This window comes from Anser cygnoides, chromosome 26 (assembly GCF_040182565.1).
Source record: "Anser cygnoides isolate HZ-2024a breed goose chromosome 26, Taihu_goose_T2T_genome, whole genome shotgun sequence".
In the NCBI taxonomy this organism is placed as follows: domain Eukaryota; kingdom Metazoa; phylum Chordata; class Aves; order Anseriformes; family Anatidae; genus Anser; species Anser cygnoides.
This window is the reverse complement of record NC_089898.1, coordinates 1,721,323-1,842,197: the sequence shown is the minus strand read 5'-3', so window position 1 is coordinate 1,842,197 and position 120,875 is coordinate 1,721,323. Positions and strand designations below refer to the sequence as shown.

At 53.0% G+C, this 120,875-nt stretch overlaps 7 protein-coding genes, 1 long non-coding RNA gene and 1 other non-coding gene across 16 annotated transcripts; 4 read left to right on the top strand and 5 right to left on the bottom strand.

The window, feature by feature from the left end:
- The first annotated feature begins 5,002 nt into the window (after window positions 1–5,002).
- LZTS1 (leucine zipper tumor suppressor 1) lies at window positions 5,003–21,175 on the top strand. Its single transcript, XM_066983404.1, has 4 exons — window positions 5,003–5,154; window positions 16,136–16,626; window positions 16,840–17,661; window positions 18,695–21,175. Exons 2-4 carry the CDS (start codon window positions 16,276–16,278, stop codon window positions 19,361–19,363), a joined length of 1,842 nt encoding a protein of 613 aa, XP_066839505.1. The 5' UTR covers window positions 5,003–5,154; window positions 16,136–16,275; the 3' UTR covers window positions 19,364–21,175.
- A 5,097-nt stretch (window positions 21,176–26,272) lies between these two features.
- On the bottom strand, window positions 26,273–35,293 carry ATP6V1B2 (ATPase H+ transporting V1 subunit B2). Its single transcript, XM_048047305.2, has 14 exons — window positions 35,138–35,293; window positions 33,028–33,083; window positions 32,540–32,638; window positions 31,794–31,887; window positions 31,616–31,693; window positions 30,974–31,113; window positions 30,751–30,852; window positions 30,288–30,385; window positions 29,918–30,041; window positions 29,340–29,490; window positions 28,889–28,971; window positions 28,686–28,790; window positions 28,079–28,208; window positions 26,273–27,956 (listed from the first exon to the last, which is right to left on the bottom strand). Exons 1-14 carry the CDS (start codon window positions 35,253–35,255, stop codon window positions 27,814–27,816), a joined length of 1,521 nt encoding a protein of 506 aa, XP_047903262.1. The 5' UTR covers window positions 35,256–35,293; the 3' UTR covers window positions 26,273–27,813.
- A 2,425-nt stretch (window positions 35,294–37,718) lies between these two features.
- On the top strand, window positions 37,719–47,938 carry SLC18A1 (solute carrier family 18 member A1). 2 transcript variants are annotated; one of them, XM_066983322.1, is made up of 16 exons: window positions 37,719–39,379; window positions 40,301–40,485; window positions 40,684–41,044; window positions 41,224–41,282; window positions 41,574–41,657; window positions 41,766–41,858; window positions 42,016–42,105; window positions 43,068–43,111; window positions 43,233–43,293; window positions 43,413–43,508; window positions 45,023–45,101; window positions 45,210–45,261; window positions 45,491–45,554; window positions 45,632–45,751; window positions 45,952–46,085; window positions 46,393–47,938. In XM_066983322.1, exons 2-16 carry the CDS (start codon window positions 40,362–40,364, stop codon window positions 46,504–46,506), a joined length of 1,575 nt encoding a protein of 524 aa, XP_066839423.1. In that variant the 5' UTR covers window positions 37,719–39,379; window positions 40,301–40,361; the 3' UTR covers window positions 46,507–47,938. The 2 variants fall into 2 exon arrangements, with proteins under 2 accessions (XP_066839423.1, XP_066839422.1); XM_066983321.1 differs by lacking the exon at window positions 37,719–39,379 and adding an exon at window positions 39,413–39,957.
- A 114-nt stretch (window positions 47,939–48,052) lies between these two features.
- MAK16 (MAK16 homolog) lies at window positions 48,053–51,576 on the top strand. Of its 2 annotated transcripts, none has more exons than XM_066983323.1 (10): window positions 48,053–48,158; window positions 48,563–48,612; window positions 48,837–48,946; window positions 49,036–49,100; window positions 49,240–49,391; window positions 49,691–49,745; window positions 49,824–49,898; window positions 50,275–50,394; window positions 50,613–50,669; window positions 50,932–51,576. In XM_066983323.1, exons 1-10 carry the CDS (start codon window positions 48,144–48,146, stop codon window positions 51,115–51,117), a joined length of 885 nt encoding a protein of 294 aa, XP_066839424.1. In that variant the 5' UTR covers window positions 48,053–48,143; the 3' UTR covers window positions 51,118–51,576. The 2 variants fall into 2 exon arrangements, with proteins under 2 accessions (XP_066839424.1, XP_066839425.1); XM_066983324.1 differs by having other exon boundaries at window positions 48,054–48,158; window positions 50,275–50,388.
- On the bottom strand, window positions 51,531–55,285 carry TTI2 (TELO2 interacting protein 2). Of its 2 annotated transcripts, none has more exons than XM_013194386.3 (7): window positions 54,081–55,285; window positions 53,617–53,803; window positions 53,330–53,422; window positions 52,806–53,002; window positions 52,584–52,727; window positions 51,955–52,117; window positions 51,531–51,668 (listed from the first exon to the last, which is right to left on the bottom strand). In XM_013194386.3, the coding sequence occupies exons 1-7, from the start codon at window positions 54,701–54,703 to the stop codon at window positions 51,588–51,590; spliced, it is 1,488 nt and encodes a 495-aa protein (XP_013049840.3). In that variant the 5' UTR covers window positions 54,704–55,285; the 3' UTR covers window positions 51,531–51,587. The 2 variants fall into 2 exon arrangements, with proteins under 2 accessions (XP_013049840.3, XP_047903313.2); XM_048047356.2 differs by having other exon boundaries at window positions 53,330–53,418; window positions 53,652–53,803.
- LOC125179925 (small nucleolar RNA U13) lies at window positions 55,124–55,218 on the top strand. The gene has a single exon (XR_007158000.1). It is a non-coding gene; the product is annotated as a small nucleolar RNA U13 (small nucleolar RNA).
- A 143-nt stretch (window positions 55,286–55,428) lies between the features above and the next one.
- On the bottom strand, window positions 55,429–62,486 carry RNF122 (ring finger protein 122). Of its 2 annotated transcripts, none has more exons than XM_066983326.1 (6): window positions 62,330–62,486; window positions 57,718–57,874; window positions 56,778–56,823; window positions 56,369–56,410; window positions 55,995–56,077; window positions 55,429–55,914 (listed from the first exon to the last, which is right to left on the bottom strand). In XM_066983326.1, the coding sequence occupies exons 1-6, from the start codon at window positions 62,352–62,354 to the stop codon at window positions 55,800–55,802; spliced, it is 468 nt and encodes a 155-aa protein (XP_066839427.1). In that variant the 5' UTR covers window positions 62,355–62,486; the 3' UTR covers window positions 55,429–55,799. The 2 variants fall into 2 exon arrangements, with proteins under 2 accessions (XP_066839427.1, XP_066839428.1); XM_066983327.1 differs by having other exon boundaries at window positions 55,995–56,074.
- A 1,566-nt stretch (window positions 62,487–64,052) lies between these two features.
- DUSP26 (dual specificity phosphatase 26) lies at window positions 64,053–89,396 on the bottom strand. 4 transcript variants are annotated; one of them, XM_048047349.2, is made up of 5 exons: window positions 89,343–89,396; window positions 68,044–68,216; window positions 65,837–66,109; window positions 65,268–65,476; window positions 64,053–64,831 (listed from the first exon to the last, which is right to left on the bottom strand). In XM_048047349.2, the coding sequence occupies exons 3-5, from the start codon at window positions 66,013–66,015 to the stop codon at window positions 64,632–64,634; spliced, it is 588 nt and encodes a 195-aa protein (XP_047903306.1). In that variant the 5' UTR covers window positions 66,016–66,109; window positions 68,044–68,216; window positions 89,343–89,396; the 3' UTR covers window positions 64,053–64,631. The 4 variants fall into 4 exon arrangements, with proteins under 4 accessions (XP_047903306.1, XP_013049894.2, XP_066839426.1 ...); XM_013194440.3 differs by lacking the exon at window positions 89,343–89,396 and adding an exon at window positions 76,185–76,202; XM_066983325.1 differs by lacking the exons at window positions 68,044–68,216; window positions 89,343–89,396 and adding an exon at window positions 76,185–76,297 and having other exon boundaries at window positions 65,837–65,998.
- An 11,273-nt stretch (window positions 89,397–100,669) lies between these two features.
- LOC136786974 (uncharacterized) lies at window positions 100,670–118,640 on the bottom strand. Its single transcript, XR_010826629.1, has 4 exons — window positions 117,498–118,640; window positions 116,598–117,281; window positions 103,468–103,667; window positions 100,670–100,830 (listed from the first exon to the last, which is right to left on the bottom strand). It is a non-coding gene; the product is annotated as an uncharacterized lncRNA (long non-coding RNA).
- Window positions 118,641–120,875: the final 2,235 nt, after the last annotated feature.

The window sequence follows — 120,875 nt, the reverse complement described above, 5'->3', positions numbered from 1 at the left end:
TTCTGTTTCTGACCCCAAATAAAATACCTGGCTCCAGCGCATGCCTGCAGCCTGGGATTCCCCACCAGTGTCCCCCAGGTGCCATCAGTCAGAGCCTTCCACAAATCCTAAACATAAAATCCTGGGTACTCTGACAGATACTGTACCTGAGGGTCTGCTTGCTTTCGAGACCTTTTGTCTCGAATGCCCCAAGGAGTCACATTTTCCAGCTTTTCTCTCTGACCCTGGGGACTAGAAACTTTGTTTGCTATCGGAGCTCCTGCAGTGAAATGACGCCAGGATGATGCTTTAGGAGAATTCCTGGGTGCATGCAATGATCTGGGCTGGAAAAGCAAGCCTTTGCGGCGTGACCGGGGTGTCCAGCTGACAGACACCCAGATTAGCACCGCAGATCAATACCCAGAACCGCTCGGAATCTTATCGCTGTTTTGCAACTCTGCTGGGCAGGGAGGAAGCTGCTTTGTTTAGCTGCAAAAGCAAACTTTGCTTTGAGGCTCTGGGGACATAGTCTGGGCTTGTCTCTATTTTAGCATCGAGCAAAGGAAGAGGCTGAAGAGCTACCACGGAGCTGAGAAATGGACGTGCTCTTGTCATTAATTTTAATGGGAAAGGAGCAGATGAATCCCAGAAGTGGAAGAGGAAATTTCAGCCTGCCTTTGCTAGCTCGGGTGCGATGTGCTTTTCTCATGACCTTTTGTCTTTTATTTGCTGCTAAACTGGCTGGGATTGAAACCCTCAAGCACAATGCTGTGAGAGCAGGCTGGTGGGGTCCGAATGCCTGGCTGGGGACGGGGGGACGGGGTGCTGGCTGCTTCGTGGGGCTCCCCAAAACCGAGCGCCTGGCTTACACAGGCTCGAACTCCCCAAGTTGCTGCTAGGCTGGGAAAGCCACGCGGAGTTCTCTGTTCATTCCAGCTTTGACTGGCTGTGTTTTACCTAAAATTAGGGTAAATTGTAGGTAAAAGCAGAGCAGAGAGCACAGCAGTACTGATAAGTGTCCCGCCAGGGCCTCGTCCCTTGGGTTTGTCACTAAGCCCTGCCAGGAAGGGTATGGCCGGAGGGGTCGGCTCAGTGGGATCCCCCCTTCACCCCAACCCAGACAAGAAATGCCCACAGCACGGGCTGCAAAAGGCTTTTTTCATCTCCCCCTGCACAGCAGCCTGGCAAAGGCTGGCAGCACAGCCCCCATGACACAGAAGCAGCCACCACGAGCATCGGCCAAGATCCTCCCTGGCCGCAAACAGAAGCTCCTCTTGCTACCTTGCACCTCGCTGCCGTGGTGTTTATTTATTCACCCCGGGACGGCGAAGCAGGCTGCTCTCCTCTCCTGCATGCACATGTCCCTGCAGTTCCTCCGTAATTATGCTGAGCAGGTCCACAGGTTAATTGCCATTTGTAATCCGCCTGCCCAGCAGAACTGACCGAGCACCAAGCACTCACTCTTTGCTGCCGAGTTTCAGCTCCAAATCCCAGGCATGGCCACGCACGGAGCTCCCCTGCACGCTGCCCCGCAGGGTAGCCCTGTGCTGGCTGCAGGGCCCTATTTTCAGCTCACGTCTTGCTAAGGACTTGATTTGGGGCGGTAAATGAGGGTGGATGTTCCCAAGCGCTTGCCCATCACAAGCACATGCCCGTGAAGCCCCAAGTCCCTCATCTCCTTCCTTTTAGCAAGGCTCAGACTTCCAGCAGCCCCCCGGTGACAGTCAGGGGCAGCTTTCCAGCACCACCACCTGCAAAAACAGAGCGATTTTCTCCCCGCGGCAGCACTCCCTTGAAAGCCGAAGGGCAGCCGGCTTTACCTGCTGCCTCTTTTTCTTGCCTTGGACGGGAAACACCCGGCCATGCAGTTTGGGGAAGCAGAGCAGGGCGTGTGCGGGCAGAGCCTGCCCCAGCGCCGGGCCAGAGCCTGGTCCCCTGCCCAGCTGCCGGCACCGGGGCTGCCCCTTCCCTGCACCTCCAGCACTGCCCAGCCCGGCTTCCCGGCTGGAGCCTGCATCGCTATTTAAAATTGACAAAATTAAGGCGCTGTCTGATCAGTGAATAAAGGTATTTTCTGGGCAGCATCCTCATCCCATTCCCCTCGGTGCCATTGGAGCCCTCCAACCCTCCGGAGCATCCCGCGGCTTCGTTTCCTTTTCCCAGGCTTGCCTCACTTCCAGTGTTGCTTCCTGGGCCTGCAGGGAGAGAAGCCATTAAATACACCCACTCCTTGCTTTTAGCACTGGTCTGATTCTCCCGCAATTCCCTTAAATGGGTATGAACTTAGTTTAAGCTAGATCCAATTTCAGCGGGTTTGTAAATAATTTGTTAGCAAAAAAGGGAAAAATATCCCACTTCTGTCATTTCTGCTTATAGTTTCGCTTGAAACGTAAGGAAAATGGTACTCTCATTCAATTTATTCAATCTACTCATGCAAATCCACTTAGGGCTGTGCCAGGATGCCTACGCAGGAGGCCTTTCACCAGGGCTCAGCACCCCGCGGCCGGGCAGGGGCTGGGCGTGCACCCCGAGCTCTTCCACGAGCCGCAGCTCGGCGAGTGCCCTTTGCTGTTCTTCTCTGGGGCTACCCTGGCCTGGGAAAGCTTCCAGGTGACTGGGGAGCGAGGTAACACCACGAGTCAGACTCGTTTGAGGGGGCGAGGACACGGCAGCCGGGGCGAGTGCTGGCTTGCGCGGGATGCATGAGCCGGGGAGGACGAGTTTCAGCCGAGGAGGAGCTGCAGGGCCCGCGGGGCGGCCACGCTGGAGGGGACAGCACGGGGACACGGCGGGGCTGGGGCACTCACCGCCCCGACCCTCCCAACAGGAGGGTGGTTGAGCTCCTGAGCTGCATCCCTGCAAAATCTGCCCAAGTCGGGACAGTTCCTGAAAAGCTGCAGATACAACCGCTGGCCCATCTGGTATAAATAACTTCTTGGCTTTGCTGCCGTGTTTTGTTATGACTTACTATAGAAACACGAAGCTCCATTTGAATGAAAATGAATCATATTTTTTTTTTTATGCCTTTTCCCCTTGAGTGAAATCCTGTTAAACCATTCCTCTGCACTCACTGGAATACTTTTCTTCTTCTCTTTCTCCTTCTCCTTCTCTTTCTCCTTCTCCTTCTCTATCTCCTTCTCCTTCTCTATCTCCTTCTCCTTTTCTTTCTCTTTCTCCGTTTCTTTCTCCTCCTCCTTCTCCTTCTTCTTCTTCCTCTCCTCAATTTTTAGGTCCTAAAATAGCAAATTCCAGCTGACTGCTTTCAAGGCAACGAGGCGCCCGCAGGATTGTGGGAGCGTTGCTCAAATCAGCAGAGAAACTAACCGAGCTGCCAGGAAACAATATTAAAAAAAGACGGGGGGGTGGATCTCGTCCGCCGAGCGCCAGCCCCGTAAATCAAAGCGCTGCGGTCGGAGCAGAGCCGAAACCTCGCTTCTGCCCTGCTCCACCCCGGCGCAGCTCTTTGTGCTCGCTGTCAGACGCCCCGCTCGCGCGGCGGCGTGGGGCAGGGCACGGACCCGGCTGCTCCGGTTTGCAGCCCCGCGCGTTCACACGGCGCCACTCAGCCTCCTGCTGCCAGCTCGGCGTGTGAGCCGGGCACAGCAAGCCCTGGCGCCCGGCCTGTGCTGCTCTCCTCGAGTCGTGCCAAAGGCAGCCGTGGAGCAACGCGAGCCCACTCCCGTGGGGACCTGCGGGCAGACGGGTGCCGCGCTGCGCAAACCAGTTTGAGACCAGTTCGGCCCCCGTTCCCAAGGCTGCAGCGATGTGCCGGCTGCCGAATCCCCCGACCCCTTCCCCAGGTTGGTGCTGGGAGGTGCAGGAGTTGTTGTGGGGCTGGGGAACCCCCCCGGCTGCCCCCTCGCAGGGTGCAGGTGTGTGCCGGAGCCGGAGCAGCCTCCCCGGCCACATACCTGGCGGGGACGTGGCCGCGCGGCACCGCACGCGGGGACAAGTCCCGATGTGCTGCCAGCCACCCCGCGAATTCCTGAGCTCTGCGTCAGCTGGCGGCGGCAAACAGGCCTGCTCGGCACGGGCAGGAAACCTGCCCCCGTGTAGGAAGAGATTAACGACGGAGCGAGGAAGGAGGAGGCGAACAGATCTCCCCAGGGGCAGACGTACGGGCAGGGGAGGGATGTGGGAACGTAGCTGCGCCTCCAGCCAAGCTGGGAGCAGCGGGACATGGGAGCTCTGCATGTGGGTCCCCGCTCGGCTTCCTCCTGGGGCTGGCAGAAGCACACCCCACCGCGTCTGCCCCCTCACGCTGCAGTCCCACAGGCAGTCCGCAGCCTGCGCAGACCTCAGCCCGCTGCATTTGGGGCGTTTTTGCTACCTGGAGGTCCGGCTGTGCGCAAAGTCCTGCCGGGCCCGTGCACAGGCTGCGGAAGCTCAGCTCCCCTGCGCCCTGCGTTTATTTGCCTTTCCAGCTGATAAAACCGTGCACTTGGGGGGGGGGGGGGGGGGGGGGGGTTGTTTGCAGAGCCAAAGCCACTTCACCGAGCATCAGCCTGAGCGCGGCGAGGCTGCCCTGCTGCTGCCGGCAGCTCGGCTGGCTCCGCAGCCGGCCCAGCTCCGCAGGCACCGTGCCTCAGTTTCCCCACCTGCCCTTCGGATATCTCTGGCCACGGCCCTGCAGATCAGCTCCCCGCGGTCGGAGGCTCGGGGAACGCGGCATTATTTCCGCTGTGTGGACGAGCTGTGGCTCAGCCCAGCGGCTGCCCCAGTTCGGGGTACTGGAGGCTCCACTTCCATGGTGCCAAGCGTCCCCTCGCAGCACGCCTCGCTCTCCCTCAGCCCCATCTATGGCCAGAGCCGGACCCGGGGGCTCGCCCCCGGTGTGGAGCACAGAAAATCCCCTTCCCCAAACCGCAGCCGGTAGTGCTGGGGGGCTGCCTCCGAGACCCCCCCCCCGTCCCCGGGCCGGCACCGCGCCGCGGGGCGCTGCTTGCGGCAGCCGGGGAGGGAAGGGGGAGCTGCGGGCGGGGCTGGGGGGGGGGCACGGCCGGGACACAAAGGCCGGGGGCTGCTCCGGGGCGGGCCGATGAGCGGGGCTCCCGGCTCCAGGCTCCTCCTCTGCCGCCGCCGCCGCCGCCGCCGCGCCGGGGATGCTGCGGCCGGGAGCGCACCGGGAGCCCCGCGGAGCGCAGCGCCGCGCCCGGCACCCAGCGGGCACCCGAGGTGGGCGAACCCCGCGGCTTAGGACGGGGGAAAGGGGGGACAGGGGACGAAGGGGACAGCTCCGGGGGTGGCCTCTCGGGCTGCTCCGTGGCGGCCGGGGGCGCGGAAGGGAGCGCAGCGCCTCGCCTCGGGGGGGTACCGGGCACCGGGAGGGGGTACCCGGGGCGCAGCCGGTCCCGGGGCGCTCAGCACGGCGCTGGGCACCGCCTGGAGCCTCCGGTGGCACCGCTCTGGGCTCGGGTACCCGGTGCGGGGAGGGCTGCCCACGGCCCGGCGGGGGTGAGGACGGGAGCCCCCCCGGCCCGGAGGTGCCCCCCGGAGCATCCCAAAGCGAGCGCGGCCCCGGCTGCGCGGCCCCGTGGGGAGCGGGGCCCCCAAGGGCTCGGCTCTGCCCCCTCCGCTCCCCGCCAAGTCTGGGAAACTTCTTCTGGAGGCGGCGGGGAAATTCCGCGCCTTCAGCGCCCGGCTTGGGGCTGCTGCTGCTCGCACAGCGCCCGAAGTCCCCGGGGAGGGAAGGGAAGGGAAGGGAAGGAGCGGGTGCCTTCGGGGTGCTGCTGGCACCCAGCCGTCCCCGGGAAAGGGACTGCGTGCCCGGGTCAGGAATTATCCGCCGGTGGTGCCCGGCTGCGTGGGGCAGGACGGGCAGCGAGCGGGTGGGCGGCGTGGGTGGGAGAGTGTTGGCGAGGCTGGGGGCTGGGGGCACCTCTGGGTGCAAGCCCCGAGTGTGTCGGGGTGCTGGCGCGGCTGCGTGTGAGCGTGCAGCTGGGTACCGCTGCGCTGGCCGTGTTTCAGCCGTTCCTCGTGCGCACAGATGCGTGGCCGGGCTGGTTCTCGTGCCAGCGCCTTCCTCGGTGCGGGTGTGCAGGATGCATGCCCGGCCGTGCACCCACGGAAACACACGGGGGGAGGTCAGGGCTGCCCGCAGGACGCACGGCCCTCGGATCCTGGAAAGCCGGGGATTAACCTCAGCCTCTGAAAGCGGTGCTCCAGCGGGGCTGTGGCTGTGGCAGGATTCGGCGCCGGGCTGTCACTGCTCACCGCTCCGCACGGCTGCCGGCAGATCCGCAGAGGCCGGCAGTGGCTGTCTCCTGTCCCAGCACGGCACGGCACGGCACGGCATGGCAGGGCTCCCCTCTTCGCTCAGCTGGCTGGGGAGTTTGCACCTGGCCGTCTCCGAAGGAGCCCTGCAGGGAGCACCTCGCTTCTTGTCATGGCTCAGGAGTTTTTGGCCACGGGTGCAGCTTCCCAGCAGGGTCCAACACACGCAGCTTGGCCCAGGCTGGTGGAGGAGCCCCCGGCAGCTCCCACCCGGCCCCACCGAGCACGGCCATGCCCACACACCCCAGTCCCAGCTGCATCACTGCTACGAGCCCCTTTTCCCCTGGGTGTTTGCAGTTGATTTCCTGTCGTCCCCTTCTGCCAACACCCCCAGCGCTGGTGTCAGCCCCTTCCAGCTGTGCCGTGCCCCGGGCACCTTCTCTCCTGAGGCTGTCGGAGCACCCTGGTGCCAGGAGTTCCTCTTTGCAGTGCTCACAAGTGAGCCGAGGCCTGTGCACCCCTGGGGGTGCTCACAGCGACGGGAGCAGCACCCAGCCCAGCTCCCTGAGCAGCTCCCGCGCCTGGCCGCATTCCTCCGGAGAGCCCGGAGAGCTTGTTTTCCTCTCCGAAGGCTGCAGCGAGTGCAGCGCAAGCAGGAAAGAGAGTCCTCGCGAGTCTCCGCTATCAGCCCTCCCGATAACATCGCTCCAGACGCTGATTAACCTCCCTTTGAAATAATTGCCAGCGGAGAGCCTGCCCGGCTGCTCCCCGCCTGGACCCAGCCTCCCCCGCCGGCCCCGCAGCACCGACCTGCCCGGCTCGCACCTATCGAGGGCTGGGCTCCTCCGAGGGTCTGCGGAGCCCCCCAGTACCCATTTCGTGGTATCCCCCGTGCAATTAATCACCAGGGCCGCTAATCAGTGGGACAACGGCTTGTAAGCGCGAAATCGTCAGAGCGGGGGAAATTAATGGCAGCTGCAAAAGTGCACTCGGGAGAAAAACCGTGTCCGGGGGGGGTTGGCAGCCCCTGCCGTGCCCCCAGCTGTGCCCGTGCCCCTCCTGCTCCCCGGTGACCCCCTCCTCCTGGCACCGCGGGCTGCTAAATTGGTCCCGAGTCGTTCCTTGCCACCCACCCCTTAGTCACTCTTCCCTGGCAGGCAGCGCTGCGGAGCGGTGGGAGGCAAACGAATGCGAGACTCGGGCAGGGAAAGGAGGTTTCAAGCAAAGCCGTGCAGGTGCAGGGACTTCCAGGGCAGGCGTCCCGTGCTGAGGGTGCAGGGGACAGACCCCGGTGGGGGTCACATCGGGCGCACGAGGAAGCAAAAAGGGGGAGCCCAGCCCGTGCAGGTGCGGGGCAGAGGCAGGGATGCTGCCCCAGCCAGCCGCTGCTGCTCTCCCGTCCCGTGCCTCTCTCTGATGATATTGTTAGCCCTAAATCGTCGCTCTCCCCTCTTTGGAAGCCTTTCTTTTGCCGCGGGCAGGTACAGTCATGCTCAGCGCCCGCTCGGGTGAGGCACCCGCGGCACGCGGCGAGGTGGGCAGCTCTCAGCGCCACCGGGAGCAGAACCCAGCCGAGAGCTGGATCACGTTCCCACCTTCCTCGAGACCATTCAGAAACCCGTCCCCGCCTGCGGCAGCGGGAGCCCAGCCCCAGGCACGCTCCGCGGGACGCTCGGTCACCCCCAGACACCCCGCGGTGCGAGGAGCTGCGTGGCCAAGTGTGAAATGATAGTAGCGCTGCTCCAAGCTGCTGCTACCGCCGCTTCCCAACCTCCTGAGCACCGTGTGTGCTTCTAAATATTTTTCCTGGAGGTGGCCAAGCCTCTCCTTGCCTGATTTACCTCCCGTTGCGTGCTCATGGGGCTGCCCTGGGCGCGTGGTGGGCTGGCAGCAGCTGCAGCGGGGCGCACGGCGCGGGGCGCGGCGAGCAGCGGTGCGGCAGGAGTGGGCAGGAGCTGCGTGGATGGTTGCCATTAGGGATTAGTTAAAAATAGCCGGGAATGCACAAAGATTTGGCACGTGGGTCACCGAGGCTTTCCTGCACGGCTTGTTTGCCGGCGGTGGGTTTTTGCGCGCGCTGACGTTAAGAGAAGCCCCCCTCGGGCACGGTGCTCGGCGGGCTGGTGCTGGGGAGTGCCGGACGTGCGCACGTGTGGCCACCGCCTGGTTTTGGGGAGCAAAATCCAGGGCAGGGGGCACCCCGTGGCACTGGTAGGGCTGGGATTACACCAGAGCTGTCAGCGAGCCCCATCCCTGCTCCGCTGTGCAGCTGGGGGGGGGCCTCAGGGCAGCAGCAGCACCATGTTTCAGACCTTCCTCTTCCTCTTCCTCACACGCCGAGTTCTCCTCCTGGGCTGGACGGGGATCTCGTTCACCTCCTCAGGCCTCCGAGCAGGCCGGCTCCTTCCAGCAGAGGGTAGCAATGCGTGCAATGCGTGCGCCTGCTCCCCTCCTTGCAAAAGGGGCTCCGTAATTATTTATCCTCCTCTGCTGAACCTCTCGCCCTGGACAAGTGGAGTTCCTCTCCCCCACCGCTGTTTTCTAAGGCGTTTATCGAGTTTTTCCTACGTGCAGAAGGGATGAACGTGGCCACTGGCCATATTGCACAAGCAAAGAAAAGGATGTCAGAGGTTGGAGCTCAGAAGCTGGAAGGAGCGTTTTGGTTTCTAATCGCCTTTTAGCGAGACTCCAGGGGTAACAGCAGCAAAAGCCAGAACCGCACCGACAAACTGCCCTGAAATGCCAGCACCCATGTTTATTTTTTTAAACAGTTAAACGACATCTCCATAAGCCAGTTATGGGCGATCTCGTTTAAAGGTTAATTGAGTATTCCTTGCAACTTTGAAGCACATTTCTCCTTGGAGAGACTCGCTCCGTTTGGCAGCCAGGCATTAAAGGGGTGGTGTTCACAATGGGCCAAGGCTGAAAAAAAAAGAGGAGGAGGGAAATAGGAAGCGAGAGCTGAATTTGCCTTTTTGGTTTTTTTCCCCCTTCTGTGGCTGCTGCGCTGAAGCCTGGCTGAGCAGAGCAGGGCTGAGGACTTGTAACACTCCGGAGAGCAAGAGAAGGAGGTGAGGGAGGATGAGAAGGCAGCGGCAGCACAGCAGATGCTCTGCACGGCAGGGACCGAGCCGGGCTTTTCATCAACAGGCAGAAGTTGCCTTTTCTCAGCTCCCTCTTGGCTGAGCGTCACGCAGGGTACAAAAATACCCGGCATTCAGGCACATCACGGCACAACTGGTACCTCAAACAGGGAAGGACAGCGCCGAAATGTCACCTGGCTCCCTTCTGGAGCTCGGGCGCGGTGAAGCCAGGCACGGACCTGACCCGGAGAGGATCTCAGCTCGGTGGCAGATCTCGATCGAGGTCCTACCTCGAGGGCAGGAGCAACGAGGGCCGTGCTCCCGGCTGCTTCTCAGCCGCCTGGGAGAGGGGGGGAGGCAATAAGAGGCGAGAAGATTGCCAGCGGAGCCCCGTCTCCATGGCAGCCCGCAGCTCCACTTCTAAATTTTCCCCTGTGCACGGAGAGGATGCTTCTCCTCCGTGTGCTCCGGGGGGGCTGCGGCAGAGAGAGCCTCACTCGGGGTGTTTTCTGGCAGCCAGGGAGGGACTGGCTCGTGGAAGAAACCTGTGGCACCACCACCTTGTCATCACCTGGGGGGAACAGGCTCCCCATCCCTCGTTACTGCCCTATCCATAATCAGGGGACAGAGGAAGGGACGTGCAAAGCCCGTGGAAGCAGAAAGCTGGGAGGAGAAGTATCTAGGGCACATCTCGAGTTACGTGAAGTTCTTGCTATTTTGGGCTGGACCCTTTGCATCGACTAGACCCCGACGAAAGCGCGTGGGAGACGTGCAGGACACCGGGGGCTGCAGCCCCTCGACGAGCTCGGGCACCCCGCAGGCATTAGGGGACGGTGCCTGCAGCTCCCAGCCCCGCTCGGAGGCACCTGCACGATGCACGGAGCCGCTGAAGCCGCCTCGGGCACGCCAGCCCCTCACAACCATCCTTTTTGGCTGCCCCCCCCCCCCCCCCCCCCCCCCCCCCCCAAATCTTCACACCCTGGCAGATTGTGTTTTACAGGGTCGGAAATAGATGCGCGAGAAGGGGCCTCGCGGATCCCAAGTGAAAGCCGGGCTCAGCTGTCACCCACCCCGGCACCAGCTGCCAGCCCCAGACGGTTCCCAAAATAAGCAGCACCGTGGCGGGGAGGCGAGGCCCCCCCCCGAGGCACGGAGCGGCCGCTTCCCACCTGCCAGCCTGACGGGGACGGGCGGCGAGGGACGCGATCGCCCGCACGGTCCTCCCGGGACTGCGAGCTCCCAGGGATGCAAAAACCCTTCCCGAAAAGTTGCCCCGTTAGCAGAAGGGTGCTGCCGGGAGCCTCGGTGCGGAGCTGGTCCTGCTGCGGGCAGGGTGCTGATCCCTGGGCTGCAGGAGGTGGCCGTGCCCAGGTGTGCCCCCAGCGAGCAGCAAACCTGCGGGAGACAACCCCCCGAGCTTTTCCGAGTTTCCAATTAGCGGGGCTTTAATTGCAGTATTAGTTGCTCATTAATGGGAAAAGCCAGATGCTCTGAAGTTAAGCTGAAAAGATCTTTCTCCCCAGCCCGGGAATATTTAACCGCGTCTCGTACAAGCGTTCCCTTTGTACCGGGAGCATGACTGATCTGACTTGCGTGGGCGCCGCTGAATCACTGACGGGTGCCGAAATCTGCGCGAGGCTGCTGGCAGGAGCGGGATGGAGCCGCCAGGAGCTCCGGGTAGCTCGGGGGCCACAGGTGGTTTTCCTTCGCGTGGAGGCAGGCAAAGGCTGGGAACTGGTTCCCTGCCACAAGCTCGTGTAGAAAGGCAGCGCAGCCCTGAGCTGGAGGGCTCTGGGTTTAACCTAAAGCAGGGTGAGAAACATTCGGGCGCTGGTCTGAGCTGAGGGATGGGGACGTTGGGGCAGACCTGAGGTCACCGGCAGAAATAGGCGGCACAAGGAGCTCAGAGAAGAGCGACAGACCAGCCCCGGGTGGCAAGAGCAGGGCCAGCAGAGGATCAGGACCCTGGAACAGCATGGGGACGTCCCAATGTCCCGATACCCCGATGTCCTGCTGTCCCCGTGCCCTGATATCCCGATGTCCCCATGCCTGGTTTGTCTCACTTCTCAGTCCCTCTCGGGCTAAGGAAGCAGCGAGAATAACGCACCGCTTTTTGCAGCCCGCGTGTTTGCTTGTGCTGTTACTTTGTGCTCGGGCCAACCGTCCGGTACGCATTTGCTGCGAGGGAAGCACGAGGCTCTGCAGGAATGCTTGAAGTCGCGGGGCTTTGCTGACTCGCCCCGAATTTCTGCAGGTTGTGCAATCGTCCCCGGGCAGGGCCAGGAGCCTCCCTGCCTGGCCGGGGCTCCCGCTCAGGGAAACGCGGCGGTTTCCCCGCGCAGCGTGAAAGGAAGCTCTGCACGGCGGGCGTTGAGTCAATATCCTCTAAAGCTCGCTCTGCCAATATGATTCATTGTCGATTTGAGAAATTCCTCTTATCCTAGCACTGGCTTCCCCAAACGTAGCTTAAGCCAGGCACCTACAACCTCACAGCGCCGCTTTGCCCTGCTCACCCACGAAGGCCGCTTGTCGGCTCGCCCCAGCTCGGGACCGGGCTCTCCCTCTCCAGATGCCTTGCCCAGATGGGACACGGGTGCGTGAAGCTCCCTTGAGCTCTTCTCAAAGCAGATGAAGCGTTCAGCAATGATATTTTGCCTTTCCCAGCAAGGCTGGCAGGAGTAAGTGGTGGGGAATAAGTGACACCCGAGCCGTTCTCCTGCAGGAGCCGGGTGCGAGGAGGCAACGCTTGGTGCTGCTGCTGGGTTTCAAAACGGGTGCAGATTCCCTTTTGTTGCTTTTCTCCCCGTTGAGCAATTGAACCTTCACCTCCAGGGCCCGAGCGGGATCCCGGTAAGAGCCCAGCTGCCAGGGGACACTGGCAGGCACGGCGCAGCCTCCGACTGCCGCACTGGCACCGAGCCCACCCAAACCTCTGCCAAACCCTCTGCTGGCTCCTCTAACAAGCCCCAGCCAGGGGGTGTGAATTCTCTCAGTGTTCATTGAAATAACATTAAGTGTGATGGACTCCCGGGCTATTAGAGTGGATGTAACATGTAATTGAGGCCGGTTATTCTTCATCTGGAGTGTCCCCCTCCGCTAATGGCAAATCAGGGCAGAACACATGGCGCGCGCTTTGTGCGCCCCGATTCAATTCACCCGCTGCCTCCGATCAAAACGATCCCAATGAATGTCAGTGAGTGAGCGGGGGACAATGCCTCGGAGTGAATGAAAGCCTTGTAATGGGGCCCTGCACCGGCACCGAGCCACAATTGAGCACCGCGAGGACGGCGGCTGCCTGGGCGGCGTTCGAATTCATTCCCATTAGCGCCATTAGGGCGAAGATTACGGGGTGGGGGCAAGGTCGGTGCCGCCGATGGGGCTCTCCAAACCTCATTGCTTCCATTTCTTTGGAGACCGAACTGAGCAAGGCTGGAGGAGGGCACTGGGAGAGAGGGCTGAGCGGGAGAGCCCGAGCAGAGGAGCAGAGGCAAGGGGATGCTCGCACAGCCCGGGGCGGCCCCTCTGTCATCAGCCTGGTGTTCGCCAGCATCGAGGACGTGCGGTCCTGTTTAATCCAGCAAATCCCGGTTTTGATTCCAGATCCCAAGCCCGGCTCAGTGGGACTGCTGCTCTCCAAGTTTTGGATTAAGCCGCCTCTTCATAAAATCATTTAGTCAGATGCTCCAGGTAGCACGTGCATGGCTTTTCACCATGGAAATGCCCACATTTTTCCCCTGGGGCCACATTCTTAGCGTCTCAAAGACCCAAATCGTTGAGCAAAACAAGGGCACATCACCTGGCGGCGATCGAGGGAAAGAGGAAGGAGACGGCTCCTGGATCCAGCTCTTGGCAGCTGCTGCTGCTTCTGTGTTATCTGTGCATCTCCCAACAAACACCCAAATGTGTGGGTGCATCTGCACAGAAACGATGAATAATAATGCAAGAGGGAAAAGGAGTAGGCGAGAGGGTGCAGGGGAGAAGGAAGCTCTCCCATACCAGGGGGAGAAGAACAGGATCAGCAGGGAGGGAGTTAGGCTGCAAAGCCTGGAAAGAAACGAAGGCTCCCACTAAGGTGACCTGGCTGGGGAGAGCAGAGAGAGAGGAACTGCCTGTGAAAACTTCGCGAGGAAAAGGGAAAGGCTTCAAAGAAGCTGTGCTGCGAGGAGATAAGATTAAATTCCTGCAACAAGGGCAGCAACGGGAGAGTTGTTCTCCTGCGCATGATTGCAGGGCAGGCATGATTGGATTTGGGAAGGAATGTGGGACGCCGCTCGTTTTTTTTCTCCTCTTGCTGAAAAAGCAAGAGTGGGGCCAGCCCTGATTCCCCCTGCCCAGACAGCCTGGACCTGCTTTTGTCAGCAGCCTGTGCCCGGGGGGGCTGCGTGGTGCTGTGCTGCCTCCGGCCCCCTGCCCACAGCTGCACGCTTGCACCCAGGGGCACACAACGCGGGGCACCCACTGCTGCTGGGGCGCTTGCATCACTCCTATTTTTGTTTGTCCACCCCCATTTTACACTTTGCAGTATGCTTAACCTAGCTGAACCGTGGGGCTGCTGCCAAGCACGCACCCCCCCCTTGATGTCTCTCTCTCTATGCATATGCATACACACACATGCATATATATACATGCTTGTACGTATATAATGAGTAGTTTTCGGTCGGCTCAGCAAACCAGTCTGGCTCCCTGTAGCGTCACACGGTCACTAGATGTGACGCAGGGGAAGCCACAAGCACACAGGGAGGCTGAGCAAGGCAGGGGACAAATCCAGCCCCCTCTGGGAGCACCAGCCCGTGCCCTCTGCTCGCCCGGCGCACTGCTGTGCTCCCAGCCCCGCTGCCTCCAGCACCTTTTGCTTTCAGCTAACGCTGTACGGTTGAATGCCAACTCCTCCACGGCTTTCAAAGTGCTCGTTTTTAAATCGAAAGAGGGAAGGAGAAGAAAAAGACGTGCCCGGCCCTCCCAGGCATGCGTAGGAGGGCTGGGATTGATTGAAACGCCTCCTGCCAAGAGACTGGAAAGTCCCAGCTCTCCCTCCCCAGCGTTTCTCCCATCTTCTGCAGGCACTCAAAAAAAAAAAAAAATAATAATAATAAAAAAATCAAGGCGGCAGCAGCCCGAGGGACACCCACGAGGTGCTCCGGAGCTGCGGACCTGCGCCGTAGGGCGCCAAAGCTCCCCGACACCTCTGCCATCGGTGTGCGTGAATAGACCGCTGCCTTCCCCTCGCTGGCTCACACATGTTGAACGCTGTCTCCGAGATGCCACAGCGAGAGCTGGCAGCTTTTGTGCTGTGACACTGCCTTTTTTCTTCGGCAGGCAGATACACACAGGCGCGGTGTCGGGAACACGCCGGCGGAGCAGCCTTCTGTGCCAATTATCCTGTTCCCTGCAGCGCTTCCTCCCCCTCCGCGCGCATTATGCCTCTTACCCTGTAAAAATGAATGAATCCGAAGTCATCGATCACTTTTAACATAGCAGCAGCCAGGCAGCAGCTCAGACCCCGCTCCTTGCTTACTTCTCTTAATCTCTCGAAAATGGATTTAGGGATTAAAGCGGATATTCTGTCTTTCTGGGACTTTTGGTTGACACTTAATCAATCTGGGTCCTCAGGGCACGGAGGAAAAGAAAACAAATAAAGCTGAGGGAAGAGCACAGGTTGCGGTTGTCCTGCTCAGGGTGCAGAGGAGCCAGCACAGGATCCCGATGGAAAGTCAGGACAGGAGGAAACTGGGGGAAACGCGGGAGCAGCTCCCTAGGGCTGTCAGGATGTGGCTGCATGGGACAAGCAGGCAGCACCCAACCCATGCCATTGACCCCATCCTGTGGGTGCTGAGCACCCCGGTGCAGAGCCCAGCAGCATTGAGCAGTCTGCAGGCAGCGGGGAGGTTTCCGATTGTTCGCGCTCCCCAAGTGACTCAGCCACCAAACAATTCCCCTTTTCTCTCCCGGCTTCCTATGCAACCTGGATTTAGCTCACTTTGATTGTGCTCCAATTTCTGCCTACCAGCAGCTCATCCCCCTTCTCCCCACCTCACCCTTTAATTACCCAGCTGGAAGGTGCATCTCCATTATCTTCCTGACACGGGGAGCCGAGCACTGCACAGGCCACCAGGAGCTGGGATTTTTTTCTCTCCCCCCACTAACAAAGAGAATTAATGCAGAGCCCGGCATACCTCCGAACCGTAATCGCAGCGCTCAGCGCACACACACAACGCCTCTCGTCGTCTTAAGTGCTGCACCGGCATTAAGCGTAATTAAGCCTCACAGCATCCCTTTTCAGGCAGGTTAAGAGGAGCACTGGAAATTGGAGAGAAATCCGGGAGCCAGAGGCTGCTGCAGGAGTGGCACTGAGCGTGGCTGTCGGGAGAGCAGATCCATCCTGCAGGGCACAAGCGAGTGTTGAAATCGGGGCCTACCAGGCACCGAAGATCTCTCTAAATCCTCATTTTCAGAGCTTGCCGTGCAGCCCCATGAGGCTCCTGGTGTGCCCCTGCACCTGGCAGCCCCCTTCCAGCACCCAGGCATGGGGCAGGAGGCACCCAGCCGTGCCATGGTGGGTGCCAGCCGGCCTCGGGGAGGCAGAGAGGCTTCTGGAGCTGTCCCCGTGTGCTGGGGAAAGCCTTGCTCCTCCCTTAGCCCCACTGTGAGCATCCCTCTCCCTTTGCACACACCCAAGGCGCACGCACGCCCTTTGCACGAGCCCTTCCAGCTGCCCGTGCCAGCTTGCACCCAAACACACGTGCACTCGCGTCGGCACCGATCCAGCTCGGCCCATGGGTGCAGGATTGGCCTGGGGGTGCACAATCCCACCCGTCCTCCCCCCGCCCCAGCCTTGCTCACCCCTCTCTTTACCCCCGCAGGACCTCAGCTCCGGGGCGCAGCGAGATCTTTGCTATGATTGCAGCAGCGGCCGGCTCTGCCCGCCGCCCGGACGCCCCCCCAGCGCGCCGCCCCGCCGGGCCCCGCTCCCCCCGCCGCGTGCCCCCCGCCCGGGAGCAGCATGGGCAGCGTCAGTAGCCTCATCTCCGGCCACAGCTTCCACAGCAAGCACTGCCGAGCCTCCCAGTACAAGCTCCGCAAGTCGTCCCACCTGAAGAAGCTCAACAGGTACTCGGACGGGCTGCTCCGCTTCGGCTTCTCGCAGGACTCCAGCCACAAATCCGGCTCCAAAAGCAGCAAGAATGAGGACTTCTTTTACATCAAGGTCAGCCAGAAGGCGCACGGCTCCCACCGCCCGGACTACACCTCGCTCGCCGGCGGGGAGCTGGGCGGCCAAGCCGGCACCAGCGGCTTGGACTTCGGGACGCCCACGCCGCAGAAGCTGATGCCCTTCCCCGGTCAGCTGGACGTGGTCAGTAGGGGACAGGGTGCCCCAGATGTGTGGGTCCCTGCCCCATCGGGGCTGCAATTATGGGGTGGGGAAGTGTGTGGGGCTGGTTGCTGATGGGTTTTATCACAAGGCTGCAGCTGGGGGGGTTCTGTGCTTTGGGGGGAGGCAGAAGGGATGAGGGAAAGATGCTTACGTGGTGTGGGTTTGTGCCGACGGGCTCTGCTCTTCCCACAGGGCGCGGAGAAGCCCGCTGCGCGACCCACCGCCTTCAAGCCGGTGCTGCCCCGCTCCGGCGCCATCCTCCACTCCTCCCCGGAGAACGGGGGGCACCTTCCCCAGCAGCTGCACCCCCCGGACAAAGGCAAGGAGCAGGAGCTGAAGCCGGTGCCGTGCTCGGGGGGGCTGTCCGACTCGGGCAGGAACTCCATGTCCAGCCTCCCGACGCACAGCACCAGCAGCAGCTACCAGCTCGACCCCCTCGTCGCCCCCCTGGGGCCCATCAGCCGCTTCGGGGGCTCGGCGCACAACATCATGCAGTGCGCCGTCATCCAGGACAGCAACATGATGAGCCTCAAGGCCATGTCCTTCTCCGACGGGGGCAACAAGATCATCAACCCTGGCAAAGCCCCCCACCACCACGCCGCCGAGAAGACCACTTGCATCCGGTCGCCCATCTCCACGGACGAGTCCACCATCCAGGAGCTGGAGCAGAAGCTGCTGGAGAGGGAGGGAGAGCTGCAGGAGCTGCAGCTGAGCTTCGAGGAGAAGGAAATCAGCTCCTGCCAGGCCTACGAGGAGAAGCAGCGGCGCTGCAAGGAGGAGCTGGAGGGCCTCAAGCAGAAATGCAACAGCAAGCTCAAGCAAACCTCGCAGAAAACCCAGCGGACGCAGCAGGTCCTCCACCTCCAGGTGTTCCAGCTGCAGCAGGAGAAGAAGCAGCTCCGGGAGGAGCTGGAGAACCTGATGAAAGAGCAAAACCTGCTGGAGACCAAGCTGAGGTCCTACGAGAAGGAGAAGACCAGCTTCGCCCCGGCGCTGGAGGAGACTCAATGGGAGGTAGGTGGCACTGGGACAGGGCCGAAAGCAAAGGCTGCACGGGGGAGGAGATGGCGCCAGCACCGGCAGCAAACCAGCGGCTCTTCCCCATTTTATACCCACACCTTTAGCAGCACGGGGGGGCTGAGCAGTGCAGGGGGGGCATGCACCCAGCCCATGCACCCTCCATACCCAGGAGGTAGATGTTTAAGCCAAGGGGAGCCCCAGTCTGTCACCTGGCGGCTCTAAGCTGTGGCTCACTGACCCTTTAACCCCTCAGCACTTCACATCGTATGAGGAAAAAACTTCCACATTAAATAATAATTAAATAATATTAAAATAATATTTAAAATAATTTAAAATTTAAATTATTTAAATAATTTAAAAAATCATATTTTAAAATAATATTAAAATAATTAAATAATAAACTCAGTCATTAAAATAACCCAGTGATTCCAACCTCCAGCGCAGGGACTTCCAGGCTGCCTGCCCCAAGGGAGCAGTAAGGGGCTGCCTTCCCATGGAGTCTCGGCCTTGCTGTGGTCCTTTATTGAAAAGCAGTAAAACCTCTCACCCCACGCCGAAGCTTAATTTTCTTACTGATCGGGTGTCGCTGGGCAAAGACCGTTAAACAGCTGAAAAGTCAGATCACCCACTGAATTAAATACACCAAGCTATGCTCCCTGTGACTGCGCAGGGAGGAGCGCAGCTCGTGCCCGCTGTGCTTCCAGGAGCTTGGTGTTCTCCTTGGCTCCCTTTCAGGCAAGGGTTTACCGTACAGCTTGCAAAGACACCACAAGTTATAGGATATGATCACCATCCCCTCCCCATAAGCCCCGCCGCCGTCCCACCCGCAGGGTCCCACCAAGAGTAGCTGATGCTGATACCCAAAAGCCATCCCTGGGATCATCGGTCCCAGCCCTGATGGGGCAGAGGGGGGAGCTCAGTGGGATTTCCCTGCCCTGCTCCCATGGGTGCCCCATCCCGTGGGGTTCAGCCCCACCGTGGGTGCTCCCCGAGCACCCTAACCCGGGTGCTGCCTCCCTGCCCGCAGGTGTGCCAGAAGTCGGGGGAGATCTCCCTGCTGAAGCAGCAGCTGAAGGAGTCCCAGACCGAGCTCAACACCAAGACCTCCGAGATCCTCAGCCTGAAGGCCCAGCTGAAGGAGGTGAGGGCCAAGATGGACGGGCTGGAGATGAAGACCCAGGACCTGGAGGGCTCCCTGCGCACCAAAGCCATGGAGCTGGAGGTGTGCGAGAACGAGCTCCAGCGCAAGAAGAACGAGTCCGAGCTGCTGAGGGAGAAGGTGAACCTGCTGGAGCAGGAGATCGTGGACCTGCGGACGGAGCTGGCCGTCCTCAAGGAGCAGCTGAGCGAGGCCCGGGACGGGGCCAGGCCCTGCCAGGCCATGGCGGACGATGCGCAGGCCCTGCAGGGAGAGGTGGAGAGGCTGAGGGCCGAGCTGAAGGCCGAGCGGGACAACAACGAGCAGATGACCTCCGGCTTCCAGCACGAGCGGCAGACGTGGAAGGAGGAGAAGGAGAAGGTGATTCACTACCAGAAGCAGCTGCAGCAGAGCTACCTGCACATGTACAAGAGGAACCAGAACCTGGAGAAGATGCTCCAGCAGCTCGCCGCCGGGGAAGACGGCAAGGAGCCCATCGAGCTGGACATACCCGGCGCCGACGTCCCCTACGAGGACATCATCGCCACCGAGATCTGACCCGGGTCTGCCTTCTCCTCCTTGTACAGTTGAGATGAGCCATGTATTTATTAGCGGAGCTGGCGGCCTGGCCAGCTCCCCTCCCTCCCCGCGTCGCCCCGCGGCGTGCCCGCCGCTGCCTGTCGTGTTGCAGAGGTGAAGAAGCCACTCGTGCCAATGGTGACGTGCCAGCAGCCCCCCTCGCCTCCCCCCTGCCCCCCGGTAGGACCGAGAAGCTGGTGACGGGGGCAGGCAGGGCAGCAAACGCTCGGGTAACGGAATGATGCAAAATGCCCAGGACCTGCATGGTGGCACGGCTCTGGGGACGGGGACATCACCAGCTTCAAGAGGAAAGAGCCCCCAGCACATCGCCGCCACAGCCTGGGGAAAGCACGGAGCTGCTCTCGGGTTATTTATCTTTTATCAGCTGATGTTGGGCACACCAGGAGCCACGGAGCCAGCCCAAGTGCCCCAGCTCAGGCTGGAAGCCCTGACCGCCTCCTCCTGTCCTCCAGCTCCTGCAGTGCCTCGGGAAGGACCCTGCACACACGCACACACTGATTTGCACCCATGGACGGGAGCAACCCTCGGTGTGCCCCATGCACAGGGGGAAGCACCGGCTCCCAGAGGGACTCACGGCCGTCAGCTCACCCAAGGCACCTGCCAAGAGGTGCCCGGTCTCCAGAGGTGCCTCTCGGGAAGCAAAACGCCTTCCAGCTTCAGGGAGCAGAAGGTGGAAGTAGCCAGAAATCAGCAGGGATTTCTATTTTTAAAGAAAATCCAGAGTTAAATGCTTCCCGCCTTCTCTGTATCTTTTTAGAGTTGCAGCAACCAAAAATGCAGATTTTTTCCCCCTATTCTCCCGTCACAGCAGTCACTCCAGCACCCAGCACCAAGCCCCTTACACCCAACACCCACATCGGCATCACCTCCCACCCACGACCACCGTGCACCCGCACATCCCTTGTCCCCATATCCTCACCCGAAGCCCCCCCAGTCCCCGCTGTGGAGCGCAGGGACCCCCTGGCGTGCCCACAACACAGCTCAGAGCCCCTCGCCCTGCTCCAGCCAGCCGGCACACACAACACACAGAAACCAGTCTGTGCCTTCTGTACCACCCCAGCACCCCGGCACGTCCCTGCTGAGCCCAAGCCACGGCTTGCTGGAGAAGAGCAAACCCCAGGCTCCAAATCTGGCCCTCGAGATGCAGGGCAGGGATGGCCACCGTGTTGGGATGGATGGCCACCGCATCGGGACGGCCACCCTGTGCCCAGTTTTGGAGAGGCAAAAGAGCGGGGGACGAGGGATGGCTCCCAGTGCCTAACGCACCGGCTCCGCACCCAGCCCCTCTCCAGCTGGGATTTTCTGCATCACCCAAGCCATATCCTTGCCCCGAGCGGGTCTGTCCCCCCCGCACACCCCACATCCGAGCCAGAGCCCCTCTCCCACGAGCTTTTTCCGTGCCAAACGCGCAGGCGGGAGCGGAGAGCCCTGCCCGGCCGCCCAGCCCCGTTCCTGCCCGTCCCCGTCCCCGTCACCCCATCCCCGCGTCCTCAGCAGCCAGCGCTGTACGATGTGATCGCCCGGAGGCGTCGCCGTGCTGCCTTTGCACAACGCTGTGTGTGACCGTATGCATCGCAGATGTGTCGCTCCCCGGTGTGAGTAGCGGCTGCCCTGCCCCCACGGCCGCAGCCTGTACATATAATTATTTTTCTGCAGGTTTTTTTGTTTTTCCTTTTTTTTTTTTTTTTTTTTTGGATGTTATTTCTGGTGACTGATGTAAACTACTGGTAATTTTATGGTTTTATTTATAAATAAATTTTTTAAAACTTACCTCGTGCTCTCCGAGTGCCTGCTTCGGCGGCGGTCAGAGCGCTTCTGCCACCGGTGAGCACCCGAATTTCTCCATGCCCCTCTCCAGGGCACATCACCCCCCAATCAATGCACCATCTATCATGGCAGGCACCGCGGTCCCCTCTGGGGACATCCTTCCACCTGGCCCTGCTCCTTTCCAGCCCTGCCAGTGCTTTCCTGCATGGGCAAGCGGCGTTATCTCTGCTTTGCAGCTGGGATAACCCATGCATGGCAAAGCAGCGAGCGAGCGCGGGGGTGCTGGAAAGGAGGAGATAATCCCCCCGCGTGCCGCCGTCCTTGCAGACGGGTCGATTTTTGTCCCTCCCCAGCGATGGAGCCATAGAAAACAATTACAGAGAGATACAGGGAAAACAGCTTGGCAAAAGCCGGCACATGTTTTGACTATTTAACACTGTTTTCCCCCAAAACTGGGAGCACAAAAAAAAGGGGAGCACTCCAACTGCAGACAGCACCACTCGTCCCAACCCGCCAGGCTGCTCCCATGGGGCCCGAGCCATGCACGGGCTGCTCCGTGCCCCAAAACCTCGGTCGGTACCAGCCCCAGCCCCGCTTTCCAGGGAAACCTTGGCATCGCCGGCGCTGCCTGGGGCGCGAGGCAGGTTTATTTTTAGAGCCTTTGAAAACTGCCGAGGAGAAAGGAGATAGAAAGCCGTGCGTGCGAGCCTGCTCTTCCCTGAGCGGCACCTTCTGTTGCAAAACACCTCCGGGTGCTGCCGGCTCAGCCGGGCTTATCCCGTGTTTGGGTTTAGGGCAGCAGCAGGGAGGAGCCCCCGGGCCGGCTGCTGTCCCATCTCGTCCCAAGTTATCCCAGGGAACGTCCCCAGCCCACGGAGGACACAACAACGGGGCAGCGCAGCGGGGACTTAACGGGGCCACCTTTGTCCCGATGTAGTGCTGTGTCCCCGCTGTGGTGACAGCCCAGCAGCCAGGGCAGGGAGAGGGGAATGGGAGAGAGACGGAGGGAGCGGAGATCTCGAATGTCCAGGGCGGCCCTAAGGAAGCTGCTGGTGAGAAAAAAGCTGTGCCAACCCCGCAGGAGGGCTGGGAGCATCCCCTGCCTCAGGTGGCAGCAGGAGCAGGGCAGCAGCACCCGCCAGGACCCCGTGGGGTTGTGTCAGGGTGCTGTGGGACTGCAGGGAGAGCCAAATAGCAGAAAGAGCCGTGGCCAGGACACCGCTGTCGCTGCACGCCCAGGAGGAGTGCAGGAAGGAGCACAAAGCCCCGGTGATATGGGTAGAGCCATTTCCCAACCCTTCCTGCTGGACGTGAGTGGGGCAGCATCGGGGTGTCGAGCACCAAGCACGGGGTGCAGCTGGCTCGGGAGATGGGGGCACAGGGAGAGAAGCACCAACAGCTCCTGCATCGCCCCACGGGCGCTCGGGTTCCCTGCGCTACGTTAGCGCTGCTCCAGCTGCCCCAGCCTAACCATCAACAGAAGGAGTTTGAATTAGCTGTTGAACTAATCAGCGGATGCAAATAAGCTTGGAGACAGAGGAAAGCTGATTTGCATCTTCTCTTAACACCCCGGTGCCACTGCACCAGTTTCTGGCCATGGGGGGGGGGGGGGATGAGTCGGTCCCAAAATCTCAGCAGGGCCAGGACCAGAGCTGCCTTTGAAAGAGCAATTAAAGCGAGCCACCTTGCGCACGCAGGGCGATGGAGGGTCGGAGGCAAAGCTGCTTTTGATGTGCAAATAACCTGCAGCAGCTCTCCCCACCAGCCCCTGCCTTGCATCTGCCAGGCGGGCTGAAAACCCGAGGGCCGGGGTGGGGGAAAACGCGTCCAATGTTTGCTCTCCTCCCTTCCTGAACCAGACGACAGCTGTCGTGTGCTGCTCGAGCTGTCGCGTGCTTCTTCTCCGAGGGACCCAACTGGCTGAAATCAGGCGGCGGAGGGGGGATAAGGCCCCCAGGCAGTCCTCATTAGTCATTACTCAGAAAACAAAACAAAAAAAAAAGGGAAAACACCGTGTAAATGCACTAGGGCGGCAGCTGTGAGCTCAGCACGTCCCATTTAGCACGGTACCTGCTGTCTCCGTGCGGTGAAATATTGCTGTTTGCTCAGCACCCGGCTAAGCGCCGTGCCGGGGGATGTGGCCTCACGGCAGAGCGTCCCTCGCCCGCAGACGGCCCAAACCCGTGTTCCCTCGGTGGGGTTTCTAAAGCTCTCACCCCCCGGGGATGCGTTGATCCGAGACCATCACCTCGTGCCCGGGTCTCCTTTGCTGCCTGGCCCTTGGTGGGGCAAGCAGGAGGAGAGCTGGCAGAGAGCATCACTTTGGGGACGAGGGAAGCTCCAGGGCTGGCCACGCTGGGGGAGACACCCCCATTTCCATGCACATTCCTGTGGCCGGTGCCACCAACTGCAGCCCCTCGTCCCCATTTGTCTTGGGGTCAGGGTGCCCAGAGAGGCTTTGCCCACACTCGGACAGGAGCCCGCTGCCGGCTCGCAGGGGGACGCCCCATCCAAACGCCCTTTTGCTTTCCCTTCCCTTCAAGCTGGAGGAAGGGCCACGTTCCCAGCGCCGCGCTAAAATAGCTGAGCTGCAAGCCCCAGCCTGCTCCCGGGGCCTCTGGCTGAAGCTAGCTGAAGCTATTTTTGTCCTTCCCCTCTTGTAGGGCCCCGCGCCAGGCTCGGGCTGTTCGCTACCTGCAGGACAGGGGACCTGCCGGTGAGCACAGGTCGCAGCGATGCTGTGCCCGTGCTGGCAGCTGCATTTCCTCTAGCAGCAGGAGTCGGGAGGAAGACAGAGCCTCCTCTGCCTGGATTCGTGCCTCCAGAGCTAGCTCAGGTGTGCTTGGCCAGGAGCAGCACAACCTGGGTGCTCACCTGCACGAGTCTGGGGCAGATCAGGGCTGGACGCTGCCGCCAAACGTGCCTCCTTAAACCAGAGTTCGTAGCGGTTCGAACGGCAAACAAACCTGAATTAGCTCCCCCAGGTAGGAGCTGGAGAGCCCCGGCAGGCCGGTTTTGTGTCTGAAAGCGCAGCCCTTGACCTTACAAAACCAGAACCAGCCCTGATACACGCATGCCCTGTTCAGAAACTCTGCATTTACAGTCAGTGGCTAAGAAGCATCACCGCTTCAGTGCTGCTTCCAGCAGGTCTTGTAATTCCCAAAGCACTTCTTGCACTGCTAAATATTTAATGGAAAAAAAAAAAAGCATCATTTCCAGGTGATGCAGAACCCGAAGCAGCCCTGCCCTGGGGAGCACAGTAACGGGGCTGGTGCAGGAGCTGCGGGCAGCAGCCGGCTCCGTCCCCTCTCCACGCGCCCAGGCAGGGCGGGCAGTGCCGCTGCGTGGCTGCCGCGCTCCACCGCAGCCTCTCGCGGCGAGCAGAGTGCTCCCGCATGCTGCAGACAGCGGCTACTTCATCCCCAGCACAGAGCCTCCTTGGTATTACATCCTACCCAAACCTTCGTCTGGCCCAAAGGAGCCGTGGCCAGGGCAGGCTCGCCCACGCGGCTGAGCCCTTTGCTTCTCATTCTTTCCCCCGTGCTCCCACCGGCTGCGAGTTAGCAGGGCGCAATCGCAGGGGATATTCACATAACGGCAAAATTCCTTTCATCTCGCTCCGAATGCTTGCGAGGGCCAGGAGCCCCGTTACCGGTGCACGCATACTCGCAGGTATCTCGTGAGAGGCAGCTGCCTGCTGCGCCGCGCTTACCCACCCTCAGGAATGCCTGCGCAACCTTTGTCCCCCCCGCACACGCCACCCACCGAAGGATTTCAGGAATCCGCTGGACTTTGGAATTTCTCCTCTTCCTCCTGTTCTCAAAACCTGGGCTAAGCGCTCAGAGTGCTGCCCCCTGCTAATGAAGTTACTCACATGCCTCAACCACAGGTCTCCCTCAAGAGAGGGCTGTAAGCTGAGCTGGTGAGTGGGTAGAAAGCATCAAGGCTTTGTCCTGATTTTTTTTTTTGGAAGCCATCACATGTGTTTAGTATACTACATCCTCCTTCCTCTTCCTTCCTCCACAGCTTTAAACAAACACCATCTTTCAAGCTGCGGGACGATCACAAGGCCATTATTAATGCTGAGGACATGGGATTTGTAACTCAGCATCATTCTCGGTGAAAAACCTACTGTCAGAACCAGCTTGGACATTTAAATGAATTTTTAAAAAAAGAGGTAGTGTCTTCATCTACCCCCAAGGACTTCTTGTACTGCCACACAAGCAACAGCTTGAGCTGTAGCATAGCAGAATAGTTAATAAGAGAAGACCCAAGACAGCCTCAGGCTTTTATCAGTCAGAACAAACCCTTGTTTACAGAGCCAGTGTCAGAACAGCTCAGGAAGTCGGGGCACGATTCTTGAAAGATGAATGGCAACACCGGCAGAAAGGAAAGGCACTCCTGCCTCATTTCTTAAGCGACCAGATGCAGACCATTTTTGATGTGTGTGTGTTCAGCAAAGGAAGGGAAGCTTGGGTTAACCCCAGCTCTCTGGGTTACATCAGGAAGAATCCCAGATCTCCCCGTTTCACACTGCTCTCAACACCTCTCACCTTCGCCAGCCTCCAGCAGGGAAATACTTAGGGCAGTTAATTCACGTAAAGGGACTTGCACCAGGGATTTTTGCACCAGGGATTTACGTAGTCGTGCCCCAAGCTGTCTGTGCACAATGCCAGAACAAAACTACCCAGGCCACAGCTCCCCCTCACCCTTAAAAGTCAACACACCCCCTAAGATCACTTCCAAGAAGCCTTTTAAGGTTTCTGGTAAGGTTTCCCAGCCTCCTGCAGCACAAACTGCCAATTGAGATGCGTGTGGAAACTCTGGGATCACGTTGTGATTGCAACAGCCACCCACTCAGCCAGCACAAAGCATTCAGTCGTGAAGCCGAAGGCCAAATCCTGCTCACCAGAAGCCACCAGCTCCAGTAATAACACGGCATGCGGCTCAAGCGGCCTTCGCTGCAGACAGGATTGAAAAGTGTTGGGTTTCAGCAGATTATCTATTTTCGTTTGTGTAAACAGGAACCTCAGCGACAAAGGACATCTTAGCCACTGCAGAAAGACCCCAGGTTGTTTTTCACCACAGAACCACAAAAACTTGTGTTTTGTTCAACACCTTTCATATTTAATTTATTTAGATATTCTCTACATTAAAGTATTCTCATGCCAACACTTCCAACCTCCCATCCCTACCTCAAGAAAAATAGACTTGACACAGCTTTAGAGTGGAATGCACTGGAATAAAGTTGCTATTGCGTCCAAGTTACAGAGAACACTGAACAAATCATAGGAAGAACTGCACATAGGAAACATCAGGGAAAGCTGGAATTAGCACACTATCATTCAAGTCATGTTAGCACCTTCCCAGACAAGCACCGAAGGCATTTAGAGAGGTGCAACATGCTTTGGTTAGCTAGACCAGCGCTTAGACTACATTATGCCTGGAAAAAAGCACGAAAGCCTGCCAGCACTGGGCTCTGAGCCTCATCTGAACCGATTTAAAATAAAATAAAAATATCACACTGAACTGACTAGCCAAGCTTGCTGTGTTTGGGAATGCTGAGCTCTCCTGACTAGCCAAATCTGTGCCTGGAGTGCAAACCACAACAGTTTCAAACCCGACTCAGGACCCAGTGCCACCTAGAGCATGCTTTATAGCAGAATTCAAAATATCCATTCGTACGTTAGGTTGCTTTCTCCTGTTGCGTTGTTTAGTATGAACGTTTTAAAAGCTGACCTCCCACCAGTACAACTGTGTCAGGTGTAAGAGTTTTCACATCACACAATCCCCTTCGGTAGCAGCATGAAGCCTTGAATTACCTACAGACTTGCCCACTGGGCCACTACTGATTTCAGAATGCTTTAGCTGCTCTTACACATCTCTGGCATTTCCAGAATTCAGAAAAAAAAAAAAGTTAGGTAGGAAATTTACTCTGCAAACATCAATTTAAAACCTTTAATTCAGCAACTGAGCCTTAGCATGCTGCCTTCAGGTAGCAACCCACTGGCCTGTGACCTCTGAAAAAGACCCTTTATTAGTAGAGAAGCGCCTGGTGTGCTCACTAGTGTCCTTAGTTCATGCATACCTCTACAAATCTTACGCCACAGGTAAACAACAGTGACTTGCACTTTTCAGAGAGGTACACTGCTGCGCACCACACTTCCCACATATTACCCTGGTCTTCAGGCACAACAGCAGGGCAGCAGAGTACCATCTGCTCTACCAGCAGCAAGGCAACTGCATACGATCAGACAGAGCAGATGCTTTGGACAAAGGAAGTCGCATTTGCTCTTCCATGTTTTCTAAGCCATGTGCTCCTGGTTTGAAAGCAAAGATCTGCAGTTTCTGGTAATCCTCAAGACATTCCCTTGAAATGTCTAGAAAAGGTCCAGTTCAAAAAAAAAAATGCTTTGTGATAGCTATTGCACGTTTGTAAGAGCTGGCCTAAAGGTTTTCCTGAAGACCCAGGCTTTGGAAGAAGGGATATTTTAAAAACTGGTATCAGTGTACGTTGGAACACTGGCACAAATGTCACCTACTCTTGGTTTTAATTATAAGGGTAACAAGTAAACACCAACACATGAAAAAAGAAAACAAACAGCATTTCACAGAGCAAGGAGCTAGAGATGAAGCTGTGGCTAGTGTTTTGCAGTTGAATCTCGAGGATAGAATTCAGCCAGCGTTGTCTGAGGAATTCTCTTCAACATCTCCTTGGGGAAGATTCGCAAAAGCTGCCATCCAATGTCCAAGGTCTCGTAAACAGTGCGATTCTCGTAAGGACCTACAGAAATTAACCACAGACTGAAACATGTGGCAGGAAAGTATCTCGCTAACAGGGAGGTCTGCAAACAAGACCTTCTAGGTGTTAATGCAGACCACGATGTTCCTGAAACAGATGCTTACCCTGAGCAATGAAGTTCTTCTCAAATTTCTGCAGAAACTCCAGATAAAGAAGATCATCTGAGGTAAGAGCTTCCTCGCCAACCACAGCCTTCATAGCCTGTACATCCTTCCCAATAGCATAGCAGGCGTACTAAAAAGGGATAGAAACATTAGTGCTTTTACTTTGGTAACTAAACTACATCCTTAGTTTAAGAGCAAAAGAGGCGCTCGTTTGGAAGGATGACATTTGGGGTCCTTCAGATAGCTAAGTCTCCTGTGTCCGCCATCACAGCATTGTTATATTGCACAGCGCCCAATACACTAAGACTGAATCTACCTACGTTTAATACAGAAAAGAGCAATTTATACCACATCGAACATTCTCAGCAGTTACCGCATACCATACAGCACGCACATTTCGTGCTGCAGAGAATCTCGTGAAGGTGACTCACATGGCTCCCCAGCACCCATGCAAACATTTCTGTTCAAAACCCAAACAAGGGTCCCCCTAATCACTCAGTGCTTTAAAGCAGCCTCAGGAGTGTTCTGGGCCCCAAGTGCTTGGCTGCATAGTGAGAGAGGTGTATTTGAAATATGCCTCTGCTTCTCTGAAGGGGTTTTTACATACCAGCTGGTTGGATACATCTGCGTGATCCTTCCTCGTCATGCCCTCTCCAATAGCTGACTTCATCAGCCGAGACAAGGAGGGCAAGACATTAATAGGTGGGTAAATCTGAAGAAAGAAAAGGACATCAAAAAAAAAAGTCAACAATAATACTTCAAAAAGCACAGAAATTATCTTAAACAGGTCCCAACCACTGTGGTACACACCTGCCTGTTGTGCAGCTGCCTGTCCACGTAGATTTGTCCCTCAGTGATGTATCCAGTCAAGTCAGGGATAGGATGAGTAATATCTTCGGAAAAAAAAACGGTTTGACAGTTTTCAGACCTTTTAGATTCATTCTAGCAGTGATGTGCCAGCTTTTTCAAACACTTAAATAACTTCTAAAGTAAAATGCCATCAGTTAGTACCCCCATATATCACTAAATGCTCTTATGCAAGAGCCGCAAGTACTCCTGACAGAGCTGGAGAACAGTCCTGAAGTCTTAAATGGGCAAAGTATTTCTCCTAACCATACAGAGAAGACAGCCAACAACTGCACTACCCAAATGAAAACCTAAAGGCCACAGGACCAGTCTTGCTGTGCATCAGAAATAGGGCAGCCTGGTCTAAGGGAGCCCTTAAAGTGCTAGTTATTAAAAACATTTGAAAATAACTCACCATCATTGGGCATGGTAAGAATAGGAATCTGAGTAATGGAACCATTTCTGCCTTCCACACGCCCAGCACGCTCGTATATGGTGGCCAAGTCCGTGTACATGTAACCTGGGAAGCCACGACGGCCAGGGACTTCCTCTCTAGCCGCTGAAACCTGAGAGTCAAGAGAAGCATTTGAGGAAGCCAGATCACTCGCACACACCTGCCATCTCCCCTAATTAATCCATACTAGTCACTCAAAGGACCTATTCCCACAGGTGATACTGCAATACAGCCACATAACCACCAGTAAGAGAAATGTCACCCCGGCTGTGTATGACAAGACAAGATGCCAAGGCAAATCAGAAACTATTAAGCTGCTGAATGCCACTAGTCAAAGAAGTTTAGCTATGAAAAAAGCAATAGCTTTTTGACTGCTGAATATAATTGTAGGCAATAAATGAATAACTAAAAGCCTCACTGGCTAATTTAAGAACATTGTAAGGAATACTAATTGTAACAGCTTGCGCACAAATTTATATTCACTTTATACTATGAACCCTTTCTGCCAACACCCAGCATACGAGTTAATAAATGCATACCTCTCGCAGAGCTTCAGCATAGGAGCTCATATCTGTCAGAATGACCAGCACATGCTTCTCACACTGATATGCCAAGAACTCTGCTGTTGTTAGAGCTAGACGAGGTGTGATAATGCGTTCAATGCTGAAAGAGAACAGCACGGCCTATTTATGACAGGTACTTTAAGGCCGCAAAGTAACAGTTTGAAGTTACATACATTAAAACCCTCTGAAAAGTCTACTCCATGCACTGACTGGAGCACCAGCACCGCAAATTACGCTTCGCTGCAAAATGTCAACCTAAGTGACCCCTGGCAGGTCAACAGCGAGGCTCTGGCTTCCAGTTTATCTGTTCTTCTCAGCCTTTTCTCAGCCAACACAGGCAACTTACGTTGGATCGTTGGCCAAATTCAAGAACAGGCACACGTTGTCCATGGACCCGTTTTCCTCAAAGTCCGATTTGAAGAACCGAGCAGTTTCCATGTTCACCTGAATCATAATATTAAAGCATCAGCTCCAGACCAGATTTTAGCATCCTTCAGATCTAAACACCTTATTACTAATCCATAAGCAAAGCTCTTTATACCACGAAGACTCCCCTGCGATCCCAACTGAATGAATTATTTCTACAGAAGTCCACCCAAGGGACAAAGTTTAATATTTTATCCTGACCAGAGAATCACTCAGTTACAGTACACTACCATCTATTTCAGATTTTCAGCCATTCAGCCAATTTAGTATCGTTTAGTGACACACACAACCTACCCAGAACACTTTCAAAAAAGCAACATTCAGCTACTTGCAGCACTGTCTTATTACTTGAGCATCATTTTCCTCCAATTATATTGACTTACACCCATAGCAGCAAACACGATGGCAAAGTTTTCTTCGCTGTAGTCCATCACATCTTTGGATTTCTTCACCAAGCCAGCTTGGCGACATATCTGAGCTGCAATCTAAAGAAGAAAGCGTATTAATCCATCTGCATATTTGATGCAGAATTTAACTTGCTTGCTTTTTAACCCCAGTGAAAGGCAAACTGCTTTAGCAGTTTTAAGAACAGCACTGAATACCCACCTCATTGTGGGGCAAGCCAGCAGCTGAGAATATTGGGATTTTCTGCCCCCTGGCAATACTGTTCATACCATCTATAGCAGAAATGCCAGTCTGGATCATTTCTTCTGGGTAGATTCGACACTGGGGGTTAATTGGCTGACCTGTTATGTTTTTAGAGAACACACGTTATTCCACATACATGTGGAACCTTGATCAAACTATCACTGATTTTCAGTACTGATCTAAGGCTCATGTCAGAAGCTAGAAACCGCACCTTTAGGCCCACAAATCTTTAGATGCATCTGCTTAGATCTGAGCCTTTTGTTGATCTCAAGACTCTGGCATTCTACTTTCATGCGAATGATAAGAGTGCTTTCAAGAAAAGTCTGTCAGGTTATTACCTTTTTTACCTCTGGAGGCTATATAGTTAAGAGTCTACATATACTTCTCTGAACAGGTTTCAAGCGTCACTAAAGACAGTTACCTTCTTCTACCCTAACCACCTGCACTTATATGAATTTGATTTGAGTTTGATGCTGCACAGAAAAATAAAGATTGAACATAGGATCTAAACGTTACAAGGAGTTTAAAAACAAATCTATTGTAACATTAAGAAAACAGAAACAACAGATGCAACTCCATACCAGAAATGGATTAACATACCCATTATGTCAAGGAAATCTTCAGCCAAAACAATGGGGCCTCTGTCTATAGGTTTTCCTGATCCATTAAATACTCTGCCTGCAAGAAACAGCAATAAAATAGAAGTGTAAGTTACTGCGAAAGTAAGTTAGTGGGTAGTAAGTCTGGTCACTCTTCAAAGCAAGACACAAGTACTTACCAAGCATATCTTCAGAGACAGGGGTTCGAAGAATATCCCCAGTAAATTCACAAGATGTTTTCTTAGCATCAATACCTGAAGTTCCCTCAAATACCTGTAAAAATACCAGGAAAAAAAAAAAGAAGCACAAGAAAAAGTAGTATTGTGCTTTACAAAATAATGCACTGGAATGCTGCTTCACAGCTTGAGAGTTTGATCAGCCAGAGGGAAGAAAAGCAAGGCAAGTCCCCTGCTAGCAGAGGATTTCAGAAGCAGCTCACTAGTACAAAACATGACATAAAAACCTACTTTAAACAAAATTCATGAGGTATATCAGCAGCAACCAACAAACCCAGTGCCATTCTTTTGATCTCAAGTATTCTCCTTTGCCAACAGGGTAAAGTTTTTCAGATAAGAAGAACTGTTATTAACAAGCAACAGCTGCCTAGAAGACATACCTGCATCTACATATCAGAGGAGCTGATCCTGAACCTAACGCTGTACAAACATAGTATGATTCCCTTAATCTAGCTGCAAGGGAATCAGGGTGTTGAGGGAGTGCAAATAGAAAAAGATGTCATTCTCTGCTCTAGTCTTCAATCTTCTGAAATTATTCATACCATTTGCACTTGGAATAAGTGGATTTTTATTTTTTTACTTACAGTACAAAAAAATGCATCACAAGACATCTGACAAAGTTCAAACACACACTGATTAATAAAACATTTTTCTGTTGCATCCAGAGACAATGCAGTCCCCAGTCTTACCTGAACAACAGCTTTGGAGCCACTGACTTCCAAAACCTGTCCACTTCTTCTTGTGCCATCAGGAAGAGTCAAGTGGACAATCTCTGCATATCGAGGAAACTGAAAATGAGCAAGAAAGATCCATTAAAACTGTTTATAGTTCCCTTTTTAATGGCACTATTATAATAGCAAAAAGATCAAGAACAAAGCGATTATATATGTTTCTTCATTTAAGTTTGACAACATTTGGGGGAGTTTGGTAGAACTGGAATGTTTCCTTTCCTTCTCCTCAACAGCTTCAGCTACTCATCCCTTTCTGCTGGCACTGGGACAACTCTTTAGCTTTAATACCAATGTGCTTATTTTCTTTTATTTCAGCAGTCAAAAGCATATCTAGCATTTAAATTGCTCAGGCGACCCGCAAATTTCACAACAGTCTGCATTTAAACTCTTACAGCTTATCCTGGAAAATATCCCTCAACAACTTCATTAGGAATCTTTGTCTTTACCTTAACTTGATCCAAGATAACCAGGGGACCATTCACACCCGAAACAGTTTTATAAGCTGGAAGAAAAAGCCACAAGTCAGGTACTTCCTCAAAACATCGGAAATATCCCACATCACGTTCTCAAAGTCTCACTCTTATCACCAGCCTCGGTTTTGCAGATTATGGGCTCAGCTCTGCATTGCTTCTCTGCTTATTATGAGCTCCACGAGAAGGATTCGGTGCTGAGCTGTGTTGCCAGCATTTTGCCACTACTCACAAAGCAGTGGAGGTAACATTAAGATACACGATTTTGCCATTGTCTTGTCTGTCACAAATTCATTGATGCAAGCCTGTATCTGGGGATAACCTGAATGCCGTTGAAGTTCACCCTGCCACCAGAAACACCACTACAATGTAAAGCTGTCATTTTAAATGAAAGAGAAACATTTTTTTTTTTTAACCACAGAAGAGTCCTGCCCCATGACAATGAAATTACTCAGATGAAAGCCTGCGAGTAGCCAAGCAAGCAGGTCTTGCATCTAAGCGCTGACCAGCAGAACTTATAATAGAAGTTGCACGTTTTTTGGCACACTGAAAACATTACTGCTGTGATGAAACCTTTTCATACCTTTTCTGTCTCCCAGGAAGGGCCAATGGATTATAGCATAAAAAATTGAACTCTGCTTTAGCCAAGCTCCTCCTACTCTTGAGCTATCCTGTGTTGGCTTAAGGATTGACACCGAATACAAGGCCACAGCTCACCGGTGCACCACTAGGCTCATGCCTTAAACATCAGCAGCTCAGGTATAAGCACTACATACATCTTTCCAAGGTACCAGTGTGCTCAGAAGTTAGAATTCATTACCCCGCTATCAGCACCGCAGAAAAGCTGTGGAAACAGTGAAAAACCCTGCCCTGCTCCAAGGACACGTGAGCATCCCAGCATCACTTGATCCAGGCAGAAGTAACGCCGAGTCAGAGCTTTATCAGGGTCACAAGGGAGCAGTGACCCAGAGCGATTGTTAGTCACTTGTCCCTGGAGGGGAAAAAATGAGCAAGTGGAGCCATTTACAGCACACGGAAGACAGTGGCACCCGTCCCTGGTCATGCTGCAAGGCAGGGGAAACAGATGCCACAGAAAGGTCACAAATCCCACCAGAGGCCAAACTGCAGGGAATTACCTGCCTTAGGCACTCTGCAGCGTTGCCCAGGCTTGACACACACTCCTTGCGTTGTATTGACCGTCAACAGAGCGATGTTTACACCTAAGCAAACTGTTTGAACTGTTGCAATATAATCCCTTAACTGCAACAATCAAAGCTGCATTAGATAAGGTCTGTGGGTGATGGGGCACACAAGGAGCCTGAGGCTGGAACTCCCCCCCGTCTCAGTTTTAGCACTCGTCTGACATTGTTCAGCAGGATTTTGATATTACCAAATCGGCCTTAATCAAAAGCACAACAGGCTGCTCCTTTCACCTGGGCAAGGAGAATTACACGGGCTTCAGCCTGAGGAGAGGCCTCTGCATGGCCTGCGAGGGTTGAAAGCACAGCAAGAAGTGGGAAACAGCATCTTGAGCAACACATCTCATCCCATGACAGCCTTGTGAGCGCTTCTTCCTCATTTCCCTCTGCCTTGACCACCAGAAAACATCCCTGACACCAAAAAGCACCGAGCCCCCCGGGGGCAGGCTCGCCGCTGACTCCAAACCCCCATCCCCAGGCAGACCAACCCGCACCATGACAACCCAAAAAGAACCGAAATACCACATTTCCCACATGCAGACGACAGCAATGGCAGTTTGGGCAAACGCCAAACCTGCAGCACAAAATGCGAATTGTGCAGGAAGCCACGGCGGCTCCAGCCCGGACTAAAGCCTTCGCTCCAGGGACGAGCAGAGCAGCAGGCTTGTGGTGTGAGGACTTTTACGGATCGGTTTGGATTTTGCACCAGATGGAAGCGTTCAGGAAATAAACAGCACGGCCTAGGGAGCGCTCGCAGCGCTTCAGGGCCCGGCTCGCCCCGCACCCAGCCGCCTCCCGCAGCACCCCGCGACATTACAACGCCCCGCGGCTCCCCTCCTTCCTTCCACCCGATCCCCGGCCCCCTCTGAAAGGCCGTGCCCACTCACTGAGGCGCGGCTGGCTCACGAAGTCCCGCACCAGGACCGCCGCCTGCTCGCGGGCCCCGCCGGGCCCGGCGCCGTTGGGCAGCCCCCGGCCCGCCGCCGCCGCCCGCACCGCCGCCATCTTGTGCGCCCTGCGCCGCCCGCGCCCCGCGCGCTGCGCATGCGGCCATATAGGGGAGGGAGGGGCCGGCGGGGGGAGGGAGCTGGCCAGGGTGCTGCGGGGGGGGGGGGGGGGGGGGGGGGGGGGGGGGAAGGAAAAGGGAAAAAAAGGAAAAGGAAATAAGGGGGGGGAAAGTAAATAAAAAAAGAGGAAAAGGAATAAAGGAAAAATAAAAGGAAATAAAGGAAAAAAATAAAAGGAAATAAAAAAGAGGAAAAGGAAAAAGGGAAAAAAGGAAAAATAAAAGGAAAAGGAAATAAAGGAAAAAAATAAAAAGAAATAAAAAAGAGGAAAAGGAAATAAAGGAAAAAATAAAAGGAAATAAAAAAGAGGAAAAGGAAAAAAGGAAGGAAAAGGAAAAGGAAATAAAGGAAAAAAATAAAAGGAAATAAAAAAGAGGAAAAGGAAAAAAGGAAAAAAGGAAAAATAAAAGGAAAAGGAAATAAAGGGAAAAAAAAAGAAATAAAAAAGAGGAAAAGGAAATAAAGAAAAAAAGGAAATAAAAAAGAGGAAAAGGAAAAGGGAAGGAAAAGGAAAAGGAAAAGGAAAAGGAAAAGGAAAAGGAAAAGGAAAAGGAAAAAAAGGAAAAGGAAAAGGAAAAGGAAAAGGAAAAGGAAAAGGAAAAGGAAAAGGAAAAGGAAAAGGAAAAGGAAAAGGGGAAAGGGGAAAGGGGAAAGGGGAAAGGAAAAGGAAAAGGAAAAAAGGAAGAGAAAAAGGAAAAAGGGAGAGGAAGAGGAAAAGGAAAAGGGAAAGGGAAAAAAGAAAAAGGGAAAGGGAAAAAGGAAGAGAAAAGGGAAAAAGGGAGAGGAAGAGGAAGAAGAAAAGGGAAAGGAAAAAAGGAAAAGGGAAAGGCAAAGGAAAAAAGGATGAGAAAAAGGAAAAATGGAAGAGGAAAAGGAAAAAAAAGGAAAAAGGGAAGAGGAAAAGGAAATAAAGGGAAAAAAAAGAAAAGGAAAAGGAGAATTAGGGAAAGAATAAAGAAAAATTAAAAAAAGGAAAGTCTTGCTCCTAGACTTTTGCTTTAATAAAAAAGATAGTGGGTTATTTGCAAGCTTTTTTTTTTTCCCCCAGGAAACCATTAGTCTGTCAACCTTCTATTTCCTTATGGATTATTTGTCTCTCCATACGTGTTAAATGTTAATTGTTGGTGTTTGTTCTCCTCCCCATGACAGAACTATGTGATGTTACAAAATAACATTCCATCTCTTTCTGTGCTAACACTAGGAATATTTGGGGGAAATATTCAAAGAGACATTGGCAATTCTGTTCTGGTCTGGAAGAGAAACAAAGTACCAGGGACTGGCGAGGCTGACGGAAAAAACTAAACAATGGCACAAGAAATTCTTTAGCTAAGGGGGGAGAGAACACGATAAATAACCCCCAGACAAAGGGACAACGCAGTGGGGTGGATTGAGGGTAAAACTGGGAGGTTTTGGCCAGGTTTCAGCTCTCCTAATGCACATTACCTCGTGCTCCTGCTCGTTAATGGCCAACAGGGCCTAACGAAGCCCGGGCCTGACGGGCGCTGCAAGCCACAGCTGCTTCTGCCTGCTCGCAAGGCCCCTGGGATCCCAGAGCTCAAACTCCAATTGCTCAAAACCGATCATTTTGTATTCTAAATGCTTTTATTCCCTTCCGACTGGTCCCACAGGCTGAGGAAATTTCACCTTGTAAAATGCTGCCTGGTGCTGAGCAGAGTAGGGCCTGCAGTGGCCTGTAATGTTCACGGGGAATGAATTTGGCCCGTGGAGCCGGCAGGAGGCCTGTGGCCACCCACTACTCTCAGGTCCACATCCTCTGGGGGCTAGAGGCAGCCCATCAGTCCTCGTGTCCCGCTCCCTGCATCAGAAACGTTCGCTCTGCTGCCCTGCCTTGGGCCGGCCCTGACTACCTCAGGCCACGCTCATTTTGTTTCCATACAGGTTTTGAAAGGAAAAAAAAAAATCATGGAAGACATTTATCATGGTTAAAAAAAATAAATACTCAAAGAGAACTGCCTGGAAAAAGCTCATGGGCACGTGGAAATGCTTCCAAAGCACGTCTGAGCAAGGTTTCCCATCAGCTCTGCAGAGCAAGCGACATGACACTGCGGTCTCCTTCGGCCAAACGAGATGGTGTCTGACCTTGGGGCCCACAAGAGAATGAGATAAAAACAATAATGTCTCCACAAGCCCCTCTTCACCTGAAGTATTTTCTGCACAAAGCCCACGTACTGCTGAGCAATTCTGAGCTCCCTCAGTAGATGGTAGTGGTGCACTGCTCATCCGCTGTCTACTCTGCAGATACTTAGAAAGTAATTTCCAGGCCTAGACGTTCAATTCTCAGCTCACAAAATGTATTTAAAGGCTTCAGCTTCTGCTGTAATGCACAAGCAGGGAATTCCTTGGTGGGATGCGCTATTCTCACGTTATTGGCAATAGTTTTGGGCCATGCAGAAGCCAGACAAATAGCTTCAGTGGCAGATTTACATGTCAACAGAGAAAAGGTGAATATGTTTGGGATTTATTTTCTTTTACTGCAGTAAATCTCTGTATCCTGAATGAATGATGGTATCAGTTTGGGTTTAAAAAAGAAATGAAGGAGCTTTATGTCAAAGGTTTAAGAAGATAGAAATGATGGAAGAAAAGAGATCACATTTTAAATAATATTTGCAGTACCTCAATCATGCACGGATATAATTTTCCATCCGGCTTTGCTTACGGGAAACCAGCCTTGTTAGTCTGAGAAATAGCTGGCTCCTGTCCCTGGAGATGAAGCAGGCAGGGTAAAAGTGCAGGGGAAGGCTGTGCTCGAAGCTCGACGCTGCCAGCGTCCTTCTGGATACAGGCAACGGCAGAACATCAGACGCAGAGGGACCCCAACTGCTTGGACCACAGCTGCTCAGGGATCGCGGCCTGGATCAGTGGATTTTGGCCTTAAAAATACTTCTGCCCACTATGAACACTTATCCTCACACTTTTAGTTCTGGAAATCCTGTGATGATTTGCATTGTGGACTGGGTAAAGGCAGCTTGGCAGTGCCTTGTGGACCAGCCACAGCCCGAGGGCCAGGGAACCAGATATTTCTATATTCCTTCTGAGAAAGAGCTTTCACTCAGTTTATTCTCCTTCTGATGTTAAAAACATTCAGCACAAAAAAGGGAAAAACAAGCTGAGAAGCGATTCCTTGGCGGGAGCTGCTTGTACCACCTCCCACGGGAGAAGCTCTTGTACAAGCAGCTGTGGGGATTGTTCGACACACGGCTCTTTTCCCTCCCTTTGTAGGTTGTAAAGCAAAGCAGAGCTCACTGCAAAGCCTCCACAAAACCCACAGCTGCTGCCTTTCCAGCTGGGTATCCTGCAGAAGCATCTCCCACCCGCACAGGGAGTCCCTCCCCACCCCACTGCTGGTGTGGCTCCTTCACCACATGCCTGCTGGGGGAGAGGGGATACAACCCCCGTCTTTCTTCACGTCGGGCTCCCCGAGTGACTGATGACAGTTAACCCAACATCCCTGGGGTGCATCAGGTCTTGCTGCTGACACCTGCCTGCATTTATTCCAGGATGTACAACACAGAGCCAAAGCTGGGGAGAGGAGAGATGCACCAGGGCCAAGCAGCTTTGGGCAGCGAGAAAATGGCCAGCAGCCACTGGAGGGTAGTCCAAGACCTAGATTATGACCTGTTTTAAAAATGTATTTCCTGTGGCCATTTAACAACATTACCCTTTCCTCCCAGCCGTGAATCCACACGCTGTTATTCCACAGGGGCAGAGCAGGCTTGCCTCAAAGAACAGAGGGTCCCCAGGCAGCGGGCTCGGTGTGCTCAGACCCAGGCTGGCAGGGAGATGAGCATCACCGAGAGCCTGGCTACATGCTTCTGAGATAAGCGCTCCCGCCTCTCTCCCTGTCCCTCCGGTCCTGCTCTGACGCAGGGGGAGCTGCAGGGCTGAAGGAAACTTGTTTGAGGTCCTAATTACATCTCCATGGAAGAGGGACACTCATATCCTCTTCTGATAAAAGGCAGCGATAAATCCTCCGGGAGCAGCGGCTCCAGAGCACACCGCTGCCCGCCGCCGCCAGCTCCTCGCTCCGGGATGCGCCCAGGGGTAAGGGGTTGTTTCGCCCTGCTCCGTGCAACAGGATTGCACTGAGAGGGGCCAGGGCTTGTGCCTTGCGGTCTGGGGGCTTCTTTACTCTGCTCGTCTTTATTTTCCGTACTTTCTTACTCCTCCTCCCTCCCTGTTACTTTATACATGTATATATCTATTCTCTTACATTCATTTTATTATTTTGTCTTTGCTCTTACCAGCTTAGTGACTCGTGTGGCACTCAGATCCGATGATAGAGGGTCTGGAGGTTTTGCTCTGTTTTTTTATTGAAAATTGATAAATAACATTGCCTGGGATTTCAGGAAACCACAGGAGTATCAGAAAGAATGATAGTTCAGGCTCAGCTCTGTTCATTTTGCTGCTCAGTCGCTCAAGTTGCTACCAGCTATAAAAACAAAAAGGGCTAATTGGTTGGTTGGTTTAGCACAAATTTCTGTCTGATGTTTTCAGTGTGACCGAGCGAGTGATCTTCTCTCAGCCCCTCTGAAGCCCTGATCTTAATCACATATGTTAGGCTTTCAAGTCCTGTATCTTGCCGTGACATTTCAATTAGGTCAAATGAAAAGACACACAAGGTAAATGAATTTTCTTTGAGACCTAATTTAATCTCCAAAGAACAAACAGGGAAGAAAAGATGTAGAGATTACCACAGATAAGCTACTGGCCTGATTTGTGCTTTGAGTCTTTGAAAGACGACTTAAGTGATGCCTTGAAGCAGAGACGAGATGTCCCGGGAGAGTGGAAAGGGACTGTAGAGCGCTGCGTCTCTTGGCCTCGACTTTAAATGTGAGATTGATGAAAATATGGTTTTTGATAGCAAAACCGGCGCTCACAGGGCACAGACGCTGAGCTATCTTAGGCAGGAGGGAGAAGCCTTGAACTCTCAGGAGGTGCTAACCCGCTGCGTCTCCTGCAAAGGTGGCGGGACACCCCCAGCCCTGAGCACCGGGAGGGAGCCAGAGGACCGAGACCCCCGGCCATGCCCCCGGATGCCGTCCCCGCGCCCCGGCGCTGGCTGGCGGAGGGCAGGGCGTCGCGGAGGCTGGCGCTGGCCGTGGTGTTCGTGGCGCTGCTGCTGGACAACATGCTGCTGACGGTCGTGGGTAGGGCTCCGTGCCACCTCGGGGGGGGTCCTGCGTGCGGGACGGCTGCGGTTGGCCTCCAGCCCGTGCTGGAAGGGGACAGCCACGGGGAGGGATGGATGAGGGGGCTGCCAGGGCACCGGCGTCGAGCCAGCATCCAGTTCAGCTGCCACAAAAACAACTAAAATCACTAAAACCCTCCTTTTTTTTTTTTTTTAGTACCGATCATCCCCACCTTCCTTTACACAACAGAGTACAAAGGTGCTAACAGCTCTGCTGCCCCTCGCCAGCCCGAGTCGGCTCCTTCAGCCGAGGAGGCTTCTCCTTTCTCCTCCGTGTTCTCCTATTTTGACAACAGCACCGTGACCGTCTCGGGCTCCACCAGCACCACAGAGCCGCTGAATGGGACCATGAGTGGGCACACGCTGCAGCCCCCCACAAGCCCCCCACCACCACCGAGCGGCTGCCTGGAGGGCGAGGAGTTCCTCGCCAACGAAAACGTCCGCGTGGGGCTGCTCTTTGCCTCCAAGGCTCTCGTCCAGCTCATGGTCAACCCCTTTGTGGGTCTCCTGACCAACAGGTACGTCTGAGACCTGCTCAGCACAGCCCTTTGGGGATGGCATATTTCCCCATTCACACGTTCAGGAGCTATTTACAGACCCTCAGAGATGTGCGTGGCAAGGCTGGGCAGCAAGGCCAGGTCTCCACCAGGAGAAGAGCAATCCTCGGTGAGATCCTGCCTCTTTTCTCCCGTTCCAGGATAGGATACCACATCCCCATGTTCATCGGCTTCATCATCATGTTCCTCTCCACAGTCAGTGAGTATTGCCCTCCGCTCTGCCCTTCACATGCAGCAGGATGCTGGGCCCTTGCCCCAGCCACTGATCTGAAATAAAAGCAGCACGGGAGAAAACGCACCGGCTGTGTGCCCACGCATGAGAAATGAGAGAGAGCAGAGCAGCTGCCTCAGAAACTGGAGACAGGAACGGACGAGCAGCACCCTGCACCCAGCAGCACCCAAGCTGGGCTCAAGCAGAGGCTGCTCTGACCCTTGGCAGGGTTTTAGATCTGCAGCTCTGCCTGACGCTCTGTTTCTCCTTCCTCCACAGTGTTTGCCTTCTCCGGCACCTACACCTTGCTGTTCATTGCCCGAGCTCTCCAAGGCGTCGGTTCCTCGTTCTCATCGGTCGCAGGTGAATGTTTTAGCTCACTGCATGCTGCTACACCCGGCCTTGGCTCCTGCCCTACACCGCAGTGTCTGCGTTAGGTCAGTGATCAACTTGGGTTCCCTCTGCCCCCAGGCTTGGGCATGCTGGCCAGCATCTACACGGACGACTTTGAGAGGGGCAACGCCATGGGCATCGCTCTCGGAGGCTTGGCCTTGGGTGTGCTGAGTAAGGACACTTTGTCGGGCTTTTCACCAACAGCAGCTCCATCACACGCTGCTTTTGTTGGGCTGAGCATCCCCAGCTCGGCCCCAAAGGCGTCCCCGGCCCCTGCACTTCAGGGGCCGGATGCCTGCTGCTGCGTGACGCAGCCTTTCCCTTGCAGTCGGGGCCCCCTTCGGAAGCGTGATGTACGAATTCATGGGGAAAGCCTCTCCCTTCCTGGTCCTGGCATTCTTAGCCCTGCTGGATGGAGGTGAGGAGCCAAGTGGTTTAATCCAACCGAAAACCCAAAGCCTGTGGCAGACACAAACGCTCCCATCTCGGGAAGGATCTCACGGGGCTCATGTGAAGGCAGAGGCAGATTAACGCAGCATGGGTGCTATCATCAGCACCGGTTATTCTGTTATTGCTAAATCATATGTTTTCTACCGCCAGATGCATGACACAGCAATACAGTAAGAATTAGTCCCTCATTACTTAATAAACCCTTTGATTGCTTTAATGGCTTGAATAGCACACTCAGTAAAGCTCTCCGAACAGTGTTCTCTGTAGAAGGCACACGTGGTGCTGTCTGCAGCCTCTTCACCGTACCACAAAGGGATTGGACTTTGCCGGTGTGAATGGGGATCCGTGTTCTTTCTCAGAGGTACTACAAATCCAGGCCGTGACAGCATTCAGAGAGCAACAGCAAAGTTAGAGATAGCAGAAACGTGCATTTTTAGTGGAGAGCATTAAGCTAATTAAATTACAGTCACAGTTACCATCTTTGCCTAGATGTAATGTAAGACATGTTTAATGAAGCGTGTAAGAGCCTTTGGAAAATGAAATATAGGTTCCCCACACTTTAAACTTTTTTTTTTTTTTTCATCCTATTCTTTTCCACATCTAATTTCTGCCATGCTCCATTTGTGGCTCGATGGTGGGCAGCTCAGAGCCCGACAGCGAGCATTTCCAGATCTGTTTCGTGCACGGATAAACCACTTGTAGCACGCTCGCTGGCTCCTGCTCCCACTTCAGCCGATGGGAGCTTTGCTGTGCTCCCGCAGGGGCAGAGCTGGCACCCAGCTCCCCCCACGGTGTCCCACGGGCACAGCTCCCGCTTCCCCGGGGGGCTCTGCCGACGGTCAGCACCCCACTGAAGGAAAAGCCAGAGGGAGCCACGGCCTGAAATGCTGCCACCCCAGAATTAGGCTAACAGCAGCGTTTCCTTCCCAGCTTTGCAGCTTTGCATTCTGCAGCCCTCCAAGATCTCCCCCGAGGTGAGTACAGACGTGTGTGCGTGTGCCTGATCCCACGGCAGGCACTGTGAGCAACGCGGGTGGGAGGGCAGCTCGTGCACCCCCCCTGCCCACGGCACCTGTGACCCCCCCATCTCCACAGAGCACCCAGGGCACGCCGGTGTTCACCCTGCTGCGGGACCCCTACATCCTGGTGGCTGCGGGTAAGGGCGATGGCACCGCGCGCCTCTCCGCGCCCGCTTCTGCCGATCCGCTCCTGCCTGCTCCGAACGGCAGCAGGAGCAGCCCAAAGCAGAGCGTTTCTCCCTTTTCTCCCCACCAGGAGCCCTCTGCTTCTCCAACATGGGGGTGGCCATGCTCGAACCCACCTTGCCCATCTGGATGATGCAAACCATGTGCTCCCCGAAATGGCAGCTCGGTAGGCGCCTCGCTTTGCAGTCCTCGCTCCTCAACTGGTGCTTGGTAGAGTTCAGCTAGAGCAGGTCTGGCTTTGGCACTGCGAGATGGCTTGAATAATCTCGTGTATCATTTTGCACTGCGAGATGGCTTGAATAATCTCTTATATCATTTTAAAAAGAAGAAAACATATACCCTCAGCTGCACAGAGTGAGCGATCCCAGGCTGTGCGCTGCTCCAATTTCAGCTGGAAATGTCCTTAGTGGTGGCTATACAATGTGCTTTTTCCCTATTATTGAAAAAATTGTATAGAATCAGGCTCCCCACAAGAGCAATAACGGCGGAAGGAAGGCAGTTTTGTGCACATGAAGCCTGTCGAATCCTCTGTTCTGCAGGGCAGATAATCGCGTCGTGCTGGGCTGGAATCATGGCAGCCAGATGGGTTTTGCAGAGGCAGCTCTGAGTAAAACAAGGCCATTTTGAGAGTCCCACAGAGGGCAGGGTGGTACATGCTAATTACCAGCTGCCTCGAAAATGTGATATGGAGATAGCGTTGTCTGTCTTTCCTACAAAAATAAAAACTAATCGTTATAAAACCCGATTGGCTGGGGAATGACCTGGGGGATGCCCCAGGCTACACTTAGATCCCAAATTGAATTGCAGCCTGGGAGCAGCAGGGCCGAGAAAGCCCCTAATCGAGTTATTCTCCGCTCAGGCAGGAGCATCCATCCCTATAAGAGCTCGTGATGCTTCGCCTGAGCAAGTGAGGGGGCAAAGGTGGGCGAGGGTAAAGCAGCGTCCCAGGGCTGCCGGCTGCAGCCTCGCTGCTGCTAACTGCACGAGGCATCGGCTGAGAGCCGCACTCAGAGCTGCTCCCGTCACCGCTGAGCTCAAGGGGAATCTTTGGGGTGACAGGTTTAACTGTGTTCCGCAGCTGTAAAAGGGGGGAAAGAAAATTAACCGTGTCTGTGTGTTTCAATAAGGAAGTTGTCTTAGTGAAGGTGGTTGGTTTTATTTCTAGTCAGCAGGAGAGTATATTAAAAATAAACAACTGGCAAATCAGCACGCAGGTCAAATATTTACTCTTGACTACATAATGATCACTGAGCTTTACACTTAAAGCAGTTCCTTTATTCCTGTGTATTTGGTGAGCCAAAAGCAGAAGCAAGGGGAGAGAGGTGGAAGAGGAAGAAGATCTGACAGGAGAGGAGGCCGAAAGCAGTGGGGCCGAGCAGTTCTGATTTTCCTGCTGGTTGTCTCAGGTCTCCTGGGTGACTTACGGCACCCTGGGGTGCAGCCGTGCCTCCCTCTGGCTTCACAGGGGCACCAGAGAGGCTGGGACAAAGGGTGATGGCAATGGAGGATGAGGAGAGCACCACAGCACGCGTGCCGGGCGCTATTTTGCCGTGCCTGGCTCCCATCATATTCCACAAATGAGAGAGGCAGTCAGTGAAGGGAACACTTTTGCAAATTCTTGCCGATTCCCTGCATTTCCTGGAGGATTACACACATTTCTTTATTCTTTCTATCTCCTAGGGATGGCGTTCCTTCCTGCCAGCATATCCTACCTCATCGGCACCAACCTCTTTGGGGTCCTGGCTAACAAAATGGGCCGGTAAGTGGAAGGTGGAGATTTCGGCCCGGCCCTGCTTTGGCACGGACTCTGTTCGTGGTGCTGCGACACCGAGAGCGTCGCCCTGTGCTAACTGCGGCCTCGTTGCAGGTGGCTGTGCTCCCTGATCGGCATGGCCGTGGTGGGAATCAGTCTCCTTTGCGTGAGTAGCACAAGACAATTCTGAGAGCGTTCTGTAGAAGAATCAGCAGGGGTGCAGGGGTGAGAGTATGGACGATCCCCTCCGCAGGGGGGGGGACAGCAAAGCCCCAGAATCTGCAACCAGACATTCAGAGCGTGCATGCGTGGGTCTGTTTCACAAGTCCAGGTTATGCCCCCTCCCCTCAGAGCCCTTCTGGCCCCATTCACACGTTCTCTCTTTCTTCTCAAAGGTGCCTCTGGCCAAAAGCATTTATGGGCTGATCGGCCCAAACGGCGGGCTGGGCTTCGCCATAGGTAAGCTGCCAGCGTTCGGTCTGCAAAGGCAGCTCGGAGAAGGCAATGACTGACGAGGCTGTCCTTGCTTTGGGCAGGAATGGTGGACTCCTCCATGATGCCTATCATGGGCTACCTCGTGGACCTTCGCCACACCTCCATCTACAGCAATGTCTACGCCATAGCCGATGTCGCCTTCTGCATGGGCTTTGCGATTGGTACGGCCCAACTCTGACCCACGCGGCGACGCACTCGGAGTGCATCTTCGCCCCGTTTATCACCCCCTCTCCGCCCCCTGTTCACTGGCAGCAACTGAGTCTGCAGCCCAGCTGCCACAGTCACAGATCCCCTCCAAACCGGAAAGGCAAACTTTGTTCTTTTTCTGTCATCTGACCTTTTTTACTTTTTAAACACGCAGGTCCATCCACAGGCGGTGCGATTGTGCGAGCTATCGGGTTTCCCTGGCTGATGGTCATCATCGGAGTTATCAACATTGCCTACGCCCCTCTCTGTTGGTACTTGCGCAGCCCTCCCGCTAGGGAGGAAAAGATCGTGAGTTTAAGTTTATTTTATTCCCTTAAAGTATAGGGGCTTGATAATCCAGAGGCTTGTGGCAGATCAGAATGAATTTGTCAGGGACTGTGTCCTCCCGTTTGGGTTCTACTGCACCCTCAAAAAAGGGACAGAACACTCAGACAACAAAACCAGAAAAGTTTGGAGCTACGGTCCTTCTCCTAACTCACAGCTTGTGTTCTCTGGGCAAAAGTTGTTGGCTGCTTTGGCTTTCTCTGAAAGTGGTAATGATCCTATTCATTATTAATCACCATTTTTACTGAAGTTTGACTTCTTTCTCATCCAGGCCATCTTAAGCCAGGAATGCCCCATGCAAACCAAAAGCTATACCACTCAGAAGCCCCTGCGAGACTTCCCTCTCACAGATGACAGTGACGTGGAGGCAGAAAATGAGGAATAGGAAGTGCAAGGATGTGTGTCCTGTTTGAAGCTTAAGTTTACAGCCATGGATGTGATAGCACCCAAGAATAACTCCGACTCCCCAAGACCCGTGACACAGGATGAACGTGGGCTGTGGTGTTCTCCTGTTCTCCAGGCCATGCAACCCACATCAGGGACCAGGGACCCAGGATTTGGAGGCTCTGTCTGTTTAGCTGTGCTGCTCCTTTGCTATGTGACTTCCAGGCAAGTCACCCAAAGTACATCTCATCTGTAAGGAACTTACGAAGACGGAATGAACTGTATCATCCTGTCCTGCAAAACAACGCTGTCCTGGGCACAGTCTGCCCACGTAGTGTAGGATACGATAACACCTCTCCCAGATGAGTCCAGTGGCATTTGCTAATGTCTTTAAAGTGCTTACTGCTCTTGAAAGAAAAGCACCAGAGAAAACTAAAATGAAATCAGCAGCAACATTTATTTCTCCAGAATGCCACTGTAATTCCCATCGTGAAACCTTTCTGTAACAACAGGGCCCCCTCCACCTGTGTCACTGCCAGTCTGCCAATAAAGATATCTTCGTACTGTTAATGTGCTCTGTGCTCATCTGAAGACAGCTAAAAACGTTCATTGTCGTCTCGGTATAGTTTGATGTGTTTTGCCATTTATGTGCTGTTTATGGCTTCTTGTGTGTTCCTTCTACCATTCATGAAATTTAAGATCTCTTTAAGAAATTCAGGTACAAATAAGGCTGAAAGCAGTTTTAAAATCAGACAAAGATTCAACAAAGCTACTTTGCTCACTTGTATGGGTGAGATGGGGTAACAGGCTGTTTGTGACCCAGATCCATTGCAACGAGCAGTACAGTAGGTTGAGTTAATTGCCATTTTTCAATTTCCTGGCCCTGAGTTTAGAAAGAGAACAGCTGTACTGTTAACAGTAATGAAGTATAATAATCTTTAGAAGTACGGAAGTGATGTAAAGAGAGAGAGTTAGGTAATAAAAGTCGCCAAATAATTATATAACTGTCAAAGGAATTCACATGATCTTTTTTTTTGCCAGGGAAACCACAAACTTGCACCTCCTCTGGCTCCACAGTTGGCAGTTTATGAACTCATTTCTGCATTGAACGAGCAGGTGTGTATGGAAGGTGACTCCACTTGCCAGAAAGAACAGTTAACTCTGCTCTGGAGCCCCAGCAGCACAATGCTCTTGCCAGGGGGAAACGGGATAATAACAATTAATCATCATTTGGTACCTCATGACTCATTACCAAAGGTCATAGGGCTATTGTCAGGGAACCGCACGTTCCCAGTGTGAAACCCTCGCCTTGCACGTACAGAATGGAATTGTATTTCTTAGGCTGACTGGAAATGACTAAGGCTAAGCCTGCCCTAAATAAATAATGGCTATTTTTATCTTCCACCTGCTTTCCTGCCTCGCCAAGAATATAAGGAAAGCGCTCGCCGCCAGCAGCGGCGGCAGCCATTTTGTGCCACCCCGGCCCCCGTCGCCACGGCAACCCGCCGCCATGACACCCCCCGCCGCCATAGCAACCCACCCCCCCCGTTGCCGTGGCAACCACCCGCCGCTCTCGCGAGACGCCGCTCGCCCCGCCCCTTCCGGTGATGGCCGCGCGGGCGCCGCCGCAGCAGCACCATGCACTCGGACGATGTGAGTCCGCCGCTTGCTTCGGTCCCGTCCGCCGCCGCCAGGCAGCCGCGCCGCAGCCAATCAGCGCCCGCCCCGCCCTTGGGTCGGCTGCGTCCGGCCGGGGCAGCGCCCCCTCCCCTCGGGGGGTTGGGGGGGGGGGGGGCAGCCACGTGGGGGCGGCTGGGGGCAGATTGGGGGGGGGGGGGGCGGGAATAACGGGAATAGGGCAGGGACTGGGGGGGGAAGGGGAATTTGGGGGCAGCCAGGGGGTGGCCCTGCGTGTCCTCTCCCTGCCCCCGTTAGGTCGGGGGGCGATCTGTTACGGCCTGGCTGGGGGAGGCGGGGGGATTGGGGTGGGTCGGTAATGGGGTCGGGGGGCGCAGGGTGCTGGGGGGGGGTCCCTGATGGGGGTTTTGTCCCCGCAGGTTGTCTGGGACATGCTGGGGAACAAGCAGTTCTGCTCCTACAAGATCAGGTGAGCGCGTGCGGGACGGGCAGCGGAGCCCAGCGCTGGCCTCGGGGGCTGATGTCTATGGGGTGGGGGGGGTGGGGGCGGAAATTTGGGTGCCCCGAGGTGCCAGTGCGCTCCCTGCGCGCTGCCTTTCCCTCATCCCTGTGCCGCCACGAGGCGTGCCGGCTGTACGTGACCCAGCGGGTGGCACAGCGCAGGGCAGCGCTTCAGGTGGCTCTGGCTTGCAGGACGAAGACGCAGAGCTTCTGCCGCAATGAGTACAACCTGACCGGGCTCTGCAACCGCTCCTCCTGCCCGCTGGCCAACAGCCAGTACGCCACCGTCAGGGAGGAGAAAGGTGAGCGCCTGGCTCTGTCCCCCCCACCGCAGCTGAGGGCTCGCTGCCTCAGCGGGGGTCACCTTCCTCCTCTCCTCTTCCCCTTCCAGGCCGCTGTTACCTCTACATGAAGACGATCGAGCGGGCGCCTTTTCCCAGCCGACTGTGGGAGCGGGTGAGTTGGGAGCAGGCTGCTGCCCGCGCGTGCTCTGAGCTCCTGCACCAAAGGACGGAGGGGATCAGACTTCTCCCGAGCACAGAAGCGTCCCCGGGGCTTTGCTGCTCTGGATTTCAACCCGTTTCCCCCCCCCCAGGTCCTGCTGAGCAAGAACTACGAGAAAGCACTGGAGGAGATAGACGAGAATCTCATCTACTGGCCCCGCTTCATCCGGCACAAATGCAAGCAGCGATTCACCAAGATAACGCAGTACCTCATCCGCATCCGCAAGCTGACGCTGAAGCGACAGTAAGCGGCGCCACGAGCGAGCGATCGCCTTGGGTTTCTGTGTGCGGAGCCCTTTCCTGGCTCTGCTGCACCTCCAGGCAGTTGGTGTTTTCCTGCAGGACGCAGGTTTTGGCAGGCTTGTAAACAAACCCCGTTAAAATTGACGTAACTGCGGCGCACCGTGCTTTTATAGGTGCACCTGAACCAACTGCAGCCCCGTTTCCAAGGCTGCGGCCACTGGTTTTTGCCCTGAGTGAGCCATTTGCTCATCCGCTGCAGAGGAGATGAAAGGCTCCCTAAGTCGTTCTTGTTCCCTGCAGGAGGAAAATCGTTCCCTTAAGCAGAAAGGTTGAAAGGCGAGAGAAAAGAAGAGAGGTAACGTGAGTGTTTCATGTGCCGTCTGTTGCTTCTGTTCTCTGAGCGCGCTGACACGAGGCCTCTTTGCTCCGGCAGGAGAAAGCCCTGGTCGCCGCTCAGCTGGACAACGCCATCGAGAAGGAATTGCTGGAGAGACTGAAGCAGGACACGGTGAGGATCGCCCCCGTCAGAGCGCAGCAGTAAAACCGCTCCCCCTGCCCTCCGTCCCGCTGCTCCGCCGGGGAAGGGGGGCGCGTGTTGGTGCGAAGGGGAGGCAGCGCCTGCGGAGGAGGGCAGGGGCTGACTGCCGAGTGGGTTTGGCGCAGGCTGGAGAAGTTGTTCCCCAAAACGCAGAGCCCCTCGATCTCCCTGAAATGCTCTTTTCTGTGAAATTCTCTTTTCTGTGAAGTGCGTGCTTTGGAATTAGGAAGGGGTGAACCTCCAGTGGAGCCTGGCTTGATGCCACCTGTGTGCAGGCCTCAGCCGAACCTTCCACCACCGGCTGTTTCCCCTCAGTACCTTACAGAACGTTATTTTCCCTTTTCAGTACGGAGACATTTACAACTTCCCCATTCACGCCTTCGACAAAGCTCTGCAGCAGCAAGATGCAGAAAGCGAGAGCGAGTCCGACGTGGAAAAGGAAGAGGAAGACAACGAGGAGGTAACGGTAACGCTCCCCCCCCGCAGCGCCACGCTTAATCCTTCCCTGCCCCGGTGCACCACCGGGCACCGCGGTGCGAATGTCACCAGGGTGAGAACAGAGCAGGAGAGGGGAATTTGGGAAACGTGTGTGTGTGTGTGCAGGTTCGAGGGCTGTCGTGGTGTGAGCTGTGATGTTATTGCGCTCAGCGCGCACGTCCTAGCTCCCGCCTTCATTTCTTACAGGAAAGAGATGAAAGGGAGTTTGTGGAAGCGGATGACAGCGACATCAGTGACTTCGAGGTAGGTGCAGCACGAGGTGCGAGCTGTCAGGCGAAGCTGTTTGGAAGTGACCCCCAGCAGCCTGGTGGCTGGATAAGAGCCGGTGAAACGGGGTTTGTGGAATGCGAGACAGAGCCAGGCTGCTCCGCTGCGCCCCGGCTGCTCTGGCCGGCCCGCTGGGACCAGGAATTAGGAAGTGGGATTGGATACACAGGGTGATTTTGCGGAAAGTGGAGGTTTAGTTAGCCTGCTTTGATACCACACACGCCTCTTCCTCTCTCAGGACATGGATAAGTTGGAGACGAGTAGCGAAGAGGAGCAGGAAGATGAGGAAGAAACAGAGAAGAAAGCGCACTCCAAATCCAAGGGAAAAACTCCCCTGAAAGGACCAACCAGAAGAAAACGTCCCTACCTTGAAATCGAGTATGAAAAAGAAACAGAGCCAGCCGCCAAGACTAAAGCCTCCTGACTCCCTCCCGGACTGGCATTTTTTACTGGCTGGCAGCACGCTGCGTCTGTCCTCTAGAGCTCCTCCAGCTTCACCACTCCGAGCGCAGCCACCAGAAGTTACTTCTCCAATATTCTAGAGTAATAATTCTCTTTTTTTTAAAGGAAATAAGGGTTCCAGATGTCAGGGTTTCTGTCCAGACCCCAGGCAGTTGCAGTAACTCCGTACAGCTCTGCACAAAGTGCAGTTTTAAGGCCGAAGCCTCCCCACAACCACGTGAGGCTCAGCTCAGGCTGCTCCAGGAAAGAACCTGGACTCAGAACACTGCTGCTGCGTTCTGAAGCTGCAGCACCCGCAGGCGGCTCGCGGAGACACAAGCGAACCTCGTTCGGGGCAGGTATGAGGCTAACGGGGCAGAGACGAGAAAGACAACCTTAAAATAAATAAAATATTTTACTGTACAAAGCCGGTGAGCAATCAGCCGTGCCTCCTCACGTGTTCTCTCGCACTTTCCTGAGGCAGTCCCGCACGCAGCTCTCCTCGCAGCTGCCGTCCACGCCCTCCAGCAGGATCTGGAACAGAAACCATCCCTTTGCAGTGCCCTGGCACACTTAACCGAGGCTTACAGCGTTATCAGCCCTGCCCAGCGGTCCGTTGGGAGGGAGCGATACAAATCCTGTCCTCTCTTGTGCGTAAAGTCACCCATCAGTTAGGTCAGATACCAGCTCTGGAGCGGGCGGGAGCTGATGCTTTGCAAATGTTGTTTTACTGAAGCGGGCTCTTGCCTGTAGCGTGCTGCTGCTTCCCTTTTAAGGGGGCAGAGAGCAGCGCTGAAGCAGTGCCGGGTCCCCAGCTCACCTTCACCCGTCCTTCAGAGCAGCGATCCAGCAGGATGAGGCACTCGGTGGCCCCCCGGAGCAGGGCAGCCCTCACCGGCTCCGGCGTTGGGCCTCGGTCAGCGTGGACATCCCACATCATCCTCAGCAGGGCCTTGAGGAGCACGGGGAGCCGGCACGGCATCCTGAAAGGGGAACGGGCACGTGCGGCTTACCGTAAATCCTTTTTGTGAGCCGGGGAAAGCGCAGCCCCGCTCGGCAGCTCCAGCCACTGTCGCGTGAAGCAGAACTGCAGCCGGGCTGGGAGGGAAACGGGGAAGGCGTGACACGAATGCCCACCAGCACAGGTGGCCCGGTTGGCAGCGCAGGGCTTATCCCACAGCTCTGCCGTGCAGAGAAGGTAGATCCAGCTTTTAGCCAGTGTTATTTTCCCCTGACTTTTTCCTTCTCTAGAAGCACGAGGGCCCAGCTTAACTTTCGGGCAAGGTTTTTCCCCCCAGGAAAGCAGCAACACTAATGATTGTTCCCTGTCAGAGAGCTCCCCCTCAAGATTTCGGGGCCTTTTCCTCAAATAACGGTAACTTTGGTTCTAGAGGAACCACATCCATTTAGCACACGCTTCCTAAAGCATTTTTCACCCCAGACCGGTACCTGGGCCAGGCGTGCTCTATGGTGCACCTCAGCGTCTCCAGGATTCCCAGCCTGGCTTCCTCCTCGGGGCCGTCGCAGACCTCCAGGTAGCCCACGATCACTCGCTCCAGCCTCTTCAGGTGCCGCGCCACCAGGACGCCAAGCCTGCCGCCACGCAGCACGCGCTGAGCAGGGGGGACAGGGATACAGCCCGTCCCTGCGGGTGGCGGGTGCTGCTCTCACCTCCGCACGAAGGCGGGCAGGGTCCCGGCGTACACGCGCCGCAGCGCCAGGCGGTGCTCAGCCTCCATGTGGGTCAGGAGCAGCTGCAGCACCTCGTCGCAGCGGGTGGGAGCTCTGGGCTGCTGCTGCTGCTGCTCCTGCCGCCGCTGCGCTCTCTCCAGGACCGGCAGCAAGTCCAGCAGGCACAGCAGCACTGCCTGGGGCGGGACAGGACACACCGGGGTGGGCGCCCAGCAGCCCCCGCACCGTGCCAGCAGCTTCCAGCCACCCCCCCAAGTTCACCTGGGGGACTGCCACTGCCTGCGTCCCCCGAGGCCGGCCCCGTTCAGCACGGCTGCTGCCTCCTTTGAGTGCTCCCTGCAATCTGCTGCGTTACTCCTGGCCACAGGCATCGGCTGTTAACAGCCTGAAGCTACACCCGCAGTGCCCGTGAGCACTCCTCCCTGCGCCTTCAGCTGCCTGTCCCTTGTGGGATTGCTACGCAATGCCGCGAGGCACCTAAGAATTAGGTTCTGCTGCCCTACCTGGATGAGGGGGGCCTCTCGTGAGTAGAGGTGGTTGTAGAGGGCGTGGTACACGACCTGAGCCCTGTTGAACTGACACAGATCAGCACCTGGCTGCCACAAGAGAGAGCAACATCATTCCTGTGCACCGCCTTCGCTGCCCACTTGCCTCCTGCTATTGAGCACGGGGCAAAATTGCGAGGTTAATATAAGAACAAGGAACAGACATTAGGAAATCCAACAGGCACCCAACCCCCCCCTTCCTTCAAACAACGCCCACAGAGGGACCTGCCTTCCCAACCCCTCACCACATTGAGAACGATGTGATGCAGGCAGCGCACACCCAGGATTTTGTTCTCCTCGCGGTAATCGTCCGAGATGAGCAGCGACGGGGGGAGGATGCTCTCCAGGTAGCGGCTGAGCCAGGGACGTGTGACGTGAGGCAGCGTCCAGGCGAAGACGTGCTTCATGGCAGGGTTACGCTTCCAAGTGTCTCTGGAAACACAAACAGAAGCTCAGTGAATGCTGGAACTGAGGAACTCATTTCCTATAACCTGTACCTCTAGGCTGACGGTAAGCTCCAATTTCCCTTCCTCCTGCCCCGTTATCGGGCTGTTCGCAAAGTTCTTGGTCCCTTGTTTATCAACTACCGCTTGTAACACGGGCGCTCACAGCTGCACCAGCACATTTCCCAAAAGCTTCCAGTATTTCCTACACGGAGACCGGCCGAACACGCCACCCTCTCCGCTGCTGCCCTCCCCTTCCTACTCACTTGGTCAACTCCTGTTTCAGCAGCCCCATCACCGCCGCGAATCTCCCCTCCTCGTCCTCCTTCTTCCCCCGCAGAAATTCCGCCACCGACCCGCAGTCCGCAGCCCGAACCAGCGACTCCAGCAGGTCCCCGGCCACCGACCGAGACCTCGCGCTCGTCCAGGGCCCGTCCACAACGTGTGTTACCGCGAAGACGTAGACAGGCGCTGCCATGCGGCGCAGGATAGGACCCACCACGGGGTCACCCAGAGTCTCCTCGGTCCTGGCAGCCTCCAGCTCGGCGAGGAGGCGCAGGAGCACGGCGCCCGCCTCCGCCGCTCGCTCAGCGACGGCCTCGTACGCGCCGTCCTTGCCGGGCAGCTCGGCAGCCTCCTGCTGCTGCTCGGGAGGCGCCGCGAAGCGGCTCAGCGAGGCCACCAGCTCGCCCAGCGCGGCGGGGCTCACGTCCCCGAAGAGCCGGCGGCCGCCCGCGGCCTCCAGGAGCGCCCCCAGCTCGCCGAGCGCCCCGGGACCCTCGGGGGTGAGCGGTCCGAGCTGGCGCTGCACCCGCTCGGCCGGCGGCGGGGCGGGGGGAGGCCGCTCCCTGGGCAGCTGCGGGGGCTGCACGAAGCCGGGGAGCTCCATGACCCCTTCCCCGGCTTCCTAAGTCCTTTGAGGGCCCCCCCAAACCCTTTAAGGGCCCCCCCGCGCCCCCCGGCAGGGAGAAGCCGCGACGCTCCTCAGCACTCCCCTCAAACACAACCTGCCGCCGTAAAGCGCGCCGCCAAGCGCGCAGCTGTCGCAAAAGCCCAACTGCCGTAAAAGCGGTTGCGAGTGGGCGTGGCGCCATGTGAATAAATTAGCATGGGTAATGAGGCAACGAGCGGCGCTGCGGCGGGGCTTTTTGGCCCCGAAACGGCTCAAAACGAGGAGCAGCGAGCGCAGAGCTGTGGTGGACACCGGTTTGCGTCCGAAGAGGGCGGAAGCGCTGGGATGGTCGCAGATCGCTGTGACCACGGGATCAGTGGCACGGCGTTGGGTTCGGGCGCGGAACACCAAAACCCGATCCTTCCGGTTCATAGCGCATGATGAATGGGAGTGGCACGCGGTTGCGTGACGTGTGCGCCCTGCGTTACGACGTTGCACAGTCCCTTCTGAGCGCCGGGGGGTCGATGGCCTCAATTATCGGACGTTCGTTTTTATGCAAAATCAGAGCTTTTTGGAGTTATCAGGGAACTTATCAATTCGTGATTCCCAGCCCCATTTCCCAGGCCAGCGCCTTGTTCCGGTGCTCCATGCCCCCAGCCCTGAGCTGCCGCAGCCACTTCTAAAACGCCCCCCGCAAACGCCACTGGATCCCCCGCACCGGCTGAGAAACCATGGGTTTAATCACTGCTTCACACAAAGCTGTGCGCTCCCTCCCAAAAACGGGGAGCCTCAGAGTCCGGAGGGGGTCAGGTACAAAAATACTCCGCGCAGCGAGAGGGGGAGCGGGGGGGGGGCGCAGCCCTGCCCGTGCCGTGGGCTCTGCCTACCGTGGGCAAGCCCAGGCGGTCCCGGTGGAGCACGTCCAGGGGTGGCATAAAAACCGACCGCCCCCCAAAACCAACGCGACGCCCCGCGAGATAAAAACCCCAGCTCCGAAATCCCGAATCCTTCGAGACGAAGCGTTCGTTTCCCCCGGGGACGCGGGGCCGGGCGATGGCGCGTGCAGGATCCGGCCGGCGGGGAGCGGGGCCGCTCACACCAGCTCGTCCAGGAGCGTGCCGATGCCGGCGCGGGGCTGTGCCGGACCCGCCATGGGCTTGTTGCACATGGGGCACACGCAGCGCACCTCCAGCCACTTCACCAGGCACCTGCAGGAGGGGGGGAAAACGTGAGGATGGAAAAACCCCGTGGGGAGGAAATCCCCGCCGCCCTCTGCCGCTGTACTCACTTTCGGTGGAAGGCGTGCTGGCACGGCAGCACCCCCAGCTCCTCCTTCACCTTGAAATCCTCCAGGCAGACGGCACAGGTCTGCTGCGGGAGACGAGATGGGGGGCGAGGGAGGGTGAGAACGCGCGGGACCCTACACAATACTCACGCACGGCCCCACTCCTGCTGGGATGCTGTGGCCAGGGAAAGCCCAGGGCGGTGGGGCCTCTTCCCAGGTATTTCTGGCAGGGAGTTTCCCTCCCGATTTCCAACCCCTGCTGCTGCTGCCAGCCACGCGGTGCTGGCAGGTCCCTGTCCCGCCTCGGGGAGCAGAGGGGACCCAAAGCACCATCCCCGTGAGCCCCAGCTCAGCCCCAGAGGTGGTTCTGCGCTCACCCCGTGCACGTTCAGCCTCCGGGCATCGCCTTTCAAAACCACCTGCGGGAGAAAAGGAGACAGATGAGGATCAGGAGCAGCCGGGACTGATCTGGGCAGTGGGTTTCACTGAGCTGGCAAAAGTTCAGGCTGGACGGGCAGCGACCGTGTGTCCAGGCTGCTCACCCACCACCCCGAGCAGGGCTCCTGGATCCCATCGGGATTTTGCCAACGGGAGCCAAAATGAGCCGGGCAAGGGCAGGTCGAGCTCAGGTGCAGCAGCAGTGTGTCCCATCACGCTGCCTTTGAACATCTCAGGTCAGCTGGGGACGAGGAGCATCAGTCCCTGCTGCTTCCCCACCTCCTGCGCCCACCTCCCGCTCGGCCCCAAATCGATGTGTGTGTGTGTAGGAAACAGCCGTGACTTTACCTCCTTGTACCCGAATCTCTCGCTCTGAGCCTGGTGCCGCAGTTTGCTAAAGAGGGAGAGAAAAAAGCACCGTGAGCTTTACAGCACCCTCCAGAGCCACCTCTGAGCAGCGCAACCCCGAAGTTTCAGGAGGCACCAGGGCAGCGCAGCCCTGCCCAGCCTGCTCAGCCCAGGGACGGGATTTGGGGATGAGCTGCGCCGGGGCAGGACCCGGTCCCGCAGCGCCTGCGGAGCCAGCAGGAATCGGCAGCAGGGAGCGATAACAGCCGGCAGCCCCGATTGTTTGCCTTAGGAAGTCGTTGGTGGCGCAGGAAGCGCTCTATTTCCAGCGCTCGCCCGCCGGCAGCTCCCAGCCCCGCCGCGACCTTGGCCGAGGCGAGGGCGCTGGGGAAAGCCGCCTCGGAGAGGAACCCGGCAAGGCACCAGGGGGGCAGGGGACCGCTCGCTTGTTGCCTTTGCTTCTCCTCCATACCAGGCACCGAGACGTCCTTCTGCAGCCCCCCCAGAAGGGCTGAGAGATGCCGGGGATGGCAGCGGAGAGCTGGGGCATCCCGCAGCGAAGGGCTTGAGGCCCACAGAAACGCCAGCTGCTGCCTCCGGGTTTAAAAATAGCCCTGCCTGAGCGGGGAGGGCAACGTGAAGACATCCTCTGCCGCTCGGCGCCGCTCCTCCCCCTGCCCGACACAATGCGTCCCTCCCGCACGGTCCCCTGGAAAACAGGAGCCCCTTCCTGCGCTTCCTGCCCTGCTCTGCCGTGGGGGCTGCGATCGCGCCTGGCCCCGCTCCGGGCTCAGATCCTCGTGGCAAGAGGCTCCGGTGGTGTGGGACACCACAATGGGGCGCGGGGAAGGGCAAGGCGGAGGCACCTACGGGGCTGGGACGGCCCTGGGGGACGCCGACCCGCCGCCACGGCCCCACGGCCGGAGGGTGCACGGCTCACCTGATGAAGTAGCAGCAGAAGATGAGGCTGAGCACAAAGACGAAGATGCCGGTGCCGAAAATGACCATGTAGATGTTGAGTGGCAGGTCCTGGAACGTGACGGGGGGCATCGTGCAGGGTTTACTGGTATAAATCAGGCCCAGACTGCAGGAGCACCCTTGGGGGAGGAAAGAGAAGTCAGCGCTTCGAATGGAAGAGGAGGAGGAGAGCCCCTGGCAGCAGCGCCAGCACTGGCTGCGGTCACCTCTGCGCCTCCACGGTCACAAACCCCTTCTCCAGCAGCACGAACGTGAGGCAGAATCCCGGTGTCTGGAAGGAAAAGAAGCCCTGGCCCCAGGCCTCCATCTCCATACAGATCCAGGGGAGCCGGGAGGGGATTCAGGGAGGGATGGAGCTTGCAAAACCAGAGCAGCCGGCGCTTGGTGGGAGCCAGGAGCAGCCCCGGGGCTGATACTGGGTGGCACGGAGACCAAATCGGGCGGGAGGGCATCACACAGGGGTGGTGGCAGCACGAGGAGAGCAGCGGGGTGCCCACCCAGCGAAGTGGGACAGGGGCACGGGGAAGCACCAAGCCCACTGCCCCTGCCGCTCCTGGCAGCTGACGCAAAGTCGGCGTCTGGCACCGAGAGCGCACTGCTGCTTGTTTCGAAATGGTGCTGACCCCACAAAAGCCGGAGCTTTGATTTCCCATCAGATCTGGCTCACGCGGGACTTCAAAGGAGAGCGGAGGCCCCGTCTGTGCTCTGCGGAGCATCTGCCCTCGATGCGCAGCGCAGGAACAGAGGGTGCCGGGCGAGCTCATCAAAAAGCTCCTACAGGAACACTTCTGGGTTTAATTACAGCCCGCTAAAATCCTCCGCCTGTTTCTCATGAGAGGATGAAAACTGCTTTCCACCAGGACAGCAGAGACAGGAAGGGAGCCCGGCACGGCGGAAGAAAGCTCTGCACGAGCGGCGGGGTCCCCGGGGAGCAGCAGGGGCCGGTGGCGCACGCCGATGCCCCCGTGCAACGTCGTGCTCCCGGCTGGGCTTCTGCCGGGTGTCCGCTTCCTCGTGCACGTTGAATTTACTCTGAATTTACACGTGGTGTGCTGGCCAAACCCTGCGTGGCTGGAGAGAGGCAGCCGGCTCTGGGATCTGCGCGTTGCTGCTGTGTAGCACCAGGCAAAGCGCCTGGGCTGTAGGAAACGGGGTTTTCCTGCAGGGAGCCGCTCGCTGGCCTCCTGTCATCGCTGGACACGCTGCATCTGCCTCCTCACCCACACAGCGGGAAAGGGAGGATTTGTTTGTCGGGTCCTGCTCTGCCAGCCTTCTGCTCTCGAGACCACCAGGTGCAGAGGAGGACAATAAGTTTTGGTTGTTTTTTTTTTTTTTTTTTTTTTTTTTCCCATTTCCCTACTGGAAATGATTGAGAAATGCCCGGAAAATAGAATTAGAGAAAAAAAAAAAAACCACCACCACAAACCACAAGTCAATGAGGTAATGCTGGTGTGCGTGGCGGGACGCCGCTCGGCAGCTGTCGATGGATGGAGGTGGCAACCCCCGAGCACCGCACCCAGACCCCGTGCCCCTCGCGTACACCCACAGCCCTGCGCCCTGCTGCGCCCCCGGTCCCCGCTCCCTGCCCAGCTGCCCAACTGCTCCGTGTTTCGTGCCCCCGTCCCCCACGGGTGGCCGTAGCTGTGCCTAAAAGGCCCTTGCACGGGCACCCGAGGGGGCAGCAAAAGCAGCAGCAGGGGGAAAAGGCGAGGTGGAAGAAGAGAAGCCACAAGTCCCGGCCCCGTACCCAAGAGGAGCTGGCCTAACACGTCCCCGCCAGCCGCGGTGCAGCTGGCAAGGCTAATTTTAGGCTCCCCAGCTCAGCAAGGCTCATTCCTGCTACGGAGGCTTTCCAGCCCTCACTGCTCCGGGCAGCACGGCCCCAGGGCAGAGCCACGGGCTGGGAGGCGAAGCTGCTGCCAGGGGAAGCCCTCGAGCGGCGGGTCCCGGCGGGGGAATGCGACCCCCTCCCCAAATCTGGCTCCTCCTGACCCTGGCCGGCCCCTTCCAGCTCCCCCCAGCAAGAGTTCAGCAGCAGGGTGGGCGCTGGCTCGGCCGTGGTTTTAATTAGCACAACCCCCTTCGCCTGACAAAGGCTTTCATATTTTTAGCTCGAGAGGAACAGAGTGAAGCTGGTTTTAATACAATGAAGGCCTGAGGGGCACCAACCCCAAACCGAAGCAACCCGCGTCACCAGCGTTAAGTCCACCCGGGACCAGTTTTACACCTGAAGCCAGGAGCCTTGAAAGCGGCGTGCTCAGACAAGTATTTAGTTGAAAAAATGAGAAGAGAGGGATCGCCGGACATCTGCAGAAGGGCTACGGACACACGCTGACTTTCTCCACCCTTCTCCCTGCGAGGAGGACGCTCAGGAAGGCGGTGCGCCCTGCCAGCAGTGTGTTTTCTCATGCCAACAGCAAAAGCTCCCCTGTGTAAGCAGGAAAGGTGCAGTCCGACCTGTCGGGGCACCGGGGTTGCGCCACCTCCTCCTCCAACCCCGGCAGATGCCGGCAGGTTTAGGCTGCCCGGTGGATTTAGGTGCTGAGCTGGCCCAAATAACAGCGCACGAAGCGCTGGGGCCAGCAGGGGGTGACCCCATCCCGCTCCCCCGGCCAGGATTAACTCCCCTGGGACACGCAGCCGGGAGCAGGGCCGCTTCTCAAGGTCCGAGCGATCCGTCTCACTGGCCTGGAGAAAAACTACAGAGGAAAACCAGGCGCCTAACTGCGTCCCTGTCCGATTACAGCCCTGATGCTGCAACACCGCCGGGAACGCGCCCGAGAGCCCCAGGGATAATTTCTGCCACCGAACAACCAAAGAACGGATGCACGGCCCGAAAAATGCCCCCCACATCCAGGTCTACGCCCTGCAAAGCGCCAGGCTGAAGTCAGGAGGCCCTGCGGCATCCGGGGTCGAACAGCACCCCTTCAACCACCGTGCCACAGCAGCGTGCAGGATTTGAAACCAGGACAGACGCAAGCTCTGCGCGGGCACGGGGTTTTTGCTGAGCAGAGCTTCTCCCTCACCCCAATTCTTGTTCAATACAACGAATGGAAAACTCAGCAGGTCATTAAATAAAACCATTCTTTCCACTCCCACACAAAAGCCGTGGGCTTTGCATCACGAAATTGAATGCAGCTTCCATGTAGTTTTTGCTGTGAGGCAGGAATGGGCTTCCTGCAAAAGTCTCCCCTGCGCCAAGCGGCTCGCGGCGGGGCATAGCCAGGTCCCCGCCACACCAAGTTACCTGCGAAGTGCCCCAAACTACGGCTGAGCAACAGGAAGAGGTGTAATGCGGAAGAGGAGCTGCAATTCCAAGCCAGCACAGCGCGTTCCTCCTGTTCAGACGTTTGGAGTATGCCTATTAATGGCGAAAATTCCATTTCTTTACTGGGTATCGGACTTACTCATGCCACCGGCCCCTGTTCTTGCACGGGTCCTCAGCAGCACGCAGCTCAGCAATTTTGCCGCACTCTGCTGATGTGAATACTTGTGGGGTCAGGGCTCGAAGCCAAGACGCCCGAGCCAGATGCCCACGGGCGGCCTCCCAAACCCACGCCTTGGCCTCCGCACAAGGGCGGGCTCTGTCCTCCGAGCCCTGGGGAGCCGGGGAGAGCTGCGGCCGCTCGGAGCCTCTCAAAGCCCCCAGCTCTTACCGGGGATGTTTCCTTTACGCTGCCGAGTTTGCATTTTCTGCTGAGGAGCATTTAGAGCACCGAAGGAACCCCCTGCCCTCCCCACGAGGCCAGGCTAACTGCTGCTCACCCCCCAAGCCGCACGAGAGCACCCGAGGCGCGCGTTGCAGGAGGGGAAGCCACCGGTTGCGCGTTTAGAGCTTCAAAGGCTGCAAACCTTTCGCAAATTAAAACAACCCGGCCTTTGTTGCTGAGGCAGGGCTTTGATGGTGGAGTTCCCAGCGCAGCCTCCCGGCTCCTTACCCAGAGAGAGACCCACTTCGTGCTCAGCCACCCCCCCCTGCCGCGGGCAAGCTCAGCGCCACGTTCCCAGGGATTTTGGGGGGCTGGCAGGAGAGCGGGGGGCCAGGGCCCTGCCTGGGGGCCCTCGGAGCCATGCCCACGCCACCGACATGGACACACGGGTGGGGGGCTTCGCTCCCACCACCACAACCAGTACGGCCGCCCCGACGCTGGGGCTCGCTGCTGGGGGGCTGGCGGCTTCCCCTGGCCCCGGGGGGGGTGACCCCAAAAAGCACAGCACCCCTTGCCTGGGGGGCAAAACTTTTTGGGGTGCTTGTTGGAGGCTGCCCGCTCCCCAGCATTGGTTCCCCTCCACCTCCCAGGAGGGGCAGCAGCCCCCGACCCCCCAACCCCCCCCTGGACCCCAAACCCCCCCGACCCCCCAAACCCCCCCGACCCCCCAAACCCCACTACCCCCTCCAAATCCCTTGTGCTCCCCCCCAACCCCTCCTGCCCCCCCCCGAGTCCCCCAGACCCCTCCTGGCCCCCCTAAACCCCTCCCGTTCCCCTCCCAGCCCCCCCAAACCTCTCCTGCCCCCCCCCAGGACACCCCCAAGCCCCTTCCCGTCCCCCCCCAGCCCCCGGCCCCGCTCTCACCGTGGCACCACTGGAACGGGGGCATCCGGGAGCCGCTCCGCGGGGCCGGGCCGGCTCCGCCGTGCGCGGCTCGGGGCCATGGCCGGGAGCGGGGCCGGGCCGGGCGCCGGGGAACGGGGCCGGGCCGCAAACCCCGCCCCGGGCCGGGCCCCCAACTCCCGGGGCCGCCCCCGAGCTGCGGGGGGGGAACCGGCGAGGGGCTCCGGGACCCCCCCCGGGCATGAGGGGGGGGGGGTGTCAGCAGCACCGGGCTGGGGCCCACACGCAGCCTGGGGACCCCTGGGGCATAGGGAGCCAGGCCCCATGGAGCCCCCCCCGGCCCCACGGAGTCCCCCCAGGCCCCACGGAGCTTCCCCCGGGGGCAGGCTGAGGGCTGGGGGTGTGCGGCCCCCAGAAGGGAAAGCTCCGGGCAGGAGGGCTCCAGGAAAGCTGGGGAGGCCCTCTGTTGGGGTGCGCAGGGATGGGGCGGGGGTGATGGCTTTATACTAAAAGAGCGGGGATTTAGGTTAGATGTAAGGAAGAAATTCTTCGCTCTGAGGGTGGCGAGGTGATGGCACAGGCTGCCTGGAGGAGCTGGGGGTGCCCCATCCCTGGCAGTGCCCAGGGCCAGGCTGGATGGGGCTGAGGGCAGAGGGTTGGACTGGGGTGATCCTTAAGGTCCCTTCCATCCCAAACCACCCTGTGATTCTGTGCAGCAGCCCTTTGGGGAGCCTTGCCGAAGGTGCTGAGCTCCCAGTGTCTCTCAGCCTGGCGCAGGAGGTTTTGGACACCATCAGCACCTCCAGGCAAGCCAAGGAGCCTGCAGGTGACCGTGAGGGCAGCAGGACCGACAGTGCCCGTGCCAGGGACAGCCGTAGGGTGGGCTCTGTGCGCCCTCCTCACCAGACACCCAGGGGATGGGATCAGGCAGCTTGGTGCCACCAGGGGCTGGGGCTGTGCTGACCCCCCAAGGTCTGGGTGCTTCCCACACCACACACCGATCTCCCAACACAGGTGCCCGGCCACTGCCAGCACGGGGGAGGGCACAGCACGCCTGTGATTTTACTCCCTGGCTCAGTTTGCTGATCCCCCAAACAAACTCTTTGCATCCAGAGCCTCCCTGATCCCAGCTTTGTCAGCCAACGGCCACGCTCCGCATTCGGGTCTGACTGGCAGCAGGCTGCACAAAGGGAGCTGCACGGCAGCAAGGAGCACAAAGCAGAGCTGCAAAAACCAGGCAGGAGGCGATCTGCAGCCCCCAGGACGCCGCACAGCCTGCAGCCCAGGAGCGGGGGCAGCACACACGCAGGATGCCACCACAGATGGTTGCCCCTTGCCGCTCTCGCTCGCCCATCCAGCCCCTCTGCAAGTGCAAAGGCACTTTTTGCAGGCCCTGGTGGCCAGCCGGCCTTTCCGCGAGCCTGGTGGCTAGCTCCGTGTCTGCCTGCCTTCGGGAGACCAATATCGCCACCTCCTGATGGATGCTGACCTGGTGACCGCCAGCCCTGCTCTGCTTCCCAGCGGGAGCCCACCCTTCCTCTTTCTGTTCCCGCAGCTGGAAAAAAGGAGTGGGGGGGCTCAGCAGGGGCACTGGCCACCGGGGGAACTGACAAGTCTTGGCCCGAGGATCTGGGAGGATTTGGGCTCATCTCGGCCCAGAACACCCAGGGCAAGGCTTTTCCACCAACTCAGATCCCAGCCTAAACAAAAAGCCTGTCCCAAAGCACACAAGGGATGGCCAAACTTCTTCCTTAGCGCTGTCTTTATTTTCACAGGTTAACACTAGGCATGGGGGACATCCAAACACTACGACAAAAGGCCTGTTTGCCAGAGCCCACACACCAGAGCTAATTCACATTGCTACGCAGACCAAAAACAAATGGGAAACAAGACGAGGAACACACACAGCTTCAGTCTCCTGGGAGGGAGGGACGGGACCGGCTTGGCAAATGCATCTGCCACGTGGGAGAGCCAACCCTTGAAGGCTTCCTGGAGCCGAATCGGGTAGGGAGTAACCTGAAACGTGGGGCTGAGTCCCTCCAGAGGCATCTCTGAGCGAGCAGGCTGGGAAGGAGGCGATACGTTAGGCCTACCTAAGTGCCGAGATTGCAGGTTGAGGGCCTAGACTTTACCACTAGGAATAGCTCGCATGTCTGGGGACCCCCTCAGCTGAGGGGGGGGCCAGGGCCGGTTGCACAGGACCCATTAGCTGCCAAGCATCTGCACTGGGAGGAAAGGCCTACCCCTACCACGCAGAGGGCACCGGGGGCAGGTGGGCGCCGCACACACGCTGCTCCCACCGCACAACCCCGCTCGTCCTCCATCACGAACTCCTCTTCAGCCTCAGGGCATTGTCCAGGGCGACCAGCTGGCGCAAGAAGCCCCGGTTGGGGATGATACCGCGGTGGTCCTTCACCGTCTTTATGGCTTCTACAAGGGGCATGTGGTGGCGGATCATGAGGTAGGCGAGGACCAAGGTGGCCGACCTGCTCACCCCGACAGCACAGTGCACAAGGATCCTTCCTGGGGGCGAAACACAGGGGCTGTGTCACAGCAGACCGAATATCCCAATTAAAAAAAAAAAAAAGAGGACCCAACCATTTGTCATGGTGCATCCTGGCACTGCAGGTGTGCAGCCTCCAGGGTTAGATGTAGGGCCCCAAGTTTAATAGGGCTGTGATGCACTGAGGTCCTCCTCTTGGCAAAGGGTGTCAATGCATTACGATCTCCCAAAACAGTCTGAATAGGAACTAGTCATACTCTGAAATCTATGGGGCCAGTGCTCTAATCTTGCCCATCTCCTCTTTGGAGCAGGCAACCTAGAGTAGAAAATACCATACCAGTCTAGAAATATCCCTGTTTTCTAGCATGCTTAGCAATAGCACATTAATCCAGCTTTCCACCCACCAAAGGGAGCTTCTCCCCTCCCCGCTTCGTCCCACCAATCTTTACCACTGACCTTCATTCAGCGCCTGGTGGATGAAGTCAGCTGCAGGGTAGAAGTAGGGGCTCATGTCAAAGGAAGGAGAGTCGTGGGCCTCGATGCCCAGGTAGCGGATGCCCGTGCCCTCGTAGTACTCAGCGCCCCCCCTCCACTTGCTGTGCGAGGCGTTGAGGATGTGGGTGATGCGCAGGTGGGCCAGCTCGCGGCGGTTGGCTGCTATATCTCTGCAGGGAGGGAGGAACAGAGCAGAGATACGCAAGTTTAGAAAAGTTCAACATTAAAGAAGATTTCCCAAGGACGGTGTAAGGGCTGTCCTGGTCAAACATTTTCATCAGAGGGAAAGGAAAGATGCCAGACTCAGACTCCAGAATTTTAAGTCAATGTCACAGACTCCTTGGGCACGCCACCTCCACCCGCCCCCCCCAGCAGCTCTCCAATCTCTCAGCACAGCTGTGCTCACATCCTTCCTCCTCCTCCGACCCATCGTGTCCTCCTCTCCCTCACGTTTCCAGCTTTCCTCTCCCAGACCTCTGCATTTCAAATACCCCTCAGCCCCACAGTTCCTGTCCCCCTCCGATACGTACTGATCGCCCAGGTAGAGGCCTGGCCAGACCTCATCGGCGTGGTTGCAGGCTGTCTTCCCCGTGTACAGCAGCCTTTCCAGCTCGAAGACGCTGAGGATGGGGTGGTTGTTGCGCTCCTCCCGCGAGCCTCGGCTCGGCGACCTGGTGCCGTTCCTGGAGAACCTGGACAGGAAAGCCATGGGAGCTGCCGAGACCCACAAGGCATACCTGTGGGTTCGTGAAGGCCGGAGGGGGGCCGGGAGGTCTCTTCTGCTGCTGCTGCCACCCACGGTCCTGTTACAGAAGCAGAGGAGGTGCCGTTAGAAGAGCCGGGGACCTCTCGCTCCAGCCCTTTTGTAGAAATGCTGGCCCGAAGCTGCCAAGCCTGACCTTCCTGGCGAGAGGGCTGTGTCGAGCCAGCTTCCCAGCGGCTCCCGCTGTGAGACACGCTCACCTGCGCTCCCTTCCAAGAAGCAATGCTGCCGGGGAGCAGCTTACGGTGCCAGGGCTGGGGAGGGAAGCTGGAGAGGCAGCCAGATTGCTGAGTCTCCACGGGCTGAGGTTTTGCTCCAGCCCCATGAGTTGGGTTGAGGCCATATTGGCAAGAGGTGCTCTGTACAGGACCACCTTCCTTCTGAGCTGGCTCGGGGGCTTTGCCTGCCAGCGGGACGATGCCAGCTCGCGAACTGACGCTGCCAACCTGTGATCAGAAGCAGTGAAAGGCGGCCAGCTCTGGGCAAGCCACCAGGATCGGGGAGGAAAAACCCCAAACAGGTGGAGGATTCCATATGGCACCACGCAGGGTCTGGCTGGGGCCCAGACTCCTGCGGACCAGGCACAAAAGCCTGCGGGGAGGGAGAGGCAGCGTTAACCCCTCCAAGCACAGCAGTCCTGCTGCTGCATTTGAACACCCAGGACAGGTTTGGGGTGGGAAAGAGTTAATTTCAGGGGATGCGAAAGCCCATTTTGCAGAGCCCATCCTCTGGGACACGGCTCTGCTCTCAGCCCTTTAGATGATGCCGATACTTGTCAGGAAACCTCCCTGGCCAGCCTCGGAGCAGTGACAGTCCCTGCGGCCAGGCGGTAGGCAGAGCCCCCTGGTTTTGCTCCCTTGCTGCCCCACTGGCTTGCAGAGCCCCCCGACACGAGGAGATCGTTTCCCTTCCTGCCCTGGAGGGGCTGGGAGGTGTCCAAAACGCATCCCACCGCAGCCACCCAGTGCTGGCACCCTTGGGCCGGCCGGGCTGGCTCAGCTCAGCCTGCCTGCTCTGACATCTCGCCCAAGGCACCGGCCAGCAGCCAACGGCGCAGAAGGAAGAAGCCTCCGGCCATTTCCTGGCAATGCACGGAGGAGGAAAACATTGCAAGGGCATGAGGCAGCTCGGGGGGAGACCAGAGACGCTGCACGTCTCCCTCTCTCCCCTGTTCTGCGGGGGGAGCAGCTCAGACCCTGCCTGGCACCCTGGGGTGCTGCCCAGGCTGCTCGCCCCCAGCACAGAGCACGGGCCACCTCCCCTGCCTGACGAATTTTGGACTCCTTCTCGCTGGGCATTCCGACTTGGCAAAGCCCACCTTGTCCAGGCGGCATTTGGCACGGCTGCGTGCCGGGCCCTTAAACCTTGGGTGACCTTGGCTGCAGCACAGCCACGCGCCACCAGCCCCGGGCAGCATTAGGGAACAAGCAGCAGAGGGGTCTGAAAAACCACCACACCCCCAGTACGAGGCTGTAAAGAGCCAGACAGACCCTCGTATTGCTACAGCTGGCTGGTAAAACAGCAGCCCGCACCGATCACGGGATGTAGCTCATGAAACCTCAGGCCCAAAGCTGGCCTCCAGCATCCCCCCCCCCCAGCACACCACCACGCCAGCCCCCCCAGGTGCTGCAGGGGAAGAGAAACTGCCCCCGTCCATGTCCTCCGAACAGACCCCCCAGCGCTCCTGGCACCCCAACCCCTCCCAAGCACCACCTGCGGCCCCCCTGCAGGTGCCAAGCCCGGGGTGGGGAGCCGGCTCCCCACTCTCCCAAGCAGGCTCCTGGCTGTCCCCGGAGCCCCTCTGGCAGCCGTGCAGTGCTCAGAGGGAGGGGAGAACCAGCCAGAGGCTGCCTGGGCGCAGAGCGAGCTCCGAAGAGGCATCGCCGAGCGAGCACAGGCTGCTCAGCCCCGCACGCTCACGGAGACAGACAGACAGACACGGGGAGGAAGGAGACGCCCCCCCCCGTACTCTACCTTTGCGAGGGCTGAGGCTTCCCTGCTCAGAGCGAGGGTGGCAGGCAGATCCAGTCGGCCATGTCTTCCTGCTGCTGCCGCCGCCGCTGTAGAAAGGCTGATGTATGAACATCTATTTTAAGCCATGACATGTCCAGAGGCAGGTTTGTTTATATCATGCTGTGCATGGATGGCTAAGGGAGGAACGAGGGAGACGGGCACAGAGTCAGAGATCGCATGCAGGCATGCACAGGCACACACGCAGATGCCCATTACTATGCAGACGAAAACAGCGGCAACAACAACACACCAAAATACCGCTGCCAGCTTTGCTTTCACTCCTCCTCCAGCAAACCAAGAGCCACAGGCATGCAGAGAAGGAGAGAAGAAAAAGCTGATAAAGTGGTGCTGATGACATGGTTACCTACAGTGTAACTCTGTCGCTGTCTCTAGAGGATGCTCTTTCATTTCTTTTTTATAATTGACCCTGTCCAAACCCCTCGCTTAGGGTCAGTTTGGCAGAGCCAGGGCTTGGTGACATTTTCTTCGTTTGCTAAGAAAATAAGCCTGGGGGTGGAGATATGTGGTATCTATTTACAAATTCATGGCAAAGTCAGGGAATACCTTTTTTTTCCCCTGGAAAAAAAATCAAAAAATGGAAGCTTTTTGTTTTGACATTTTCTAAATGACACCATTCATTTCAGAAGCGCTGCAATATTTCGCTTAAGCATTTTCCAGGCAGAATATTCTCCATCCCCTTAGAAGTGCTGGCGTTCAATTTAAAAGTTTGACTCAAATCAGAAAGTAGGAGTGTGGTGGGAAAAACAACCTGAGGAAGAGTCGAAACACGCTGTTCCAGGCCAAACAACACATCCTAAGGTTTATGGTGTTCCCTGCCTCCCTCTTATTCAATTAAACAGGAACATTTTCTGTTTTGTTTTCAGCTGAACTTGTAATCGTCTCAGGATGCAACCTCAGAAGCTTTGGGCACGAACTCAGCATCACCAGCAACCTGTCCTGTCCCGTATACTGGGTACGGACGTGGGGAGGTTTAGCTGGGCATTTCCACAGCCAGCACGGACTGCGCAGGTCCTGGGAGCGCAGCCTCAGAGGGGCTCATGACTTTGGGCACATCACAGACCCGGGCGTTTTTTCCCCATGGTGCTAAATGAAAGGACAGTGTTAGGGCAGTGCAGTGAGCTGACAGCATGGGCAGGCTTGTAAGGGCTTTGGACACACCTGGAGGACTGATCTCAGCCTTCACCATGAAGTTTTGGAATCCACAACAGCCCAGAAGCTGGAGGATGTGCTTGGGGAAGGCATTTGGGATATACCCTGCACTTTTCCCAAACATTAACTCCTGGCTGCTGTAGGAGCAGGGTACCAGACATGAGGGACTCGGTCTGTTCCAGTCCTTTTGCACCTTCTGAAATATTCACCCAGTGCTAACAAGGCCCAGGAGAGCCCCGCACACAAGGCGAACAGACCTGTGAGAGCGGCAGGTCCAGGCAGCCCCCACGCCCCTCCTGCCCACCCCACTCACCCGATCCTCAGGGAACCCAGGCTGCAGCTGCCTCCGTCCCAAACGCCCCCTACACCCAGTGGCTGTGCCGCACGAGCACCCCAGGGGGACTGGCTCCACGTCCCTTAACCACACACACCAAGGAATTGCAGTCCCAGTAGTCTGAAAAACACGCTTCTACACAGAAGTGCCTACAACCCTCATCACAAAAGGTTAAATCTGAGTAAGAAGAAAACCAACACGAAATAAAATTAGACGGATAAATGTTTTGGCAGAGAGTTGCCCGCAGGGAACTTACTGGCCATTTAAACAGAGGGTTAGTAGTTGGTATGTTTTTACTCCAATAATAATACTGGAATTGCTTTGTAAAGCAGCCAGAAGTCCCCAGCAAAGCCAGTGACTGCTTCTTAGATAATGAAATCTCAGACGCTTTGGAATGCCTGGGCAGCTGCAGCAAGGAAAAGTGTCAGCAATCTGTCTTTTCGTAAGGGAAGTTTCTCAGACACACAACTGACCTCCCTGACTCGCCTCCTCTCCTTGTTTTCCATAAACATCGGTGTTGTAGCAGAGACTGACTCGCTCCTTGCTCCCTGATAGCATTTCTCAGCTCAGTGTGTCCCTTCCGAAGCACCTGTCCTTGGAGGCAGGAGGCGACCCGAAGCACTGCAACGGGTCCGCAGGCTCGGAGGGGGGCACAAACACCGCTGGGGGGTTGAAACCTCTCTCCCACCAGCGGTGACTCTCAAAGCTGCTCCCTCAGGAAGTATCCAGCTGCAGGACCAGCCCCAAAGACGTCCTGCAACCCCGCTCTCCTCTGAGCTTTATCACCCCGTGATGCTGAGCCCCCTGACTGAGCAGGGCCATTGGTCCTGGGCAGCTAAAGCACAGCAGTGGGCACCCAGGAGAGGTAAGGGCCAGCTCTCCCCAGCCACAGGCACCACCACAGACTGCCATAGAGCTGGACAGTTTAAGGATAGCACCAGCATGGATTTCCCACATCCCCTAGCCGGCAGACTTGCTTGCTGTGGGGTGCTGCTGTTACTACAGGGGTGGGATGCTGGCACAGGCAGCCACCTCGTCCCCGTGTCTCAGCTAGCGTCAAAAACTGCTGCGTGCAGCAGGCCTGCAGCAGCGAGGACAGAGCAGCTGTTTTCAGCTCCATTAGGAGGGGAATCGGCTCCCAGCAGAACAAGCAGGGCACCCGCTGCCCCCAGCTGTCCCCTTCTCACCAAGCCGGAGCTCGGAGCAGGGAGGAATCGGGGTTGGGGTTCTGCAAAACCCGCAAGCGAGCTACAATAAAGGGCAGCTTGGAAAAGTTCACAGCTCCAACCACTGGAGGCTGCTCTGGTTATACATAAATCACCACCACACGCATTGTCAAACATGGAAAACTCAGCCCAAGGAAATAAAGGGCAGGGGTTAGAGAGTTTCAGAGCTGCTATTTCCTGGCTTTATACTCCACATGCATGCAAATTCACCACGGTCTTTGCAGCTCTATTTTAAAGATCAGAGATCAATCACTTCACGCACTAAATGCTGCGTGTCCAAAAGCCACCTGGAAGGCAGAGGAGCCAGAGTTTATTATACTCAATCATAAACAGAAAGAATATGTATTTCATCCAACGCGTGCCATTTGATAGACCCGCTGCAGAGGAGGGTGGCAGACGGAGGGAGCACAGAGGGCAGAGAGAGCTGCAGAATAACCACAGAAAATTAAGCCTCTTCACAGTAATGGTCAGGGTAGGAAGGTGGCGTTATTGAAAGGGGTCCTGCAGGATGGCAGAGCTGCATTACAGCAACATACTGAATTTGGACAAATGTGATTCACCTGGCACTGAAATGGCCCTGGAGGGACTGCGTGCTCAGCTCAGGACCAGCGACTACCAACTGCGGGAGGTCAATCCACCATGCTCTTCCCTAGCTGCATGGATGCAGCACTGCAAAGGTGGGGGCTGCTGCAGGCCGCCTCAAAAAAATCGCCGAAAATTTATCCACAAAAGGCTTCTAAGGTCACGTGGCCAGTCCATCCAAAGTAGTACCAACTCTCGATCAAAGCAATAAAGTAATAACCTTCACTCTCTTCTTGCCTGCATTTAGGGCAGGGATAAAGGTTTCTTTTGGGGCTCCAGCAGTCTGGAAGCAAATTGCGAAGCTCGAGGTTACAGCCTTCCCAGGGGCTCTCCCCAGCCTCCCCAGTCTCAGAACCTTTTGGACACCATTTGAGCACTGTAAACTCCTCTCCCAGCCCTGAAACAGACGTCTGCTTCCCTGTAAGAAACGTGATCAAAGGCAATAAACCCTTGCAACGGAGGATGTGCAGGTAACACAACTCCTCGGTGCCCATTCCGGCAGCGCCAGCGAGAACAGGAGTTAAAGCCTCGTCACTCGGCTGTATCGATTCACTGCTGGAGGGGGCCACTTGAGTTCTGGCAACACTGAGATATTTTCCATTAAAAGAAAGAAAAAGGAAGAGAAAAAAAAAAAGGAAGAGGAAATAACAGCACCAGACTCATTGTCCGACAGCTGTAAAACCTGCAGAGCCTCAATTTGCGAGGAAGCAGCGCTTGTCCAGAGGGAGAGAGACAGCTGCTGGCTTTGTTGCAAACTTGCAGTGTTTATGATTACTTAGCAGGGAGACTCTGAATTGCTCGTGGACGCATTTTGCCTGTCATCCGCTGTCTTGTTAATGTCAGAAGCAGCCTGGGATAGATTTGAGTTGCTATAGCATACAGAGGGAAAAAAATCAGTAAGAAAAAAACAGCCGAAAAGCCCAGCAAGTTGCTGGCAAAGTCTGCTGTGAAATCCTGATGCTTTCTGTCTAACTGCTCACTTCAGCTTGTCACATCTTGTTAGGAGAGCAGGCTAGGGCACAGTCCAAACCTTCTTAAAGCTGGTGGGAGGTTTGCTGTTGACCTGATCCTCGTTGTGTTTAAATGCTCGGAAGGATGTCAGATGGGAAAGAACTACCCACAGCTGAGACAGCCACGATCCCCATTAGCAAAGAGCCTGAGCTGTTCGCGCTTTCTAAAGGCTAATCTTTCAAGATGAAGGTCACATCTATCTTGCATAGCAAAGAGATCTTCAAAATAGAGCCAATCGGCACTGGAAACCTGCACCTCGAAGGCGCTGGGCTGGGAGCAGAGCACGGTGGGCTGGGACGGCCGCGCTCCGTAACCAACATCACCTCTGCACCGCGTGCCTCGAGCTGTGCGCTCCCGGAGCTGCAGACCTGACTGCGCCACCTCTGCCTCCAGGAGCTCCAATCTTGCTCTTGCAAATCCCGAAGCCTTTGGGAGATCTGCTCTGGAGAAAAAAAAGGAATTATATCTGCATCGGGGTAGAAGCTGGGGGCAGGTCCCTGGCAAATTCACGCTGACTTCAGGGAGGCCAGGACCCGTCTGTGATTATTTCCCCCCTTCGGTGTTCTTGGAGCAAGAACTAATCGCTGTGAGCACGACATGCGGCAGCGGTGCCTTTTTGAGGTCTGCAGCTACTGTTAACACAATGAGTTTCTATTCACTGTGTCTGTGGCACTAAGCACCCCAACAGCCCAGCGACGATTTCTAAAGCAGGGAGAAGAGCTTAGGAGCTCAAACAGAAAGTCAGCGAGAGTTGGGTGCCTAATTCCTTTCAATCTTCTTTTTAATTCCTAGCCTTAGGGCTTTGAGGAAGTGGCTGGTTTGATTTGATGAAGAAAAAAAGCTGTTCCATTAACAGGTCTGATGTTGGAGAGGTTTCTTTCAGCCTGTGATGAATCCCAGCACCCGTTAGCAGGCCACACTCGCTGCTAGATCATATTTTCCCTTCAGTGACATTACGTCTCAAACAGGCTTTCACTGTAATAACATTTGCAGTAATGAAATCACCCGGCTGTACGGTCTTCTTTTAACAGCACAAATATCTGAGCTGGCGACAAAGGGAGATTTAAATGTCACACAGACCGTGCTGTATGTGTCCATCAGAAGATAAGGTTTCTCTTTGTCGATGAACGGAGATGCAACGGCGGCTGCTGGGCGTTGGGAGCACAAAGGCTCACCGCAGCTCTGAATAGGGAATGAGGAGGCTCGGGGAGCGGGACGAGCTAATACAGAGAGCTTTCCAAATCCCATGCTGGCTATAGGGCTCCAGAAGATGTACCAATGACACGGCACTGAATTTGCAAATGAAAGGATTTAAAATCAGCTCCTCTCTTGCCTCCCGAGTTCGGGCTTTGCTCTAACAGTAGCTGGCGGTACAGGACTGGGAAGCGAGGGAGGGAAGAGCTCTGAGCTGGGGAAGAACAGCCCCAGCGGCGGTGTTCCACTCTGGAAAGCTTGCAGAAGCCTCACCCAAGTTACCATGCGGGATGCCGCTGTAGCCCAAGAGAGCTTCATACCCACCCAGGAACTTCAGCTCATTGTCAAATGAAAAACATCAGCTGGGGGGGGGGGTGAAAAATACGTTGGGTCAATCCAAAATGAACATTTGAAATTAACAAACTGCAAAAAAATGTTTTGTCACTTCTTAATTGTTTTCTTGGAACAAACACAGGCACAACGGGTCTCCCCAGTAAACGGAAATTCTTATTTTCATTGCATGCACTCAAGACGACTTGGGCCTGATTTGCTTCAGCTGATTAGACAACGAACTGATGTTTCAAATTAGATTATCAGAAGTAGTCTTCCTTTTGAAAACGTTGCTGCTTGATTTTGTAGTATGGAAATCCTTTCCTGCCTATCCCCAGGAAAGCTCTCGTGTGATTGATTTCCTCCAATAGAAGTGCTAAAAATTCCCAGTTCCATCAATGCCAGTTGTAAAACTCCCAACAACTAAAGACAGGATTTTACCAGCACACTTAGTTGTGCCTCAGGGTTGTTGTTTTTTTTCTTAAAAAAATGAGAAACTGCTCTGTCAATGACTTGAAGGGTTACATTAGAAACCATTACATTTTGCTGCTGGCTCTTATGGTAACATGACTTGTACCTCCAGCTCGGCTTTCCATCTGCTACCAGCAGAGACAGTAATGTTACAGTCAACACAGAAAGTACTCGTGTTTCAAGGAGAGGAGAGTAATAATGAAAGAAGAAAAACATTAGAGACGATGATTTAGCCCGAGAAAGGGCAGATCACATCAACCGATATGCCACGTAGCACGGCTATGAAAGGAATAACATTTCCTCGGCAGGAATGTTTGGTGCAGTGGGAAGAGGGACCAATTTCCCACCTCTGTCTTTAGCAGAAATGTTAATTTTAGCAAAAGAAGTAAAGGTCGTGAAGGACAAAAGATTGTGAGGCAGCAAAAAAAAACAAACCTCCTCCTCTCCCCTCCCCAAAGACGTGACAGTCTGAGCTGCTTTGCCTAGTGCAAACAGGCAGCAAAGAACATTTTAGCTTTAATAATTCTAATTATTCCACAGTATTGTGAAACAAATTAGAAATCCAAATGAAATCAGCGTCCCATGGCACTAGGAAACGTACGGTCACAGAATGCAGGTATCTAAATCTATCCTGAGTTCTGTCTTGCTTAGACAAGACAGAAAATAAAGGAAAATATGCTTAGAAACAGGAGAGAAAATTAAAGCACATATTTCTGCACACTGACTGCTGCAAAGTCATGCAGGGAGCTGAAGGAAAATCAGCCCTGAAACTGAGCCTCCTGCACACCACTCCTATGCCAGAGCTTTCCTTTTCCAGTTTTTTCTCTGATTTTTCCCTGTTTTTTTTCCCCTCTGCCTTTCTCCTGGGGGATACGCAGCTGTGATCCCTGGGCCTGGTGCTTCCACAGCTCTGGGTCCCTCAGGAGCAGGGTGCCTCGGGAGCTGGGAAGCGCCAAGGGATCAGGCACTTAACAGGCCGTGAAATCCCCGAGGATTTGATGCAGCCGGAATATGAAGCCCTGACGCTCCCCCAAGGGCATTTGCGGTGCTCCCCCGGAGTCCCTGCCCCATGGGAAGGAGCTGACTGTAGGCAGGGAAAAAACTTACTTTTATTTACAGTAAGGGAGCAGGAAACCCTCAGCTCCCATCCTAAGGCACAGCTTTAACCCTGGGCTCGGCATTCAGAGATCCGGAGGTCTTTAACAGTTGTTCATGAGGCAGGTGAGCAGGAAGACAATTTACACGGCCACATATGAGAACTAAGGACCAAAAATAGTCCTTCTCGTGCAGGCAGCTATTTATCAGCATCCTCATCCACCATGCTGAAGCATGAAAGGCCAAATAAATGACCCAGCTCCTGGCCGCCTATATTCCTGCATGCTCACAGGAAGGCAAATACCTTGAAAGAACTTGGCTGAGCCTGGGAGCAGAGGGCAGAGCCTGACCCCATAAAGTGCCGGGATGAATAGGATATGACAGCAGGTAAACAAGCGTGGCCAGGTGAAGCCGTCCTGGCGAGGGCAGTCAGCACTGCGCAGTGCCTCCTGCCTGGTTTATGCTACCCAGGGGCAGGGGGTGCAACAAAGCTCTTCCTCCACCTCCACAACGTGCTTTGCACTAACAACAGTGCTAACCTGGCCACAGCAGGCTGTTATCTCTCCACACAGACCTGGTGCTCGAGCAAAAAACACTCCCCTCCATTTTTCTCAGAGGAACAACACAGAGCAGAATTGGGGGCATCTGCTTGACCGTGGCCATGCTGCTCTGCCAAGGGGTGCTTTTACCTGCTGCCATCCAGCCCTCCCTTCGCAGCCAGTCCTGGAGCTACAACAGAAATCCCAAGAGCAGCCATTAATGCAGGACCTGCCTTTATCTTCTCCATGCACCTGGCAGGCACTGATGGAAATATCCTCACAGCTGAGGCCGGTGGTGCTGTAGCAAGGAAGGACGAGCCACCTGCAGCAGGTGTTCAAATGAATGCCCACGGGAAAGAGGGCTAACAGCAAGCGCTGCCATCCCCGTTATTAAAATACAGAGATCATGCCACTGAGCCACTACGGGAAAAATCCACAAAGATCACTTGCAGGGTCCTAAGTCTTGCCAGATGACTCACAAAGGGAAACTATCTCACTTCTGAGCCGCTGCCTAAAGGACCCCTGCTCTGCTAAATTGCCTTTCCTGCATATGCCCAAATAGCAGCCTGGAGATATGTTGATTGCACTCTGTTAGATAGTCCCCGTGTGCTTTGGGCAGCACCAGTCGAGCATTGCAAAGCCGATCTATCTTCATGTTTCTTGCTTTCAGTGATTTACGATGGCACACGGAAGCTGGAGGCAGAGCAGGAAATTAAAGCAGATTTCCCGGTGTGACCCCCGCCTTTGAATCCCTCTGCGCCTCACCAGCGGGTTTTTGCAAACTCACAGGAGCAAAGCTCCGTCTGCACGGCTCTGTGGCATGATACCGTGTGCCTGACAGGGAGACCAGCTCGGTATCAAAGGGCCTGGCTGCGTATGTATGACAAGGGGCTCCTGTGCAGTACATGTGGGCGGTGGGACACGGTGCCCGCCCCGCAGAATTTCAGCCTAAGTAGCCAGGAGAGAGCAGGAACGGAGCACTTCTGTTTGAAGGGAACTGAGGCATGAAGAGAACAAGTGATTTACACCATTCATGTACGGAATATGACAGGAATTGGGAAGAAAGGAAGCTCTCTGAAGCCAGAGCCCTCACCTACCAGGATGTCCCGGGCAGTCTCCTGGGCCCCTGGCTGCAAGCGCCCGCCCGGCAGCACCGGGGGCCTGCCAGCAGCTCCCCTGCTCTCTCGAACAGGGTTTAAGATGTACGGCTTTGCATCCCGCAGCCCCTGCCTTGGCTTTACTGCTGTCACACGCTGACAGATACTTTATGAGCCCAGGGACCCAACTCCTTCTGTTCACTTCAGAAACACTTTGCTGAGCAAACGGAGGCGAGGGGTGAGCGGAGCCGGTGCGCCTCCCAGGCAAGGCCGGGCTCTTTGGGGTTGAGTCTTTTGTTCTTTTCCCTCATTGCCTCCGCTGGCTTTGGCGATCTTTCTTCATAAGTTTCCCAAAAGTGACAAGGGCAATTTATTATGTGCGCGCAAGGCCTTGGGAATCTCCTGGAGACATATCATTCCTGCTATTATCCTCCTCACACGAGGAGCCGTTGTTCTTGTCAAGCTCGCTCGCTTCCTCCCTTGCAAAGAGAAGAAAGGATGCCGGGGATTTTTCATTAATCATTTTTACGCCCAGAGCTGCAGCTCCCGTCTGCATTCTGATCACTTCTGATCTCTGCCACCATTTTTCACGGGAGCACTTATGAGGATTGTTTTATGCTGCTGATTCGAAGTGCGTTAATGACCAACCATTCAGTGTCCAGAGCAAAGCCTTAAATTTAACGTACACTCCGGTGGGGAAAATCTATTACGGCTATACATTTTCGTTCTTGCTGCTCTTCTTCAAGGAAGGTGCCAGTTGCAAAGAGTCGGGGAGAGAGGGGGAAAGCTCACAGAAGGAGTTTGGTTTATGGCAAAAAGGAAGGAGAAGCGAGCGGAGGTTTCTGCACCTGAGCTAGGGCTTGGGACTGCCGTGGTTGAAAATTGGAAGATCTAGCCAAGGAATGGCCAAGCTGGAAGGGAGAATATTGCCAAAACAGAATTATTTCAGCTGATGGGAGCTCAGCATGCCCTAATTTCTAGTCTGTGAGGTAAAGCTGCTCCTGACAGCGTGCCAGGGTCTCCAAGCAGACGGCTTTTTTTGGGATGGCACCGAGCACCGGGTGCTCCATCTCAACCACGGCCTCTTCACACAGACCTCTCGGAGTAACAGCGAGGTTACGCACGGCTGAGGCTGAGCTCGTTTGATCCTGCCCAGGCTCTGATTTCCTCACCTCCCCGGGCATTCCCAGTTTCCAACAACCACGCTGATGAGCGCAGTAGGTGATTATTAATAATGACAAAAACGTGTAACTTCTTCTGTCACGTCAGCTCCAAGTCCTTCCAAAAGGCAGCAGGACCAAGCAGCAGTCTCCCATTTCCTCTCTAGAGAGTGGCAAAATATGCTCTATCTAAAAATAACAGTAAAACTGGACCTTGAATACGTCCCTTCCTCACGCTGTGCCTCTGGGCTCCTCCCGGTGACTGTCTCCTGTGCTAATTTTGTGCTGTCTCTCTGCAGCAGGGCAGCAGAGCCTGATCCTGGCACCTGGAATCAGTGCCCCCTCCTCGGCGTGCAAGTACCGGCACCTCCGGCCACGCAGAATTCATCTCAAATGTAATCTTGTCTTTTTACACAAGGGTCAGGAACCGGCTCCTATTCTGTGTGTGAATGAGTGAATACACAGTGCATTGTAATTCTGACCCTCTGACATCTTGTTTTAATACAAAAAGCATAAAACATAGGAGCCAGAGATTGGAAAAGACCTTCTGGACCATGAAGTTCAGCTCTCTGAGATAAGATCTCATTCATACCCTATCACGTTTTCTCTTGAAACTGTTAGGCTTCCTCTGCCACTGCCCTTAGTTCAGGATCAGCCTTTTCAACGCGGAAAAATCTCCCAAATTTTGAGCATAGGTTTACTCACAGTGAGGTTGCTCTTGTACTAACAATGTCCTTTAGCTGAAATAGTAACCCCAGTACTAACAATAATAATAGTTAATTACAAGCCCAGAGGGGCTGTTGCTGGAACCAAAAATAACCATGGTAATAGCCCAATGCATTCAAGCTGGGGGATAGCAATAAATAACCTCTCGGATCCATCAGCAGTAAAATGGCACGTCCATGTCAGAGTCCAGGAGGGAGGAGATGCTGCAACGAGTGCAAGTGGCGAGGCAGGCTCCTAGGGCGCCGCTCCGAGCGGGTGCGATCGGACAAAGAAAAATGCGAGGAGGGAAGAAAAGAAACCTTATTCCCCTGTGTGGAGCAATTTACAGACAGCTGCTCGGTCCCCTGGGACCAGGCAGAGGGGGAGAGAGAGAAAGATGTTCTTGCTGCCTTTCAGGCTAGACCTACATCAAACTCGTTAATGTCAATAGGAGGGAAATTGAACTGAGCTTTGTTGTAACCCTAATGAATCCTTTGCCAGTTACAGTAAATTTATTCTTTTGATTTCCCTTTCTCCCCCCATCTTGTTTCATGTGGGCTTTTTTTCCCCCCCTTTATTTAATGTTCCTTTTCTGGCAGCTTCTTCTTTTTATTTCTCTCCAATTTAAAACACAGTTAAAAAGCTGTGGTTGATTCCAATTAAACACCCCCTTTGGGATTACTAAAACACACACACACACACACACAAAGACCCCCTTCTTTGATTGTTTCCATGGCAACGTATTTAAATATCTCATTCACGGTGTCCAAGTGAAGAGCTGAAGGATTTGGAGAAGCTTTCTTTTTCTGCTCCCTCACCTCCCTCCTCCCCAAATTACTCATGCTATAGCGGTAATCGGTGTGATACACACGCTGCACTCGCCAGGCTTTGGCCGGAATGCAGAATGGATCTGGAACCCGTGGATATGCTCCTGGAATCCCAGAGGAGGAGGAGAACTGGGCCAATATTATGGCTGACAGCAATGCAGAGCTATTGTAATTACTCAGGAACTGGGAATGATAGGAAAGTATCGTCAGCAACCAGACGGGCCAAATTCTGCCATTCCCTACACCAGCAGACAGCACAGTAACTCTGCTGGGACGCACGGGGCTGTGCTGGCTGGGAGGGGGTTAAGAAAGAAGCGGAAAGGGGCTGGTCTTGGATGATGCAGGTACCTGAAACCACCAAAAACAGCGAGAATCTGAAGGAGACAGTTGGGCCCGCAAGCACAGGTCTGGGGGGGTAAAGGAAGTTTTCCGCTCCTCTTCAGCACAGAGGTTTTAGCACTGCATGCAGACCCTTACTGAGAACAGTAACCCAGCCTCCAAAGAGCCTCAGTCTGTGAAATCCCTGTGCTGAGCGCTCCAGCGCAGGCCCACCAGAGTCGATTCAGAAATGTCCATCAGTGCCAGAAGTTCACTTTCTCTGCCCACAAAATTCTTACAGAACGCAGAACTATAGTGGCTTTTCTGCTTGAATTTTTTCCGTGTTTTGTCATATTTCTGTAGGAAGAGCTTCAATTTTCCTTTCCTCTGTTGGCTCATCAATCTATGCTCTATGCTGCTCGCTCTGTTCTCCTGCAGGGCACACACCCCAAGGCCTACAACTCGCACACGGGGCTGAGCTGGGACCCCAGGATGTTCACTCCGTGCAGAGAGGTTTGCCTGTGAGTGGTCTGTCTACCAAGGCGTCAGAAGGCTGGGCAGACTGCAGCTGGCACGCTTTAAGCCACTGACAACTCCCAGCTTCTTCACAATGGGAAGCAAAGCATGGAGTCTTCTGTGGCTGTGAGCAGGGCCGTGTACTCCTGGGGCGACTGCAGCCACTTGTGAGTTCACGTAATGACATATTAAAGCGGGTAATAATGTGTGTCTACGTTAGGATATGTACCACTTATGTATAGCAGGCCTTGTGGACACACCTGCCCCACCTCCAGGACTGCTCGGTGAGGGGAGGGCCTAGGCCCTACCTCTCAGGAGCCCATGTGCTCCTAGCCATGACTTGTACGTGCCACGTACCATGATTTGTACGTGCCGTAGAGCCATGCACACACGTGTAGTGCTGGATGTGCAGTCTGCCCACAGACCTGGGCACAAGCAATCGATAAACCTCCCCTCAGCCGCAATCACGCGCAGGCTGGGAGGCGCCCGCAGCGCCTGCTGTGCCCTTGACATTTTCCCCCTTCCTTCCCGGCTGAGGAAGCTAACTCCAGTGCGAACGGGTTGCTTTGCAGCTGTTAAATATTAGTTCTGCTTTAACAAAGGGGGTATTTTATCATTAAGTGTTCTGTCTCCAAGGAGGGAAAAGGCCCAAAAGCAGAACTGCACAAGCCAAATCATTGTTGCGGTAATGAGAGGAGGACTCCTACAAGGCGCTCATTTCACCTGCTGTTCTTTTCCCTTTCTGCTGCTTTGTGTTCACTCCCTTCTCGACTCCAAGAAACACGGCTTCTGGCTGAGTTTTCAACACCCACACAATTGGCCAAATTTAGGGAAGGGAAATTTCTAACGCAGAGGTGCTGTTTTGTGTGTGGCCAGTACAATCCCTGCTTGCTTTTGAGCATTTCGCACAGAAGATACGGCCTCTGTCTGTCGCTTATGAACTGTTTTTCTTTTGGAAACAAATAGCAGACATAAACACATAGTTTTCTTTACAGAAGAAAATTAGCCAGCCCCTTTGGTTTGCTCGTGCTTACTGGCATTCTTTGCAGCTCCAGGCCTGTGTTGCTTAACCAGCGAGGGGTTAAAAAGCAGTGTGGGCTCTGAGGGTGCCTCCAAAGAGCAGGGAAGGGAATAACCAAGTTAACAGAGGTGTGGTCTGCTTGTTAAAAGAACTCGGTATCCAGCACGAGCTCTTTGAGTGACCCGGCCTCATATTTTGGTCCCTTAATGGGAGCAAAACAGCTCTGGAGATCTCTCCCTCCTGGGTTCCTTCCAAGTCTCGCTGAAGTCAATGCACCAGAGCCAGGACCATAACATCTTAATTTTGATTTTTCTTAAAAAGGGAGAGAGGGAATGACAAAAGCTTGAAAACGTGAAGCAAGAGCAACTAGAAAAAATCAGAAATCAGAAGATGTATTATAGCATTGCTAAACCTGTGACTTTTTTTTTTTTTTTAAAAAAAAGATTAAAATATTTCTGGGTGACGCTCATAATTTCTCAATGCTTGGTAGAGACCATAGGAACTTGCGAAATAGTTCACATTTGTAAATATTTCATTCCTATGACTAAAACTCATGTGATTTAAGTGCACATTGCTCCATGTTCTAGTACAAGGACTGAATAATAAACGGCCATGTTAGAAACTACCTGGCTAGAAAACAACAAAAAAACCTCACTGTGCATTATCTGACTATGACAAGTGAGATGCTGGTGGGAGAGAGAAGGAAGACTGGTGGCTCACTGTAGATTTACTCAGGGAACTCTGCAAAGACAGGCATTTTCTGCAACTTTCTCCTTCGCTTGTTTTATTCCATTTCTGGGCTGTCATTTCAGCAACATCTTTAACAAATGAAAACCCTCTGTGGAGTCAATAGTAATTATAGGAATTTATCACAATTGCCAATCAAGGTGTGTTGGAAAGACTCATCTTTCTATTTTAAATTAGCTTTCACAGCACACAGACCACAAGTTATCTTTAGGAAATCAATTGCAGAAAAATGACAGCTTTTGTGGTGTTATGTGACCTCACCAGCCATCACACAGCATAATTTCCCCCCTCAGGCACTTGTGTGGCCTCATACAGCTGTTTTCTAGGATAAAAGAGGACAAAAACCCTCAACACAAAGCCTGAAATACTTCTCTCTGCACCTGAAGATAGGGAGGATATTGAACAAAATGCAGGCTCAGCTTAGACATTTTTGTAAATGAATTTGAGGAGAGAAGGCCCTGGCCGTATTTACAGCTTGGTCTGGTTTGCTGCTCCAAACCACACTGGCACAAATTCTGCCTTCAGCTGTGCTGATGCAGCTCCCATTTTAAATGGAGATCAAGCAGACACACCTGAAGGCAAAATTCAACTGTGCGTGTAGCTGCAAACACTTCCTCCGAGATAATTAATGCACATTTGTCAGGAGTTCCTTCTCTGCTGATAATGCTGCCGTGAGGAAGATCCTCTGCTGATATATATCAGCCTGAGATCCGACTCGGTAGGAGAGGACAGGTTAAGTAATTCAAACCAATAAGAGGCCGATGATTTCATTCTGCTGATAAAGTCTATATTCCTGTATCAACTAGAGTTATTCTGCCACCCACATACTCCTATTTCTAGGTTTTGGCCAAGCACATGTGTCAGGGACTATACGAACCACAGACTGACACACTTGAGAAATTAAATTAGACCATAAAACTGCCCAGGGATTGCTGACTCCTTCCCTTGACCTAGCTGTGCATCTGGAAACGATTTATTACTTGAGTTTTACATCTGAACATGACCCTTTGTCTGAAGAAGAACCCTGTCCTGCATTTGCTTATGCAGACGTGCAGTGAGAGCGGGACCACCTGTAGGGTAACAGTACAAAAAACCAACAGAGCCACAGCAGACTGTTCCCTGATCCTGTCCTACGTTTCCATTCGAGACGAATTTCTGCTGCAATCCACTGACTTCACTGGCTTTCAGCAAGATCTGCTGTTTTTAAAGGAGCTCAGCTATCTGGCTGCCATCGATTCCAACAGCTGTTAGCACCTCAACAAATCTTAAAATTCTAAGCCTCGGTGATTTTTACACTGGCATAGCTTGGTAACCTCCAGTAGGGCTTTTTCTGTTCTGCATTGCCGTGGGTAAGCTAAGGAGAGTCATCACAGGTTAACTGTAGGAGCTCGGTCAGCTCTGGCATAGTTTAGCCCATGGGGTGATGCCTCCATCCCCAGCACTGCTCCTTCACCTCCTCCCGTTTCCTGCCGCCGCCCGCTCCTCTCTTGCACAACACTCATGCTTCTGTTTCTACTGACTGGCTTTTGTCTGATTCTGACACCTACCCTGGAAGGGGAGTGATTAATTAACAGGGCTCATCATTTTACAGGAGCTACATAAGCAAGTATCTTACCTTGCATCTTAAGCGCTTTCAGAGTGCTGTTCATCCTTCCAAGGCACCTAAGTGACAGCTGTTTAAAAATCATATGGATGCCTGGCAGCTCAAAGAGACCGCGCTCTGTCAGCTATTGTGTTAACAGAAGTCTGTGCACTTAACAATTTACCTTTCCCTGGCACAATACGGAGCCTGTCATTTGTGGGGGAGTAGTGGAGCTGCGAACACACTGGGTGATATGAGAAAATAACTTGGGCTCCAGCCCTGCTGACAAAACTTCCTCAAGGTTAAGAAAGACAGAAAGACGGAGAAAGAGAGAAAGAGAGAGAGAGAGAGAGAAAAAGAAATAGAGAAATAGAGAAATAGAGAAATAGAGAAAGAAAGAGAAAAAGAAAGAAAGAAAGAAAGAAAGAAAGAAAGAAAGAAAGAAAGAAAGAAAGAAAGAAAGAGAGAGAAAGAAAGAAAGAAAGACAATGAAAGCAAGCAGTTGATATATAATGGCTTAAGGATCAGGGAAAACACAGGGTGAAAAATAAAATGGAATTTGTGGAAAAAATCATTCCAATCCACACTTGTCTGTTCCAGAGGATGAGCCACATCAGCCCTCATAAACTGTCACAACTGATGGAGTGATTTAAAATTGCAGTGGAGAAGTACAAAAGGAATTTAAAGAGCTGTGAATAATTACTGTTGTGGGTGGCTGCGGGCTGTGCGAGCAGTGACTTGCAGATGAAGCAAGCTCTGCGCTGCTGCTAGCACTGTAGCTGCCAGTGAGGTTTCCTCTTCCCCCATCTGGAAGGGCAACTGCAGACAGTGACAGTCCTGGAAAAAATCTTAACAGGGACGATGTGCAGCACACAGAAATAACATTCCTTTTATTTACACCCATGCGAATGGGGATTCGCTCCAGTGAGCTTGTGCATTCGTGCTAGTAAGTAAATCTGGCATCAATTTTGCACAGATGTGATCTTATGGGTAAAACCAAGATGCTGGGGGTCTTTGGTTGCTGGCCCTACCCCAGAAACACTAAATGAGGCACTGAGAGGCACAGCCAAACTACCAGCTCGGTGGGGGACACACATCACATACTATTCAGGGGCGTAACATCGAGTACCAGCATTGCCTGCTAGGGATGATTTATGCAAGAACCGCAGCTACTTCCCTTCGCTGACTGTAGGGGCAGTCCCACTGACGATCTGTCTCAAACCTTTACATAATCCGAATGCTGTTCCTATTAAATCCCAGTATATATCGAAGCCCGGATAAAGGACTAATTTCAAGCACAGCTCCATTCACTTCTCCTGTGGCCAGGCACCAGGGTGCCCGCAGCAGGGGGTCACACACCCGCACTGCCCTCCTGGGCAGCCCCGCAGCCTGTTTGCTCCCTCCTCTTTTAAGCCCCAAAACTCGTGCCTCACAGTCGCTCACAGTGGATGGATAAGACCTAGTACTGTCGGTCTTATTCTCAGCTGGGGGCTGTAAACGCTGCCATACCATAAATACTACTACAAACCTTGATGGTTTCTTCAAAGCCACAGCAGTACAGAGCATCCAGAGGTCAGCAGCACAAAATTATGGCCTCTGCTGGGCAATTTCTTTCTTGGTTAATGAGGTATAAAGCAAACAAGTACTTTTAAAAGGGGCCTGATAGTCAAAGGAGCTTCACAGCAGCAAACATCTGGAGGAAGAACACCGACCTGCAATGTTGCCTTGAGCTCGCTTTGGTCCACAAACCAGCTCCCCAGGCCCCAGCTCCTCCCAGCGTCTGCACTCCCTGCCTGCAACCTGTGGGGTTGTAGCTCTTCCTAATTAAAGTTAGCAAAGCCACGATGTCCTTTAAGTACAAAATTTCAAGTTCAGCAGCGTGGAGGTGGGGACAGGCAGGTAATATATCTCTGGAGATGAAGAGGACTCCACGTTTCTGAGGAAGGAGGGGAGTATCCACAGGACGTGAAATTAAAAAGCCAGAACAGAAGAGGCCATCATTTAAATCCACCTGTTCCAGTTCTGCAAGGTGCTTCTTAGCTCCCGCTAAATATGCTGAGAGGGGCTGAGAGATAAATGGGGCAAGCTCAGCCTTTATCAGCACTCTTGCATCTCTAAATCTCCGCAATCCTTCCATTGCTGTAATTGTTTACTGGGTTCCCAGGCTTAGGGAGGCATTTCCCGCGTTAAAAATATGCTTTCCCTTCTTCCTCCAGACTGTCTCTTTTTTTGGTCAATACCCACTGGGGAAGAAAGTTTTCCCTGCAGACAGATTACATTTCCTCACCCTAAAATACCTACACGTGAACAGAAAGAGGGAGGGTAAGAGGAGGAGGCTGTATGGGGGCTGCTGGGCACACCGGGGTCTGATCCTCCCCGATCCCAGCCCCAGGAGAGGCGCCGCGACAGAGCTGCTCTCGTCCCAGCACCAAGGCCTGGTCCATGCTCAGCATCTGCAGAGCTGAGCAAACCAGCAGAACACAGCACGCTCCTCCTCCTAGCTACTCCTGCTATCCAAACGTGATTCCTCCATCTTCTAAGTAATGAAAAGGTCTCCAGTGCTAGAAGAGCACAAATAGAAGTTGTTCCACTCCCCCAAGCATCTGCTTCATGTGCTGGCTTTCTCGGCTCGCTTTAAATGACTATCTCCCGCACTTTGTTAATTACGTGATTACAGCATCCATTGACAATGGGAAAATTAAAACTCCATGCTGCCTTTCAGACAACACTTTATTACTCTGCAAAAGAGGCCGAATGCAATTTAGCAAAGCGCCGTGCTGAACAACCGGAATTGTTCTCTTCCACAGGCTTCCTCCTCCACTCCCACTGTTCCCCCAGGGACAGCAGTGTTTGCAGAGGCTTAATAAAGCAGGAAAGAGAGCAGGTGTGAAAGGAAACATCAATTACCATTAGCCCTGACAATGCTGGACGATCCCACCCATGGAGAAGGAGCAATGACAGTCAATTCTGTATTTCTTTCCTTCTATGCAGATAATTGAGTGCTTTGCTTTCTCGGAAGGGTGAAGCTGGTTAGGAGCCAGGGATGGAGGCGAGGAAGGGGTTACCATCGCTAATATCTGTGCTCGGGTGCGATGCTAGGCCTGGATTGAGTTCATATTCCCACACACAATGCCTCCCCGGAAGATTTTGCAACCTAAACAGACAGGAGAACCAATGGTCCTGCCCGCACAGTTCTCGTTAGCGATGAGGAATTAATGGTCACACACACAGCGGTGCAGGAGAACAGGTCTTTTACAGCACCAAAGGCTAAAACCTTCAGAGGAACCGAGCTCCTGACAGCTTCTGATGATGGCCCAGGTTCTCCCGAGTCCAGGATCCCCTACAAACCTTGGGCAGGGCAGGATGCTGGGTTCCTGGTGACCTTGGGACGTGAGGTTCTTGGGGACCTCCCCGCAGGGGTTGTTTGGCAGCCTGGCCCTGGGCAACCTCCTCAGTCTTCAGCTCCGTTTCCTGATGGTCATCGTCTTCCCCCGACTTGGCCACTTGTTTGCAGCAAATTTCACAGGTTCTTCGATAGCTAATAGGAGGTATTTATTTCCATTCCTTGGGTGCTTCAGTTTTAAGTATAGCAATAATTCAATGTATCTCATTTGGGGGGAATGAAAGATTACCCTTATTTTCAGCTCATTTTTTTGTGTTTTATTTCTCTCTCTCCCTTTTTTATTGAGCTCTGAACATTAATAATCAGCCCTCATTAACTCAGTTAATTCTTCAAATCCTCATATTCTTCATGCCCAGCACTATAAAGCCAAAGAGGAGACTAATGAAAGCTGAAGAGATGGTTAGAGTTATTAAAAATCAATTTTTTTTTTTATTTGGTAACCCTGGGGTGTTAATATTCTCATCTCACATCTTCTCAGTGTCATTCCTCCCAGAGGAACTCTGAGCTTTGTGGATTTGCAAGGCACAGGAGGGCCTCTGCCAAGTCTGCAGGAGCCCTTTGGTTTTGAGGTGTTAAGGTCCCACCTAAGTCACCTTCCAGGGCTTCTCCTGGGGGACTGCCGATGTCTCTGGAGTGCAGGAAGGGAAAAAAGGGCTTTGCAGCGCTGAAGACCGTAGCACATTGCTGTCCATCCTCCTTACAGGGCTTTTCACTGCATTTAGCACAGGGGAAGGGCAGGGAGAGGCTCCGCCGCCACGGCCAGCTCTGGCACAGGCAGAGGCAGCCAGGGCTCCTGCCTCTCATTTCAGGAGATCAGCGGTAATGGAAAATGCAGAACATTAAACACCAGAGTGATTGCACTGCGGAGGAGGACTGGCAAATAGATTTGTCCCAATGCAAGGGTGTGAAAAAGGGGTCACAAAGCTGAGTTTACTTCAGGATTTAGAAGTGAGAGAAATGTTTTTTGGGTTTTGCAACAATTCATTCCCGTCTTGTTTTCGATATGACTTCATTCCCCGAGCGTGCCTTTCCTTTTGGCAGCATCTTTAATTTATGAATGCATATGCGTGCCCTTTGGTCACCTGTCCTAATAACTTATCCTTCCCATTTCTTTTATTGGGGTGAGTCCAAGCGTCCCCCTCCAAATCCTGCTCATTAAAACACAGGGGAGGAAGACCAGCAGAGAGGCTCCCAGTTGCCTTTGTAGGGGAGGACAGCGCAGAGCTGGTTTAGGGGAGAGGGAAGAAAAAGGGGTCTGGAAAGCGGGCCACGAACAGCAGGTCTCCAGCTGGTGATCTGTATGGCATCCGCAGAGGCACGCTGCCTGCTCAAGCCCTGCTCATTATCATCGTGCCGAGCCGAGGAGCCATGGCAACCACGGCGATCTCCCTCCCTCCTCTTTCGGTGATGCTCTTTTAGTTCCTGAGCCCCTTCTCTGCCGAACGGGTGCTGATCTCGTTAGCTAAGGTGGAGAAACACCTTTTTTTCCAGCACCTTCCCCTAACATCTAGCTGGAACAGCCCTAGAAAAGCAGCCTTCTGGAGGGGGTGAGCCATCAGCTCTCCGTCCCGATTCCATGGGACAAAAGACCAAGGGTACGGGACGGCCGTGCCCGCTGAGCTCTGCTCCTGCCAGACACCCTCGATGCCTCCCATGTCAGATTTCACCGACCAGGGCGGCTCTCGAGGGGATTTCTATTGTGTATGCTGGCCAGGTTCATGCGGGATTCACTTTTAAATCTCCTTTTCAAACAGATAATTAAAACATAATGTTGTTTACATTACAGATGGAGCTGAGAGAAAAATAATAATAGTAATAATAATCGTAATAAACACTACTTTGCCACTCAGGGGAGTTTGTCAAATGGCTCTTAGAGAGGCTTGGCACACTTTAATGAGTTTAAAGAAGAGGATTTACACTGAACAAACTTACTCAATTGTTCACACGTGACCGGTGAGGTGAAGAAGCAGTCAGGAGCGTGCAACTGGAGCAGCCAGCACTGGTTCTGCAGCAGGACAAAAAGAAAAAAAAATAAAGGAAATGGTATTAAAATCCCATAATTTTTACTGCAGTGGGTATGCAGAATGGAATTGCAGCTCTGCAGAGTCCAGAAGCTATTCTAAATTAATGGCTTGGCTTTTCCAGTCCATTCAAACAAGCTCATTTCATGCAAGATAAATTACAGGACCCTGCCACCCTCACTCCCCGAAGAGAGCTTTTTATAATTCACAATGTGTGTGTAAGGGAATGGGCGGCTGGGTTTTCTGACAGATATCCTGTGGCACAATGACCTGCTCTGGAGCTGCGATATTTGATTCACCCAACGCCAGCTGGAGCAACAAGTCTCAGCAAGAGGGGGAACGGGCCACGGGAAAGCTCCCAGGACACCCAGCTCAAACAAAGCCCTAAGAAACGAGAGACGAGCTACATCAATGTCTTCCAAACGCTGGGTGGCTGCCTCAAGCCTTACGCTGCGGTGCAAAACAAGAAGCATCTTCTGGTAGCGGAGCCCAGAAGAGGAGAGGCAGCTTGAGGGCTGGTCTGATCTCAGTGCCATTCGCAAGGGAAGTAAAGACAGCCCTAACCTAACGAAGATCCAGTTGCAGGATCCCAGAGATTCCTTTTCTCCCTATTTTCTACTGGTGTTAAAATTGCTTCCATCAGCCTAAACAGCCCATTATTAGAGCTAAGAGCCTGGCTCCCCACTTTCCTTACTCCAGAAGGGCTGAGAGGCAAGAGCTAACATCCAGGGGACTTTTTCTCTAAGCACGTTCCCGTCCCCCTTCTGCCAGCATCTTCTCTGCACTCCTCTGATGTGTTTTTGTCACCCATTTGGGCCACATAATTACACTCCCTTTTCTTTTGGAAAAAGCTGACACGCAATTATTTTCATGATTAACACTCTTGTGCAGCTAATTGTAATTATACCTTATAATCACAGTTATGATCGTCAATTACTCATCTTTGCCTCATTTCAATGTTTTTTCTTTATCCGAGTTTTTGGAAGTTGTCTTGACTGGCTATAGACGCACAACAAACTAGCCCAGCTTCCTAAACTTCAGTTTTTCTCCGCGGGGATTAATTTGAGGCCATAATAAAGGGCAGATCATTGCTGGTGTAAATCAATGCAGCTTCACTTGTGTCAGCACGGCAATGGTGATTTGCAGCAGTTGAGGTGTCAGATATTTTACTAAGAAACCAGTGTCATCTAAGAAAATATATGTGCCTGAGAGTCGTTTTTTATGTAGTTTGCACATATTGAGCAATGCATATTTCTTCTTTTTATATCTCTATCCCTTTATATATTTTAGGGAACTAAGAAAAATCTAACCACCCTGTATACCTGCTCGCTTGCACATTATGCAGCATCTCGAAACACCTTGAAAATACCCAGGGGACTGATTCCCCTCTTGCTCATGCCAACTTTAATGCGGCGTAGTTGTCAATTTGAATCGGATGGCTCCTGGTTTACACCCCAGTGAGTGTAAACAGCATCAGATGAATATATCAGTTTTACAGGGAGGATAATAGGATAAATTCTAATCCAGGCCACATACAGGAAGCTTGATAGCCAAAGCCACATACTTGCAGAACATGACTTATAGAATATGATTTCCAGCTCACAGCCTGGTCAGGGTTTTGCTAGGCTTGCTCTAAAGCACTGACAGGTGAAAATAGAGCTTTAATTGCAGAGGGTGCCCAGATTCATGACTTAATGGACCTGGATGATGCCAGGTGGCATAGTACAAAACCTGATGGAAAACTGTCAGTGTGGTTTCCTTGCTCCATCCTCCTCTGCCCTCTCTGGGCTGGCTCTTCCCAGCCAGAGCGTGCCCAGCACAGGAGCTGAGCTGCTGCTTTAAAACCTATTCCCCACTCCCGAAGACTTGGATGAATGAATAAGGAGGTGAACTCCCAACCTGGAGATTACTGCTGCATTAATAAAGCAACTGTGAACGAATTGTCTCTGCTGCCTGAGCCAACCAGGATTATTAAACCAGCTCCCTGATTTAATTAGAGTGCTTAAAACTCATGCTAAAAACAAAAATGCAGCTCTCAGCTAGAACCTGAGCTTTGTGCGGGATGGGTCACTGCGAAGGTCAGCTCTTCCCACAGTTTATTCATGGTTATTGAATCAAATGCTAAGGGCGAAGCGGAGGCTGCGCAGAGCTCTTGTCCCCGCGCTGCGGCTCCGGGCGCTGCCTGAGGCCAGCAGACGCTGCAGGTTATTCCTGCCTGCCCAGCAGCTTGTGCGAAATGGCCGGGAGGAATGAAGTCCACATCGGGCTGAAAAAAAAGCCCGACGCACGTGCGCCAGAGCTGCCGGCCTTGTTACGAGGCAGACAGAGCGACGCGGGTCCGGCTGCCACCACTTGCACCTTGTCCGCGCAGCAGGAGCGGCGCGGCTGGCACTCGGTCACCGCGGGCACCTCCTCGCATCAGCAGAAGTTTGTGACACCTGAACTGGCCGTGTGGCTCCTCGGCGGTGCCAAGTCAATTAGATGCCCCTTGCCTGAGCAGCAGAAAATGGACCTGAAGTAATGCCTCGTGACCGAGTGAGCATTACACGCTGTTTAGTCTTTAACTCTGAGGCTGGGTTTGGACTGTGACCGCAGGAGAAAGGCACCGCCGCCGGGGAGCGTAGCTGTAAGGTGACGGGAAGCTTTGTTTTCCTTTTGAAGAAAAGCCATTTTCAGAAGGCTCCGTACCTCAGCTGCTTTTTCCTGGCCTCGGACTCTGCCGCATGTTTTTCCTCATCTGACAAACGAGTGGCACAGCCGGGAGCTCCGGCAGCATCTGCAGACCACCACAAACGATGCTCTGCCCCTCCTGCCCGCGACGGCTCCCCAGCTCAGCTCTGGAGCTCACCAGCTCCGAGAACACAACGCAAACTCCCTTTAACAATGGCAAGCGTTGATAAGAAGGTGCAGGCGAATTAAGCTTCACAAAAGAAAAGTTAAATGATTCTATTGTTACCCGAGTAGTTTCTAAATGAACCCATCGAAGTTTGGAAAATTGTTTTAATTGATAGCCAGATTAACAGTAAGATAAATAGAGAGATTAGAAAGCGCCCGTTGCACTCAGCTGAGGCTGTAGGAAATTGTCAGCCTCAGCTAATTGTTCCGTTTCACAGTTTTAATGAAGTGCAGCCTCCCAAACTGAACTGCTCCAGGAGCAGAGCAGAGCAGAGCACCCCGAGCCCTCCAGACCCGCTTCCACCTGCCTGGGACCAGCTCGTGGCCGTAGGGGCTGGGGCGGCGGGTAATGAGACTGGGATAGAGAGATGTGTCCTTAGCAGACAGCTGGCACCAAGGGACGGGTTTAAAGGAATGACTACAGGGTCAGCTCCAGGCCAGAGGACGTGGCGCAGCGCTGGAGCAATGCTGGGCGCAACCTCCCAGGAGAGTTCGGCGGCTGGTGCTGGCACGGCACTCCTTCCTCCCCACGGCTTCCACCTCCAGCTGGCCTGGAGCACAGGTAAAGCACTCTTAAATCTGCTGCCATCGCCCGGTGCTCTGCACCATGCAGGAGTGGGGTTTCCCATACGGGTGTAGGTCTCACCAGTCGCACGTTCCTCCGGCGCTAGCAGTGCTCTGAAGCCCAAAAATCTTGTACCAAGGAGCCAGGTACTGCCAGGCTCTCAAGGTCAGGAGTTTGACGCTACGGCACACAGAGAAGAAAAGCTCATTTAAAGCAGCCTGACCACAGAACAGCCTGGGGAGCTCATGCAACCTGAAAGACTAATCTGGGGGACACTGAGATAGAAGCTATAACTAGCGAGCTCTGGAGCAATCACAGGGGTATGGGGAAAAAAAGGTCACTTTTTTCTTTTTTAAGCACGTCATCTCCTAGCTCAATTATCTATCTATTTTTAATAAACCCAGCAGAAGCCCTTGCAAGCCACCAGGTTTAATACCACTTGGTCTTGGGAGTTAGGAGAGTTTTTCCTGGTTTGCCACTGACTTAATAAATAACATCAATCTACATAAGCATGCCTGTCCATGTGTCCCCATTTCTACCTGTATAACAAGGATAATGGCAAGTGCTCCGAGTTCTAGGCATAAAATTTACCTCCTCACCATCTTATCTTCCAGCCACTGAAGCTAAGAAAAGAAAGCACAACTCTGCGGCTCCATCAGTCCCCAGCTGCCTCCACCACTGAATGTTTTAAGGAGAAGACACAGCCCAGCGTGCAAATATGCTCCAATACAATAACTAAATCTTGTCATCTTCCTGCTCGACAGCAATGAAAAATGAAAACAAGTGGGGGTGCTTGGCTTATCACCCCTGCTCTCAGGGTTGTCTGCACTGCTCTCGTTTGCAAAGCGATGATCATTAAACAGACACGGTCAGTCCCGTGCTGCTCTGGCTCTGCAGCGCTCACAGAGGAATCATCTCGGGGCTCCGAGAGGGGTCACTGGAGTCGTGCTCAGGACCCAGACATTTTAACAGGGTGGGAGAGGGAGGTGATGGCAATGCCCCCCTCTGCAGCTGTGTTTCCTTGCATCCGTTCAGCTTCTAAGGTTGACGGTCAGGCAGAGGACATAACCGCAGCTGAGAAAGGATGAAATACAAAAATTTCACAGGAAAAGCTCAAGGGAGCAGGGGGCAGCAGGGAAGGAGAGCTGAGATGCATAGTTATAGCTGACATAATGGGGAGAGAAAAGCAACTTGGAGCTGACAGGGAGGGAACAAATAGGTAGGGCTCCCACAACAGAAGAGAATTGCAGATTTGGTTATTGCACTCGTCTTTGCCAATTTACTACCACGGAAGGTACAAACCTCTGCCTTTCACCGCAAATGAAGATGGACGCGGATGTGTGCTGGCAGGCAGGCTTGCACAGAGGACACTCCTGCACACTAATGTACTCCGAGGAACCCTGAGTTTGTGCTTAATCGGAGGAAAAATACACCAATCCACATATCCTGCTGTTGCTTCAGGTCACCCTGACAAAGCCAGCAGCTGGGGCTCCGGGACCGGGCTGCTGGTGTATTACAGCTGCCACTCTTCATTTGTTAGGACGGCAAGAGTTTTGCATTAGCACGGTAATTCACGAGGCTGTGTTCAGGAGAAGACAGAGGAGATGCAGCGCACGGTAGTAACGCATCTTTGGTATGCATTAAGGGGATTCATCTTATCATCACTGTTCAGCAAAGTTTTTAACCATACCCTTAACTTTAAATAGCAAATAAAAATAGAGCCATCAGCAGGAGTCCTTTGTGTATTTATACACACGGTCACAGATCTTTTTATGGAACATCATTTAAAGCGCTGTCATACCAATAAAATGCCTAAAAGCTACCTAGAGATGAAGCAACTCTGCATTTGCATTTCCTACCTGGCTGTGCCACTGATTCTTTGAGGCATTTTGCACAGCCTGAACATTAGGTGTGCAGGCACAGAACAGCACGGATGCGATTGTTCGCCCAGAGAACTTGAACCTTGAGAACTGGTGTTCATGTTCCTAAATTCCTCCTCCCCAGGCGCTCTCTACACCAGCGATGCTTCTTTGACCACACAGAGATCAGAAACATCTTCCAAAAATTCAGGTTGTATTAAGAGCCTTATGCTTAATCCCTCAACTTGAGTTTATTGATAAGAAAATGCCAATTAAGATCCATATTCCCATGCTGGACCTGTAGTCAGAGACTAAGGAGATTATGTGATCATCCTAATTTCCCACCCAAGAATGTTAAATAGTTATAACTTTATCTCATACAGAACAGCCATGGCCCAGGAGCTCCAGGGTCTATTTTGGCCTCTTTGCTGCCACCACTGCAGATGTCCCTCGACCTTCAGTCGGGACGACGCGGGTGGCCTCTCCGTACCTTCAAAGGGAAGATTTCTGCACGGGGAGCGGGCGACGTTCATTAGCAGTCTGACTAAACCAGAACTGAAGTGCTCCACCTGAGTCCTCAAGACAGAGCCAAGCATGGATGACAATATTAATGAACAGCTGCCAGCACCAGGAACCATGGCTCTGCTGCCTGATTGCATGAGACAAGAATATAAGCTTACGTTCGCTAAGATTGCAGGAGACAAAGGGTTTTTTTTTATACACCTGAATCCACCAGGCACACCTAAAATCAGGGAAGAGCAATAGGACATATTTGCAAGAGAGACTTCCAACCCACGTGGAGGGCTTGCAGCTGTACGATTTTATGTTTGATGCAAAATTTTATAAAGTGAGATGACAAACACAGGTCAGGGGACGTTTTATCATCTTTAGCAGCATGGGAGAATATGGATTGAACTAGGAAACCCCACAAAGCCTAATCCTTTGTTCTTACAAAACCCAGGTAAAAGCGGGAGGGATCTGGGGATTCAGAAAGACTAGCACGGAAGCTCACACGGCTGCTGATAGCGGCTGGGCAGGGGCTGAGATGAGCCTTGTGCTGTTGATTGGTTTAGTGCATCTCCATTAGGTACCTAAAAGCTAGACATGAAGGTAACCCATCCGATAACGCTATCGTGTTCCTGTTGCTCTGACATCTCCCATCCCTCTTCATTTTTTTCATGTACCCATTAGGCTCCGGTCCTGGATAAGATCTGGAGGGACAGGCTCCTTCTTCAGCTGCTGCAGAAGCCATTAAGCCCCTGCACGAGCTCCCGGAGCTCGCTCCTGGCTGGCGGCTCTGGGCTGCAGCTGCCTCCCGCTGCCCGCGCCTGCAGCACCCGGCAGAGCCGGGCTCCCGGGCTCGCTTGGCACTAATGCAATATGAAAAGCAGTCATAAAAAATAACAGCTCCGGGCTCTACAGATGTGGGAAAACCGACTCCAGCTTTGGTTATCGCAAGGCATTATTTTTACAGGAACAAAAGAGCGGGGAGCATTTTGTGAACAAGCACGACGGCGTTCCCTGGCTGCAGCAGCTTGCAGCCTGGGCAGCGTGAGCCCAGGCTTTCACTTGGCGTTAGGAGGCAATGAACTAACCTTTTCCGTTTCATTTCTGCAAACTCCAAACTAATTATCTTTTCATTCTTCTTCCATCCTTTCACTGCCAAGGGAAAGAAATCAGGACAGCACTCCTGGGCTTTCTAGATCTTGCAATATTTATCACCTGAAGCCTTGTTCCCAACAGGAACAGGCAGCACTGAATCTTTTGTGCTTAAATGAAACCAGCCAGGGAGACCGGGACAGGCACTGGGAGCATCGTTCTGCAGACAGCCCTGAAGGGAACACAGTGCTTCCATATGGGCAGAGCCGAACCACTTTCTAAATATCAGATTTTTTTGTCCCCTGAGCAGGCACCCAGAAGAGCGAGATAGCTGTAGGAAAAGATGGAAGAAACAAGAAAAATCATTAAAAAGGGGAAAGATTGAAAAAAAGCGGTATTAGGGATTAGGATTCAGGCCAGCATTGTCTGCAGCCTTCCAAACCATATGATATATCTAAGGAAGAGGCAGACAGAACATCTGAGCAAAAATTACAGGTGGCTGAATTAATTAGCTCCAAATCCCAACACCCCCAAACATCAGGCGCTGGGATTAAGGACTCAAAGCTAGTTTGCTGCCGAATCCCAAACCTCAGATATTATTTGGATTCAAATTGGAAGTGTTGCAGATGGGTTCATTTAGGGAAGGAGAGAGCTGCCTCTTCCCATCCTCCCTTTGGCTGAGGCAGAAAGGCACCTTTCTCCTCCCTTACTCATAACACAATATTAAACCAACTGCAGCCTTCCCTACAAGGTCTGTCCTTGGTTCCCATTGATCTGAACAAGCTTTCAGCTCTTCAAATACCCTGGTACTGCAAGATGGGCTGGGAGAGATTCATGCCACAGCAATGGGAAATTTGCCTCTTTCCATCCTCTGTGATTATGGGACATTATGTATAAGGAATTTACTGTCCTTAAATGATGATGAAGTCCTATTGTGTGACTAAACTATGGGACCCAATGACAAACTGCACCTGATTTTAGCCTGAAACCCTGACAGTTTGCCAGTTTCGCTTGATTTTGAGGCAAAGCCCCTAAAAGGCTACCAATAACCATGTACATACAGATTCAGAGAAGTTAATAAAAACAGTTGATAGGTATCACAAGAATTAGATTCACTTCCTGGTCCCACCACCTACTCCCCGTGTTAAGTCATTTGATCTCTGTATGATTCACATCTTCCTATAAAATGGGAACAATCCTCCGTTGGTTAGCGGCACCATAGGTGGAATAAAGCACTCACGTTGCTGAGACGTTCGGATGTTATCCTCAGCTAGGCTGGGGGAGAATCTGCGTAGGTTGAAAAGTTCATGAATCTTGCGATGAAAATAACCTGCGTCTCCTGCTAAATCAGGTGAGCAGCATTATTTGCCAGGACCATCTTGCACAGGTCTAATTATCTGCTGGCAAAAGATGTACAGAGGCATAACTGGCAGTGTGCTTGCTTCATCTGGCTGGTGCCAAACAAGCTGGTAAGTTCAGCGCAGCCTGTGTAAAGCATCCAGAAGTAGTACTCAGGGAGACAATTAGTGTTCATGTGGCTTTCATAGTGGATGCGATCAGAAGGCTGGAAGATATTTGTGTTTATTACAGCATTGGGTACTCAGTCAGGACTGAAAACAGCCATCGCCGAGACGCTCGCTTGAAAAAGGATTTGATGGACAGAGTTTGAAAAAGCTTGAACAAGAAGAGAAGAAGAGGCAGCTTTGGAACAGTGTAATCACGTCGCAATAAAACACCGAGGATGGCAATTAATTATTGACCCTGGATCCCTTTCTTTGTCTTTCCCTTGTTTCCCAGGGCTCTGCAGCTCTCCCAAACAGCATGCCAGAGTTAATCAGGTATTTGCTCCCACCTGGGGAGTCGGCTACATGTCTCTAATGGACCCGGCACAGCTTGAACGCCATAGCTTCTCATCAGGCCTGGTTTTATATATAATCAGGCACACTTTGCGATCTGCAGGTGGCTCGGCAGGTTGCAACAGATTTTTACTGCTTTTCTGTTCTGCCTTGACCACAGATCCATCCCACGGAGCAAGCTGCCAGCGGCACTGGGCAGAGCTCGCCTGGAAGAGGAGCACGGGCGACGTGCAGCCGAGCTGTGCGCACGCAGGGATGCCAGCTGCCCTCTCACCAGGCTGTTCTCTCAGATCCCTCAGCATCCATGCTGGTGACTGAGTCCTCTTGGTAAGAAGCACAGGATAAAGGCAGGGCAGTCCTGCATGCAGCTGCCAGAGCGTTTCTTCAGGCTGGGGCGAGATGCAACAAAGCCCTGGCTGAGGGTGGGGCAATGGTTTTTGATTCCAAGGAACGTCCAGGAAACTGGGATGCTCCAAAAAGCTAAGCACCTGTTCTTGTGCTTTCTACAACCGAAACAGCTTTAAAACAAACAAACAAACAAACATTCTGCCTCATTCCAAAATGCACTGAGCAAAAAGGCTTCAGAGGCTCTGCGTCCCCATCCCTTGGAAGGTGACGGATGAGCTGATAAACACGACTTATTGCCTCACCGGTGCTTACAACAGTGCGATGTTTTCTGTCAGGTTAAAACAGGGCGGAGATTCTCTCGGCTGTCAATATGCATTAGCACTGACAGGAGCTTTAGCAGGGAGCTCTCAGCGTGAGCTGACCCGAAGTAACGCCACCAGAGGAGAAACCCGGACGCGGCAGGACGGGGAGCAGCCGAATTTCCTGCTGCAACTTTCTGAATCCACCCAGACGGTTGGGAACTTCTGTTCTCGGTGCCACTGCTTGCCGGAGCCGGCATCTGGGACAAAGATTTGTGAGTGTCACCTCCCTCTCCAGCACGACAATGGATTTCCACTGTTCCTCCTAAAACCAACTGGTGCTTGCATAGCAAGTCACTTGGGTTGGACAGCTCTGCCAACACCGCTGCAGCAGGCTCCAGGTGGTGCCCTTACACTTCCTCCTACATCTTCTCTTGGCACACGAGCAAGCCTTTGGGTTATAAGAAACTCAGCAGTGGTTTCTCTGGGAGAGGTACGGCTGTCAGGAAAGCAGTGCTGTCGCAGTTTCTCTGACAACAGTCGGATCAGGGCCGAGCTTCTCCCCGTTGTCGGCAGCGCTGATCTGAGATCACAAACGAGAAGTCCCCAGAGATTTTTGATCAGCTCCGCTGCACGGCTGGCGTGCACAGGGTGACAGACCGAGGTGGCACGAGGGACAGCATACCAGAGGACCTGCTTTTGCAAACTGCTCTAAGATCTCGCTTGCCATACAAGTTCTGAGCACAATTAATGCTGCAGATGTCATCCTGTGAATACCAGCTCGATCCAAAGGCCACCGCAGCCTTGCCCAGATTTCAGTCATGGGCTCCTTGTAAATACGTTAGTGACATGGAGCTACAAGGCTCGCCGATTCGTAGCCAGCTCAATTACCCCCATGTATCCCTTATTCAAATGGTGCTGCGAGGCAGTGAAACCCAGGGGTCTATCTGTCTGTCAGTCGTTGTCCATTAGTGGGGACAGCTCTCCCATCCGTCTCTGTTCCCCTCGTTACGGGAACAGCAGGTGGCAGAGCGGATGATGGATGGGCAGAGGATGAACCAGAATAGGATCTACTCATCATCCATTCGTGCACCAGAGCATGATAGATGGTCAGGAAGAGTTTTCAATTTAACCACAGGCTGAGTCACAAAGCCAAATCATGGGTCCTGCAAGGGCCCATCTGCAGGAAAGGGGGAAACTCATCTGTGGCCACTGATGGGCACGGCACCGGGGAGGGCAGAGCTGGCTCAGGCCTGGAGATGTTGGATATACAACCAGTCTACGGGCTAGATACCCACATTTGAGCTTCTCATGGATAGCCGTGGCCTTCTGTAGGGGGAAAAATCCTCCATGGCTTTTCCTAGAAAGTCAAAGTAGATCTTGCAGAGGGGAATCCTCAGGGTAGGCTGTAAGAGCTAGAGATTTGTTAGTTACAGCTGTAGGCCGTGGACCTAACTCTTGTACTAGGCACCATGCAGGCATACGATAAAAACTAACCAGCCCTGAGGGACAGCCAGGCTAACATTGGTCTATCTGGGCAGAAAACACGGGCCAAGACGGTGGGCACACAAACTCATGCTTCAGCAGCTCATAGTCTTGCAAAATGCAGTCCAATAACTTGTCCTTGTGGCTGAAAAGGCAGCAAGGGGAACCTGGGTCTCCTGCGAAACTCTGCTGACAGCAGCAGAAGGCAAACAAGTAGTCGGAGGTGGTGATTAGAAGGGAATAAACTCCGAGCAAAGAGCATGTGCCAAAGAACTTTTATTTTTGCTAGTTATTCAAAATTTACCCCTACCTCTGCAGCTTCCTCCGTTTTTTCAGACGATCAAAAACCTCATTCCATACCAACATGCTCCTATTCTTTCCCTCCAGTATACAGAGGAGCAAATTCAATCTGTGAAGCTTTTGTCATTCTCTGACTTGCACTCTTCTCTTTGCTCAGGCTTGCAGTGTACCCACCACAATGATAAAACGCATCCTGTTTATGGGGGAAGAAAAGTCTACCTCAGCACTTTTTCCATGGGAGGAAAAGGGGAGAAAAGAAGTACATTTTAAAGCATTTTAGATTGTGACTTCTGCAAATTAGAAAAAGCACACTTCTCCCCCAGATAGAATACAGGCAATTACACTGTGAAAGCAAGTGCTATTTCTGTCCCTTTCACCTCGGAGCCTTACTAATGCTTTTAAGATGCATACAGATATATTTGTGGTAAGGAAGTTGGCCACCTTCAGCAGTTTGCATCCAGTTTATGAGATCAGAGAACGAGGAAATAGCCTTGCTTTGTATTAGTTTCCATACTAGTTAAATAAAATTCTGTGAAAACCTAGGAGGCTGAAGTTCTTTTTTTTAATCCACAAAAGCCCACAAACTTTTCACCATGATTCTCTCCAGGCCCAAAGCTACAACCGACTTCTACTCCCGGTTATTTGCAATACATGGGTGCTTGGGACACTGCAGCACCTGAAGTGGGTGCAGGGCTGCTGTCAGTGCCCACGCAGATGCTCTCGAGTGAAAAAATCACAGCAGCAGGGCACTTTGTTGCCAGCACTGAACTGCTTTCAGCCCCAAACCAGCTTCGTCAGCCAGGGTGGTGGTTGTGTGCACACCCAGGCTTTGCTTAATGACCCCAGCGTGCAGGGAAGCTGTCTCGTTAGTAATATCGCCTCTCTGAGTCCATTTGTTCCATCAGGATTGAGAGAAGACATATGTAAGATGAGCAAATAAATACAGGAATAAATGGCTGGCTAGACATATGGATACACACAGACAGATGGACAGATCGGATCTATCTGGCATCCGCCTGGCTCTGACATCTCCCTGCATCTGCACTTCATTCAAAACTGAGAACGCGCACCTGGTGGGCAGCCTGAAACCAAGCGAAGTACCTGCACCGGGACCTGGGGAGGGCAGAGCCTCAGGACGGCCTCCTGGGTGGACGACACGCTTTGGCTGTGCAAACGCGTGGCCCCTACCAAAGAGGAAAGAAATTCTCTCCCAGCTGCCTCAGAGATTTGTTGGCTTGCTCTCCCCCCACCTTAGCCCTACCTTTTGCAGGGGTCCTTCCCCTCAATGTAGGCGGTCTTCCCACTGCTACAGACTCAGCATTTTCCAGTTGCCCTTCCCTTTGCATTAGCAGAGTATTGTGCTGTATTTTGTCCTCCCTTAGCTAACCTTTTATCACTCCATATGTGACTGGAGGAGCTATCTACCAGCAGCATATGTGTTTAATCAACTTTAATATTTCCACAGACTATAAGTAAGCAAAAATGTTCTGGATAAGGAATAATTATCGTTTTAATTACATTAGAGAAGATAGTTGGAATGCCAGAGGGTAAAAAGCTCTGTGGCTTGGTATACTACGGGGCTGGGTACTGGCAGCCAGGAGGGGACCTGCCTTGGCCATGTGGCAGTAAAAAATATGGATTGGGGAGCACATCTCTGAAGAAGCCTCCACACAGCAGCACTTCTGGCATGGAAGGAGCAAAAATGGCTGAGACCGCCCTGCCGCATCCCCATCCCATCGCGGCTCAGAAGCAAACAACGAGTCCCGGAGATTCAGAACCTTACTCTCCTGGTGCAGATTTATAAACATACATAAACCATTAGGAATTAAGAATTTACATCTGAGTGACTTTTAATAACCAACAGAACTTCTCCTCTGGAGTGGTCACAGCGCTATCAAGCTAGCAATCTGCCTCGGGCACGATAAAGATAGGGAAACTGAGATCCAGAGGCAGCACACAGCTCGACTATGGCTATCATGCGCCAAAGGCATAATTCAAAATGCAGTCTGATTAAATTTATGGAATATCTTTAGACTTGGAGCTTGGATTTCTTTCTATTTGCCCCAGGGTATAAGCAAGGCATATTTTCCATTTTTTTCCCTCTAAATCTACAATGTTAGAAACATTCCTTTTCATAAAGAAACAAGCGCGTAATGCTGAGATTCACATGTAATCACATCTCCGCAACAAATGCAGCCTTAAGAACAAACAGTAAATATTTGAGAGACTTGTACTGATGGAATCACAAAAACTGGCAACATTATAAATCCCTCTGGAGACTTTGAATATCTCCTGCCTATCCTTAAAAGCTTGCAATCCAAGAAGTATTCCCTCAGTAAATTTTGCATAGCTATCTGCTGGTGGTGGTGGGAGATGGTTGCTGTAAGCCTTACAGGTCTGTTCCCTACCTAGAAGCCTAAAGTGATTTAAATAAGGGAAGAATGAAAAGCAAATAGTGTGGCTTTCCCAGAGAAGGAACTGAAAACAAAATGCTTTGATTCATTTCAGGTTTGCTTTGAGGTTGTTTGTTGTATTTAATACTTGTGTTTCATGTTAGCCCTAAATTATAAAAGAGATCGTAAAGTTTTTTGTTTGTTTTTGCTTTTTAAAATAAAGATCACTTGCAGGATTACCTCAGCCATCTCTCTCTGTCTCCCTCCTGAGATTAGTATAATCATGAAAGCAAGGAGGCTAATGAACACTGAATTATGAATTATGCTCTTGGGGCCAATTTCATTAGAGTCATCTTTTTGACACATGTACACAGCACCTTCAATTATAAGTGTGTGATTATGTTCGGGATTTAACGTGCAGCTTGAAAAATACTCACTTTGGCCCAGTGATACCAATGATATTCCACATACTGTTTCTCCGCAGGGCTGAGTAACAAATACGCATCAGATGGTTATTCAAGCAAGGAAAGTTGTTTTTCTTCCTAGCTCTTCTGCTGCACCTCAGAGTTGACCCAGGGCAGCCCCTGCACTCCAGGCTCTGCATGTCTAGATGCTGTTGTGTTTATTTTGGCAGTGTCTACAGATGAAACAAGAAGATTATGCTATGAAGACAAAGGAAAACAACAGTCCTTGCCCCCGTATGCTTATAAGATCAACCAAATCCACTTCTGTAAAGGTTATCTCAGTTCTAAGCTGCCTTCTAAGCAAGGCAAAGCATGTTTGGAACCAGCCAGTATGTAAGATTTATCAAGTTTAAACTCTCCCTAATACACTTAATTTTTAAGTTGATGGGAACCCACATTACCCAGAAGATTGTCTCAGTCACACTTATTAATTTCCTGTGGCAGGTAGGTAGCGAAGCCCTTGAGGAATTGCTTAATGAAAGCCAGTTGCAACACCAGCACTAACAGCAACGCGATATGCCTCGCGTTAGCCTGTTTCGCACACTCCCTTTGACTGGCACACGCTGTAATAACTCAGAATGAAACGACTCCTACGTATTTTTGCAAAAGAGACGAAGAATTACTCTTCTGGCTTGCAATTCCTTTTCTTCAGAAATTACCCAGTCCGTTGCACTGTGCGTCTCCGTTCTGGGCAATGCCCCTCACCAGGCCAGTCTGAGCCCTGCGGTGCCGGCTGCTGCCCGGAGCCGAAACTGCTCAGGTACCGCACCGAGGTACGAGATCCACCGCCGTCCCACCTGGGTTTAGTCAGCAAGCAGCAGCTAAACTCCTTCAGAGCCCGTTTGCCTGCCTGTCTACGAGTGCTACCAGAGCTAATTTGCTGTAACTAACGCGGCCCTGTCAGTGTGTGGAGTTCTCTGTTGAGGTAAGCCAGCCAGCAACGAGCAGGCAGTGTTCTAGCTGGGGAAGATTAGCTCCTGTTAGACAGGGGCAGCCCTGAGACTACTCCTGGATTGTCACAGCAGTGGGATCACAGCGACGCCAAAATTACCATTACTGAGGGAGCTCCACACACGTAGTGCATATGGGGCTGGCAGCATCCCAGTGCCAAACAGCTTGGGGCTGAGCAGCAGTGCTCAGCTCCGGGAAAGTCACAAGCACAGCTGTGCTCACAAAGGTGACGGCTCTGGGAAAGTCACAAGCACTGCTCTGCTCAGCGGCATGGCCAAAAGTAAGTACCAGAACCCAGGGATCGGCCACTCACCCTGGCCTACAGTAAGAACCAGTTGCTGTGTCTATGCAGGATCCAGAGCAGGCCTCAAGCCACAGCTTGCTGTGTGGAAGACCTGAAGTATTCGATGGGGTTGTTTTCTTATTTTCTTATTTTATGTTCTGTTCGTAACAGGCTCAGACAGCGAAATATTAAAATATACCATGGAAGAACATCTAGTTTCAGTGGTAGATGTTCTTGGCTAGTAAGTGAGCCGGTCAGAGTGTGCCTGCCCAGGGTTTCCTCCCGAGGAGCACAGATAATTAGGATTAACTTTCCACAGTAACTAACAATGTGAATTCAGAATGACTTAGTTAAACCCTATTTAGCCTCATGGGGCCACACACATTCATAGCTGAAGTGATTTCAATTCCACCTAGAGAGAGCAATCGAGTTCCCTTGCCTTCACTCGCTTTGCACCAGGCGGGAGCTGCTGGCGTGCTCGGAGCCCTTCCTAACGGCAGGGAAAATGTTGTCTCGGACGTGGTTCATGCTACCACGCCTCAACAACTCCTTCAGCTCTGGCTGAGGCTGTCCAAACCACAGTTTAATGCTGTATTGTTAATGCCATGTTGTTAATCTGCTTTGAAACTTGATTTGGTCAAGGTTTTTGATGTCTACTGGTACGAACTCTTAAGCTCTTTGTTGCTTCATCAGTAGCAGAAATCCCTACGAATGCATGTTGTGTATGTATTTGAGTTTCTAAATCCTGGCTATGGATTTTAAGCATGAGTATGAAAAATGCCTGGCTTTAATTTCGGTAGGCAGCTACAGGTGCTTCCTTAATACAAATAGTAATCAATAGGTGTCATGGAGAGCGGCGGTTAGAAAATCCGTGCTCTTGTTAAGCTTTCATATTAATTTTACATTCTGAAATTGATTCAGATAATCATCTGAGATTTTATGTGCTTATCATCAGAAACTTCAAGCCTCTCATACCGAGGCAGCATTGTTAAAGGTATTTAGCACGCACACAAACACAGCAGTAAAATTCATGGAAGCTTTGTACTGAAATACCAATGTATTCTGGGTGAGATTTACCTCATACTGGGAACAAATTCAAGGTCAACGTCTCACTTAGCTCCAAAGTCACGGCTCTTAAATTCTTAATGGGACTTTTCAAAATAGGACTATTTTACTTCAGGACATAGGAATGAAATAGGAAAAAAGCTTGATTTCACCTTTCTGCTCTCCAGCTTGCCATTTCCTTTGTGAAGTCAGTGGAACTATAGAGACGTCACCAGCGAGGTATCCCACTCTCAAACATCAAAAATCATTGCTTCTTGCAAGAGCAACAGATACACTGAAGTATTAATTAGTCTTTTCTGTGTTTATGATTTACTTAGCCCATCACAAACATGCTGCAGATAAATACTTAATTGCCACTACCGTAGATTTCAGAGGCCGAACCTCTTCCTCTGGTCACAGATTGAATTTATCACTGCTAATCAAAGGCACCCGAAGGATTCAGCGGAGGGCAGACATTCGTTGTTTCATTCAGATGAAACACCCTTCTCCTCTCTGGCCTTTGAGTTTGCCCCATCCTTCCTACTCTGCCCTTTGGCTACAAAACCATCACAAATACTTTTGGATCAGGCCTTCAGATTTGCTTTTGGACGCACATAAAATAATCATTCTTGAAAACAATCTCCCCGTGATTAAAGATCTGCTACAGCTAAAAATATTTAAAGCAGGAATCATCCCAAATAATAGACTTGGCAACATGCACCAGAGACGACAGAAATTGCTGGCACCGTGTAGAAAACAAACATCAAAAGACGAAATAGCATCAGACGCTGAAGCACTAGATGTTTTTTTTTTCTCCTTTTTGCTCTGTGCCATTTTGCAAGGTTGTTTGTGCATCTTTGTATAATTCCAGCTAATCGCACAAATTCCTCAATTGAAGGCATTCTTTGAAGTCTCCCTGGAATGGCACCGACACTCGTGTGCCCCCCATCCCGCTCCTGTTAGGAACCACCCTCTTGGTTCTAAATGAAAAACTCTATTCAGCGGCTGACTGTCAGGGGTGTTCCATTTTGCAGCTTTTATTCCACTTCATTTGCTTTCTTTTTCCCCGACAGAAAGCTTATGGAAGCGGCAGAATTTCCTTGCTCCTTCCTCCCTCCTTCTCTCCGAGGGAACTCTCTCAACGTGTCTGCTCCTTAGTTCATGTGGTCGCCCATCGCTGTCACCGGGCTGCCGTTCCCTGATAACTCCGCCAATAATTGGTTCTAACGTACATGACCTCAGAGTCCCACTAATGAAGGGCCTGATCTGCAGGAATTACCTGCATGCCTCCCCGAGGGCCCAGGCGCCCCGGGCAGAGGGCCGGCAGCACCCTGTGCCCAGGGACGTCCAGGCACCCTGCAGGACCCGCGTCACGGCTCAGCGCTGCTGCCAATTATTTTCCACAGGGACTCGAATTATCCTTGCAGTGCTGTAAGCCTGCTCGGAGCTTTCCACTCACGTATGGAAACGCGTGGCTTCCCCCTGCCCCTGAGAGCATGCAGCCCCAGGGGCCTTCCAAGGAGAAGGGGCATGCAGCAAGCTGCCCCGGGGTGATCCGAACGCCGCCCCGCACCTGCGGCTGGTCCCAGGGAGAGCTGCTTGTGGTTGAAAGCTCTCCGTGTGCCTCAGAAAGGCTCAGAGGGGTCTGACAACGTGTGGGTGAGACCACAGTGCAGATCAGACACGTTTCTGTGGAATCGGTGCTGTGCTCGGTCTTCCAGTGTCAGAACCCACGGGATGCGTACGGAGCAGTGGTAGCATGAGATGAAGCCGTACAAATCTGGGCTTTGTCCTTTTTACCCCGGGGAGCTGATCTCCTTTTGTGGCTGGGGAGAGGAACATCCTCACTTTGCTGCCATTGGCTCTGAGAAAGAATGAATAGGCCAAATCCCACTCCACTGACTTCATTTCACTTGCACGTAATGCAAGTGAACTCTGAAGGAAAAAAAAAAAAAGATACTTCAAATTATACTTGCCTACAGTGCTACATCTTCGGAGCCCCTTTTCAATTGAAGGGTCGTAACACGAGCCTAGCTGGAAGGCGTTAAGAGGTGCCTGACTACAGCATGTTTGGCAGGATCTGAGAAAAACCCTTTGGGGACTTGAGCAACAGCAATAAAATCAATTGCATCAAAGCAAGCATGGGAAGAGGGGATGACAGAGGACATAGGAAAGGTGAGGCAACGACCTTGCTGAGTGCTAAGCAGACTGAACGGTAACAGCTCTGCAGGGCTGCACTCCTGGGCGCACCGAGCCTCGGTGCAAAGGGATCAGTTCATGAGACCGGGTGTGAACAAGAAATGCAAGGGAGTGATTTGCAGCTTGCTCATCTGCAGACCCCATGATGCAGAGGATCAAGGTCAGGGCAATATTTACACTCACGAATACCTACAAGCAGAGGATTCTGCCAGCTTTAGAGCCTGCTGGAGTCCAGGGGAGATTTCTGGCTGGCCTTCAGCACGAGGCGAGGCGGACAGACACCTCGGGGACGGGCACAAGCACAAGTACAAGCTGCTCCCTTGGTCATAAAGATGCATCAAAGCAGAGACAACGTGTGAAAACAGCACAGCCAGGCCATCAAGCAGCGTCAGGTGCTCCTCAGCACACTCATATCTCCAATTAAGTGAGACCTTTGCAGCCAGCACCATGTCTGGTAGGGTTTTTTCCCCCAGGGTCAGAGGATAACGGCCCTGGAACCTAGAAGACCTTCCGCGCAGCAGCACAGCAGCCCTGCAAACCCGCTGTCAGTTTGAAGCTTTGTTCGCAGCACTCCTCCGGTTTACCTCCCCGTGATTAGAGAGTTCCCAGTCTCCTAGACCACATGAAAGAGCCAGAGCTAACAAGGTTTAGATTTCACCTTCCACATACGAAAGCAAGAGCATTTTTACTACACACTTGGCTGTTTGGAGCTTTTTTTGGTTTTGTTTTTCCAGGGGGAGAAGTTGCTCTGGTGAGGAATCTCACTTCCCAAATGCACTGACAGTACGTGTACCTGATTATTTCTTCACTGGTATTTGTGCAAGCACCCTCACGTACGCAATTCCAATAAATACGTTTGCACACACAAGCACCGTCTCTAGCTGCAGCAGTATAAGCACAGCCAGACGTCAGTCAGCACAGCAGTGGGAGCACAGAGGCACGTACACCGCTGGGATGAGAGCTGCACAGATGTTGCAATGGCCACTGGCCTGCACACACCCGACCGCCCACAAGGGCACGTACAGTACTTGGTGCGTGTGCTCAGCCACGCCTGTCAGCACAGCCGTCACACACGCAACGCCTGTGTATTTGCACAGCCACGTGCACGCATCTGATGCAGCCTCAGACACGCACATTCTGCAAGTAAAAGGTTCAAAACCCTCTTACCGTAGGAGAAAACCTGGCTTACGTTCATGGAGCTGATCTCTCTAATTACAATGCTTCTCCTCAAATGCATAACATTAGCATGAATTATTAGCAGATGCAAAAATAAGAATTAGAGGTGGGAAAACCCACCCTAGCCTAAGTCTGGGTCCTAATATTGCCTACAGAGTCTGAATTTGTCTCTGCATTCGGTGCTTACCATCCGACTACCAGCATCCAGACATCATGTATATGATAGCTATGGACCTGCCATTGCTTCTAGCCTGTGATAGGCTACTCCAGTACTGCAGCAGTTCCTCCCCCCCTCCCCACTTTTACTATTCATATTAAATCTTCATCAATGCAGCAGATAAGTCAGCTACGCAGGAAAAAGGGGGAAAAGTTGTGGCTCAAAGTGCTTTTTGTTGCAGGACCCAAAGGTGGTGCTGTTGCATTTACTGTTAAGGGCACCACACTTTGGCAAACACTCTTTATTAAAGAAGAAAAACCTTAAATCAAGTTGCCTGTAGATTAAAATTGTGTATTGTTTAACTTCACAAGCCATATTTAAGTCTGACACCTGCATGTATGCCTTTGCCATTAGCATGTCTGCTGCATCTGTATTCCTGCCGCCGCTGCGCTCGCTGCTAGCCAGGGGTGCTCAGCGGTGCGTGGCGTCCCTGCCGCCAAGTCCTGCTGTGGCTGCTGGAGTCGGAGCAGAAGGACAGGCCCTCCAGACCCTGTGTACCCACCAGTCTCAGCAGACCCTAGAACCGCACCGCTTTGCAAACCCTCTGCCGTGCTGCCGTGGCATCAGCTTCACAGCACAGAGACTGTCTGCGCCGGCTGAGCGCATCCTGGCGCCATCCAAGCCTCCGAGCAGAAGGAAAATGGCACCGTGCAGGCCACACGGCGTGGAGGAGAGGCTGCAGCTGCGGCAAAGGCACGGGCTGCGAGCAGGCTGCAGGAGACCCAGCTGAACCAGCACTGCAACCTCCTTTTTCAAAGCCGGGAGTAGCTCCTCAGCAGCCTGGCACCAACGCTCGCCTCGCACGCCGGGCGTCAGAGCGCTTCTCAGGGAGCAGCACGCCGGAAAAATGGTCAGATTTCAAATATCAGCAGAGGTCAGAAATGTCAATATAATAATGCCAAGCAGTTTTAGGGAGCGCAGGTTTCATTCGGCTAATGTTAATGGATCATTTCTGTTCGGTATTTAAAAGAACGGGCAAAGGTTAAGCTCCTTGCCGTCGTACCCCATGGGGAAGATTGTTCTTGTTCCTGAACAGGATGAAAAGGAGGACTATCAGAAATGATAGGGGTCAAAGCTTTGAAGACTAGGTAAAAAAAGACTAAATAAAACTTGAGAAATATGAAAAGCAAAGAAAAAAATCCATACGGTATCTCCTCCAAAAGAAAATGCTATTATTTTTTAAAACCATCCACTTGTGCTGTGACGCCCACGAGAAATTAGTTGACTAAGCCATCTCTACTCATCTAGTTCATAAATTCGCCTGATGAATGAATTGCTTGTCTTTGTGAAGGAAGGAAAAAGAAGACTGAAGCTGGAGCATGGAAGTACAAGATAAAAGGGGACTGTATAATGGAAAATGGAGAAAAATGATGGATGTTATGTACTTAAAAGACATATAATGTGTAACTAACAAAGCAAGCACTCACATGCAGGCTACTAGCCTTACCCCAATGAGAATCCACAAAGATTTTCTGGATTTCAAATTGCTGATGGAAATTCCAGGGTCTGTCAGAGTTGGTCAACATTTGCTAACTGCAAATTTGGGGACAAATATTACCATAAGTTTTAGGGAAATACCTGCAACAGGAAGGCTTTCTGTATAAAGGTATTCATCTACTAAGAGCTCAAGTTCGGCTCAAGTTTTACCTGGTGAAATCTTATGGACATCTCAAAATAATTACAATGAGCCACAATAGTAATGCTGTCCTTTAAACTGACGATTCTAGGAGCAGCATTCTAGAAAGTATGGATGATAAAAGATGGACAGAGGTCAATACCTATTTCATTTTTTTATAAAAATATCAAGAAATATAAAATGACAGGTACGTTCCTGTTGATCAACAGACCAATGTCAGCTCAACCTAATTCCATACAACTCCTATTCCACACAACTCACATTTTCCCACATTTACTGCTAATTCTGTGCAACAGCTACCGAAATAGAACTGCAGTAAGCTCCAGCAGGGAACTTATTCTTCTCTTAGCATACACGAAGACTGTCAATATAAACATTTGAAGAGTGAATACGGCATACCGTTGTGTATTGGCCCATTCCAACCACTGCATATAAATATTTCATGATTCCTTTGGTTCTGGCTTTGCCTTCTCATCTTTAGATTGAAATAAAGGCTGGTCATCAGTAAAACATCCCTTAACAGCTTCATAAGCCAAAAGCGCCTGGAAACACATCTCTATTCTCAGCATCCTCCTTAATGAATGTGGAAAGCTCTCTCTTCAGCTCTCTAAGTGTATGAGATTGATAAAGATTCTATTTACTTTTTTCCCCTTATAAGAACTTAATGAGACAAAATTGGTAGCTCGTAATCAGGCGTTGGCCTTTTCATCTCTCCGGGTTTTATTTACAAAAGCTTATTAGAGCAAAGCACACTAAGTGATATGCAGCGATAACTAGAGTATTGCTTAACGATCCCTAGCAGGCAGCACAAAGCACAGAAAATTAAACAGAAAAGGTGATTAAAGAAATGCTACCTAATGTAAACAGAACCCTTCCCACCACCACCAGAGGCCCCAGTGCTGCACGGGAACCTGCCCAAGCTGCACCTTCCCGGCGCTCGGTGGCATTGCTGCACCGAGACAGATGTCCCAGTGCACAGCCAGCAGATCCCGAACGGACGGGGCCTGATCCTCTCCGGTCTAACAGAGGCAGCTCCTCGCCACAGGAGCAAGAACAGAGCCACCCCCACTGCCCACTACACCCGATTTTCCTCCCCAGCACATTTTCAGTCCTGGAAAAAAAACGGCATCAACCAACGTTGACAGGTAAAAGCTTCCCCACATCCTGTATTCCCCCTGTAAAACGGGAATAATTGCGTCCAACTCTTCCGAACTTGGCAAACTTTAAAAAGCTAATTAAGAACAGGAAGGGAAAACGAAGGGCCCGAGAAGCTGGAATTCTGCAGGGAGAAAATCCATACCATGCTTTCAAGAGGAACTGTTGCTCCTTCATACACACTGCCAGATTTGCTTACAAATAGAGCTATACAGTTGCTCCCTCTCCCTCTCTAATTTGCTGCTTCAGTTTCATCCTGATAAATAGAAACACCATGCTTGCGCAGGGAAAGAGAAGAAGTTACTGTATCATAGGAAGCAATCACACCGTACACAAAACAAGCACTCTCAGTAATTAAACTACTTCCAGCCCCCTTTCTCTGTTCCTTTTCAGCATTGCGCTGACGGGCTGTTTATCTTTGGCACAGCAGAAGCAAAGGAAGCAGCAAAATGTTCTCGCAGCAACTCACTCGCAGGAGGAGGGGGAGAGACAGAGAGGCTGAAGACAAACATTCAGTCTTGGGTGCCAGCACTCTTTCCTGAAAATAAATACTTGAGCAAGGATGAAATCTCTAGGCAACTGTCCAGGCAGCTATTTTGACAGAGACCTGTTGACTCGCTTGCTTGCCATCCTGAGTGCTTTGTCTTCCACCCAGATGTTTCTCCAGCACTGTAGCTGTGCTCCAGCTGCGTGCAAACGTGCATCTTGCTCTTGCTTTCCATCTAAAATGAAGTTTCTTCATTAGAGGAGCAGACTTGTGCTGACTTAATAAAGCAAAGTGATCTAAAAAGAGTAAAGAGTTTGAATACAAAGAAAAAGAAGGAAGAAAGAACTAGATTTCTTCTTCCTACAGCAAATGTGCCAGCCTTGCAATTAATAGGATAGCACATCGGAAGGCAATTTCCAGCTCTATCACACGCTTGATGGGGGATCTCGTGTGTGTCACTGAAGTTCAACGTCACCCCACCTGAGCGAGAGGGATGCTACTCCTTTGTCTGATTTATCCACTTATATCAAATTCTTCAGGCTAGGACTGACTTTTATACATTTACACAGTGGGGATTTGATCCTAGCTGGGGTTCCCAGCTGCTCCCCTAAAAATAAGGGCCAGAAGAGCCCAAGATAAGCTTTCTGAATCACAAATCCAAGTGTGCAAAGGGGGTACTGGGGCACTGGCTTCAGTTCTGCCTCTGCAAATAACCCATTGCCATCGGTCCAGATTTGCAATCCGGATGCAGAACAGAAGGAAAGGTGCTAGCAGACGTCTCTGGTGAGGTTTATCTGCAATCTAACAGACCCTGCATTGTAGCTTGGTTCATCCCTGACCCTCCCCTCAAAGCACGTGGTTGCTGAAAATATGGGTCTTTGGCTCCGTGCCCACTCCCCGTTGACAGACAGACTGTTCAAGTGCTCTCAATTTGCATCTGTCATTATCTTTTGTGTGTGCCGAGGTTTAATGTGCAATAAATGTAAACGGGTGATGTATATTCTCCATTTTATTAGCTCTCATTTCTCCTTGGCATTGTACACAGTTATGCCTCACAAGAGCTGCTTTCTAGTCTACCAGAAAGCCCCCCAAATAAGCATCAGTTGCTATTGTTACTGGGTAATTTCTTCTGAAAAATCAACTCGTACGGTTTCTAATTATTAACGAAATTATTATCTAACTTCACCTGTTGTTTTAACTTAGCTTTCAGCAGCTTTGACTTGCAGCATGTCTGGCAGCTCAACAAAAACTGAAGAATTAGGAGCACAGGCCTGCTATCAGCCTGAATTGGTCAGAACACACGTAGGTAGCCTGCTCTCAGGCACGGCCATGAGCCATTAGAAAGGAGTGTTCCTATATAGTTTTGCTCGTAGTTTCTACCTTAATTAAGAGCGACATCCTTTGTCAACACAATAAGTAACAGAACGTTCTGTTCCTGCCTAAATTCCCCACTGGTGCTTGAAATCCTTCCTTTCATCTTCTAAATATTAAAGGATGAAGGGGTAATACACAAAAAACAGAGCTTGCTTTGAAGCCATTCAGACTAAAGACCTGTAATTCAGGTAATGGTGATGGCCACAGCCTAGCTCTTCATCAGATAATCTATGCCACTCTGCAGGGAGGTTTCACAGCCCCCTTCCTCTCCTGATGTATTTTCCCATATGCAAAACCCCCGTGTGTTCCTACCCGTCCAGCCGGCATTCAGAGCAGACCAAGGAGAGCACAAGGCGAGGATCTGCTCCCGGAGAGAAGCTGCAGGCTGACTCTGCAATGCTCCGACCCCCAGCGAGCGCACACAACCCAGTGGCAGACACGAGGGTCTCAGGTTAATCACCAAGTGTATGCAGACACTTGTTAGCCCTAGCCGATGCTGCAGGAAAGATCTTTATTAAATACCTTGAGAGACTACATGCTCTCAACCATCCCCTTTCCAGTACCTGCATTTAACACAGCTCTCCTCTGCAGCTTCGCTGCCTTCGTCCAGTTCCCTCCACCCAACAGTGAAGAAAATATGAAAACTGCACATTGCCTCGCAGTTCCAGCCACAAGCTGCACTTGCCTCCCATAATAACTATAAAATGGTCGCATCTCCATTCAAGTCGGGTGTTTCTTTCTTAATCAGTGCCCGGGTAGTTTGGGGAAAATCGCCTAATCTCCCTCTCATTTCAGACTTCCCACCCGTAAGAGGCAGATAATAGCCCTGCCTTTTTCCCCCACGTTGCCTTATGCTTTTAGCATGTCACTGCATCAGGCACGAAACCAGCTCTCAGGTTACGGGAAAGATTCACTGTCAGAACAGCAGCAATGGTTTAAATTATTCCTCTCACCAAAAGTTGCTGTCCTTAAAACCTCCGCTGGGAGAAGAGGACACGTGAACTCTCTACAGGCTTTAGTACAAAATTTGGCTTAGTCTCAGCTGCTGCAGGAGGCGCTTAGGGCTAAGTCACCAGACTTGTGCTGCTTTGGAGCGTTCCTACGTCGTTACACCAGTAGGCTGGTGGTAATCCAGGCAAGGCAGTGACATTTTAAGCAGATTTTGCCATTTTGGCAATGAACATCTCATGGTCCTACTCTTGTTTACAGAGCATTTGGCACCGTTCAGTGTCTTAAATGTGAGGCGTTGCGGGAACCTCTGCAACAGCCGGCATAAGCATATGCAGGGGATAAAGGGTACCCAACGGCAGCAGCAGCACGCTTGGCCCTTCAGCCCTTGGGAGCAGATGAAGCAAAACGCTCTGGTCAGAGGAGCGACTGAACCTACTCACAGTCTGAGCCCTCAGTGTCTGTTGATCCTGTCTCGTTCGCAGCAGGGGCACAGCCACAGTTAAACAAGCTGCCAATTCTTCATGAAGCCCTAAGAAAACCTTTGATTTTCTACCAAGACCTTGAAGATAGGCTACTTCCAGGACACGGGTCCTTTGCATGCCTCACCCCATGGATAAAGATATTAATCAAATGTTTTCCAAGCACAATGCATGCGTGCAGAGTGTGCCCACTCGTGCGTTCATGTTTTCTGCACCTAACCTGGATCTCAGTCCATTACTACTTCACTTATCATCAAGCCAACTAAGGCCAGATGGATGCGTTCTGCTGACACTTCCTGGGTCACATTCCATCAGGAACCTGGCAATCAGTGAAAAATGGCATCTGCCTTTAGATGGAAATGATGCCTCACCATACAGGTCAGAAAGCACAATGCAGAAATGGGTTGCCTGGCACTGCGGAGGCATCTCACAATCCCACGAATGCTAACAGAGCCGTGGACTCCATCCGCCTCACAAGGGGAGCAATAAGAAGCTGAGGCTGGCAGACGACAACTGTCGTGCAGCAGCACAAGCGTTGGTGGAGGTTCTGCAACGTCTCTGCCCAGAAAAGTCCCCACGTTGCAGAACCCTGTGAGTGGCGAGGCAGCTGGTGTGCTGCGATTGCTGTTTATCACGCTAATCACAGCCAGCTCGCTGACTCGCTGCTCCCACAGCTGGCTGCAGGATCCAGCTGTTGCTCCTTGTGTTATACTTTGAACATCATCTGAAGGAAAGCAAGAGGCATCTCAGCCTGGAATAGTTCAGCTCAGAGACTGAAAAAAACACACATACGCATGTTATGGGGCATATTTTGGCCCACAGTGGTATTTAAACACTTGTTTCAAATAAAACCAAGCAGGGCTGAACAGAATGATCTTTTCCTACAGGTAACTGACAGCCAGATTTGCTACATGGGCCTTTTCTGCCCATTTCAGCAAGACCACCAGCAAAAGGAGGCTGGTCTAGATCCTGTCCTAAGACAAGGCTATTAAGCAACACACCTTCCTCCCTACCTTGGAGTTTTCTGTCTAAAGAGAAACAGCAGATAAGTGGGAAAAGAAAATGTGACAGTAAGACACAGTATCATCTATCAAACTTTATCTTTGCTCTTCTAGTCCCTGGCAAATCATGGTGCACAAACTGCAACCCACCTTTTTATTTAAACTGGACGATGCATGCAAGTCAAGTTGAACTGTGTTGAATGCCTAATCCTTCACATCTGTTCAGAGCAAATGCTGACAAGTCCCTGTTAAAGAGAAGACACTTGGAAATGTTATTAATCTGATGGTCCTTGCTACTTCCCTAATCACTTTCACATTTAACACTGACTTGTGAGTGAGAACCATTTGGTTTGGTGTAGTCTGCTGAGCATCACAAACACAAGACAGTGAGGTCACGAACATTTCTTTATAAATAACAGAAGCCAACCAAAAAGGGCAACTGATGCTGTGCTGTCACTGTGGCTGGGTCCCTATGCTATCCGATCTGGAGCACAGAGGACAGATTTGAACGAAAAATCTCACTGACTCATTTGGGGCTGTGTTGCCTTGGCCCCCATCCCCGTGCAGCGACTGGGATCTGGCTGCACAGATCTGTTTGCTGGGTGGCTGCCTTACTCCCAGCTGTATCATTTAAGTACTCTTCTTTTCCTCAGCAGGGACACAGCAGAAATCATCCCTTCTTTGGATCTCCCGAGAGCAGACAGTCTGCTTGCAATTACTGGCAGGAAGCAACGCTAATGTTCCCATGCAGCAAAAAGATGCGCTGTGCTGGTCATTCCTTGAGAGGGCAACAGACCGCCGGCTCCAGTTCCTTGTAATGCTTTCTGGATCTCCCTGACAAACAAATATTACTCCAGATTTAGGATGGTGTAAGTAGGAACAAAGCTAAGATGAGTGACAACATATTAAAGCCTCCTATCTCCTATCAGTCAGCTATATAGTAATGGAATTTGGCAGTTCAATTTTCTTTCCACCAATTAAAATTCTCATTCCATGTTTAGGACCTACATGTAAATGAAAAATCGGAGGGGAGGCAGATTCTCTCCTTACATTTCCAGGGACTTCTCAAGCACCTGTGAGCAGGATGCAGTGACAGTCGGCAGCTCTGGTTTCCATGGGTAGCATCGCCACGCTCCCTTCCTATCACCATGGATTCAGCTGGCATTAATAAGCTCCTGCCTGCACACGAGCTGCTGCCAAACACACGACTTCTGGCCATGTGCTTGGCTGCACCTCCATGCAATCATGACTCACGGCTCTGGAAAGTGGCTACAGGGCAGAAAGAAAAGGGCACTGGCTCCTATGGGCTCCTGCCACAGAAACCCACAGAAGAGGAAATAAACACCAGCCTTGGCAGATCCACAGATAGCTCTGATCATACTCGTAATAACGGGATGCTGATGGTCTCCAACTGCTAACCACATTTGCTTAGGGAGAGCGATTCAGTGCGTACGGTATTCAGATAAATTCATAATTTACACCCTTAGGACACCTCAGCGAAAGAAAACCCCTATTGAGACCCAGTTTAAAGACAGACCGAGAATCTCGGGTCAGCACCCGAGGCACAAGGTACTGCCGGTCCAGCTCCTGCTCCTCTGCAGCAAGGGAACAGCCACACCACTCACCCAAAACCCTGCAGCAGGGTACATACTTACCACTGGCACCTTGGGTCATGCTTTGGAAAAAGTTCTCTTCGAGATTAGTTAGGAAACTACTGGAGAAATCATTTCAATGTACAAGAATTAAAGAAATAGTTTTTCAAGGTTTCCCAAAGCCTAGAGGAGGTGATTTATCAGGCAAGAGGCCATTGGATGTTTCCACATGAAAATGCCCACTATGCTAAGGATGCTTTACACTTCTACAGCTGTCACCTAAAGCACTTCACACAAATAACTGGCAAACCCAACAGGAATACTTTTTCCAGGAAAATAAAGCCTTTTCGGATAATATCCTCCCCTCTCCAATTTTAACTTGTTGTCACCTATTTTTTCCCCAGTTTCTAGAGAAAAGCAGAGCTTCCTGTTTTCCACTTTGAGTCAACTGTCCCCTTCCCTTTTCTTTTATAAAAAGAAAAGATGAAAAATGAAAGGTGGAAAAGAAAGTATTTTTGCTTACAGAGAAAATTCCCATAGGAAAAATAGAAACCTAGTTATTCCCTTTATTTCCCACATAGCCGCTATAACTTTTCCGACATTCTCCAGCGAACGCCATTTGCTAGGACGTGGCAATTTCTCCCTGGGAACACACAGAAAAGCAGCAGCAATACGCTGAACGAAGTACACCAGCTCTCCAAACTTTGGCCTTGCCACTAAATCATGGTTTTCCTTCTGGCTCCAGCTCTTGCGGCAGCTGTAGGGCCACGCAGAGCCATCGTTTATTTACCCATCACACAGGCTGGATGTTCCGCCTTTCGCTGGCTCACGCACAAGCACCTCCCAGCCTCCATTCCCCCTGCAAGCTTTCAGGCAGACAATTCTTCCCTTCTGCAGGGAAGAGGTGCCCGTCTGCAGGGGCCCGCTCGCAGTGCCACGGCCCTCAGCACCACGAGGGCAGGCGTGCGCAGGCCTCGAGCCCATTGCTAACAGCAGGAGAGCCTCCTGCGCTCAGCTCTGCGCTCCATCACTTAGTTTTCATTACAGACGGACGCGCCCGCCACCTCCGCTGTCTCTTTATCTCATTTGATCGCTCGGCAATCAGCTGCTCCCTCCAGCAAGGCGGCGGAGCTCGCGCCCAGCCGCAGGCCGGGGAGCGGCAGCACGGCAGGCAGGCCGGAGCAGGTTCCTTGTCCCAGGGTGGAAGAAGACCTGCACAAAGCCCGGAACAGAATCACAGAACGGGTCGGAAGGGACCTTAAAGACCACCCTGCTCCACCCCCCTTCCATGGGTGGGGAAGCCACCCACTGGATCAGGTTGCCCAGGGCCTGGTTCGGCCTGGTGTTGAACACCTCCAGGGATGGGGCATCCACAATCCACTTCATCCTCCTGCCCTGTTTTGAGGGCCTTGACAGTACTTAAAGAGATTCTGGGCCTAAGTCAGCAATATATGAGCAGTGCTCGCCTGTAAATGTGGGGTCAAACTCTGGGCGTGTATGGTTGGACTAGAACACCAGCTTAAAGCTAAGGGATTGGCTTTTGCCTCACAAGGGCTGAAGAACGTGTTCATACCTTTCACAACGAAATAGGACAGGAGATGAAACCTTAAATACCACCTCCGCAGGGATTTTGTGTGGTCACCCTGCAAAAAACACCCGTTAAAGCTCCTTCCATTGTCACCGTGCTCAGGTCATCCATCTAGTCATAGCAAGAGCTGGCTCAAGCACCTCCAGAGAGAGGCAGAGGTCAGTTCCCTCGGTTGACTCACAATTATGTCAGAATCGTTACACTGGAAATAGTTATTATTGAAATAAAACTGATTTTAAGTTTCTTTCTAAATTTCTTATTTTATGGATCTTACAATAAAACTACCAAATAGCTTAATCATATACTTAAAGGGCTAGAACAAGCTAATAAAAAGGAAGCATATTGTGAAAGATGGGAAAAAACAATGCCAGCAATCTGCAGTTTAAAAGCTAGAGTAGTAAAAAGGCTTAAGCATCACATTTATGGGACAGGTTCACCATGGGTACAAATTACATACTTCTATTGGAGATCCTAGTGCTAAACTGAGTTGAACCAGCTGCAAATTTACCCATAGGGCGATTCTGTTGCTCCCACAGATGCAAATTAACAACAGCAGATTTCATAAAAGATTAAAAAAAATAGTTTGACTGATATTTCTGTCCAGATCAGAAGCTGGGGGTGACGGAAGAAAATGGCTTGAATACATGGAATTGACTAACCTTGCCATCTCTATGGTTATGTTTTGTGCAGCATTACCCTGCTCACCTTTATGGTATCTTTTAGCATGTCAGTCACTTACCAATCTCTCCTCCCTCCTGTGACACCTTGTGCTATTGCTAGGTCCTGACACTGCTTTCCTGCTTGGTGCAAGTGTGCAAGGCAGTTCAGAGGGCACGTAATCCTACTGCCGTGAGCTGCTCCCTCTTCACTCCCTGTAGCTGTGTATGCAGTTCAGTTCCCCACGCACTGCAGGAGACAATACTTCAGCCCAAATTCCCCTCAGTGACAGATGTCTCATTCTTCAGTCTCCTCACAGATCCTTAAAACAAAATATTGCCATTGATATATTCTTGCAAATGTTCTGGTCTGGAGTTAAAAAACATACAAGCAGCTCATGAATATTAGGACCAAATCAATTCATTTAGCATTTTATGTATTTCATCTTTGATCATGGTATTTCTGCTATAAGGGTATTCAAATTAAATCAAAGCAAAAAAGAGATAAAAGCTAGCTGACTTTAGTTGATCCAACCGTCCAGGGAAAAAGTACATATTACTGCATCTGGGTTACTGATGAAGGAAAAGAGAA

Coding starts and splice junctions, on each gene's coding strand:
- DUSP26 (XM_066983325.1), bottom strand. CDS start 76,282: ATGGAGAAGATAAAGGCAGGTCCTGCATTAATGGCTGCTCTTGGGATT. Junction 65,999..76,184: donor GGAGGGCTGGATGGCAGCAG/GTAAAAGCACCC, acceptor TTTCCTGTCCAG/GTTCTCCAGGAACGGCACCA. Junction 64,832..65,267: donor CCACCAGGCGCTGAATGAAG/GTCAGTGGTAAA, acceptor TTTCGCCCCCAG/GAAGGATCCTTGTGCACTGT.
- LZTS1 (XM_066983404.1), top strand. CDS start 16,276: ATGGGCAGCGTCAGTAGCCTCATCTCCGGCCACAGCTTCCACAGCAAG. Junction 16,627..16,839: donor TCCCCGGTCAGCTGGACGTG/GTCAGTAGGGGA, acceptor CTCTTCCCACAG/GGCGCGGAGAAGCCCGCTGC. Junction 17,662..18,694: donor TGGAGGAGACTCAATGGGAG/GTAGGTGGCACT, acceptor CCCTGCCCGCAG/GTGTGCCAGAAGTCGGGGGA.
- MAK16 (XM_066983323.1), top strand. Junction 49,392..49,690: donor AAGCTGACGCTGAAGCGACA/GTAAGCGGCGCC, acceptor TGTTCCCTGCAG/GAGGAAAATCGTTCCCTTAA. Junction 49,746..49,823: donor GGCGAGAGAAAAGAAGAGAG/GTAACGTGAGTG, acceptor TTGCTCCGGCAG/GAGAAAGCCCTGGTCGCCGC.
- ATP6V1B2 (XM_048047305.2), bottom strand. CDS start 35,255: ATGGCGGCGGTGCGGGCGGCGGCGGCGGGCCGGGGGCTGCCCAACGGC. Junction 30,853..30,973: donor CTGGCTTGCCCCACAATGAG/GTGGGTATTCAG, acceptor TTTCTTCTTTAG/ATTGCAGCTCAGATATGTCG. Junction 30,386..30,750: donor TCGTGTTTGCTGCTATGGGT/GTAAGTCAATAT, acceptor ATTATGATTCAG/GTGAACATGGAAACTGCTCG.
- SLC18A1 (XM_066983321.1), top strand. CDS start 39,890: ATGTTAGGCTTTCAAGTCCTGTATCTTGCCGTGACATTTCAATTAGGT. Junction 41,658..41,765: donor CTCGTTCTCATCGGTCGCAG/GTGAATGTTTTA, acceptor CTCTGCCCCCAG/GCTTGGGCATGCTGGCCAGC. Junction 43,294..43,412: donor CTACATCCTGGTGGCTGCGG/GTAAGGGCGATG, acceptor TCTCCCCACCAG/GAGCCCTCTGCTTCTCCAAC.
- TTI2 (XM_013194386.3), bottom strand. CDS start 54,703: ATGGAGCTCCCCGGCTTCGTGCAGCCCCCGCAGCTGCCCAGGGAGCGG. Junction 53,423..53,616: donor ATCACATCGTTCTCAATGTG/GTGAGGGGTTGG, acceptor CTCTTGTGGCAG/CCAGGTGCTGATCTGTGTCA. Junction 52,118..52,583: donor ATAGAGCACGCCTGGCCCAG/GTACCGGTCTGG, acceptor TTCCCCTTTCAG/GATGCCGTGCCGGCTCCCCG.
- RNF122 (XM_066983326.1), bottom strand. CDS start 62,354: ATGCCCCCGTTCCAGTGGTGCCACG. Junction 56,824..57,717: donor TTCTGCTGCTACTTCATCAG/GTGAGCCGTGCA, acceptor CTCCCTCTTTAG/CAAACTGCGGCACCAGGCTC. Junction 56,078..56,368: donor GGAGGCTGAACGTGCACGGG/GTGAGCGCAGAA, acceptor CGTCTCCCGCAG/CAGACCTGTGCCGTCTGCCT.